Below are 109,631 nucleotides of genomic sequence, written 5' to 3'. Positions count from 1 at the left end.
TTTGATATTTGCTTTAACCCAAAGGTTATACATCTGGGCTAGTAATCCGATACAAACCTCCTTTTCAACACATACGTTTCTGATCAACTAAACAAAATAACATTCATTATTTAATCCTATATGATTCATCAAAAAGCATAATATCATTCATGAATATATATTCTATTAAGTAACATAATCACGTTATCATTAACAAATCAGAATATTCTTGTAATTAATAATTATCTTATCTGAAAATCCGACACTGCAGACAGAATCTGGGGTGTCCAGAACATCACAGCACTGATTAGGGGGAAGTTTCAAAGTAACTCCACTTTCCTCCACAATCATTCCATTTGGCTTACTCTCATTGGCAATGTGGCTGCCACTTACCTCGGAACACTCAGTTCCATTTTCACACAAAGTCTCAAACCAGACATACATGGTGCAGGGCTTGTCTTTCACCTCACCTTTAAGGCACTCCCAGGTGGACTCACAACCACACAACAGGTAAACATTCTCACTTTGAATTAACCCTTCAGGTAGCAAAGCACACTTTTCAGTCATGACATTTTTCTCTCCAGCACATTGTGTATCCACTCTCACACAATTCAGCTCACTGGAGACCAGTTCTGTGGCCGGCACATCCTCACACACAGAATCAGGAGGTAGTTTTACCTTTTCCTCATTTACCCCCTCAGACACACTGTTTGGCTTACCACCATTCACTGCCATGTTACCATTTTTCACTTCAATATCTCCATCAGCTCTGTTCACACACACAGCTGAACCTTTAATTAGTTCAGGAAGTTCACCTGACTTCTCACTGAACACACTTTCAAGTGCCTTACTTCCCCAGCACTCCTTATAGGCTTCTAGTGACCTTTGCATTGCCGCATATAGCGGACAGTTAGCAGTAACATGCCCAGTAACATAACAGTGGGTACACCTTTCCCTTTCAATTAGCTCAGCCAATCTAGCTATAGCAGTTGACAGAGATTGCTCATTAGTACACTCAGCCCCTTTAAGACCTTCAGGAGATGAGCTGCAGCCGGGCAACAAAGAGTTACTCTCAACACATGGTTTTAACCCCTTGTTCACTGAAGAACTTGAGCACACTTTGCTCAGCAGTTCTACATGCAGACTCTCACTTGCATCCGTTGCAGCATCTTTTTGCAACAAAGCTGCACAATCATTACCATTCACACAGGTAACATGTTGTTCTGTTTTAACAGACTCAGAGCAGTTTACACTCACTGCCTCAGTCACACCTGCTAGGGACACATTTACACTGGGGGTCACACCTGCTAGGGACACATTTACATTGGGGGGCACCCCTACTCCCTTTACCTCAGGCATAACATTGGTACATTTCTTACTTAAGAAATCTTCTTGCAGATACTCCTCTGCATTCAGGCGTTTCCCCCTGTGAATTGCCTCATTCACACTCTCTAGGGGAACATTAATACCAGGGGTCACCCCTAAACTTTGTACCATGGGTGTTACCTCACACCCCACAGTCACACTTTTCACAGCAAAATTACAATTAACATTTTGCATAGAACAAACAGTATTAACCCATTGGTTTGATTGCTCCTCAACCAAAACTTTGTCATTCCCCCATAACTCCCAGAATAGGGGAAAGTCTGTTCCCAGAACCAACTCCTCATTCCAGTTGCTGGAAACTACAAGGGAGTGATCAACTGTCCCTTGTGTGGTTTCAAAAGTCAGACATACAGTTCCCTTCTTGCAGTCCTCTTGCATCTCGGGGACCTCCTGCGGTGAAAGAACATAAAGCAGCAGTTCTTGCCACACCACAGACACAGTGAAGTTGGCATCCAGTGTAACCCACAATGGAATCCCATTCACTTTAACTTCCACCAATTTTTCAACCGTCCCTTTAAGAGACACAGTGCACTCTGCCCATGCACTTAACTCTTGCTGTACCTCAGCTCCCAGGACCTTGCCTTTAATTAAAGAGTCCCAGTCTTTTACCCCACCAGCATACTGTTCCCTTTCCACCACCCCTTTAAGAACAGTCTTACCATTCCTGTAGGGTATACTCTCTGGAACTGCTGTGGATGCACTCTGGCCAACCTCTCCAGACCAGACTGTGAAACCAGCATAGCCACACTCCTTGGCATGCTGCACTCGCGCCACCTGCCCAGGCTCCAACCTTGGGGCACCATCTCTTTGGCCTTTTCCAAAACCTCTTTGGAACACTTTTCCTGGCTTGCATCCAGATGAAGCAACCACCTTTGCCACTCGCGAAGTCTCCGTCACTTCCTTTGCTGTCTGTTGCAAGTCCACACACCGCTGTTGCAGAAACTTGGCATTAAACCGCTGCTGCCAGTCTCTCAGCTCCTGTAGCACCCTGCTACGCTCACTTTTTGGCTGTGGGTGTCTCAACACACTTCCCCACATACTTTTGCCTTCAGCAAACCAGTCACTCACTGGCACCATTTTGTCTCAGTCTCTTAGGGAAAGGCTCACTAGCCCTTTACATGTGTATGTCTCTTTAACAGCTCCTTAGTGCCCGCATTCTCCACCATATGTGACATGCTGAATGCCTGTACACGCAATTTTGGGGGAATTAGCATTGGTAGGCAGGCAGGCAGGCAGAGGATCTGGAGCATAGAGACAGGGACACCAAGTCTTCAGGCAAAACTCAGGTTTATTTAGGGCCAATTCTTCCCAACAGAAACATAAAGACATAAGTTCATAAACAGTTCAGTGTTATGAGATATCCCTCCTTCAGGGTTCTCACCTTCCAGGGTTATTTCCACGCTCTGGAACACTCAGGCTTCACACTAAGCCTTGCCGAGCCCTCTCAGCACTCATTCATTCGGTCAGCACTCCCTCTGCTTCCTGGCAGTGGCAGGTGGCACCCCAGCTCCTCTGGGAGTTCCTCACACAGGCAGCCCTCCTGCTCTGTGCCCTGCTCTGAGAGTGATCTTCACTCAGTCAGCATTCAATTCCAACTCCAACCCCTGTGTAAATCACACAGCCCTTTTATTGGCTGCTCACCTGCAGCCTAATCAGGCAGCTCCCTACAGCTGGCCAAATCAAAGCCATAAAGGGAGTTTTACTCCAACACAGCATTACCTGCTGTAAAACCAGGTATTTTACCTTGGGCCATTTGTATCCCACCTTAAATACTGGTGGAAATACACAAAATAACGCTCTTTCCCATTGCATCTCTCACAATATATATATATATATATATATATATATATAATAGCAACACAGGAATACTTGCCACTAGAAAAACACTCCACCGGAGTGAACGGGGCCCCCGGCCATGGGGGCCACCAGGTGCAGCCCCACTCTAGTGGGCAAGGGGTAGCAGGTAAGCCTCACTCCATACCAGCACTTCCTGGGACGCAATAGCCGGGGAGGTACTGACCCATACTCCACTAGGCAGGAGAATCTGAGCCCCTTACCACCTGGCAAGCATCCCCTACCACTAGCACCCCACACAAAAAAAACAAAAAAAAATCTAACCCAACCAATAAGGGTGGACGGGATGCTACTCCTTGCGCTGCTGAATATGAGAATGGAAGCAGAACTCCCTTCACGCCTTTATATCCACTCCCAAGCCTCTCTTTTATCGCCACCCCCTTTACTAACCAGCTTCACTCGATGTCCTCCGTGCCTTCCTAACCCGGTAACCATTTTGTTGTCTGGGAAACATGTTGTCTGGGATGGGCATGTACCCATCCAGGACAGGTAGGTGGCATCCAAAAACAAAAGTCTGGGGGCATTAACCAGCACTAAAGAAGAGGGGAGAGGGTTTCCTGAGAGTGCAGAGAAGGAGCGGTACAGCAGGGGTTCAGTAAGGTTAACAAGGGTCCCATACTGACACCATTCTTATGCACCAATGTTTTCTGTTTTTGTAACTTGAATTTTTATTGATTTTGTATAGCAACAAAGTAAAGGAAGAGAAAGGGAAAAAGCACGAGATCAACATGAGTCAATAAAAACGGTTAGACTTAGGTGTATTTCCGGCAGAAGAGGAGGGAGAAGCGGGGAGATAATTACAGGGGACTCAAAATGTAAAACCAAAGTTTAACTCTTTTATAACTTTAATTCTTCCCACGGTGACCAGGTTTCCAGAAACTGAGTTGTCTTATTTTGGATAAGGGTAATATTGTATTCAATACCTTTATTGCTTTCTATTCTATGTTCTGTCTCAGACAAAGAAGGTAGGGTGTTTGATTTCCATTTAGGATCTATGGAAATTCGAGCTGAGATCAACACATGGTTAATCAATTTTTGCATCTGTCTAGAAGTCCTTTTTAAAAGGTTTACCTAGTAAAAAGGTTTTAATATCTAGCTGAATGGTATCACGAGTGATTCTTTTTATGAGAGTTTTCACTTCTTGCCAAAAAGGTTGTATATATGGGCACTCCCAAAACATATGTGGCACTGTACCAGGAATGTTGCAACCCCTCCAGCAGAGCGGAAAGACTTCAGGGAAAAGTTTGTGCAGTCTAGACGGGGTAAGGTACCTGAACATTAGTATTTTATATATGTTTTCCTTTTGTTTAACACATGTAAGCATACCTTTAACATTTTGCCAGGTATCAGACCACTCATCAACTGAGATTTCATCCCCGAGTGCAGCCTCCCATAAGAATGTCTATATTCAGAACGAAAGGGAGGGTCAAGTAGCAGGCGTAGGGCTGAATTTTCGGCAAGAGTTTTTCCGCTTGCCGGAATATATCTTTGACATTAACCCCTTTTGGGGTAGGCCTCATATTGCTAGGAGTTCAAATGAGGTTGAAAGCTTTTCCATTAAGGCTGATGCCACACGCGGCGTAGGGCTGATTTTTTCGGCAAGCGGAAAAACGCTTGCCGAAAATTCAGCCCTACGCCTGCTACTTGTGCCTGCACCCAAATTAATGGAATACGCTCGGGTGCAGGCACATGTAGCAGATATACACATGAAAACGCGAGAGAATGCAAAGTCTCGCGTTTTCATGCGTATATCGGCTACATGTGCCTGCACCCGAGCGTATTCCATTAATTCGGGTGCAGGCACAAGTAGCAGGCGTAGGGCTGAATTTTCGGCAAGCGTTTTTCCGCTTGCCGAAAAAATCAGCCCTACGCCGCGTGTGGCATGAGCCTTAGGCTTTGATAAATGGTTTAGAAAGTGTCTCATTTGGAAATACATAAACCAGGGTAGTGCGATTGTTTTTCTTTGAATAAGAGTTAGGGGTAACTGTCATGTCCCTCTGCTGACTGTTTGCTGCAAATGCAGGTAATCATTTCCTGTGTGATCTATAACCTATGGAACCACCATACTTCCTGCCATGTGATGTTTGCAATGCTTTGTGGGAGTACAGACTCCATTTTGTAGATCATGCTGTGGAAGGAACACACACCACCCATCTTCTCCTCCATGGTAGCATCGCTGATAAGAGTTACGGTTATAAACCCTGGATTGAGCCACTATTAAAAAGCTGCCAGCTCCTCAGAGACACTGTGGCATATAATCTGATCCAGAATATATGTGTATGTTGCAGCTGTTTTTGTGTTAGTGTATATAATACTATAGTGAATCACGTGTTTTTTTTCGCGTCAATTTTAACGCAAAAAAGCATGCGATAGGTGTTAACACACCTTAGTGTATTAACCCTAATGTCCCTATTATTAATGGATACTTTTTGGGGGGTTCATATATGGGGGGAGTAGTGTAACAACTCACTGAGGCTGTGTGCAAAGAAAATAAATAAATAAAAGGACGCCAGACGGTTCTTGCAGCAAACTGAACTGGTTTTATTGGCCAAGACAAATGATTCCCACGGTTATGCAGTAGTAATCACAATGCAGAAGTACAATCCAGGCTGCTAACTGGTATTTCATTAAGGTGTATCTTGGGCCTTTAGAGAGGAATACATTCCCAATTAATTGGAGCAGTAGAGACTCACTAATGTAAATAATGGGTTTGGGTGCTGAGCAAAATTTTTCGGCAGACATGGATTCACGGTGAATTTCCATGTTTCGGCATTTGAGGAATTCGCTGCGGAAAAAAAAAATCAATGTGCGACCAAATTGTCGCCCGCTTCAAAAAAAATTGTTGCGCATCATTTTTTTTTAATAAATTAGATATTTACAACTTTGGGGGAATTGACTGATCATTGCAATTGATCATGCTAAATATCAATCAGAACAATAATGGGTTTCGGTGCTGAGTAAGGATGAGCGAATTTTTTTGGCAGACATGGATTCACGGCAAATTTCCACGTTTTGGCATTTGGGGAATTTTTCGTGAAACTGGGGCAAAAATTTGCTGCAGAAAAATTAAATGTGTGACAAAATTGTCACTGGTGCCGAGTTGATTACATCTATAAACTGACATATATCAATCTTTAGAAAATTTCAGAAAGAAATGAATAACTAGGAATGCTGCAGTAAACACACAAACATGTTGTTACTTACTGTATGCCCATGCAATATATAGTGAATAAGAATATTATAAGTAACCGAGGAGTTCCATGTCCATATAAAGGGACGAGATCGAAGGCCGAGTGCTTTTATACAGGTCATGGAACTCAGAGGTGACTTCTAATATCCTCATTTTACAGCAGGGGGTACATTATTTATTAAAGTATACAAGTTTCAGTTAGTCATGTGACAGGAATTACATCACTAAGCACCGATTATAACTGATGACATCACTAAGCACCTTTTATAAGGATATAATTAACAGGACATTCATGGCTCGTGTATTATAATACTGTTATCTTTTTGTACAGAATTATGGAGAAAATGTTGCATTTGGGGTAGAAAATAGGGTAAATTGCACCAATATTCAGCACTTTCATTTAATAAACACTGTATTCTGTGGAAGCTAGGAAAAGCAGTTATAGAGAGGCGCTGTGCATAGTCTTTTACAGCCACGTATACCAATTACAATTTCAGCCCTTATGAGCAGAATAAGCAAACAAGCACGTTTTTTGCCCTTAGTGAATTGTGTATCTCCCCATTATATCTCTTCTGATCAGTGATCGACTATTCAGCATCTCCAAACCGGTCCTTTTCCCAATCCTCTTTCCAATCCTCTTCCCAATCCTCTTTCCAATCCTTTTCCCAATTCTCTGGCTAAGAACACAGAGGGGAAACGGGTAAATAATTAATGAAACCAATTAGTAAACTTTATTTCTACAGTAGTTACACCAACAGCTGAGCTTACTTTTTTTTTTATATTGACTACTGAATCTTGGTGCAACAACCTCCGCTTCTTGCTCATCTCGCCATCCTCACAATCCTGATTTCTATCTATCCTGTTATTCCTGACCTCAGCCCTCCTCTGAGTGTCCTCACACTACTCTCCCTTTTTTGGTTACAAATATTTACATTTACACTTTATCAGGAGACAGATATGTCACTGTTTTGGTTTGTTGTCCAGAGGGAAGCAGATAAGTCACAGGTGAAGGATATGGGGAGTTACAGAGTGGGCAACCTAATCAGCAGTGGCCTAGGCTTATTGAAATGTTTAGCTTCTCATATGCTATTACCTGGTGCAGTGCTAAAAATAAATACACATTGTAAACTTGAAGTTTTTGTTGTACCTAGCATCAACACACATCTAGCCCCTTGTGACTTAGGGCAAAGCACAGTAGGCAAAGCCAGAAGGGAATCATATATTTTGCATCTGCACACAACCATTAAGCCCAGGATTCTCTTTGTGCACTGCCCCTATGCACTATAATTTTGCACCTGCAAAATAACAAAGCAGTTGGAGGGCCATAATGACATAACTTGCACACAATTTACAAATGGGAGCAAGTGTTGCACCTGTATTCTAGAATAGCTTATAGCGGCGAGGGAGTGTATGAGGAGATAAGGGCAGATATACAGAGGAATGCAGGATTTTGAAGGACACCTACAATTACTAAAACATATCCGACTTCCTTATCCACATTCTTTTATGGATTCGCAGTCCATTCATTTTATATTATGGATTCATTTTGAATTGTGCAAGTTCATAATAATAATAAATAATAATAGAACAGCCTACCTGCTAGACCAATGGGCAGAAAAATAACAGAGAGAATGTCCCCAAGCAGAGACCTCTCGGCAGCCGCAGAATTTTTTCGCTTTATGTCTTCGATTTGATTTTTCAGCATTTCAGACTCTTTATGGAATCCTTTTTTTAGCATCTCTTCTTGTTCCTAAGCTCACGGAAGGAAAAAATGAATTTACAAAGATTGCATAGTGACACATTAGGGATTCCTTACAACCCTGTGCAAAAGGGACACAAGAACATCTGGCACCAAAAATCTTGCTCTCTGTGCAGAGAGCAGCGCCTGGAGATGCAGCACAGCCCCCACAGCACCTCCTTCTGAATAATGCTCTACTTAGGGGTAGGTAGGGAGCGGTAGGGGAGAACACCTACTTGCCTATGCCCCACCAGCCCCTTTAGAATCGAGCATGGTCTAGCGCAGGCTGCACTCAATTCTAGGCCCAGACCATAGGTTTCTACACTTAGAACCAGAGTCCTGTGGCTATTTACACAATGCCCCACTCAGTGGCAACATGGCTGATTATTGATTTTTTTAACTTGTGATTTTCTTACAAATACCCCTGATTAAGCAGCAAATGTACCTGCGATCAGGTTAGTGCAAAGAATACTATATAAACAGCAGCCATACTGCTTTAATAGCATTTACACATAACTTCTGACATTTGGAGACTGAGACCTGCAGTGATACTTCATTATAGCTTTGCTCTAACACACTTTCACTGGATATACACACACTGTCGGGTGTATTAAAAAAGCCCTGAGGCTTTAGGTGCCATTAAGATATGTATAAGATATGTATACGCAGATATTGGCTTTTTGCAGCCTGGAAGGTTCCACATAGATCATAGTACACACTGCTATAACTAAAATGATTATATCAGTAATGTCCGACCTGCTGTTTATACTGCATCTCATAACATACATCTTGATTTAATTACATGAGGAGCTCCAGCTTTTACGCTACATATATAAAACTTTGGTTGCTGAAACATTAGTCTCTGTGAGAATTACGATAATATCAGTGTGACCTTTATGGGAAGAATCCACAGTTTATTTGTTAATTTGATAAACACCCTATTAGGCTGTGATGTCATTAATGACACATTACCTTAGCATGTATCACCCAATCTGCTGCTTGGATTATGTACCTTTAGCTTCTCCTTTATCATCCATTCATTTTGCTCCATCAACTTCTTTCTCTCCTCTTCCATCTTCTCCTCCATCATTTTCTTATGTTCTTCCAGGCTTTTCTTCTGAGCTTCTATGTCTTTCTCTAACCGTCTGTTATTCTCCTCCACTATTTGCTTTTCCCTCTCAGCAGTTTCTGTCCGGGCTCTCTGTTCTGTATGTAAGATAATTGCATTCACCAGTTATAGAAAAGGTTGTGATGTTTATCTTCGAGCCTATTTGTAAAAAATAAATGGCTACCAAATACACCATACATTACCAGGCATCGCTGCATACTTATCAAGACGCATCTGCATTTTCAGCAGTTGCATACTAAGCAGTCGCTTGAAAATGCTATGGGAGAATACAGTGTTCATCCATTGTGGTTTTTACGACATTATTCCCAGAGCAACTTCTGCCGGAACTTACTTGAAGCTTAAATTTTTTCCATTGAGATTACAGGTGGTCTGAAGCTGTGTTTAATAATGGTGTAAAATATGGCGTTCAGGTGGCAAAAAATAAAACACACACCTTGATAGATTTGCCATTTATTTCACACAGCTTTTTACACTGTTTTTCTGGCATTAGTTGTATTACACAGTATGGTATAACCCCTAAGGCCCCTTAGTGTTAGTAGTATGGGGGGGTTTTTGTTTCTAGAGTGTCGGCCTAGGCAGGCATTGGCTATTGTTACACTTTTATACAGGGGACATCTCTCAATATACAGGTGGCAATATGAAGATTAAAAGGAAGGTTTCTTGCTTATACTGCCTAGGGATGAACATTAAATGGGAACAATCACACAGGGAACATATGACTAAAATAAATAATCAACCCCTTTCTGTATAACCTTTAAAAGCATTTCCAGCAGCTAAATACTAAATAAATCCTAAGTAGCAGGAATTATTTCCCTTATATGATAAAAAGATATATGTGAGGGCTTATTTATTAAGCGCATCGGCATAACATACAGTTTGGCAATACTGAACAATACTAGACAAGAACCAGACTGGATTAGATGATTTTTTGAACAAGCATAATATCCATGGCTATTGTAATACTAAAATCTACAGTTAGTATGTGATTGTATTAAACTTTATTGTTCTCTTAATGAGTATTTGGCATAGTGGAGCTGTAATTGACATTTTCGGTTCCTTTACTGTGAGAAAAAAGTGAATAAAGGACTCCGTTTCTTGGATCATTATCCAACTAGATTTATTTTGTAGTATTTTTGTTATTCTATTAAATGCAGCCCTGTAAAGTTTGAAATACTCATGTGCATATTATGGATGAATATTTTATAATCATATACTGTATAGGGAAAGAAGGTATAGCTAGTATAGATGGATAAGTGGATGACACAAATACACATCTAAATCACTTCAGCTCACCTGCTATTTCCTTCTCCTTATGCGTAAGGGACTGATCTGCCTGTAGTATTGCAGCTTCTACATTTTCCTTTTCATTGAGAAATTCCTGTAGTATTTCTAGAGCCTGTTATATATAAGTAAGAGAAAGAGTAGAATAAGGGTTATGTTATTACAAATAAAACAAAAGTAATATGATCCTGAGTGCAGTTTCATTTGTTCCCACGTTCCATTGTGTTGGAGAGATACATGTGGAATTCTCACTTCTACCATCATGGTTCTGTAGGGACCCATAGGATTAATAGCCATAGCACTTTTTTAGGAATGTGAGGCAGACAGAATTGGTTAGCAAGAGCAGCCTGTACTCCAACAAGCATTTGATAGCTGAAGGTAGCTCTCCCCTCAGGCAGGACTGGCATATAGGGGCACATTTACTAACCCACGAACGGGTCGAAATGAGTCCGATTGCGCTTTTTTCGTATTGATCGGTATTTTGCGATTTGTTCGTAATTTTTGCGATTTTTTCGGCTTCTTTACGAATTTTTCGTTACCAATACGATTTTTGCGGAAAAACGCGAGTTTTTCGTAGCCATTACGAAAGTTGCGTAAAAAGTTGCGATTTTTCGTAGCGTTAAAACTTGCGCAAAAAGTTGCGCCTTTTTCGTAGTGTTAAAACTTAAATGGTGCAAAGTTTCGCGTAAGTTTTAACGCTATGAAAAAAGCGCAACTTTTTGCGCAAGTTTTAACGCTACGAAAAATCGCCAGATTTTACGCAACTTTCGTAATGGCTACGAAAAACTCGCGTTTTTACGCAAAAATCGTATTGGTAACGAAAAATTCGTAAAGAAGCCGAAAAAATCGCAACAAATACGAAAAAAGTCGCAAAATGTTCGTTTTCAAGTCGGAACTTTTCCAATTCGGGTCGGATTCGTGGGTTAGTAAATCAGCCCCATAGTGTAGGGATCACAGAACTGAATAGGGATTTAGGTTATGTGTATTCCCTGATCCAATGTGAGTGATCCATTTCATTTTACAGAGGGCCTGAGGGTGCATCTAGAAACCTGGCAAGCTGTCTCCACAGGGGTATCAGATGTGCTGTCTCTGATTGTTGTGCCTGACATGTAAGTGAAATATCTCAAGGATTTGTTGAGTTATTGTTGAACAACCCTGTGCCACTTTAAGAGAAACAACTTGGTCTTCTTTAAACAAAACAGTCAAGTGCCATTGTGTTATACAGTGTATATGGTACAACAGTATTCGCATAAATGTAGAGAAGTAAAGGCCTGTTCATTCAAAACCACACCACCATGGAATAGTCCTAATAAATGTGCTTAGTACAGGGAATATGCTGGCAGAACTTGCTGCTATCTGTCTGTATAGATTATTTGTTCCTATTTAATAAACCTCTGTTTAAAGTCCTTTCAATGTGCCCCATTTGGCCCCAGTGATTCCATGCCACGATCCATTGGCATCTACACCATGCCCTTATGACCTCTATTTAGTGAATGTTTCATATTTCTATTAGACAAGATAAAAATAACAATAAAGGTAGAGTGCAACATAAGGACGCCGTACTTTGACTCCTTTGCCTTTGGTTCTATTGTATTCATCCACCAGCAAGTTCTTCTCTGAAATAAACTGTGTATATCCGCCAGGTTTGGAGAATTTTCCATTTAATATTTCTCTCTCCAGATTCTCGCTCAGTTTCTGTAGAATGGCTTTGCACTTCTTGGCAGATTCCTCTTCATTGTATAGAGAATATTTGGACTTTTTTTCTGCCAGTTCATCCTGTAAATATAACAAACAACGAGCCTTGGGTGGTTAAACCAATGGTTTTAAATTTTACTGTTTTATCAGTCACATATTATCTTTTTCTGTTCTCTCATTTTCCTCCTGTACTCTTGCTATTAAATTACAATGTACAATATGACTACTATTCCATTTACAATAAAACATGGTATTCAGTTGAATAAACTGATAAACTGCTTGCAGCAATAAATAGAAACATAACAGTTTCCCTGCATCACTGAAGCATAACCTGTACAGAAAGTTCTTAGTGTGCTATTTAAGACAATAATCAAGTGCTGCTTTGCACACATTTACTACTGCTTCCATGGGTTAATAAAGAAACGTACGATGAGCTGTTTCTGATATTGCCCATTCTCATCCTTGAAGGACAGGCCCATAAAGACCTGCGTTGCTTCTTTTTCACACTCCTGGTGAATACTGAGAAACTCTTCCTGGGTCTCTGTAGGGAATTTGGCAATTTGCTTGCTCATCTCTTCCTCATACTTGGTCAGAGCTTCCTGCACGGCTCTAGAATTCTCAATCTGTGCCAGGGCAATGACTGCATTCTCCATACAGGGGATGGAACCGCTCCGTATTGCCTCTGTGTAGGACACGGCCAGATTGCCCAGCACTGGTATGAAACACAAAAGAGAATTGTGTGAGGTTACTTGGCCGCAGGTGATGGAGACATTCTTTTTATGCCAAACTTACATCTCCCAGTCACTGTGTAGCCGCCCACTAGAGTTTTAGCATTGCTTTTCCCATATATACAAGAACAAAACTCTGCTGCTTTCTCTACAAATTTAGGCTCTAATTCTGATTCTTGTAGTTCCTCCAGTCTCTGGAGAGCCAATGTTGAAGCTGGCCGGTCAAACACAAAGCATTTGTGCGAATGAAAGTAATGCCGAATGCACTGACGGGGCAGGTTGTAGTCTTGCACCTTTTTGCCAACACCTAAAAAACATTTGGAAATGTATTCAGATTAATTCATGAATCATATAACATTTGTTATGACATATAAATATAATGCTATGAACTTAAATAGAGTTCTGTTCCTCTTTTTTCTTTCATGTTTATCTTCTACCTGTTCTACCCATTGCGGTACTCACTGTGTTACTGTGGTGCCATTGTCTCCAGTCCTCTTTTACATTTCCTTATTAGCTCTCCTTTCTCTATTAGTGCCCTGTGTCCTTTCCTTAAGCTCTTCCCTTTTCACCCATATATTTTTAACCCCCATTCAGGTTAGATGTTTAACTTGGTCTTCCAATAACGGCAATATACCTCCCCGGGCCCAGGGCCCTGTCATTTCCCTTAAGGCTCGCCCATATAGTTTTCCCTAAACCCTCTCTGTCAGAGATGGAGGACAAACTGTTATAAAGCAAACTCCTTTCAAAGTTAATGGAAATCACCACCAAGTGCTGGGTCCTGTCTAATGACAGCTACGTTTACAATTTAATTTTGTGCAATTTGAGCTTGGCATCAGTGAAAAGAACTGAATGTCGGATCCGGTCGTATTTAGTCAGGTTATGACTGGCCAACACATTTAATCAAATATTTTGGTATTGGCTGGTACCAGAAACTGTTATTGCTAGGGATGCACGAAATCCATTTTTGGTCAAATAACAAATCCTCTAGAAAAGATATGGTTGAAAACCAAACTGAAAGCAAACCCCAGCTGGCATCAAGATACACTTACAGCCCTGGGTGGCCACTAATAAGTTGAAAAAAGGGGTTGTACACCACATACCTGGATACTCTCTAACCTTGTGTCTTTAGTGCTGATAAACAGGGGTTGGATGGTGCATTAAAAATCCCTCCTGAAAGAAGCTACACATGAATTTACTCACCTTTCTTTAGTTCCAGTGCATCTAGTAAATACTGATCCTCAGTGATTGGGGAGCCATTCTTCTCTAACTTTAGTGTAAAGTCCCTCACACACCAAATGAATGATGGGAAGAACCTTTTGAATTCTCCAGACTCATCGTCTTCTTCTTCCGTTGCTTGTGCTTCGTCTGATTTCACTTTTATGAGCTCTGTTAGTTCTGTCACATAACTGTGTGATGTTATAGGATGGAACATACATATAACAAACATGAGAGCACAATTACCATTTCAACTGGAGGGAGAGAAATGTATTTAAAACTAAAATTCATAAAGGAACTAAGAAAGATCAGTAATTTAGAGCAAGCATGGCCACAGCCATGGGTGCCTCTTGACCCCCTAGGTCCCCCCCAAGTACTTTGGCTTCAACCCACAGGGGTCTGTTACCACTATTGTTATGGCACTGCCAACAACAGTTTTAAAATACACACTTTGAATGTAATGTAAAAAGATGTAGTAATGAAAGTACAGGTGCCTTTGTCTCTGCCTGCTGCTACTGACATGTTTATCACAGGTGCAGTGTCGAGCCTGCAACCCTTACCCCTTCCCCCCGGTTAAACCCACACCTCTACCCCTTTCACCCAATACAACACACGTGGGCACTGTAGCTGGAAAGAGAGGGCCGCAGTTATTTATTTATTAACATAAAACTTAACATCAGTTAACATGTGAAACATTAGTAACTTGTAACAAAATCTGTTTGTATAACAAACATTTACAGTAACCGACAATCCTTACTCGCCTCCAAGGGGCTGACCCTGAGCCCAAATGTAACGCCTGGTTCCTGCCTCCTTTTTCCCCAGCCCTAAACCGAGGCTAACTGCCTTCCAATCAGGACCCCAGGCCTACCGGGCTACATTCTCCTTGTCAAGTACCCCCCTTAAACTTCCCCCTGGGGGCATGGAGTAAGGTACCCTCTGCCAACTGCAACAACAACAACCCTATTTCTTAGGGAGGGAGGTTGGGACTTTGCGAGCTGCTGATCCTCCCGCCATCTGGAACAAACTGAAGGTAGGCTGGCATCCCTTGTGTAACCATCCCCCATACTGTGCCCAGGAATAATTCAAAACACCAAATGGCCAGCCACCTGGACCAGTCAAGGGGAGGGGGGAAGGCTGCCCTCCTAGCCCCGTCATGCCCTGCTTCCCTATACTTCGCTCTGGGTCATTGGGCCCCATTATAGGGGGAATGAAGGAAAGGATACTGCAGATTGTCCATGGCTTGTTGGTCAATGGTCCCCATGCTGTTGTACACCAGAGTGCTGCTGAGTAAGATAGCCAGGGAGAAGATCCAGGCATCATTCTTGCTGTCTCCCTTAGAGAAGCAGAGAGGAAATCAACATGTCTATAAATGTGAAGCCTTGGCACCTCCTTGGAACCTCTAATCCAAATGTTTCAGCCTTGGACCCAGACACCCCACCCTGGAATAAACAATTACTAATGCGGTGTGAAAGGCAGTGAACCTTATACAGTACCTCTGAAACCCTAGCAAAGTATACATTTCCCCTTTTTTCTGACCCCCTAGCAAACCACGAAGCAAAGATGAGTGACGTTAAACTTCCAGTACAGTGGCAGCATATTTGCAGCAATATTTATTTTCCCTGTTTTATAATATGTAAGCCTTTCCTTAGCCAGTTGGTGAAAAGGTCTTTATTTGCCATCTTAAAGCATATAAACTTGCTAAAGTAAATACTATGGTGCAGTGTCTAGATTGTAAGCTCTACGGGGCAGGGACCTCCATCCTCTTGTGTTTTTGACTCTTAACTTATTGCAACTGTAACTGTATCTTGTATTTATTGTTATACTTTGTATTTATCTATTATTATATACATTTGCTCACCTTCTCCACATCCCCCAGTCCCTCTGTGTCCAACAGAACTAGGGTATTGCCTTGTTTAGTAGGGTGAGGCACGCACCACATCCAGATCCCTTTAGTCTTCGACTGGACAGTTGATCCAAGTGCAAACCCTGAAGCAATAATATAGAATAATAGATCATTCATTTTAAAATTATGTATATAAACTTGCAGTGACCCACAGTGGCACCGCAACCCAGTTTTGCCTCCTGTCTTACTGCATTAGTACTGCTGTGGTACTCAGAGCACATAAAAGGCTAAAGGTGGCCACACACGTGGCAATCTGACGATCTTTCAGATCCGCCACTAACCTTCAGCGCTGAAAGAGGCAGAAACAATAGGATTTCTACCTCCTTCTGCCGATTCAGCACTGAAGGCAGATTTTGGTCAGGCGCCTTCTATGGCGCACGATCAAAATCTTTTAACTGGCCCGGTCGGCGAATCGACCGATATCAGCAGGTTCCTGCGATATCGGTCGACTCGCCGACTTGCCATACACGCACCGAATATCGTACAAAACGAGGTTTCGTACGATATTATCGGTGCGTGTATGGCCAGCTTAAGCCAGTGTACACATAAGATTTATGTTTTCTGACAGAAAATACACGAGGAAAAGGTACATGTGGAAAGGACCCTTCTAGTTCTGGTATTGGGAGGCTCAGAGGGACGGGGCTGGGAGGTGCCATGACCAGGAAGTAGATTTCTGAGGTACCATGTCCAGGAAGCAGATTTCTAAGAGAGTTCAGGGGGAAGGGGGCGTGCCTTCCTGGTGCCCCTGCTTCTGAATAGCAATTTCCAGTGCTGCCCCTTGTTATGAAAGCTGTTATTCTCCCTGTTACAAACAGCAGTGCTAAGCTGCCTGGAAGCTTAAGTGACTTCTACAAGAATGTTATGTTGAAAGACTGTAAAATAAAATTCCCTGGAAAAAGGTTGCACCTGGCCAGTAAAATACCAGAACCAGTTGTTCTGCCCTCGGCCTGTCCCCAATTCCTGCTTTGAGCTTGTCCCTTGTCCACCCAACTCCCCACATATTCTATACCCTAAGCTGGATCTGTTGTGCACCGCTTGGTCATATCATTGCTCCGCCCCCTCTTGTGTCACAACTCCACCCACTTTTTGTCATAACTACACCCCCAACCGTATCCCCTGGCCGGTATTATTAGTTAAGACAGTTAGGTATTAAAGTTACTCTCCTGTTGAGCAGTTATACCCCATATAAAGGGATTGTATAAATCCTGGTGGTACGGTTACCTGCCTGTGTGCTTATTATCTGCCCATAAACCTGCCTCGTGCTCTGGGACACCACAACATTCATTGCCTGAGGGCTCACTCACCATTCCTGGCTCCGGCGAGCTTGTTCATAAGATAGGATTTCCCAGTTCGATATTTCCCAACAATCGCCACAACCACCACAGGCTGAGTGATTTTCAATAAGATCTGTAAGGCCTCCTGGTTAACGATTAGATCTTCACCTTCCTTGTTTCCTATCAGGCACATGGGTTCTTCCATTGGCAACACTGCCATCCTGCATTTAAATGCGTGGGCATTAGAGAAGGTACAATGGGAATAATATATATATATATATATATATATATATACACACATACATTTAACAAATGGACTGAGTTTTACCTGCAACTTACTTGCTTTTCAAGGTTAAAACCCCCAAATGGTTGCCCTTTTATTGGCTCCACAAGGATCCCTTGACTGTAGCTGGGAAGGGTGGGAGCTATAACATGGAGCGGCCACTGCTCCTGTATAAACTATAGTAATAAAGGAAAAGTTGTGCTCAACCACTACATTTGAAACCATTAGGCGGGGAAGCAATGAGGCTGTGACAACACAAATCATATATACAACAACAAAAGCCCCTCTGCACTCCCCCATTATCAATATATATAGGACATTAACCCATTCTGCGCATTAAGCTACCAAGCAATGCCCTCCCCTTTAATCAAAACAGGGATTGTTTGCCCATATAGTGCAATATATTCAAGCTGGCCAACTTCATCCCCAGTCTGGCCAGTCCTACACTCACTTATCTGATTCATTAAGAATTCTACTGCTTCAATATACATTTAACAAAGGGACTGAGTTTTACCTGCAACTTACTTGCTTTTAAGGTTAACATCCCTAAATGGCTGCCCCTTTTATTGGCCCATTGGGATCACCTGACTGCAGATGGGAAGGGTGGGAGCTACAACACGGAGCCGACCACTGCTCCTGTATAAAAAGGCAAGGTTGTGCTCAACCACTAAATTGTAAACCATTAGGCGGGGGTGCAATGAGGCTGTGACCACAAAATACACAACAGCTACAGTCAGGTGATCCCATTGGAGCCAATAAAAGGGCAAGCATTTGAGGGTTTTAATCCTGAAAGCAAACAAGTTGCAGGTAAAACTCAGTTCCTTTGTTAAATATATATCAAAGCAGTAGAATTCTTAATGAATCAGATAAGTGAGTGTAGGACTGGCCAGACCGGGGATAAAGTTGGCCAGCTTGAAGTATATTGCAATATATGGGCAAACAATCCCTGTTTTGCTTAAAGGGGAGGGCTTATCTTAGTAGCTTAATGCACAGAATGTCTTAATGTCCTATATATATTGATAATGGCGTGTGCAGAGGGGCTCTTGTTGTTTATATGTATGTTGTGGTAACAACTTCATTACACCCCCGCCTAATGGTTTAAAATTTAGTGGTTGAACACAACCACTAAACTATATGGTATGGGATCCCTTATCCGGAAACCCATTATCCGGAAAGCTCCCAATATGGAAAGCCTGTCTGCCATAGACTCCATTTTAATCAAATAATTCAGAATTTTTTCTTTTTCTCTGTAATAATAAAACAGTACCTTGTACTTGATCCCAACTAAGATATAATTACCCCTTATTGGGGGCAGAACAGCCCTATTGGGTTTATTTAATGGTTAAATGATTCCCTTTTCTCTGTAATAATAAAACAGTACCTGTACTTGATCCCAACTAAGATATAATTACCCCTTAATGGGGGCAGAACAGCCCTATTGGGTTTATTTAATGGTTAAATGATTCCCTTTTCTCTGTAATAATAAAACAGTACCTGTACTTGATCCCAACTAAGATATAATTACCCCTTATTGGGGCAGAACAGCCCTATTGGGTTTATTTAATGGTTAAATGATTCCCTTTTCTCTGTAATAATAAAACAGTACCTGTACTGGATCCCAACTAAGATATAATTACCCCTTATTGGGGGCAGAACAGCCCTATTGGGTTTATTTCATGGTTAAATGATTCCCTTTTCTCTGTAATGATAAAACAGTACCTGTAATTGATCCCAACTAAGATATATATAATCCTTATTGGATGCAAAACAATCCTATTGGGTTTAATTACGATCCAAATTACGGAAAGACCGTATATATAAATAACTGGTCCTATACCTGACATCATATCTTATACAGGTATGGGATCCGTTATCCGGAAACCCGATATCCAGAAAGCTCCGAATTACGGAAAGCCTGTCTCCCATAGACTCCACATTAATCAAATAATTCAGATTTTTAAAATTGATTCCCTTTTTCTCTGTAAAAATAAAACGGTGCTTTGTATTTGATCCCAATTAAGATATAATCAATCCTTATTGGATGTAAAATAATCCTATTGGGTTTAATTAATGTTTTATTGATTTCTTAGTAGATTTAAGGTATGAAGATCCAAATTAAGGAAAGACCCCTTATCCGGAATACCCTTGGTCCCGAGCATTCTGGATAACTGGTCCTATACGTGTATTGATATAATCGTTTATCCATATATTCATATACTTTGTTATACTTTGATGCTTAGCATATCATGCTCCATTTTAGAAATGTATCTCCATTTTCTAACTGCAAACAGCAAGGCTTGAACATCCCATAATAGTTGTTTTTCCCAAATAGTACCCTTGCACCTTCCAAACTATATGGTTTGAAAAACAACTTAATCTTATCTGTCCACTGACGCATCCCTTACTCCTTGTATACTCCTTAAATTCCTGTCCTGCACCGGCCATCCTTGAAGCTGAGGAGGTCTCACTCTATTTTTTATAATAATTCCTTTGTATCTGCACGTACAGAAAAGGTATAACAGCTATGAGCATGTAAGAATAAACTGAACAAGTTAGTTGCGTCCTTCTTATTCCCGTATATTCGCCTTTGTCCTGGCAGGAGAGCTCCCTCAGGTCCCTACAGTCTGCGGTCAGGAACCCTAACATATTATATTATATATATATATATAACTGTCTTTTAGCTAAGTAAGCATTCTAGAGGTATAGTTTTCCTTTAACTACCCCAGAGATAATTTTAATTGAGAAGCTGCAACCATCTGAAATCTGCTGATTTGTTCATAGCAGAATAAAAGACTTTAAAAGCGGTTGTTCACTTTTGAATTAACGTTTTGTATGATGTAGAGTAATATTCTGAGACGAATTGCAATTGGTCATCATTTTTTATTTGTATTTTTTTAGTTATTTCATTTTTTGTTCAGCAGCTCTCCAGACTGGAGTTTCAGTAGCTATCTGGTTGCTAGGGTCCAAAATACCTTAGCAAACAGGGAGTGGTCTGATTGAGAGACTGGTATATGAATAGGAGAGGACTTGAATAGAAAAATAAGTAATAAACAGGAACAATAAAACTGTAGCCTCACAGAGCAATAGTTTTTGGCTGCTGGGGCCAGTGACCCCCATTTGAAAGCTGCCAAAGGTAGAAGAAGAGGGTAAATAATTAAAAAAAACCCATAAAAAAAATAAATAATGAAGACAAATTGAAAAGTTGCTTAGAATTGGCCTTTCTATAACATATTAAAGTTAACCTAAACGTGAATCACCCCCTTAACACAGGGCATGAGTTGCCCAATGATATGTTGCTGCAATCCGTGACACAACCACATTGTAAATATACTGGTTATCTATCTGTGCTAACAAAGTAATCTTTGTAATATATATGTATATCATTATAGATAATAGTAATAAAATACAGCAAGTATTTATTGTAACTCGTTGTTATCCCGATATGTAATTGTCATAAAAATGTAATTCAGAAATAAGCAATTTACTGTACCTTGCTGCAGTCTATGCTTGCCTTCTGTGTCTGGGATGACAATGCATCTCATGTTCTTGTCTTTTTATAGCCTCTCAACCTAGTTTCACTTCTAGCAGTGAAAGTGAAAGAAATTTCTTCTTGCTGCCGTCAGATTTCCCTCTACTGACTATTTCTGTGTATAGCAGGAAAGAGCATCATCATATGTAACCCACAAGATCAGATGTAAGGGCTCTGGCACACGGGGGAGATTAGTCGCCCGCGATAAAACTCCCTGCTCGCGGGCGACTAATCTCCCCGAGTTGCCTACCCCTGCCATCCCACCGGCGAACATGTAAGTCGCCGGCGGGATGGCAGACGCGGCGGGGCAATTTCAGGGAATCGCCAAAAAAGACCCGCGAGTCTTTTTCGGCGATTTGCGCGAAATCGCGCCACCGCGTCTGCCATCCCACCGGCGACTTACATGTTCGCCCGTGTGCCAGAGCCCTAAGAGTTTATAAGGAGATTATATGACATGACAAAGGGCTTCTCCACTCGAAGACATATAATTCTAAGCAACTTTCAAAAATACATTTATATATATATAAAATAATGTACTGTAATTGCAGTTGAAACCAGTGTTTGTTTAACCATTTCTGTTGTCTGGTTCTAAAAACACAGAGGAACCCACAAACCAGAAACCTGGAGGCGATCAGGACCCTCCTCAGCACATTATATAACAATCTGGTATGATTTGACTACACAGTCTATACAGCAAAAAACAAAATTCAGTTTGTCTCGTAATTTAGCCCATACAAGGTATACAGATACATAATGAATGCATTCATATTTAGTGGCTGGGACATTCAGGGCCTGAAAGTACCCCCAGAAAGCGAGCAGGGAATTTCAGAAGGTGAAGATATGGCTGAAACTATGGCCCTTTCTTCTGTTGCCAAATAAGCTGGCTTAAAGGTAATGTTTACATGTAGCAATTGTTCTTTTTGTTCAGCAGCTCTCCAGTTTTTGAATTTCAGCAACTATTTGGTTGCTAGGGTACACATTTCCCTAGCAATCATGCAATGGTTTGAATGAGAGACTGGAATATGAATAGGAAAATAGAAAGCAAAGCACAAAAAATATAAATATAACCTTATAGAGCAATAGTTATTTTTCACTGTTAGGGTCAGCGACCCCTGTTTAAAGAAGAAGGAAAGGGTTTTACTCATCTTCTAGTATGTAATAGAGGGCCCCTGCATGTACCTGAACACTGAAATCATTTCTTATAAAAATGCTCCTTTGACCAGTACGGTCCTCCCGAAGTAAACAGTATTTCTCCTGTGTCTGTGCCACCATGTTTTTAACACTGACGTCTGCAAGATGGTACCTGCAAACTAAAAGCGCATGCGCTTAATTTATTCCTCCCCCTAGACGCGATCATGAGAGCACAAAATGTCACACACACACCCCCGCCGCTCCGCTCACCTCCCCGCTTGCCTCTCCCCCTCAGCAACTGTCAGCCAGCTGCGTCCTCTTGTCACCACCCCCCCACTCCGCTCCCCTCCCCGTTCGCCTATCCCCCTCCCAGCACCTGAGTCCTCTTGTCACCACCCCCCCACTCCACTCCCCTCCCCGCTCGCCTCTCCCCCTCCCAGCACCTGCGTCCTCTTGTCACAAAAGCCTGCCCCGCTCCTCTCCCCGCCAGCACCTGTCAGCTGCCGGTGTCCTCTTGTCACCACCCCCCCGCTCCACTCCCCTCCCCTCCCCGCTCGCCTCTCCCCCTCCCAGCACCTGCGTCCTCTTGTCACAAAAGCTCCTCACCTTTCCTCACGCTCCTCACCTCTCCCCCCCCCCAGCACCTGCTGGCTGCGTTCTCTTCTAATGGCCCCAGCTGCCGCTGCATCCGCTTCTAATAGGGGCGGTGGTCGCCATAGCAACCAGACGCTAGGGGGAGCGCTCCTGTTTGTGCGCATGCGCCGCCTACAGTCCAAGTCCCCAAGTCTGGGCAGGAGCGTTGCATTATGGGATTCTTCTCTACCCAGCTCTGCGTTTTTTCTCCATGTTTGGCTTCAGATCTTCTGAACAGGTGAAATATGGGAAGGAAAGGCTAATAAAGAGTTAATCTCAAGCTGCAGGCATACCTTCAGTTGTCTCAATAGTGCCCTTAAGTCTCCCCATATTTCTCCCGTTCAGATGATCAGAAGCCAAACAGGAAAAAAAACACTGAGCTGTGTAAAGAAGATTCCCATAATGCATCACTCCCTCCCAGACTTGAGGACTTGTTACTGTAGGCGGCGCATGTGCGCACAACAGGGGCGTCTGGTTGCCATGGCAACGCAGCAAGGTGAACTCTGTGTCATGCAGGGGGGGGCAGGTGCAGGGAGCGACGGAGGGTTTGTGGCAGGAGCGGGGAGCTCTTCCTTGTTAAGAACATGCTAACCAGGCTCCCCTTTACTGAAATACCCACTAGTAGATGCGAGTGCGAGCAGCCTGCGGCGGCGGCAGCAGCGGCGGAGTGGGGCTGGGATGGTGCTGCCGGTATCGGATCGTCTGACATGCTGTGAGGAGGATGAGAGCCGCCGAGCGGCGGGGGGTGGATTTTGTGCTGCCGACAGAGGATGATCTGACACTCTGGGGTGACGGGCATGGTATGACAGATGCGAGCGGCGGGGGGGAGGGGAGGGGTGCTGCCGGCAGGCAGAGGATGATCTGACATGCTGTGTGGGGCATGCTATGACAGATACAAGCCGCCGACAAGATGGCGGCGCCATTCACTGATACAAGTATGTAGGTTCTAGTATGTGTATCTCTGTAAATCTTTCATTAGGCAAGCCAGGAATATAGCGTTTTTACTCAGCAATAGTAGTACTATTTAATAGTGTGCTTAATAGATTGTGACTTTCCTTCTCCTTTAAGGGCACTATTGAGAGAACTGAAGATATACCTGCATTTTGAGATTAACTCTTTACTAGCCTTTCCTTCTCCTTTAAAAGCCAGAAAGTAGGCAAATCATTCCAAAACTATGAAAAATAAAGGCTATTTTAAAAGTTGCTAAACATCGGCCATACTATAACATACTGACAATAACCTAAAGCCTCCACCTGGGTTAAGTTGCTTTGCCTTGAACACAAAGGTCATTGCTCACTAGCAGGGCGTCAAAATCATTGTTCCTGCATTATTATATTACAGGTTCACTCCTTAGTTACAACTGGGTCCTAACATTGAATGAAAAGGTTGAAAAGCGCTCTGTCAGCATTAGTCAGTTCTGGCCCCGTTCTATGATCCGCGTGTCTGCGGGTTTCAAATAACTAAGCACCACAAACACAAGAAAATGAAAATTCCCTAAAAATATTTCTATGCAGTATTCAGTGACATAAGACACAATAAACAGGGTGGGGGGTTGTTTCATAACAAATAAAATAGCTGGTAACCAACATATCTCAACTGAAGCTTCTCATTCATCCAGGTCATGGTAAAAAGTATTGTGCACATTTATACATATAATATACAGTGTGTCCTATCAAATGTAGCCATTTCATTTTTGTTGCCCTCCCATAGCCCAATTTTTTGTATACAGTTATCATAAAACAATGGCAGAAAGCAATGCTCCCTGTGACAGCCCTTCAGATCTTCATTAAAGACCAATTTTTGGAAGGAGGCCCAGATCTTCAGCTTACTTCAACCCATGAGGTTCTGCTTAGCAGCTATAGTTATTTTTATCCTGGATTCAGATGTCTCACAGTGATTGTATCATTGGCTATTGGCTATTCTTCCTGTGCTTGGACTTTCAGATCTCCATTGTTGCCTACTTAGAAGGAGGCCTAGGCCTTCAGCCCTCTCCAATCCATCAAGCCAATTAATCAGCTGTAGGTATTTTTATCTCAGATTCAGATGTTTCACATTTATGTCTCATTCCTGGTATCCGTAAAATGGTTTATTTAGAAAACAATAGTATATGTATAGTCATACATAAAGAACATTTGAAGTTGTTACTTATAGGCAGGAGTAGGTAGCAGGTTAGTATTACATATCCCATGCACAATTGGGGTATATCAGATGTGAATTAAAGGTGAAGGTATGGTAGTATTATACCTAAATGCTTGTCCTGCTTATGTTCTCCCATGCTGCTATAATTATAAAAGGTCGCCCCATTCTCTGCTTTGGGGATAAAGGGACAGACTTGTTCAGTGCTGGGAAACTGTGCTTATTGCTCCCAACTCCAATTGCAGGAACAGAGAACAGGGAGCCAGATTTACTCACATCAGCTGGGATTCTCAGCCGGATCTAGAGAGCTGAGGAGTTGTAGCCCAGCAACTATTAAATAAATAAACAAATAACTAATAAAATAGTGTGGGTGAACAGTGCAGCTGTTTACCTATAAAAAGGAGGAGGGGGGGGGGAATTGATTCCTCTTTCCCCAGCTATACTTGTACAGGTATAGGACCTGTTATCCAGAATGCTCGGGACCAAGGGTATTCCGGAGAATAGGATTGTTTTGCATCCAAGAAGGATTATTTATATCTTAGTTGGGATCAAGTACAGGTACTGTTTTATTATTACAGAGAAAAGGGAATCATTTAACCATGAAATAAACCCAATAGGGCTGTTCTGCCCCCAATAAGGATTATTTATATCTTAGTTGGGATCAAGTACAGGTACTGTTTTATTATTACAGAGAAAAGGGAATCATTTAACCATTAAATAAACCCAATAGGGCTGTTCTGCCCCCAATAAGGGGTAATTATATCTTAGTTGGGATCAAGTACAGGTACTGTTTTATTACTACAGAGAAAAAGGAAATCAGTTTTAAAATTCTGAATTATTTGATTAAAAAGGAGTCTATGGAAGACAGGCTTTCCGTAATTTGGAGCTTTCTGGATATTGGGTTTTGCAAGTGTTGTGGTAGTTGAGATCAGACCCCTATTATCCTTCTGCTAAGAACCCTATTAAGTGAAGAAAAATCACTAATCAGAGTAACCAGAGTTAAAAAAAAACCCTCAATTTTAAAACAACCAGGGTTTGACAAGTTGATGCCGCCCCTCACTCCCACTGTACTTTGTTTTTCTGTGTCAAAGTGAGTCTACTGCACTAGAAGAGCCCAAATTCCAATTTAAAAATTTAAATTATGGCTCTTTAATTTACCAGGAGTGGCTTTTTTTGCAGCCCCTGATAAATTTCCTGGCCCCCCCGATTAACCTCCATTACTGACCCTACATATGTCCCATATACTAATAATGCAGGGAGGGGGTCGAATAAATAGGAATTATTCCATATCTCAATAAAAGGGTACTCTGTATGATAGATAAGATAATGACCCAAGTAATTGTAATATTTTTCCCATTTAAAGATAGCAATATACTGTATATCTATTCGGCCGTTGTATGAATGCAGCTATTCTCATATACTGTAGAATTTGAAGAGAAAATGTTTCCAATTTTACCCTTACTGTCAGCCTTCTCCCCCACCTTCTAGTAACAAATTGATTCTCCTAAAGAAATCATTTCCAGGAAACCAGCAATGAGCAGTAAGTAATGAAAGTGAAAGCTCACAGTTTGGGATATAAATACCTACAGCTGCAGAGCTAGATTAGTTGGAAGGAGCTGACATTCTAGGCCCCTTTCCAAAACAAAAAGGTCTTTAATGCAGAGCCGAATATCCAGCACAGGGAGCCCATTTTTGTCGGCACAGAAGCTCAGTTTTGTAGTTACACATTTATTTTTGCCTGTACAAAATAAGTACTTAGTTCTGAGTGCAATATTCATTTATTATCACAAAAATAATCATGTGAGCACAAATATACTGTATTCGCAGTTACATAATGTCATATTAAATTGTACATTTGTTTTGATAAAAGTGTTTATTTTGAGAAAATCCATTATATAAATATAAATTGCTTCAGTTAATATAGTGTTTGTGCTTATATATATATATATATATATTAATGAGGACCAGCACACTTGTTCAGTGAATAAAAGAGAGAATTTCTTTATTCAGTCACATACCATGTGCCCAGGTTCAGGCTGGGGTGTGCGGGGCCCACCGGTGCTGCCAAGCCCAGGACCCCCTGCTACATATCTCGTACTTAACTAGGTGCGATTGGGGGAGGAAGGTCAGCAGGGGAGCGTAGGAAGGGTTTGGGTCTGGGTTGGTGGGGCCCACAAGGGCTCACCAGTTTTTTTCTCCATGTCCCATTGTCCCATTAACACAAACAGTGACTTGTGCAAGACTTAAATATCCATAATTCCATGTGAATTTCATTTGCTAGAGTTCATTTAATCTTTGTACAATACTCCATACTATTTAAAATGTATGCAATTATTAAACCCAATTTTATGTTAGTATTCTCTTCAATAATACAGTATATTAAAGAGTTACATATAAAGAGCAACTCAGAACAAGTTTGCACCCTTGGGTATTTAAGTCTTGTATTAGTCACTGAAACATTGGACACTGATAAATTGAATAAAGACATTTATATACATACAGTATATGCATATAGATGTCTTTATTCAGTTCTTTATTCCATTTATATATATGTGAAGATGACTAGTCAGCTGTAGTTATGTCGCTAGGTTTAACCTGTGCTGTAGCAGTGACCAACTGTTATTTTGGTTGGCGCTCAGACTACATGCCAGACTATATTTTGGAGCTGACCAGCTGTTACAAGAGATTTAGGGCCAGCAAAAGGCATGTCACTTTGTTCCAATATTTTGCACTTTGGTCACAGTGCCAACTTAGTATATTTGTGAGCTACAAATGTAATTCCATGGAGACAGAATATGTTTATGATTGCAAAAAAGAGTTCTTGGTAACAAAATACATTGCTCCAGACAAAGATAATTAGTTGAAATTTATTAAAGAAAACAAAAAACAAGGCAATGTACAATAAATGACACATTATTGAATTGCAAAAAGGGTAAAAGACTACAGCCGTAGGGGCCAGGAGGGTTATATCCTACCGGTTTAGGACCTCCCTGTAAGTCGGCTTCCCCTCTATTTTAGAGAAAATTACCAGCATGTGTTACCTAGATACCTGGGTGGGATAGCATTCCCCATTAGCCCAGGGAGATTATGACCACTTCCTGTTCTAGTTCAATATTGTAACTGGGAAACCCTGGCTCTTCCCCTTTGGCCTCCACCTATGGAACAGAAGAGATGCTGCTGGGGAGCCTGGGACTTAAGGCCCCAGTAAAGAGTAAAAGAGAAAGTCAGGGAACAGGGACCCCTAGGACCGGCCATTCTGTCCTGTTTACATGCAACTTTTCTTTATGACTTTTTTTCTAATTTTGTCGCTAAGTTTTTGCTGCAGTTTTGCCAAAAAAATTGCAAAATTCAAAGCAAATCCATGCCTGGCACAAAATATTAGCTCATCACTATGGGTGACAGTTTGGGTGACATGGTTTGATGTGCCACCAAATAGGGTTAAACTATTTTGTACTGTATAATATTTAATACAACACAGCACAGTGGTGGGCACTTTAGGGAGATTTCCATTGGAAACTCACGCACAAAAAGGGTAAAAAATAGTCTGAAACATAGATTTATATAATCTAATATATTTATTGGGGGCGCCCTTACCTAGCAGATGTATTAGAGCTGATCCAGCATAAGCAAAATCTACCAAAATACCTGACTCCAGCACAAATCCTGCAGGATTTCTGGTGATTATGAAAAAGGGAACTCGAATACATCTCTTAGGCAAAATAATCACCCCCAAAGGCTTTATTAGACCTAACTGTCCATCAAACTCTGACTCCCAAATCCTGCATTGAGAAATAATCAGAGATTGGAGGGAAATAGTAAAGAGTACATTGATTATTTCAGAAACAGTGCAGAATTGTTAAATGATTATATTTCTTATTTCAGTATGATAAAGCTTATATTAAATGTTCATTTTAGGGATAGTTCCCCTTTAAAAAGAAAAAACAAAACAAAATACAGAAGATCAAAATCAAAACCAAAATCTATCGGCACCCCAAATTAAGGTATGCATGCCACATCCAAAATTATGTTAGAAATCCATACCTAAAAGTTAATGGACCCGGGTGTGTAAACCCCGGGCCTGCCGCTGAGTCTATTTCGTTATAGAGCAGGAAAATCAAACCACTGGATGTGCTTCGCTAAGGTGCAGAAAAATCAAACGGTAAACTATGAACTGTAACTCACCGCAGTCTCTGTGTGGTCCCGGTGCTAAATGCCCCGAACCCGTAGCCTGGAAGGATCAATCGAAACTTTTGCAAATACGGCCAAAAGAGCATCCCGGACAGTCGGGAAGTTCAGTAAAACTTAACCTTTATTCATGTTTGTTAAACCCCTCTGCCTGATGCGTTTCGTAGGCTTATGATTAAGTGCAATTGCACGAAACGCATCAGGCAGAGGGGTTTAACAAACATGAATAAAGGTTACATTTTACTGAACTTCCTGACTGTCCGGGATGCTCTTTTGGCCGTATTTGCAAAAGTTTCGATAGTTCCCCTTTCCCTAAAATAAAAGCCCTAAGGTTTGACTATTCAACAACAAAGAAACACAGTTAGCAAAAGCACAATGAATAAATTTGCCTCAGAGGAGCTTGTATCTCTGATCTGTGATTTGATTGTTCAGCATCTCCTATTGAATCCTCTTCCTCTACCTAAACAATACATAGGGAAGACAGGTCAATTTATAAATTACATAGTGACTAATAAACCAGTAACTGAACATGTATCCAATCCTCTTGAAATACCTCTGATTTATTACCATCTTTATTGCTTTACTTGATAGTCACACAGACAGCTGGGCTTGGTGCCTAAACCTGACTCTCTTCCCTGTGTCTCCTGTCTGTGGCCTACCCCAGGCTTATTACTATCTAGCCTATTATGTTTTATTGTTATTAACCTCAGGCCTTTTCTCTGAATTGCTCATATTCTCCCTTTTCCGGGTTAGAGACCTGAACTCACATCCTATTGCAGAACTCATATGTCCATTTGTGTAGGCTCTAATGACCAGATAGTGCCAGAGAACTCGAACAAATAGATGAAGAATATGGGGAATGAGTTGGAGAGTGGGAACCCTAATTAGCTGTTGCTGGAGAAGTGATAGGTGTAAAAACCTCATGTAAACTTGTAACGTGCCTATTGTCCTTAGTGACTTAGGGACGCAGCATGTTAACAGTCCTAATTTTAATGTTTGAGGTGCTACTGTATAGAAATAACTTTAGGCTTGTGATAGTGAGATACTGAATGCCTGAGTCCCAAAGAAAATTAAATGTCCCTAAGCCAAAATAGTTCCTCGGTCACCTCTTAACCATGGGCCTCAATCTGTGAATATTCCTTATATCATAAATCAGTTGGATCCATGAGATACTAGTGTGTGTACCAGGAGCGAGTCTGACATCAATATAGCGAATTACAGTGAGTATAGGACTAGCCTAGGAATCATTTTATCTGTACATTACATGTACATGTATATACTGGCCAATGATGGGCAATTTCTATAAAGGGAAGGGTATGCTCTTAAGCTTTTTGTACAAAATTCTTTAGTCTCTTTTAATATGTTATCTATCTATCCATCTATCTATATCTATCTATCGGGTTGATTCACTAAAGTGCGAAAAAACGAGCGCTATTTATAGCATGTGGTAAAAATTTTATCGCTTCTTATTTTTTGTGACTTAACGCACGATTCACTTTAGGATACTTGCGTTATTTAAGCCGCGATGAGCATTTTTCTTGTGTTATTTTCGCGCATGTGTTAATTCCCGCTGTGCGCAATTTATTTCGTTGCTTGCTATATTAGCGCACGATTTAACGCACGTAACCGTTATGTAAGTAAAACTACTTTCCTGCTAATGGCTATTTCCCTGAAAACTGGCGGCTGCATCACTCTGGGGCCAACACAGACTTGAAAAAATCCCACTGCAAAGTCCATATTGTGTTGCCAAAAGCTCATGAACTGCAATTTTCTATAATTACGCCTGCCCCAAGTAGGTGTTAATTTTCGCACAGACTAATGCGATATTTAGCGCGTCTAACGCTTCTTATGTGTTTGTGAATCATGTGTTAGTATTATTTATATGCAAGAATTAATGGAATGCGTTAAAATTAACGCCTTGCAATCATGCATTATTTAGTGCATGCGATATGCATCTTAATGCACGTGATACTTTAGCGAATTGCAGCAATTTTAACGCAAAAAAGCATGGAATAACGCTTATCGCACTTTAGTGAATCAACCCTTATCTATCTATCATCTCTAGCTCTCCCTCTAGCACTCTCTCTAGCACTCTCTCTAGCACACTCTCTAGCTCTCTCTCTCTAGCTCTCTCTCTAGCACTCTCTCTAGCTCTCTCTCTAGCGCTCTCTCTAGCGCTCTCTCTAGCGCTCTCTCTAGCGCTCTCTCTAGCGCTCTCTCTAGCGCTCTCTCTAGCGCTCTCTCTAGCGCTCTCTCTAGCTCTCTCTCTAGCTCTCTCTCTAGCTCTCTCTCTCGCTCTCTCTCTCGCTCTCTCTCTCGCTCTCTAGCTCTCTCTAGCACTCTCTCTAGCACTCTCTCTAGCACTCTCTCTAGCACTCTCTCTAGCACTCTCTCTAGCACTCTCTCTAGCACTCTCTCTTCTCTAGCACTCTCTCTAGCACTCTCTCTAGCACTCTCTCTAGCACTCTCTCTAGCACTCTAGCTCTCTCTATCTCTCTCTAGCACTCTCTCTAGCTCTCTCTATCTCTCTCTAGCACTCTCTCTAGCTCTCTCTATCTCTCTCTAGCACTCTCTCTAGCTCTATCTATCTTTTAGGGATGCACCAAATCCACAATTTTAGGATCTGGCTAAACCGAGAATCTCTTGAGAATAATTTGGTTGAATACTGAACTGAATCCAAATCCTATTTTGCATATGCAAATTAGGATAAGGAAAGGTTAAAGAGAACCGCTTGTGAAAAAAATTTTCAACTTCCGTGTTTGTGACAAAAAGTCACATGATTTTAGGGAATTGGATTTGGTTCAGCCAGAGGCATAGATTGGTCTTGGCCAAATCCTGAACCAAATCCTGGAATCGGTGCATCTCTAGTCTCTTTAAACCATACTGAACACACCAATTAGTCAACACTATTCTTCCTATAGAAATAGTTTAGTTGATTAGCATTCTGTTAGATTATAACTGATGGAGTTACAAAAAGAACAACCTACCAGCTAAAGCGATGGGCAGTAGAACAGCGGCGAGAATGTCCCCAACCAGAGACCTTCCGGAAGCCGCGCTACTTTGTTTCTTCAGATCTCTGATTTGTTCTTTTAGCATTTCTGATTCTTCGTGAAATCCCTTTTTCAGCATGTCCTCTTGTTCCTAAACTCACAGTAGGAGAAAGGGAAAAACAATTTGGGGAATTAGAAATAATTCAGTAGCAAAATGTGCAGGAAATGTATCCGTAGCAATTACACGTCTGAATAACTAAAATAATTAAGGTTTTTATTAATATTAAAAAGTTGCTTCAAAATGTTGGGCTATACATAAAAATACTAAAAATATTTTGGCAATTCACACTTTTTTTGCTAATCATGAATTTAAATGATGGTTTAACCCTTTAACTGCCAACGACGTGCGCCGCACGTTTGGCAGATAAAGATTCTCTCTGCAGAGGCGGCAGGTGCCCCCTGGGCAATGAGCCAGGGGGGCTGTCATGTCGGTCCTGCAACATGATCATCGCAGGACCAACCTCCAAGCAGCAGAAGGAGCCAAGCGATCCCTGCTTCAGAACAGGTAAGGGTGTTTTTTTTTGCATTGACACACACTTACACACACTTTTTTTTGTTTTTTTATTCTTATATACACTTATATACACACTTACACACTGTCACACAAATTGTACATGCGTACACACATGTATACACAAACACTTTTTTTTTTTACTTTTCATTTTACCACTTTGTTTTTAGTTTCTTTTCCCTAAAAACTGTTTATTTTGACAGCGTGACTATTGGATCAGATATTCTGACCACTAACTAACTAGTCGTGTGACTTATTTTGTTGCACAATTTTTGTGGTTTTATTGCATTTTTTATCCCTGTATTAGTGTTCCTGATCTGTTTTTAGCATAGCTTTGCCATGCGGAACTTTGGTGTAGAAAAATAACTTTATTTTGAATTCATCAGAATGTGTACTTTACAAAAATATATGGTTTTCTGGGGGTCTCTGTATAGTTTTGGGGGGGGTTACGGCACATAATACACTGACAGGAGGCTCTGTATGCAAAAGCTGAGTTGGCAGGCGAGAAATCCTTACAGCACAAAATTCCCTTTTCCCTTTTTACAGATTCCCTTTTCTCTGTAATAATAAAACAGTACCTGTACTTGATCCCAACTAAGATATAATTACCCCTTATTGGGGGCAGAACAGCCCTATTGGGTTTATTTCATGGTTAAATGATTCCCTTTTCTCTGTAATAATAAAACAGTACCTGTACTTGATCCCAACTTAGATATAATTACCCCTTATTGGGGGCAGAACAGCCCTATTGGGTTTATTTCATGGTTAAATTATTCCCTTTTCTCTGTAATAATAAAACAGTACCTGTACTTGATCCCAACTAAGATATAATTACCCCTTATTGGGGGCAGAACAGTCCTATTGGGTTTATTTCATGGTTAAATGATTCCCTTTTCTCTGTAATAATAAAACAGTACCTGTACTTGATCCCAACTAAGATATACTTACCCCTTATTGGGGGCAGAACAGCCCTATTGGGTTTATTTCATGGTTAAATGATTCCCTTTTCTCTGTAATAATAAAACAGTACCTGTACTTGATCCCAACTAAGATATAATTACCCCTTATTGGGGGCAGAACAGCCCTATTGGGTTTATTTCATGGTTAAATGATTCCCTTTTCTCTGTAATAATAAAAAAGTACCTGTACTTGATCCCAACTAAGATATAATTACCCCTTATTGGGGGCAGAACAGCCCTATTGGGTTTATTTAATGGTTAAATGATTCCCTTTTCTCTGTAATAATAAAACAGTACCTGTACTTGATCCCAACTAAGATATAATTACCCCTTATTGGGGGCAGAACAGCCCTATTGGGTTTATTTCATGGTTAAATGATTCCCTTTTCTCTGTAATAATAAAACAGTACCTGTACTTGATCCCAACTAAGATATAATTACCCCTTATTGGGGGCAGAACAGCCCTATTGGGTTTATTTCATGGTTAAATGATTCCCTTTTCTCTGTAATAATAAAACAGTACCTGTACTTGATCCCAACTAAGATATAATTACCCCTTATTGGGGGCAGAACAGCCCTATTGGGTTTATTCTGGTTCCACCCAATCTGCTGCTTGGATCATGTACCTTAAGCTTCTCCTTTATCATCCATTCATTTTGCTCCAAGATCATTTTCTTCTCTTCTTCCATCTTCTCCTCCATCATTTTCTTATGTTCTTCCAGGCTTTTCTTCTGATTCTCCATGTCATTTTCTAACCGTCTGTTATTCTCCTCCAGTATTTGCTTTTCCCTTTCAGCAGCTTCTGTTTGGGCTTTCTGTTCTGAATTTAATTTAATAGCAATGTCCAGTTATAGAAAAGTTTGAACAGATTGTACTGTTTATCCTAGATTAAACGTACACGAGTAAGGGGCCTTTAACCCATAGAATTCCCTTAATATACAGGTTGGGAAGTCAAGTTGTAGCAATATAAGAGGTTGAAATAAATTATCTGAACCAATGAGTAATTAGTGGATAATGTTAGAACTTGGCAGCAGAATTATAGAATCTGTGTGGTTCCTTTTTATGATGTTTCAAATTGCCCAATCACTAAAGCCGATTGCCAGATTCAACTATTTACATACGTTTACCTGTTTTAGCTACACATGGAGCCTTGTTGCTGATGCCTTATCAATAAATAACTGATGATAATCAACACCCACTACCCATCAGGTGTCAAAATTGCATGCAAACCCACCACCAATAAACAGCACCTTTATAAAAACCTTTTTTTTTTATCAAGTACTACCCTTGCTTGTACTGCCTAATAATAAATATTAAATAGGAATGCTTTTCTAAAGTAATATACAGATGCAGCCAGCAAGTTTTCACATTTTGTCTCACCATGTGCAGACACCATTCTCTGAGTGTTAAATCCTGCCTCTAGATGGTGCTAGAGTCTAAATTTTAAATAAATCCTAAATCACATTCAAAATTCAGACATTATTTCCTTATGTAAAACAAGTAGCTGCCCCACATATATAGGCTTCTAAAATACATTTTATGGGGCAGTCCAAGCTCACCTCTGGGGCAGGGATAGAATCACTCATATTTTTAAGCAAAAACAGATGAGATAATTTGCTCAGAAATGTACTTTGTCTTCAAAGCAGAGAGAAAGCTCCTTTTTAACATAGAAACCCCTTCACCTCACCTGCTATTTCCTTCTCTTTATCCGTAAGAGACTGATCTGCCTGTAATATTGCAGCTTCCACCTTTTTCTTTTCAGTAAGAAATTCCTGTAGTATTTCTAGAGCCTGTTATATTAATAAGGAAAAAGATGAGAATAAGGGTTATTTGGTTACAAAGAAATCAAACGCAGTATGAGCTCAACTGCAGCCACATTTCTTCCCACAAATCATATTGCTGGAGAGATATGCTGAGTGCTTCTTTTTATTGCAATTGGTATCTATCTATACAAGATCTAAGAAAATCTAGTAAATTCCCATTCCTGGCCCTATTTGGCTGACTCATGTTCACAGATCAATAAAGGTGCCCCATTTGGCTGGCTGCTCCCAAATTAATCACAATCCCTTGGCTACTTGGCTGACCTTCTGCCTAGTGAAAAATAAAGATAAAGGCAGGGAGCATAGGGTATACATATAACAGAACACCGTACTTTAACCCCTTTTTCTTTGGTTCTATTGTATTCATCCACCAGCAAGTCCTTCTCTGCAATGAACTGTTTGTATCCGCCAGGTTTGGAGAATTTTCCCTCTGAGATTTCTCTCTCCAGACTCTCACTCAGTTTCTGTAGAATGGCTTTGCACTTCTTAGCAGATTCCTCTTCGTTGTATAGAGAATATTTGTACTTTTTCTCTACCAGTTCTTGCTGTAATATATTAAAAACAAGCCATTGGTGGTCAGAACCAGGGGGAAAACCAGAAAGATGAAAATATTTTCCATTTTCTTTCACATATTTTCCATTTTTTATATTCTCATGTTCCTCCTGTACTCTTGCATTTATTTTGCTGTTTGATGATGTATTCAGGAGCAAAGCGCGAGTGCGACCTACTCTACCCTACTCTACTGTGCAAACACAGGCACAAGCTGGCTAGTAAGATGCGCTCACAGAATATGTAAAATGCGCATGCGCTTCCTAATAAGCTGGTCTTGGTCTGGGTGCAGGAGTGAGGCATTATGGGAATCTTCTTTACACAGCATTTTTTCTTCCTGTTTGGCTTCTGATCATCTGAACAGGCGAAATATGGGGAGACTTAAGGGCACTATTGAGAGAACTGAAGGTATGCCTGCATCTTGAGATTAACTCTTTACTAGCCTTTCCTTCTCCTTTAGAACATGTTGTAAAGTGCTCTGCTTGGGGCCCCACCATCACTAAAGCAAAATGTTGCACAGATGGACCTCAAAGGATCCAAAAGGGCTAACTATTTTATGAAACAATAATTGAGTGCTGCTTTGCACACTTTCACTCCCTGTTCATGTGGGTTTATACATTAGAGAACTTACGATGAGCTGTTTCTGATATTCCAGGTTCTCATCCTTGAAGGACAGGCCCATAAAGACCTTTGTTGCTTCTTTTTCACACTCCTGGTGAATATTGAGAAACTCTTCCTGGGTCTCTGTAGGGAATTTGGCAATTTGCTTGCTCATCTCTTCCTCATACTTGGTCAGAGCTTCCTGCACGGCTCTAGAATTCTCAATCTGTGCCAGGGCAATGACTGCATTCTCCATACAGGGGATGGAACCGCTCCGTATTGCCTCGGTGTATGACACGGCCAGATTGCCCAGCACTGGTATGAAACACAAAAGAGAATTGTGTGAGGTTACTTGGCCGCAGGTGATGGAGACATTCTTTTTATGCCAAACTTACATCTCCCAGTCACTGTGTAGCCGCCCACTAGAGTTTTAGCATTGCTATTCCCATATATGTAAGAACAAAACTTGGCGGTTTTCTCTACAAATTCAGGCTCTAATTCTGATTGTTGTAGTTTCTCCAGTCTCTGGAGATCTGCTTTTGATGCAGGCCGGTCAAACACAAAGCATTTGTGCGAATGAAAGTAATGACGAATGCACTGACGGGGCAGGTTGTAGTCTTGCACCTTTTTGCCAACACCTAAAAGACAACATTTTGGAAATGTATTCAGATTATTGAATGAATTCAACATTTAGTTGACATACGAATGTAATGCTATGAAGTTTTTAAAATGCTGGGCCACAGAGACTGCAAATGTTCCATTCTGCCTCCCTCCTCTTCTCTTTTCTATGTTCATCTTCTTCCTACTTTATCCACTCCTGTTCTCACTGCTGTACAGTATTACCATTGTATCTAGCCTGCTCTTCCATTTTACATCTTTAACCTCCATTTTGGTTTGATTTTACCCTTTGTGTTCATATTTTCTGTCCATTTTCCTCTACTGGGCAGCCACTAAGAAATGTTAAAAAAGGGTTTGCACACCACATACCCCAATACTCTCTAACCTTGTGTCTTTAGTACTGATAAACAGGGGTTGGATGGTGCATTAAAAATCACTCCTGAAAGAAGCTACACATGAATTTACTCACCTTTCTTTAGTTCCAGTGCATCTAGTAAATACTGATCCTCAGTGATTGGGGCGCCATTCTTCTCTAACTTTAGTGTAAAGTCCCTCACACACCAAATGAATGATGGGAAGAACCTCTTGAATTCTCCGGATTCATCCTCTTCCTTTGCTTGTGCTTCATCTGATTTAACCTTTATGCGCTCTGTTAGTTCTGTCACATAACTGTGTGATGTTATAGGATGGAACATAAATATCAAGGACACATCAGAGCACAGTTATCTTTCCAACTGCAGTGAGAAAAATGTATTTAAAATTGAAATCCATGAAGAAAGTAAGGAAATTCTGCAAGGTGACGTAAGCGTGGCCACAGCCATGGGTGCTACTTGGTACCCGAGGTCCCCTCAGGTACGGTACTTTGGCTTCCACCCATAGGAGCTCTGTTACCCCTATTGTTATGCCTATGCCTGATGAATCATTAAAAGACACCATCACATTGGAGGGAAACCTCACTGCCTGGATAACTGAATGAGCCATTATCCTAACTGAAGATCCAGTGCATTAACTCAAGGTTCTGACCAGCACTTTTCAGTGGGAAAAAAAAGGTGGTTTGTGCCAATGGTCTCTTAAAGTAATCTGATATTTGCAAGCACCATGAACAAGCCCAGAATTTATGTTTAAGCTTGTGATTCCAATCAGTGTTTGCCTGGCTTTATTCAAAGTTTCCAGAGAAATACCTTCCCCATGTACCTAAGCCAAGAGTTTGTTCAGTCAATCTTTGTCTGTGCATGTTGAAGAAACAACAGCGTGGTCACTATAAGGGGGAAATGAGCCCCTATAGCTGAAAAGCACTGATATGCGAGAAGTGTGGCAACTATTCAGTATCTTAGTTTTAGCGTTTGTGTTTGGGTATTTAGCTCATGCTCTGTATATAGCAGTGAATGTTCTGGAAATCTGAAGGAGGGCCTTCCATTGTTTAAGAAAATGCAGAGCATCGGTCCAATAATTAATGGAAAGGATACTGTAGATTATCCATGGCCTGTTGGTCAATGGTCCCCATGCTGTTGTACACCAGAGTGCTGCTGAGTAAGATAGCCAGGGAGAAGATCCAGGCATCATTCTTGCTGTCTCCCTTAGAGAAGGAAAAAGAAAATCAACATGTCTATTAATCTGAAACACCGACCGAACACACCCTATTTTGACCTTAGGCCGAATAGCACAATGTCTGTCTAAACGGTCCTTAGGTCAATTTGTTGTATACACTCCAAGTCACCCATTGTATGGTCACATTTACACTCAGCAACACTATGAATGGACTGTATTCCTAATAACAGGATCCAAAAACTCTTGGGCATTCCCAAGTGAAGGCTGCCTGTCACTGCCAGAATCTACCAAAAGCAAAGCAGTTTCTTTAATATAAAGCATTGATTTGGCAATGGACATCTGAATATTGTGTGCTATAGCTGTCAAACAATTGCAAAATGGAAATATAATTTCATAGTTTTAACAACCTTTTATTAATTTGCTAAAAATTTAGGGCACTCTGTGCTTATGCTACATTCAAGATCCTTGGCATCTCCTTGCATCTTCTAATCTAAATGCTTCAGCCTTTCTGAGCCAGGGGAAGAATATGCCTTTACATGCCATTAACATCTCTTAGCTTTGCTAAAGTAAATATTATGTTGCAGTAGTAGACACAGCTTGCGTTAAACCATATACATTTGCTCACCTTCTCCACATCCCCCAGTCCCTCTGTGTCCAACAGAACTAGGGTGTGGCCTTGTTTAATAGGGTGAGGCACGCACCACATCCAGATCCCTTTAGTCTTCGACTGGACGGTTGATCCAAGTGCAAATCCTAAAGGAGTAAGATAGAATAAGGAATAATTAATTCAGCATATGGTACTCAGAGCACATAAAAGGCTAAGCCGGTGGAGACATAAGAGTTTTCTATCAGTAAATAACATGAGGAAAAGATACAGATTTGGAGAGGTCCCTGCTAGTTCTGGAGCCTACTGCTCAGAGGGATGGGGCAAGGAGGTGCCATGACCAGGAGAGAGATGTCTGGGGTCCCAGTGTGGACTGGTGGGGATAATCTGCGGTGCCCCTCCTTCTGGATAGCAATTCTTCAGACTGTACCCCTGATTATGGAATCTGACTAATACTCTGTTACAGACAGAAGTGCAGTTGGAATACTCAGAGCGAGTTACTGGATATGGAAGTGACTTCTACTTGAACTTTATGGTTAGAAACTGTAAAATAAAACATCCTGGGAAAGTTATCCTTATAACCTGGGTGGGGCCCTAAACTGGACCGGCGGCACAGATTCACATAGCGACTGCCATTCTGATGTGAGACTCACCATTCTTGCCTCCGGCCAGTTTGTTCATAAGATAGGATTTCCCAGTTCGATATTTCCCAACAATCGCCACAACCACCACAGGCTGAGTGATTTCCAATAAGATCTGTAAGGCCTCCTGGTTAACTGTTAGATCTTCCCCTTCCTTGTTTCCTATCAGGCACATGGGTTCTTCCATTGGCAACACTGCCATCCTGCATTTAAATGGGTGGGCATTAGAACATAATTATGACTTGTTAGATAGCCCTATAAAACACTACCAATTTTTTTTTAAATGTCAAGACTGGAATGTGTAACATAATAAACCAGTTTTCCGCTCTTTGGTGCCATAATTACTTACTACATAATTTGCTCACATTTATAGGGACCTATAGGGTTTATATGCCCCTATAGCTTTAAACCCTACACTTTCTTATTTCACGGTTACTGGGGAGATGCCCATGTATCTATTTTTGCTATTAGCATGTTCTTTATCATTGGCCATAAGTCTTATGACCACTTCCTGCACACTGGCTTTGTTGGCCTGCATCTGTTGTACCAGGTGGATGTTCATTGAGCCTGGGATCAACAAGGCCCAGAAGCTGTTCTGCCCTAGAGGGACCAGTACCTCTAGTGAAGTCAGAGAGCAAGGACTCCGTGAATGAGGAATAGTAAGAGCAGGTTAATTCTTACTATAGCACTTTCTAGGCAAGTGTGACAGTCAGCTTTAGTTAGCAAGAGCAGCTTTCTGGCTCCAACCAGGAGAGATAGCAGGGAGTATTCTCCTTTACAGGCTCTGCTGCCTTAGTGCTGCCTTAGTGAAGGGACTGCAGTAGCGACATGGGTATCAGGTATAGTCTCTTCCTGATCCACGTCTGCTGTTTGGCATCTGGTCAACTAAGGCGGAAACCTGAAGGATAAAGATTTCTTACCAACTACTCTCCGCAGTGGTGCATCTTTACATTGCTTGTTCTGCATTTAACCTGCCAATCCGTTGCTCTACATCTGCACTGTGAGTGTTACTACATAACCCTGTGGATCATTTGTCGTGGGCAAATAAATTCAGTTCTTGAGTTTGTTTGAGTTTGCTGCAAGAACCTTCTTGCATCCTTATTTCTTTATTTTTGCACGCAGCCTAAGTGAATTGCAGTTGCATTACCTCCCCTTTTTTATTACTGTATTTAATTACTAAACAGCCTAGCCGTAGGCAATTAGCCTGCACATAAAATAGTAGAAAACCACACAAATATTTACCGTTTCCAGCCTAAAAGCAAAGGATTTAATCTCTGAACTTCTATTGATGTACATGGGACGCAGAAACATTTTACATTTTTTTTAAATACTCTGAACAGTGTTTATACAGTTCTAAACAACTACCACTGACATTTCTCTGTAGGGTCTTAAAAGGAGAAAGCTTGTGCTCTATTAATCAAAGCAGTCTGGGGGCTCCCTGCTTCCTTCCCCTCGTGACTAACGATATATTTCAGCTTTTAGTTTTCGGCCTCCTACTAATCTGATCTGGGATCTCCCTACCGACACAATTAAAATGACAGTTTTACCTTTCAGTAAATACAGACAGCCGTTCTCTGTCAGCGAATGTTCCCTGTCTCTTGAGTCTGATTCATCACATGTTATGTCTTACTGTATATATTTAGTAGGAAGTTCTTTTCTCAGTAAAAGATTAACCTCCTTCTGATTGTGAAATCTTGCTTTTGGCTTTTAGTTTGTAGGCAGTGAAATTACTTTTTATATTATAACAAAGAGCAAGGCACAAATTGCAGCTGGAAGAGTTGTACAGTAATTTGAATAAACCCTTAATTGCACTGCAGCACATCCTTGCCTGGAACAAGACCCCATAGTACTAATCATGAACAAAAGGTCCTGACCCCACTTCCTGCAGTTTAAGTAACTCTAAAAAGGTATTTTAGATTAAACGTAAAGCCTTTAGTATATTGTTATTCTAAGACACTTTTCAGTATATGCTTGCCTGCCAAAGATTGTAAAATATCTGGGCTGGAAGGGACCAGGCAGAGAGAGATTGTACATTTTACAATCTGCATGAATTGTAAAAAAAAGTCCAAGAAGAAGTGTGATCCACATAGAGGTAGCTCCCCTATGGTAAAAGGCAAAGACCTGCGGGTGGGGGTAGGTTTCTCAAGGGCAACTGTGATCACCAGATTATACTGGTCTTTGAAAGAAGAGGGCAGTGGAATAATTGGTTTGATAAAGAGTGTAAAGGTGGCCATACACCTTCAGACATCGCCAAGCGAGCAGATCCCAATATCCCCCACCTATGGGAGAATCCAGGCTAATTGGCCCAGGGCCAAACGATCGAATTATAACGACGGGTATAGGAAAAGTCTGTCCGGGAACCGTATCAACGAGCCAATGCGGTCCCAGATCCGACTAGATTTTTTAACCTGCCCGATAGAGATCTGGCTGATTTGAGGCCAGATATCGGTCGGGCAGGCCTGTCGGTAGTCCCCATACATGGGCCAATTAGCTGCCGAATCGGTCTAAGGGCCAATAAATAGGATATAAGAGAAGAAAAGCCAAAGTAGAGGGCAGATGGAAGAAAATAGATCTGGAGAAGAAACAGCTAGAAAAACAGATGCAGAATCAGGGAAAAACAAGGCAAATGTTCAGGATCATCAAAGATAATTAACAAAGGAGGAGATTGTTTAGGGGACCAGCAAAGATAGGCTGAATACTTTACTAAATTGCTAATTGGGGTAAAAATCAAAGGAAGAACCCTTAAAAACAGCAAAAAAATTGCATCGGTCGTGGGATTTTGAAGAAACAAAGGGAGAAAGAGGATTGATTGCTTGCAATTACTCCAGACCGGTGCAGATTTCTGCTAACAGGGGCACCGGCCCTGGCTATTAGGTTCCCCCTGTGATTGTAATCACTTACCTAACATTTGGCACCCCCCTCCCCAGTAATTGAACCTTTCCTTCCCCTTCAAATACTGCCTATAAGTTACTGACCTTCAAGTTGATTGACAAAATGCCTGTGTACAACAGAGTACTAAGGGGGCCGCTTTACTCTTTCCAATGTTACTCATAGACACGAGGAGCATGCTGTCTGAGAATTATGAGATAAAAGCAAGGAGATATAATTTCAATAATTATCTTTAAAAGAGAAGGAAAGATACAATCAGTGAGGGGTTCCAAACTGTTAGATACCCCCAGTGATTTTAATCGTTTACCTGATACCCTGGCCCAGTGCTCCTGTTAGCAGAAAACTGCTGTGAGCGATTATCTTCCTTCTTTATGCCACCTGCACATGTGCAATAGGGTAAAAAGCTGAACTTTAACACCCCAATGCACATGCGTCGCCCCAGGATTGTGAAGAAAGAAGATGAAATGAAAAGCCTGGTTTCCAACAAAAATAATCAAAACCCGGTCTTTGCTAATGAGATTGCAATGTCTGTTATGGGCCCTGAGAGAAAATTTGCTGGTCCTGAATGAAGAAGCCAGATTGGATTGGATATAAGCTGTGAGAAGGTAGAACAGTGGTTCTCAACCTTCCTAATGCCGCGACCAGGGCCGGATTTCTGTTTTGGGCGCCCCGAGGCCGCCCGTCGGTCGCCCCCTCCCCACCCGTGCGCATGCGCGAAAGCGCCCCCAGTGAGCATGCGCGAAAGCGCGCCCCCCTGTGCGCATGCGCGAAAGCGACCCCACCAGTGCGCATGCGCTCCTTTAAACTCCCATACGGAGCAGTGGGGAGAGGTCCCGACTGCTCCGTATGGGAGCCAAATTTTTAAAAAAATTTGCGGCGGGGTGGCATGTCGCCCCTAAACTTTTGCCACCCTAGGCCCGGGCCTTTGTGGCCTCTCCACAAATCCGGGCCTGGCTGCGACCCTTTAATACAGGACCTCATGTTGTGGTGACCCCCAACCATAAAATTATTCCTAAGACCCGTTGGAAATATGTGTTTTCCGATGGTCTTAGGCGACCCCTGTGAAAGGATCGTTTGACCTCCAAAGGGGGCCCGACCCACAGGTTGAGAATTGCTGAGATAGAACATAACCAAAAGTTAAAACAAAACTCTATTGGAATTCTATTTGGATTTGACTTAAATCACTAACATGCCACCATTTCCAGCACTCGGGGTTAATAACAGCCTCGGATTCACTTGGCACGAACCAGTTGCAGCTACTGACCCTGGAACTTGTGTCTGTAAATAAGCTTTCCGTCATTCTCTTTTCGGTTTTGAAATGCCCGATTTACTCTTTGATACATTCCTCTGTAAATCTCTCTCTCTGTTTCCCTCACCCCTCTGGCACAATCCAGTTTCACTTTCATTTGTGAATGCAATGAAATAATCGTGAAATCCACGTACAGACCAGACCGGCTCATAAAGCTTCATACAGAGAGAGGAAAGGAACGCAGAAAGATATAACGGAGGGAATAACAAAGGTAACTCTTCTCTTCCTCTGTCAATTTAATTGGTGTGTGAGAATGTTCTGTTCTGTTTCTGAATCTAAACCATTTTTATATTATACTGAGCCATATAAAGATACAGAGAAGTGCTTTTCAGAGCAGGACTTATATGAAGATATTGTAAAAACAATGCCAGTATCCAGTTATTTCTATTCGTCTTTATCCAGCCTATGGGTGGGGATCGCTGTAGCCAATTTAAACCCGAGGGTTTTATTTTATAAGACATTTCTACTCAATATATTTTAGCTCAATTTAGAATTTTTTTAACTGACCCATTCTTTTTAATCTGTAATATCCCTCAGATATAAACATGAGCGCCCAAATCCATATGAAGGATCCGATCTGCCTGATAGAGAACAGGAACAGCAATGAGTTTGTGATTAATACAGAAGCAGAACAGATTCTGTCTCAGATCACTGATCCGGTGGTGGTTGTGGCGATTGTTGGGAAATACCGGACAGGGAAATCTTATCTGATGAACAAACTGGCAGGAAGGAAAACTGGTAAGTATATTTGTACTTGTCTCTGTTCCCTATTCTTGCACCTTGGCCAGCAGGGCTGCATGTACAGGGGCACAGTGTGGCTGGTAACAGACTACAAATCCCAGCATCCCCTATTAGTGTTCATTGTGAACAATATCTACAGTTTGTGCCCTCAGTGTATTTCTAAAACACAACAGTTTGATTCTATAGATAGTTCTTATGGTATTTGCCTTCTTCTGGCTCTTTCCAACGGTTGGTCATTGATCCCAACAGCAAAACACCTATTGCTCTCTGAGGCTCCAATTTTATTGTTGCTTTTTATTACTTATTTTAATATTCAGGCCCTCATTCATATTCCAGTTTCTTATATAAACCACTGCCTGGTTACTAGGGTAATTTTGACCATAGCAACAAAATAGGTACTGAAATTCCAATTCCAAGTTGCTGCACAAAATGCTACATCATTTAAAAACCAGGGGCTTGGAACCCTATACAGGTATAGGACCCATTATCCAGAATGCTCGGGACCAAGGGTATTCCGGATAAGGGGTCTTTCCGTAATTTGGATCTCAATATCGTAAGTCTACTAAAAAAAAAAAAAAAAAAAACATTAATTAAACCCAATAGGATTGTTTTGCATCCAATAAGGATTAATTATATCTTAGTTGGAATCAATTACAAGGTTCTGTTTTATTTCTACATAGAAAAAGGAAATCAGTTTTAAAATTCTGAATTATTTGCTTAAAATGGAGTCTATGGGAGACGGGCATTCCGTAATTCGGAGCTTTCTGGATAACGAGTTTCCGGATAAGGGGTCAGATACCTGTATACCACTGGGCATTAACTGCTGACTCCTAAAGCTTCATTCCTCTTACTATGGCTCCCTATATCTCCATCTATATGTCTATCCCACCCTGTAATGCCGCACCTTATGTTCCTGTGCTCCCCTCTGATGGAAAAATGAATGAAGTATCAACACCAGCATCAATGCAATCACATTATATTTTTCTCTTTTCTGCTGATTTGGCAGTCTTGCCTAAAACAATATATGTATAAAATTTTTCCTCCTATTAGGTTTCCCTTTGGGATCCACCATTCAATCAAAGACTAAAGGGATCTGGATGTGGTGCGTTCCTCACCCTCGCCAACCCTCACACACCCTGGTGCTGTTGGACACAGAGGGACTGGGGGATGTGGAAAAGGTGAGCTAACGTTCAGCCTGTTTGCCTGTTAGGGGATTTCCTCTATCTGGTTGAAGCTTTATATAAAGTATATCGATAACATTCATACAGCATTTTGCTTTGGATCAACAACATATATTAAATATATATTCCTGGCTGGGTAGAATGAGAGAAGTCCTTAGTGTTAAAGAAGTTTAAAATTCAGTCAAAATGCTATAGCTATAAAGCAGTTTTATGGACCTTTAATGATACTATTACCATTAATTAACCTATATGATAAATCACAGCTGGTCTCTGGGACAAGAGCATAAGATGAAAGATGTATAAATAAGAGATAGAAGAAGGAAGGTCAGAATAACTTAGATCAGGGGTGTCAAACTCAATCACAAGGGGGCTGAAATCTAAAACACAGGCTAAGTCGCGGGCCAAATTTTTTATTAATATACCTAGTAAGATACTAAGGGGTATATTTATCACAATGTGTAAAGGTGGAGTAAGACATTACCGGTGATGTTGCTCATAGCAGCCAATCAGATGTTTTGCTACTGTTGAAATCTGATTACTGATTGGATGCCTTGGGCAACATTACTGGTAATGCTTCACTCCACTTTTTACACAGCATGATAAATATACCCCTTAGTCTTAGTTACTATGTGAGGAAAATGGAAATTGATCAGGCTGGATGGTCAGACACACTCACCAAGGGCCACATAAAACAGCCAGGTGGGCCGGATTTGGCCCCCGGGCCTTGTGTTTGACATATATGACTTAGATAATTCAAACAATACAAATATGGGTTAATGGGTCGTGTCTCACAGTGTCACTCCATTACAATAGATCATTATGACACCTTTTAGATGAATTCTGGGACATGTTCAGTGCTTTGTTGGGTCAGTTCATGAAGACGCCATTGGAGAAAAGCTGTGAATTGTAATAGCGAAGCTGCCACCTGGGGGACATGTGCTAATTCATTTATAGCAGGATAAGTGACAAGGGTTAATGTTTCATGCTATTTGTCACAGATTGCAGCAAACCATTGGGCAACTCATGCCTTGTATTAAGTTCAGTTACTTTCCTTGTTTATCTTGCTAAACAAATTGACATTTATTTGCAGCAAGCACCATTTGTCTGCTACAGAAAGACAACAGCAACAAGTCAGTTTTATTGAATTAAGCAGAAAAAGTAACAGCTCTGGCCTAATCTAAAAAACTGATTAACACATTGAGCCCTTGGAATGCATCCCTGCAGTGTCACACCAAACTTTATAGCCAATAATAGTCAGTAGTCTTTAGTCAATATTGCTACTGTGGGAATAATATAATACTGTAGGTTTACTGATCATATAATTTACTTCCATTTAAAAAAAAACATTGTGGAAGATCAGACAGCTATTGTTATATTTATTATGTAGTGCAGGCATTCTTCACACAGTATCAGAGACAGCTTCTTACCTCTATGAAGTGCATGTATAAAGCTCAGTACCTTAATGAATTGCCAGACAAGTCTACTTGTCTTTTATGAAGAGGTGAACAGGGAGCTTGACTCTGGAATGGTAGTGGATGTGATCTACTTGGTAAATGGAACATTTTCTAATTACACCAGTGTGGTTAGTGGAGTACTGCAGGGGTCAGCCCTTGGGCCTTTGCTTTTTAACTTGTTTATTAATGACCTGGAGGTGGGTATTAAAAGTACTGTCTCTATTTTTGCTGATGATACTAAACTGCAAAACTAGAGGGGTCATTTACAATGACCCATGCAGTGTGCAAAGTGTAAAAAAGGCCACAATCTGCCTTTTTTTTGCATTTTGCCCACAGTGTGGGGCATTGTGCGAATAACCACAGGCCACTGCAGAGACCTACAGAATACTGTTTGTATCATGTACGGCCTCTCTAGATTTAAAAGTGGCTGTGGAAGGAGGTACATAGGCATCCTCCCCTCCTGCCCATCATTTGTATGTCATTTGCAAGGGGCCACAGCTTGAATTTGGTCCCAGCACTGCCTTTGGGCAGATGATAAAGGCAGGAGTGAGCTGCATCTCCTGATTTTCAATGCAGTGCTCCATGCAAAGGGTGATATCCCTGGGGGCACAAGTCCTGTTAAATGAGCCCTGAGGAGTGCGCCCAGCATTGTAAATGACCCCTTATAAGTTCCATGCAGGATGTTGTCACTTTGCATAGGGATTTGAGTAAACTGGAAAAATGGGCAGCAAACTGGCAAATTAGGTTCAATGTTGATAAGTACAAGGTAGAAATAACATAAATGTTATTTACTTAAATATGAATTTTACACTAAATGGTAGTGTGTTGGGGGATGCTTTAATTGAGAAGAATATGGGGGGTTTTGTGGACAACAAGCTGTGTAATGCTAGACAATGTCATTCTATGGCTACTAAAGCAAATAAAGTGCTGTCTTGTATAAACAAGGGCATTGACTCAAGGGATGAGAACATAATTTTGTCCCTTTATAGGTCCCTGGTAAGGCCTCACCGTGAGTATGGGGGGCAGTTTTGGGCTCCAGTCTTTAAGAAGGATATTAATGAGCTGGAGAGAGTGCAGAGACTGCAACTAAACTGGTAAAGGGGATGGAAGGGTTAAACTATGAGGTGAGACTGTCAGGGTTGGAGTTGTTTTCTATGGAGAAAAGGCATTTGCAAAGGGGCATGATTGATCTTTTATTAGAGAAACTGAATTTTAATTTGCAGCAGCATGAGGGGGTTTTCATGGGGAAATCAGTGAGGTTGGGGAATTCCCGCTGGGTGAGGTTGTGATGGCAGATTCTATAAATGCCTTTTAAGAGTGGCCTGGATGAGTTCTTAAATAAGCATAAAATCCAAGGCTTTTGTGATCTTACAGGAACAGTCACAGAAAAAAAAATCAATGCTTTTCAGTTCTTCATCTTCTTAAAAGAATGCGATAAGTGCCTTTAGGTAGAACTGATCAAAGGGAGCTTTGTTCTATGACTTTCAATGCTCTAATATACCCTCTTCTCTCATATTTACATTTAGCTTTAGTGTCACCCAGATGGTGCCAGCCTGAACAGTAGCATTTTTGGAAATGTGTTTTATTATGTAAATTATTGAATCATTAAATTACAAATTGGTTATAATCACTTGGATTTGTAGAACAGGGTAACTGCAGATCTAGCTCTCTTTACAGACAAACTTGCCCTTATGTCAGTGACAGAAAGGGAGCCCAACATAGACCAACACAGCTTTCCATAAAGCCTTATAGAGCAACACATTGGCTGTGGCCTCACTCATCTCTTCTGTTAGCTGCATCTACAATAGGCATTTTCATTAAATCAAGATACACCCCTAGCATGTTTATATCATAATAAAGTCTGCTGCAACACGTGCTTAGGAAATATCGGATTATTTTGGTGCAAGTATAGTGTAAAAACATTACTGGAATTTTTTGTACAGCTTATAAGATATAGCAATGAATCCATATCAACAATAGTCACATCTATTGAAAACCAGTTGCACAGTCCAGTTGACCCTGGGTGAGGACAAACCATTACAGGAGGTACAAAGACAAAACAACATGCTACTGTATATACAGGGAAACCTTTGCACAAACACTGTATTCCTTCCCAGACTTAGTAGCCTGAAGGGGTTGTACTTAGAAGATTAGGACATATGAGTCGGTCGGTCTGTCTTTATAGGCACATAATAAAGAAGCATGTTGGTTGTAAGTAATAAACTTTCTTGTTTAGACCATGCCTTAGCTAAGTTCTAACTTCTGAGTTTTCATAGTTGCCGAAAGAGTTTTATAGTATTGCAGTGCAAAAATATGAATTGTTGAACCAAATACAGTTCTTGGCATTGGCCCATTGCTTTTACTTGGGCATGTGCTGGATATTTTTGCTATGTACCTGTCTTGACATGACACTCCTCTCCGTGGGTTTGTATATTCTGCAACTAGATTCAGAATAAAGTTTGGAGAAGAGCAAAGTGCAAAATGTGATATCCCAACCTAAAGACATTGCTTGGAACCAAGATCCTACTGTACAAAACCCCAGATAAGGTTTTATTGTTGTCAAAAAGGCAGAAACACATAGAGGTCCATTCATGAAACCACCATTTTTTTTTTCAGAAAAAAACTTATTTTTTCTAATTTATAGAACTTTTTGTTATGTCCATCATATTTCCATTAAAATTCCACGACTTTTTTGTGGTTTTTGTTAACTTCCACGAAAAAGTCGTATTTTTCACAAAGACTACGACCAGTTCGGAATTCATTCAAGCTTTTTGTATGGTGATTATCTTTTGGCCAGGTTGGGTCTGTAGAGTGCCATTGAGCCCTATGGGAGACTTTCCTTGGGCCGGGTTGGAGCTGCAGAGTGCCATTGAGCCCTATGGGAGACTTTCCTTGGGCCGGGTTGGAGCTGCAGAGTGCCATTGAGCCCTATGGGAGACTTTCCTTGGGCCGGGTTGGAGCTGCAGAGTGCCATTGAGCCCTATGGGAGACTTTCCTTGGGCCGGGTTGGAGCTGCAGAGTGCCACTGAGCCCTATGGGAGGCTTTCCTTGGGCCAGGTTGGAGCTGCAGAGTGCCATTGAGCCCTATGGGAGACTTTCCTTGGGCCGGGTTGGAGCTGCAGAGTGCCATTGAGCCCTATGGGAGACTTTCCTTGGGCCGGGTTGGAGCTGCAGAGTGCCATTGAGCCCTATGGGAGACTTTCCTTGGGCCGGGTTGGAGCTGCAGAGTGCCATTGAGCCCTATGGGAGACTTTCCTTGGGCCAGGTTGGAGCTGCAGAGTGCCATTGAGCCCTATGGGAGACTTCCAAAATCATGCATTGAAGGTTTTCGTACGACTGAGAAAAGAATTTTTGTGACATTTTCGCACATCAGAAATTATCGTGGTTACTCCAAATGTTTTCCAGTCGTGCTTTTAACCACCCAAAATTTGTGGTTTCATGAATGGGCCCCATATTGTATTGTTCACATTTCATATATTTCCTGCTCCTGTTTTGGGGAAAACATAGGGAAAGGAAATCACAAACACAGGTTAGCACTTATTGCTTATTGCAAGATATAGAGACAAAGTTACACATTTTGCTTGTGGCCCCTACACAAGGGATTGCACCAGTGAGTCATGAACAGAGAACCAAAGCTTCATTCCAAAGCTTTAGTTTCATAGGAAGCAGACATACAGGATTGTGATCGGTTAGCTTGTATGCATGTTTCCTAGTGAATAGGCAGTGACTAGAGTGAGAAGGAACTATGACTCAACACAAAAACTAAAACACATAAATAATGATAATGCAGTAAAAAATGTTAAACCTTGCCTATAATTGTAAATAAGGTAACATATTTTTACCTTGACTGTCCCTTTAAGTATTGGTATATATAGTTATATATATATATAGCTATGCGCATGGCTACGTGGATAAACGCTGGTGTTTCCTCTACTGTAACTTGGTGAGTCTCCCCTGTAAGCTGGGTGGATCTGGGGGTCTGCTACGTCCTGGTAGTGAACACCATTTTGTCATTTGTGTTATAATCTCTTATGTGTTTTACCTTGTGGTTCTCTCTTGTCTTTATGTGTATTTTCTGTATGTTTTCTGAGCTTGGAATGAGTCCATGGTTGCTTGGCAACACCATTTTGGCTTCATAATTTTATACGCATTGTTAAACTCTTTTTTGTTGTATTTTTGACAACATATCAACGCCCTGTGAGTGCTAGCCTTTGTTGCATTTGTATGTGTCTCTGTATGTGGTGTGCTACCTTCGATGGAACTGTGTAGTTATCTATATAGATAGGTCTGTATAATTATGTGTGTATATGTGTTCTGAATTAGTTTGGGGGGGTTGAACTCTTTAACAAAAATGTAACTATGTAATATGAATTTCATCAATATTCGCTCCCCGTTGGGTCCGTTATGACGTGGCTGCACTTGTCGATGTATTTGTAATGGACTCCTTATTATCCTAATTGTTTTCTCTAGTAGAAACCATAAGGCTACAAATTGGGGAATGTGGGTCTCACTCTGATTTAATGATGTATTTCATCTCTTTCAGGGAGACAGCAAAAATGACGGCTGGATCTTCTCTCTGGCAGTTCTGTTAAGCAGCAACTTAGTGTATAACAGTATGGGAACCATCGACAATCATGCAATGGAGCAGCTACAGTATCCTTTCTACTCAGGGCCGTTTTAATAAAAGGGCAAACGGGGCAATGGCTGGGGGCCCACCATCAGACTCTCATTTAGTATAACAAATGCAACTAAAGGATATATTTTTAATAAAAAGCTGGTATTTGTGATTACAGTCCTGGTATTCCTGGACTGGACTTTGTCTATTTCAATATTTCATTTATTTATTGGAGCAGTTGTGGGAGACTAACAAAGAGATTGTTGCCCTGGGCCCACTGGTACCTTAAAGTGGCCCTGTGTCTACTAACACCTCTCAGTTAATCGCCCTGGCTTTTTATTTGCTATTAACACTATGTGGCATTTGATTGCCTTTCAACATCATTTCCTCGTGTTTTTGATCTTAATACAGAAGGAAAAGGTAAAACCTAAGTAAGCTTTATCAGAAAGGTCTATGTAAATACAGCCATAAGCACTTACAGTAATGCTGCACTAAGTCCTCTGTCAAAACAAACACAGGATTTATTTTCTTCTTTTGTGTAAACATGTTCTTTAGTGTCAAACTTCTCTCAGAAAAATCCTTCAAGGCAGCGGCACAAGTGTGCTCAGTTTGTTCTCTCTCCCCCTGCTTTCTCCTGTTCCCCCTCCCATTAGAATTTGCTCCCCCTTCTATCAGAATTTGCTCCCCCTCCAAACCTGCAGCATGGAAGCTACTAAGACCAAGCTAAAATGGCAGCTGTAATCTTAAACAAACAGAGAGAGCTTCTGTGGCTGTTTACTCAGGTATGGTAAAGCGGTCTGCAGAATAAATATAGCTTTCTAGATTGGTTAATCTATTGGTAGTAAAATGCCAAAATGCCTTTCCTTCTCCTGTACGTTTTTCCTTAATTTGTCTCAGATACGTGACAGAACTGTCAAAACTGATAAAGCTAAAATCAAACCCCGAACAAGAAGAAAAGAATGAACCTGATGAATTCAAGCGGATATTCCCATCATTCACATGGTGTGTTCGAGATTTCAGCCTGATATTAGAGCTGGATGGGAGGGCAGTCACAGAAGATGAATATCTAATGAATTCCCTCAAACTCAAGAAAGGTATTAATGAATAACCACGACATAAGCTCCACCTAATAAATTGCATTTCTCCTGCAAAGCACATTCATGTGTTGAAAATGTATGGTGTGCTGTTTTTCCCAAGTATATTTTGTCTACAAAAATACATTCTGTTAACAAAAAAACAATCCCCAGTACACGGAATGAATGTGTGCTATACACATTAATAAAAAATATACAAAAGACATATTTCTAGTGAAGAATGAAAACAAAAAAGGTTACCATTATATTACAAATTCCATTCTGCACTTTTTAACAAGCATTCTGTCATAGACATGTAAAATATATAAAATCTGTACAACAAAACCAGTTATGTGCAAAGTTACTTGCAAAATGAATTATGTAAAACAAAACATGGACAAAATATATAATGGTGTAACTGACTAGCATATTCCAAGCTAGGTTTTCATGACAAAATAGATACTTGTGACAGAAAAAAAGATTCTATAACACAGAATTCATTCTGTCAACAAAATTAATACTTGGTGCCACAAAACTGATAGAATATGCAGCAATGTGGGTAAAAATAATAAATTGTGTGCGTTTTTGTGTCTTACGCTTGCATTCAGTATACCTAAGGTTGCCCCCCTGTTTTGGTTTTGAACCTGCCAGGCAGAAATCTAGGCCATGGTGTCATAACCTTGCCCCAACACGTCATAAACCTGTCTCTGTACGTAAATACCCGGTCCTGCCACTGACATCACTGCACCTGCCCACAAACATTATTGGCTCATCCTTTTGCCCAATTTTAACTAAGGTGGCAACCCCAAGTATTCCCTAAATCCCAGAGGATTTCCCTCCTGACATTTCCCCTTGTGTAACCCCTTGATGTGAATGGGAAAATGCAGGAAGAGGAGAAAGAGAGAATCAGACATACAATACATACAGCACAATACTAAAAAAACAAGCCCTAGTGAATTAAGGGGGCCTATTTTCTGTGTATATGACAGTATGGCTGCCACTCTGGCATACCGATATGTTCCAAGTAATTGTTTGCTTAAACAGTTTATACCAGTATATCTAGAAAACAAACATGTGACTCTGCATTTACTAGGTACTGATAAGCAGACTCAAGATTACAACCTGCCGAGGGAGTGCATCCTCCACTACTTTCACTCACACAAATGTTTTGTGTTTGACCAACCTACGTCTAGTAGAAACCTTCATCGCCTGGAAGAGCTACAAGAGCAGGACCTGGAAGAAGATTTTGTGAAACAAACACGGAAGTTTTGTGATCATATACACACACAAGGGGTAGCCAAAACTCTTCCTGGCGGCCTCTTAGTCACTGGTAGAAGTAAGTGGCATTATGCTTTGCACCCTGTCCTGCACTTCCTAAGTTACCCCTGAGACAATATTTTGAGTTTGTGCAAACTTAATTTAATAGCCTTCTGTAAAGACCAGAAACCGAGACCTTAGGGTTGAAGTAAATGTGATGTACTTAGATTTATGCTAAAGCATTTGGTACCAAACAGAAGGTTACTAATTAAATGAAGGGACATACTATTGGTACTTGGATAGCAAACTGATTAAAACATAGATTCAAAGTTGCACCAGTGTTAGTGGAGTACCGCAGGGGTCCTTGGCCCTTCACTTTGTAACTACTTCTAATGACCTGGAGGTTGACATTGAAAGTAGTTTTTATTTTTTTAAATTGTGCTGTAAGTTCCATGAAGGAGGTTGCACCAGGTTCCTGGTGATCCTTAATGCCTTTTAAAGGGCCTTGGATGACTTCTTGGGCAAACAAAATATGCAGGGCTACAGTGATGGCAAAGCTCAAGGGCTTGCAGTTAGTTTGTATGAGCGGGCTTGTTCTTCGGTGTAAAGCTAGCTCCTAGGTCCCGACTACAAGGAGGCCATTCCTTATATATTATTTAAATCCTATAATGGAGATCGAGATAAGATTTAGATATATACATTCTATTCTGATCTATTCTGACCAAACAATCCTGGTAGAATGTTGTCTACTGTTTAATCAAGCTCCATGCTAGCTTACCAGATGAAGAACTACATGTCTAAATGCTATAAGCCCAATGCATTTTTCCAATGCACTTATTAAATGCAAACATTTTTGTTTCTGTCTCCTAGTGCTGGCACATCTTACTAGACTATACATAGAGACAATTATGAGTGGATCAGTCCCATGTATGGAGAACGCTGTCCTTGCACTGTCAGTAATAGAGAACACTGGGGCTGTGCAGGATGCCTTGACCAAGTATGAGACTTGCATGAAAGAACACCTGCCCAGGTTCCCAACAGAGACACTGCAAGAGTTCCTGCACCTCCACCAGAGGAGTGAGAAGGAGGCTCTGGAGGTGTTTCTGAAACGTTCCTTCAACGATGAGAATCAGGATTTCCAAAAAGAATTCAAGGTCAGTTTACGGTAACACTCCAATGCAGAAACAATCATTCTGTGCTGGATATCTATACATCAGTTTGCTCCTCTCCCTCCCTTCTCCTGCTTCCCCTCCCATCTGATCTTGCTCCCCCACCCAACTGTGCTGTGTAATCTGAGCTACCACCAGCTAGAGCTGGTGGTGGTGGTAGCTCTAAGGTTTACTGTAAAGAAAGCATAAAAATGTAGGTGTACTGCACTCAGTTAGTAACAGGAGGCCAAAAATGGGTCAAAATTGAGTATAGGGCACCCTAGACTGGAAGTCTAAGCACAATTTACTGGGTAAAATAGGCAAATGGTGAATGTGACGGTACCACATACGTACCATCAAGAAACCTTTTCTCTTTATGTGAACCAACCTACCAGTCTCCAGTGCCTACTCCTCATTTTGCCTAGGGATGCACTCCAAGAAATATGTTAGTAGGAACTGGAGACCAATTGGGAAGAATTCTGACACATACAGTAATTCCTTGCCTGTGTATGATGACCGTTTTCCTAGGAGTTCATCTCCTCTGTGTGGTTCAGGGTTAATTTTTATCTCTTTCCTTTCATCATGTTAGGTATTTGGTTGTGGAACACAGTGTCCACTTTGACTTTTCCAAATTTTCATACAAGCCTCAAAAGCAAGGATGAATTTGAGAATTTTAGAAACATTGACCTAGACCAGTGATCCCCAACCCCTTGAATGTTGCTCTCAGTGCCCCCAAACCAGGGAGTTATTTTTGAATTCCTGACTTGGGGGCAAGTTTTGGTTGAATAAAAACAAGATTTCCTACCAAATAAAGCCCCTGTAAGCTGATAGGGTGCATAGAGGCTGCCTAATAGCCAATCACAGCCCTTATTTGGCTCCTCCATGAACTTTTATGGTGCTTGTGTTGCTCTCCAAGTCTTTTTACATTTGGCTGTGGCTCTCGAGTAAGAAAGATTGGGGACCCCTGATTTAGACATTTACCAAAAATGATAAGATGAAAAGAGAACTTTAAAAGATATGAATGTCTTTAGGGGTGATTTTTTTTTTCATAATAACAGTAAAACACCTGTGACTGTGAGTTAAAATATATTACTGAGCTGTACCCTTCCACTAATATAATCCCCTCCTGATTTCAAATAATGTGTTTTTTCAACAGAATCTATTAGATAACAAAATGAAGAATTTTTCAGAACGCAATGAGAGGGAATCTACAGAGCGATGTGAGATCATCATCCAGGAATTAAGTGAATATCTGGAAGAAAGAATATCTCAGGGAGAGTTTTTAAAACCTGGAGGGCACAATCTGTTTTTGGTAGCGAAGATGACAATTATGGAAGAGTATAACACAACCCCACGCAAAGGCCTAAAGGTACCAACTATATGAAGACTAATAGTGGTGGGTTTATGATATGAGATGCCCTGGGCTACATTTTCCACATGCCACCCCCTTCTAGACAGCAGGCTGCGTGTGTGCCTAGGGCAGTGATCCCCAACCAGTGGCTCAGGGACAACATGTTGCTCACCAACCCCTTGGATGTTGCTCTCAGTGCCCCCAAACCAGGGAGTTATTTTTGAATTCCTGACTTGGGGGCAAGTTTTGGTTGAATAAAAACAAGATTTCCTACCAAATAAAGCCCCTGTAAGCTGATAGGGTGCATAGAGGCCCCTAATAGCCAATCTTAGCCCTTATTTTGAACTTTTATGGTGCTTGTGTTGCTCTCCAAGTCTTTTTACATTTGACTGTGGCTCACGAGTAAGAAAGGCTGGGGAAATAAATTTAGTATTTCTCTTTGCTTCCAAGTCTAAAAATGCTTATTTTTACTAGCGCTGGGTGGGATGGAGAAGGCAGGCAGGGAAGGCATGTGTGTGCGCCAGGATACGTGCAGAAGATCCAGGCACACGTGCTCACTAGCTCTCTACATCAGATTGGGTTCGGTGTGTACCCAACTATTGCCACCCAGCGCAAGTAAAAATAAACATTTTAAGACTTGGAAACAAAGAGAAATACTAATTTTAATAAAAGCTAGATGGGCCCCCGATCAAATGGACCCCTAGGCTAGAGCCTAGGTTAGCCTGTGCGTTAACCCACCCCTGCAGATTAAAATAAAGCATAAGGATGGAATAGGCTTATTCGTAAAACACCTACAGTCACATTTTTTGTCCTGTTGAAAGTAACAGCATATTACAGTATGTGCACCAGATGCATAGTCAACTCTACTCCACTTGTACCCCAAGAACTTAAATAAAAGGAACCATGTTTATGCTTTTCTTACCCCTTGCTTGCTCACACTTGTAAAAATGTTTAAAAGTTATTCCATAAATAAATTCAATTAATAACTACTTAAATGTTTTTTTCCTAAAAAAATAGAGCCTTGAAGTACTACAAGAATTTATCAGTAACAAGAAGGGCATTGAAGCTGCCATTCTCCAAGCCGATGTGAGCCTGACAGCAAAGGAAAAGGAAATTGCAGGTGCATAGAATGGAGTGGGAATATCCAGAGTCAGTTAAAGGGCAATACAATAGGTCAGGGAACTCACTCTTTATATCAGTGATCCCCAACCAGTGGCTCCTGAGCAACATGTTGCTCCCCAACCCCTTTGATGTTGCTCCCAGTGGCCTCAAAGTTGGTGCCCATTTTTGAATTTCTTATTTGGAGGCAAGTTTCGGAGGCATAAAGGCCATCTGTACTGCTAAACAGTACCTCTAGTAGTCTGCCAGTCCACATTGGGCTACTAATTGACCAATCTAAGTCCTTATTGGTCACCTACTTGGAAAGATTTTGTGCTTGTGTTGCTCCCCACCCTTTTTTCATTGAAATGTTGCTCACAGGTAAAAAAAGGTTGGGGATCCCTGCTTTATATGTATCTTTTCTTGCCATGCTGAGGCCTCGTTCTGAATTCAGTAATATCCAGCTCAAGGTTTTCTGTAAGGATACACTGCTGTGTTCATAGATTGAGAGAGGGCAACAGACAATGAAAGCAACTTAATGAGAGAACTGAGGGTGATGCAGTTTTTTCTTTAAGTTGACATTTATAATGGTTTATTTTCCCTCTAGAGAGTCAGGCTGAGACTGCTGAAGCAGAAAGGCAAAGACAGATTCTTGAAGAGAACAAGAAGTACCTACAAGAAAGCATGGAAAATCAGAAGAAGAGCTTTGAGCAGCACGAGAAGATGCTAATAGAGAAGATGGACGCAGATAGGCAGAAGTTAATAGCAGAGAATGAGCGAGTGATAGCCCAGAAACTGCAGGTACAGTGAATCCAATTATAGTTTGGTGTGCTTAGAACAATGTTTCATTCACCGATTCTTCTTCCAGTTAAAATCATTGTACTTTGCCATACTCACACAATTAGCAGCTTGTCAGAATTGGTTGGTACCACCTGTATCTGGTACTATAACATAATTACCATTTATCCCCTGGGATGAGGCAGGTTTGGTCAGAATGGTTTATAGAAATATGAAAACACAACAACAAAGTAAGAGGCTTGGAGACAACGTGAAATAGTTACAAACTTTCCCCTACAGAAATGCGTATTTGTAGCTCTAGATAAGGTTTAATATAAGAAAAAGTGTTGGAAAGGTTAATGTCTGCTCAGTTTTCATTTCCGCAACATAAATAGGGATTGGTAGCTCAAAATATACAGTGCCACTTCCACTGCACTGCTTCCACGGAGCCAAAGTACTGTAAAGTAAAGTAACACTAAGGCTAGCTATGGGTCCCCAAGCTGCGTCTGGTATCTACATTTCCTGCCAGTCTCTCTTGCATTCTTGCCATTCTTGGTGTTTTGACTCTTTGCCTGGATTCTATTTCCACTGTTGTTGGTGTATTAGGGACACCTAAAGATGCCGAAGATTCAAACCCACACCCCAAGAGAGTAATGTGATTCAGGGCTGGTTTTAGTCCTGGCCCTCAGCTTCTTGGGTGCCACCAGGTCTTACTGCACAAGAATTGAGTGACTCCCACTAAGGGGAGGGAGGGAACCAAATGTAAAAGTGAAGGAGCTGGTAAGGACAGAACTAGACATAGTCAGATGTACTAAGTCAGAACCATAAAACCTGTAACCAAGAACAGACTAGATCAAAACCAGGAGATCAGTAGAAGGGACAGGACCGGGTAGGAAAAAGGAACCAGGATACAGCAGTAGGATGATTCAGAACACCAAGTAACAAGCTGACTTGGCTTACAATGGACAGTGAATGAGCTCAGAGCCTGGAAATAAACAGGTAGGTTGATGGTAAAATCAGGAATCAGGGCACCCAGAATGAAGCTGACTTCATCTACAATGGCAGTGATGTATAGGGGTGTGCGTATGTGGGGTATTTCACTAAAATTAGCCACAATACAGCTATATTAATATAATAATAATAATATGTGTACAGGGGCTGCTGCCATATGAGGCCATTGACAGTTTATGATGTTCCTCACTCTGCTTGAAATGCCAGAGCCTATATTGAATCTCATATAGACACCAAGAGCCCCTCTTATCAATATATATAGGACACTGAGACATTCTGTGCATTAAGCTACCAAGCAATGCCTCCCCTTTAAGCAAAACAGGGATTGTTTGTCCATATATTGCAATATACTTTTCTTTTAATCTCAGTCCGGACCTGATTGTCACTGCAAGACTTTTCATTAAAATTATATCTATCTAATGATGATAAACCCAGTCATGAGTAATGTCCTATTATAAGTGAAATTTATCTGGAAATCTCCAAACCTTTACATTTGTATAATATGTGTATCTTACTTTGTTCTTTTCATCGTGTCTGCCATAATGTCTGTTTCCAGGAACAAAATGCCATGCTGACTGCCGGATTTCAAGGCAGAGTGAATGCTCTACAGAGTGAGATTGACGAGCTATACAGGAGGAACAGGGCGTCAAAACCCAAACCAGGATGCATTATACAGTGACTGATTTTATGTAAGGTTGGGAGCGTGCTCAGTAAGGGGCAGAAGCTTTGGGGGAATGTATTACAGGTGTATTTGCAATGGAAAATCCTCAATGTTGGCGAGTAAGTAAGATATGTTATCATTTTAGAAGGTCCCAAACAACATTGGAGTCTTCATTTGATCAAGAGTGCTATCAACTTTACCTATATAAACACTTTCAGGATTGCAATTCCAACTACTGTATATACTCGAGTATAAGCCTAGTTTGTCAGCACCCAAAATGTGCTGAAAAAGTCACCCTCGGCTTATACTCGAGTCGGGTGCCATGGGTCCCTCTAGACTAGCACCCTCTGTCCTTTGTGTGCAAATTAGGCCACCCGCAACCAGACCCTCCAGTGCCCTGGCCTAGGCTCCCACTAGCAATACTTATTTCCCCTTACATCTCCTCCGGGACTGGGTCTGCTGCCAGTTTGCGAATCTGCAATGAGCGTGGGGTAGTACTCATATTGTTTTTGTTGACCCTCTTCTCCACTTACAGAGCTAGTTTACTGTTTTTCTTTGAAATAAATATTGAAAAACATATACTGATGCCTCATTTAATGTAATTTTATTGGTATTTATTTTGATTATTGAAACTTAGCAGTAGCGGCTGCATTTCCCACCCTAGGCTTATACTCGAGTCAATACGTTTTTCCAGTTTTCTTGAATTAATTGATGGGGTTTAACTATCACCCAGGAAATCAGAATGACCAACAATAAAATTCTGTTCTTTGCCTGCTTGCTCTAGTTACTGCCTGCTCACTATTAAGTATTCATACAAGCCAACCAATCACAGGCCTGTCTGGCTGCTTACTGAAAGACTGAAGCCTGCTCTGGCACTCTGATCTTGGAGATGGACTTTAACTGAGTCCTTAGATGTGTGACTTTCCTTTCCACATTGTAACAATCCCAAATGCTGAGCTGTGTTAGTGTTCCCCCCCTCACATAATCTAGGGTTCGGTTGCAGAATGAATATATACAGGGAGAATTGAGTTTAAGTCACGATTTTAAGTTCATTCTTCTGATAAAATGTAGTGGAAGCCAACAAAGGTTGAAAACTATATAAAATATATTGTAGATTGCAAAATTAAACATAAAAGGCAGGTTGACTTTATTATTTATACATTATAGAGCACAATCACTACCTACTATTTCTATCTCCAAAAAAACAAACACCTACAAAGCATCTCACTGTGGCCAATGAATGGGGATTCATTAACATCATATTTACAATAGGGAGAAAACTAACAGTGATGGACTGGATACCTATATTTATATTCCCAGTATGCATTCAGTTGATTATAGATGCAAGAAAACTGGCCAATGAAAGTGCTGGTTACCAAAACTACGTCATACATACGTTATCTTATTTACAGATGTTTTTATGTAATTTTGTGCTTGTGCTTTGTGCTTCTATATTACTATATTCTATATTACACTGAAATCAGACTAAAGGACACGTGTTCACCGCTGGGAGACTGTGCTTATTGCTTCCAACTCCAACTGAAGATACAAAGAACATGGTGCCAGAATTACACAGATTAGCTGGAATTCTCATCGGATGAATATTTTTTATACGAATACAGTCATTGGCTCTAAGGGAGGTGTTGGCTGAAACTCACAGGTGCAAGAAAGTATGATCCAGTCACAATGGTACAATGGTTCTCAGCCAACACCTAACTGAATAACTTCAATGGAACCGTTGTGATTGGATGTCTGTGGCTGTATGCCGGGGAATTTCCTACCAGTCATTTGAACTTAAGAAGCCACTCGGATGAGTGGTGAAACCTTCTTTTAAGAACTGAGAAAAGTCCAGGTCCATACTGTAAATCATGACCTGGATGAATGAGAATCTTCATAGACATTTCCTGGGAAAGTTATCTTCATATTCTGGGTGCGGCCCAAAACTGGACTGATGGCACAGATTCACATAGTGACTGTCATTCTTATGTGAGACTTATGCCTAAGGCTAAGGGGCTAATGGACTGGGCCACAAATTACCACCAAAGTTACGCTCCTGTTGAGCAGTTATACCCCATATAAAGGGATTGTGTGCTAATAAATCCTGGTTGTACGGTTACCTGCCTGTGTGCTTATTATCTGCCCATAAACCTGCCTTGTGCTCTGGGACACCAAAACATTCATTGCCTGAGTGCTCACTCACCATTCCTGGCTCTGGCGAGCTTGTTCATAAGGTAGGATTTCCCAGTTCGATATTTCCCAACAATCGCCACAACCACCACAGGCTGAGTGATTTCCAAACAAGATCTGTAAGGCCTCCTGGTTAACACTTGCTGCCAGCCAATTTTCCACAAATGCCCTTACAGGCTGCCAATTTCCTAACCAACTACTTACCAGGGTGAGGTGAGGAGGTTCCCACGCCCAGTTATGATCAATAGAGCCATGCTGGCAGGAGTGTAGCTTCTGGTGGGGCCAAATCAGAAAGTTTGATGGGCAGGGCCAGAGGAAGAGCAGCATTCTCAACAAATATATATGAAAGTAATCTGCATAACCCTTTGTGTTCTGTCTCGTATTTGGCTGCAGTACACAGGGGGTCATTCGGAAACTTCATCCCATTAACTCCGGCGGCATTATTATAAAATCGCACTTTATTCCGGTGCCTAAAAAGCTTTAAGTTGTGCCTGCACCCGGAAGCACTGAATCCATCTGAGTGCCAGCGGGCACGGCAGAAATCGGCTAGAAATGCGAAAGCTTGTGTTTTTTGACTGATATCCGCCATGTATACCTGCACCCATACAAATTTAGTGCTTCCAGGAGCATTAGCCCCGCGTATCATAGCCCCAAAGGAGCGTTAGCCCCACGTATCATGGCCCTAAAGGAGCATTAGCCCCGCGTATCATAGCCCTAAAGGAGCATTAGCCCTGCGTATCATAGCCCTAAAGGAGCATTAGCCCCACGTATCATAGCCCCACGTATCATGGCCCTAAAGGAGCATTAGTCTAGCGTATCATAGCCCTAAAGGAGCATTAGCCCCGCGTATCATGGCCCTAAAGGAGCATTAGTCTAGCGTATCATAGCCCTAAAGGAGCATTAGCCCCACGTATCATGGCCCTAAAGGAGCATTAGTCTAGCGTATCATAGCCCCAAAGGAGCGTTAGCCCCACGTATCATGGCCCTAAAGGAGCATTAGTCTAGCGTATCATAGCCCTAAAGGAGCATTAGCCCCACGTATGATAGCCCTAAAGGAGCATTAGCCCCACGTATGATAGCCCTAAAGGAGCATTAGCCCCGCGCATCATAGCCCTAAAGGAGCATTAGCCCCACGTATCATGGCCCTAAAGGAGCATTAGTCTAGCGTATCATAGCCCTAAAGGAGCATTAGCCCCACGTATCATAGCCCTAAAGGAGCATTAGCCCCGCGCATCATAGCCCTAAAGGAGCATTAGCCCCACGTATCATAGCCCTAAAGGAGCATTAGCCCCACGTATCATAGCCCTAAAGGAGCATTAGCCCCTTGTATCATGGCCCTAAAGGAGCATTAGTCTAGCGTATCATAGCCCCAAAGGAGCATTAGTCTAGCGTATCATAGCCCTAAAGGAGCATTAGCCCCACGTATCATAGCCCTAAAGGAGCATTAGCCCCGCGTATCATAGCCCTAAAGGAGCATTAGCCCCTTGTATCATGGCCCTAAAGGAGCATTAGTCTAGCGTATCATAGCCCTAAAGGAGCATTAGCCCCACGTATCATAGCCCTAAAGGAGCATTAGCCCCACGTATGATAGCTCTAAAGGAGCATTAGCCCCACGTATCATAGCCCTAAAGGAGCATTAGCCCCGCGTATCATAGCCCTAAAGGAGCATTAGCCCAGCGTATCATAGCCCTAAAGGAGCATTAGCCCAGCGTATCATAGCCCTAAAGGAGCATTAGCCCAGCGTACCATAGCCCTAAAGGAGCATTAGCCCCGCGTATCATAGCCCTAAAGGAGCATTAGCCCCGCGTATCATAGCCCTAAAGGATCATGTATGGGCACAAATACCTTCCTAAATAGTGTTGAAGTGTAAATTTTTGTTCAAACCCGCCCCTTTAACTTGTGTTTGTGTCTGTAAATTAGCCTTCTGGCATTCTCTTTAGACAGGTATTTTGAACTTGCTGTTTGTTCTTTGTTACATTTTTCTATATATATCTCTACTTCCCACTCCCTCTGCTTCTGACAAGGAAATACAGACTTGCACACACAGCATACAGAGAGAGGAGAGGAACAGAGGAAGGCTGGGGATATATATTTATATTGTAAGTTACTCTTCTCTCTCCTTCTTTTCATTTCATTCAGGTGTGGAACAGTGAAGCATCTCTGAGCCTAAATGATTTTAACTTAGAGGAGGAGATTCTTATATTGTTTTGAGCAATATAAAGATACAGAGAAGTGCAAAAACACATATCCAGCCTATTTAATAGCAGCTGTTAATGCTAAACAAGGGATATGGATAGAGTCAGTTAGGCCTGAGCCTGTAACGGATTTCTACCCAATGTATTTTAGCTCAATTTAGAACTTCATTGTCATGTTCATTGTAATTATAATAACCAAAGACAAATGATATAATGTCATTTTTTACAAATATCCCTCAGATATAAACATGAGCGCCCAAATCCATATGAAGGATCCGATCTGCCTGATAGAGAACAGGAACAGCAATGAGTTTGTGATTAATACAGAAGCAGAACAGATTCTGTCTCAGATCACTGATCCGGTGGTGGTTGTGGCGATTGTTGGGAAATACCGGACAGGGAAATCTTATCTGATGAACAAACTGGCAGGAAGGAAAACTGGTAAGTACGGTAAATGTTTGTCATTCTTTATATTTGTACTTGTCTCTTTTCCCTATTCTTGCACCTTGGCCAGCAGGGCTGCATGTACAGCGCCGGATTCGTGTTCCGGGCGCCCCTAGGCCACCCCTGCTGGTCGCCCCACCTAGTGCGCACGCGTGAACACCCCCCCCACCACCGCGGCAGAGGCCGCGAGCACGCATGCGCACACCATACATTTAAACTCCCATACGGAGCAGTGGGGAGAGGTCAAAATTAAAAAATTTAGTTGCAACAGGGGCAGCATGCCGCCCCTAAATTTCTGCTGCCCTAGGCCCGGGCCTTTGTGGCCTCTCCACAAATCCAGGCCTGTGCATGTACAGGGGCACAGTGTGGCTGGTAAAAGACCACGGATCCCAGCATTGCCTATTAGTGTTCATTGTGAACAATATCTATATGTTGTGTAGTTGCACAACACTCTCACCTTCCTCTTCCACTTAGCGAAGGCCCATTTTGGGTAAGAGAGAGTACAGTGTAACCCATGTTCTACTGGTACTAGTCTGGGAAAGCAGATATTAAGCTGAAATAGAGGTTACACTTGCTAAAAATGTCATTATACTGGAACTGCAGAGAGATCTTTTCTCCTCAGCCACTAAGCTGAAAAGAGGGCAGTGTGTGTCCTTTCATTCTCTTTCAGTAAGTGGTCATAACTATGAGTGACAACTCTGTCCCGCCCCCAGTACTAGTATTGCTTCACTGACAGCTAGAGGGACTCATTTTTTTAATATAAAAATGACAAGAAACCGTGTGAGTTGGATGGCGCTTCAGCTGACAGTTTGGTGTTCCACACTGACATCACTAGAAGCTCCTCACTCACCTCACAGCCCAAGGGCTCAGTAACTGGCTGCACTCTCTCCAATGAAGCTGGAAGTGCCAGCGGCACCTTAGAAAACTGAGAGGAGACTTGAATTCAGCGCTACCTGTAACCGGAAGTAGTGTGGGAGTAAAAGGCAGGACTGGGGCTGAGAGAAGCGGAGCCAATACTCTGTGTGACCAGGGCCATAGACTAAAGCATGCTGGGAGCAGAGGGAGATAAGGCAGAAGTTACACTGACTCAGGAGAGAATACCCCCCATACATTCCTGTGCCCCCCTGTGATGGAAATTTGAAGGATGTAGAAACACCAGCACTAATGCCATCACATTATATGTTTCTTTATTCTGAGGATTTGACTTCTACAGTTTTACCTAATAATATATTGTCTTGTCTTCCCCTTTAGGTTTCCCTTTGGGATCCACCATTCAATCAAAGACTAAAGGGATCTGGATGTGGTGCGTTCCTCACCCTTGCCGACCCTCACACACCCTGGTGCTGTTGGACACAGAGGGACTGGGGGATGTGGAAAAGGTGAGCTAACGTTCAGCCTATTAGCCTGTTAGGGGATTTCCTCTATCTGGTTGAAGCTTTATATAAAGTATACCGATAACATTCATACAGCATTTTACTATGGAAAAAAGGGGGATGTCAGAGGGATGAATTAACACAACCCTTGACATCATGGTCTCACCCCTGACATCATCTCGCCCACCCAAAAATGTTGTAGCTTTGTCCACTTTGAACCACCGGCAAAGGCCTTAGTGTGCGTTGTTGTGCTGTGTGTGCACTTTGTTATGCTCTCTGTTCTTTGCTGGTCTGTGTGTGTTTCTACATTTTTCTTTTCAATAAGGTCCTTTTTCTCCAATGAGGAAAGAGAAACAAGGGTGCCTGGGAGGTTCCTGTGACAGGTGATTTTGGCAGTTTTGATGCAGTTATGAAATTTTAAATGGACAAAAGGGGAACAGAACAAGAGCAGGCACTGAAGTAAAGGGAAAACCCAGAACATAAAGGAGAGAGAGAGACTGAATGGGACAAATGGGACTAAAGCTGCTCATATATACATATTATATACTGTACATTATTATAATTTCATATTTTTTCTAATTTATAGAACATTTTGGAATGTATGCAAAAAGTTTGTTGAAATTATAATATTTGTTGCCATAATTAATATTTATGTGCTTTCCTTGTATTATTGACCTGCAATATTTTATTTAATAGCCATAATTAACATCTTATTAAATGTAATCACTTAATAGCACAGCAGTGGGCAATTAACCTGCCAATTATAGAGTAAAGCACCACAAATACATTTACCGATTCCAGCCTAATAGCAAAGGATTTAATTTCTAAACTCCTATTGCTGTACGAGGAATGTAGATACATATTTACATGATTAACTCCATAACTGCCATATTTCACACCAGGATAATTAAAATGAGTGGAATAAAGTGCATTGTCCCCATAATTCCAGTGGGGACTGTGTTATTTCCATTATGCCAATACATGTGGTTTTAATAATGGCAATAGCCCCCATTTCACTTGGCACTAGTGGGTTTCATCCATGCAACCTGCAAATGGAACCCTAAAATTACTACCATGTCCAGGCTCAGCATAAGTCCAGGGCTGAAATTCAGACAATAATGCATTCACCTCTGTAGAGAAACTAGATAGAGGGGGGTTCAGGTGCTCCAGACCCTCAGCCCAGGGGAGCAGACAAACCGTATGTAAAATAAAAAAAAGAGGTGTTGGGCACACTGGGAACCCACAGGCAGGCCAATAAAAATGTGGTTAAAAGCTGAAAAAAATCTTTAAGTGTTCATCTCATAGAGCCTTATGCATTTCTTGTTTGTCTGACACTTAGTCATAGACTTAACTGTACAAAACACAGGGCCAATATTTAAAAGACAAGACCCCAATGGGAAGAAGGGGGGGAAATCAAATGAGTAATTTAAAGGAACAGTGTACCCTATGATATGATTCAAAATGTGAAATCAAAGATAACAAAAAGCCCTTAGGAATTAAGGGTACGGCTATAAGTATCTAAAATTATACATTATTATTGTTATTATCAGCACCACAGAAGTTGGACAGCACTGCCTGACATTTTGCTGGGAATCGGCATTCTCGTTGGTTTTGTTGTAAAAAGAACATAATTATAGAAGAAAATTCACCACTGAGCATTCTACTGACCAAAAATCTCATTATAAGTGCAAGAGAAGTGACCAATGAGAATGCTGATTCCCAGCACTGTGTCAGGCATCTCCCTGTTACCTTACATATAGAGATAATGATGGCATTTTTCCCGTCATTATATGGCACAGGAATCAGACATGGGGATAAAGGGACAGACTTGTTCAGTGCTGGGAAACTGTGCTTATTGCTCCCAACTCCAATTGCAGGAACAGAGAACAGGGAGCCGAATTTTCCTCTCTACTGATGGCCCTGCAATCATCCTTGGGGATTTCAACTCCCACACGTGGGGGTACCTCAAGGCTCTGTACTTGGGCCGTTGTTGTTCTCCCTTTACACGCTGTCCTTGGGAGATCTTATCCGTTCATTTGGCTTCAAATACCATCTGTATGCTGATGATACCCAAATTTACTTTTCGACCCCTTCATTAACAGTTGAAACTGAGACTCAAATCTCTAACTGCCTCCTGGCTATCTCCAATTGCATGAACCAACGCCACCTCAAACTCAACCTAACAAAAACTGAACTAATGATCTTTCCGCCTAAACCTGGTCCTACTCCCCCCTTTTCTATCTCTATTGAAGGCACCCTCATCAACCCTGTCAATTCCATGCGTTGTCTGGGGTGATCTTTGACTCCAGTCTCTCCTTCTCTGACCATACTAACACCACTGTCAAAACCTGTCACTTTTTCTTACGCAATATTGCCAAAATCCAGCCCTTTCTTTCTACTGTAACAGCTAGGCTGCTCATGCATGCCCTCATCCTATCCCGACTTGACTACTGTAACCTGCTGCTAACCGGCCTCCCTAATTCCCATCTTTCCCCCCTACAGTATATATAAAACACCGCTGCCAGAATTCTCCTTCTCTCATCCAGGAGAGTTCAGGCCCTTCCCCTGCTAAAGGCCTTATCATGGCTTCCTGTTAAACAAAGAATAGTTTACAAACTCCTTCTCTTAACCTTCAAAGCCCTCCATTCCTCTGCTCCTCACTACATCTCTTCCCTGGTGTCTCCGTACATTCCTGGCCGACTCCTTCGTTCCTCGCAGAGCAACCGTTTGGTTGCGCCCCCCACTACTACTGCTGTTTCCCGCCTTAAACCCTTCTGCCTGGCTGCCCCTTACATTTGGAATTCCCTCCCTGATGTCCTCCGGAGAGAATCCTCCCTCAGTCTTTTTAAAACTAAACTTAAAGACTACCTTTTGGAGCACTCGCCCAGCACCTGATCTGGAAACTGGCACTTATACTGTAATGTCACCCACTGTGACCTATAGCACTTATATTTGCCTATTTGTGTCTGTTAGTTACCCCTCCCATATAGATTGTAAGCTCTACGGGGCAGGGACCTCCTTCATCTTGTGTTTCTGACTCTTATTGCAACTGCACTTTGTATTTATTGTATTTATTGTTGTACTTTGTAATTTTCCATTATCTTTTGTATTTATCCATTATCTTTAACCCCCTGTCTGTATTAATGTATTCTACTGTACAGTGCTGCGTACATAAGTAGCGCTTTATAAATAAAGATATACATACATACATACATTTACCGTTTTCGCGTCTTAAGGTCCCCATACACGCGAAAATCCGCTCGCTTGGTGAGGTCGCCAAGCGAGCAGATTTTCTCCCGATATCCCTACCTACGGGTGGGCGATATCGGGGAAAATGTAGGCTAATTCGATCGTTTGGCCCTGGGGAATTATAATGGCGGCAATGGGGCAATTGGTTCGGGGACCGCATCAACGAGCCGATACAGTCCCTGATCCAACTAAATCTTAACCTGCCCGATCGATATCTGGCTAATTTCAGGCCAGATATCGTCGGGCATGCCCCTTGTTCCTGCCCTTCCAAGAGCGATATTGGCAGCTACAATCAGCCCGTGTATGGCCACCTTTAGACACTTATTTTCCAGAACAAAATGGAGTCAGATTCCACAGATCAGCTGGGATTCTCATTGGAGGATTTCTGGCATTTTAATGCAGCCGCTGGCCCTGGGGATTTGCAAAAAAGTTTTATTGTGCAATATTGCTTTAAGAATACAACCCTGATGTTACTGGACTACAGGTCCCAGCATGCCTCAACCTTCATTATATGTTAAATTGTTCTGGGATTTGTAGTTCAGCAACAGCTGGTTTGGTTGAACAGTGCAGTGCAGCTGGGTTTAGTGCCCCTTTAATATCAAAAATAGTCTCAAAAAGGTAAAACTTCCTAGAAGTATAAAAGGTTAGGCCTCTTCCCAGAAGACTAAAGCTCATTGCCAATTAAGAGTTCTGGATGAAAGGTTTCATACGTTCTTCCTTCTCAGGGTATATACGTGATCTTGTTAATTCCAGGGTTGGCATCAATGTGTGTATTTGGGCATTATTCATCAGAACATGCTGGGAATTCCCTGCTTTCAGTTTCACTGAGACAGTGTTCAGTATATGCTTGCCTGCCAAAGGTTACAAAATTAAAGATATGGGTAGGAAGGGACCAGACTGACAGAGATCATACATTTTACAACATGCATGAATATAAGAATGAAAGTTGAAAAGGACTGGGCCCAAATAGGTAAAGTAGCCAAAACAAGAGAAAAAGGGGTGTCAGTGACCCTTGGCAACCATGCCCCCATGAGTTTATAGTTTGCAGCTAGAAGGAAGACTTTGCTTTTAATGATTTAGAATAAAAGGTCTTGGGACAACTGCAAATCGCTCTTAACACTTTGTGCTGCCAGACAATTTTCCACAAATGCCCTTACCAGCTGCCAGTTTCCTAACCAACAACTTCCTTACCAAGGTGTGGTGAGGAGGTTTGTTTGCCCAGTTATGATCAGTGTCTGACTGGCCCACCAGTATACCAGGAAAACTCCCGGTGGGCCCTCCTGCACCTGACCGTTTGGCCTGCTTCATGGTCATAGACACTTCCTAGGACTGAGACTGCTCTTGTCCAATTGTCGGGTTCTTCATCAGAACATTTGGCCAGTGGACTGGGGGGTGAATTTTGGTTGTAAGTTGTTATTATTGGCCGGCATGTCGGTCTGAATTATGTTAATTCTTTCTTGTGAAGTTTTTAATGGAAAAACATAAAAACCCTATTTCTAAATGAAATCAAAGAAGAGAAATAGATGGAAGAATAGATGTTAGCATGTAAATAAAAGAGACTGGGAGAATAAAGAGGTTGGGTGAAGAAAGGAAGAAAAATAGTATGGAGAGTGGGCCAATGGTCTCGTCTGGTGGGCCCCTGGGGTCCCAGTCCGACTCTGGTTATGATCAATAGAGCCCTGCTGGCAGGAGTGTAGCTTCTGGTGGGGCCAAATCAGAAAGTTGGAAGGGCAGGGCCAGAGGAAGAGCACCATTCTCAACAAATATATATGAAAGTAATCTGCATGGTGTTCTGTCTCGTATTTGGCTGCAGCTGAGAATCAGTCCTGTGTATCATAGTCCTAAAGGAGCACAAACAGAGACCACAAAGGCCCGGGCCTAGGGTGGAACAAATTTAGGGGCAGCATTCCGCCCCACCGCAACAATATTTTTCAATTTTACTCCCATACGGAGCAATGGCGACCAACAGTGGCGGCCTTGGGGCGCCCAGAAGACAAATCTGGCGCTGAGCACAAATACATTCCTGAATAGTGCTGAAGTGTTGTTAAATTTTGTTCAAACCGGCCCCTTTAACTTGTGCTTGTGTCTGTAAATTAGCCTTCTGGCATTCTCTTTAGATCAGCTGTTTGTCCTTTGTTACATGTAACTTTGTACAGTATCTCTGCTTCCCCCTCCCTCTGTTTCTGTCTTGCAAAATTCTGTTTCACTTTCATTTGAAGCACGTGAATAATATAAAATGATAAGGATTTACAGACTTGCACACACAGCATACAGAGAGAGCAGAGGAACAGAGCAAGCCTGGGGATATATATCGTAAGTATTCCCGTGTGGAACAGTTAAGCATCCCTGAGTCTAAATAATTTTAACTTAGAGAAGAAGATTCTTATATTATGTTGAGTAATAGATTGTATTGTGAAGGCATGACGATATTGTAATGTTATTTAAAAAACAATGCCAGTATCCACTGTCAAATATTCTCATATCCAGCCTGTTTAATAGCAGCTGTTAATGCTAAACAAGGGATATGGATAGAGTCAGGCCTGAGGTCTTCATTTTTGTAAGGCATTTCTACCCAATGTATTTTAGCTCAATTTAAACCAAAGACAAATCGTAAATGTCATTTTTTACAAATATCCCTCAGATATAAAGATGAGCGCCCAAATCCATATGAAGTATCCGATCTGCCTGATAGAGAACAGGAACAGCAATGAGTTTGTGATTAATACAGAAGCAGAACAGATTCTGTCTCAGATCACTGATCCGGTGGTGGTTGTGGCGATTGTTGGGAAATACCGGACAGGGAAATCTTATCTGATGAACAAACTGGCAGGAAGCAAAACTGGTAAGTATATTTGTACTTGTCTCTGTTCCCTATTCCTGCACCTTGGCCAGCAGGGCTGCATGTACAGGGGCACAGTGTGGCTGGTAACAGACCACGGATCCCAGCATTCTCTATTAGTGTTCATTGTGAACAATGTAGAAGTCTGTACTGTACCAAGCAAAGTCCTTCTAGTCCTGGAGGCAAGAGGAAACCATGGGATAAACCTCCAATCGAAATTGGTCCTCCAAAGTAAATCCAAGTGTAGTCAGAAGAGCTGACTATTTATCCCAGTTTGCAAATGGGTTAAGGTAACTTGACACTCCCCCCCCCTCAGGAATGCAAGGGGCGGGGCCATTAGCAGGACACAGTGTGAGTTTTATGACCTCCTGACTGTGTGGACTGGACCAATGATAAAATGTCCATAACTCCTTGTGGGAACATAATAGAAAGATGAAATTAAATTCATTAATTCTAAATGATCCCACCGGTCCCGTACAGACTAAACATCACTACTGTGTGACCTGCCCCTGCCCAGATATTCCTACTGACAGACACAGTGCCCAAAGCCAGTCATGTTTGGACTCGTATGACAGGCCATAGTAAATGAAACATATACTCACGTTTTGGTACCTCTAGTATAAATGGTATGGGTTCTGGGACAATAATTGTGTGTGAGTTTGGGTTATGGTGTGACCTCCACATCCCTATGATGGGTCCTGATGGGTCCTGATAAGTCACCCCCACATGGGCATCCCCTCCCCCACATGGCATGGCTCTTATCAGCCGGGGATTAGAGCTGGGCATCCCCTCCCCCACATGGCATGGCTCTTATCAGCCGGGGATTAGAGCTGGGCATCCCCTCCCCCACATGGCATGGCTCTTATCAGCCGGGGATTAGAGCCGGGCATCCCCTCCCCCACATGGCATGGCTCTTATCAGCTGGGGATTAGAGCCGGGCATCCCCTCCCACACATGGCATGGCTTCTATCAGCCGGGGATTAGAGCCGGGCATCCCCTCCTCCACATGGCATGGCTCTTATCAGCCGGGGATTAGAGCCGGGCATCCCCTCCCCCACATGGCATGGCTCTTATCAGCTGGGGATTAGAGCCGGGCATCCCCTCCCACACATGGCATGGCTCCTATCAGCCGGGGATTAGAGCCGGGCATCACCTCCCCCACATGGCATGGCTCTTATCAGCCGGGGATTAGAGCTGGGCATCCCCTCCCCCACATGGCATGGCTCTTATCAGCCGGGGATTAGAGCCAGGCATCCCCTCCCCCACATGGCATGGCTCTTATCAGCCGGGGATTAGAGCCGGGCATCCCCTCCCCCACATGGCATGCCTCTTATCAGCCGGGGATTAGAGCCAGGCATCCCCTCCCCCACATGGCATGGCTCTTATCAGCCGGGGATTAGAGCCGGGCATCCCCTCCCCCACATGGCATGGCTCTTATCAGCTGGGGATTAGAGCCGGGCATCCCCTCCCCCACATGGCATGGCTCTTATCAGCTGGGGATTAGAGCCGGGCATCCCCTCCCCCACATGGCATGGCTCTTATCAGCCGGGGATTAGACTCTGTATGATGAAGCTGTATAGAAAACTGTGAGGAGACTTGAACCAAAACTTCATGGAAGGGGCGGCACAATTATCAGTTTTTGGCTGCTTTATGGTAATTTGTTCCAAACTAAAAAAAATAAATAAATTCCTTTTATTTTACATTAATTTCCTACAGTTATATTCCTCTTTTGGCATAAATCATTTTCCCTCCTAAAAATGCCATTATAAAGATAATCTTTCTGCTCTGTGTCCAGGCTGAAATGAGAGCTGGGCGTGTCCTTTCATTCTCCCACAGGAAATAGTCATAACTGACAAGCAGAAGCCCAAGTCCCACCCCTCTATGTTTTCCAGCCAATTAAACTGTCGCTAGAGGAGCTGCAAAGTGTAAAGTTTTACTTGTCCCAATATCAGCTGTTTTCTCATTCTCAGCACATTTATTTACACACCTTCTACTGTGTATAACAGTCTCCATTAAAGCAGCAGCCTATGGATAGTATGGTGTGGCCTTCCTGCTGCATCAACTCCCTTCAATCTTCCTAGAAAGATCTAGCGGGCACCTCCTGATGTATTATTATAACTAGATGGCCTTGCATCTGTCAGTGAACTGGCCAACTTTAAAGGAAAACCATTACTTCAGAATGAATACTTAACCAACAATTAGTTTATATCAGGGGTGGCCAATACATTGATCGCGGTCCACCAGTCGATCCCCTGTGGATTTCTGGTGGACCACGATGAAGCTGCGTGAATGTGTACGTGCACATTTATACCGCACTTCCGCATTCCCCAGTCATTGGTCGATTGCCAATGAGAAAGGTCTGCCCACCCCTGAATTATATCATATTAATTGGCCTATTAAAGAATCTTACCAAACTGGTCAGTAAATATTGCCCTTTTACATCGTTTCCCTTGATCCACCATTTTGTGATGGTCTGTGTGCTCCAGGGTTGCCACGTTGAAGTTTTTTCCGTCAAATTGGGCTACTAATTTAAAGCCCAGGAAGGTTTTCAAAGTACAAACCAGCCAAGGTACGTATTTGGGCTAGTTTTTGGAGCCTTGGCGGGTTTGTAGTTTGGAAACTAGCTAAAGTTTTTTCCCTTAGTGTACGTGACATGCCTGTCCCAGTGCATGCTGGGTAATGTAGCTTGTATCTAATAACTACCCTATGGCTAAGATTAATATAAAACTACAATACCCAGCATGCAATTGGACAGTATAGACAGAAGCTCCCTTTTCTATTCCTCTTTGCTGTTTCAGGCTCAACCTAGTTACGTAGTTACATAGGGTTGAAAAAAGTCCATCAAGTTCAACTTCCAAGTAAACCCAGCACCCATAAACCCATATTGACCTATCTATACACTCACATACATAAACTGTATATACAACCATTAATACTAACTGTAGATATTAGTATCACAATAGCCTTGGATATTCTGCTTGTTCAAGAACTCAACCTAAAGCAGCAAAACTACAATAACCTACATGGACTGGGCAAAGAGGGCAGGGAAACACCAGCCATCCCAGTAACTGGAGAGGGGGCGCCGGGCATGGGTAGTGATTATACACTTTAAAAAACCATATATGCTTTAATTTTTTATAATTCTTTTGTCATTGCACATATTAGGCTATTTTGGGCTACTTTCGAAGTGGCTTTCGGCTAGTTTTGGGCTGATTTTGGAACTGACTTTGGCTGGTTTTGGAAACATAAATCTGGCAACCCTGGTGTGCTTCCTCATAGATCACCTGACAGGAAATAATTCAGCGCTACCTGTAACAGGAAGTAGTGTGGGAGTAAAAGGCAGGACTGGGGTTGAGAGAAGCCGAGCCAATACTCTGTGTGACCAGGGCCATAGACTAAAGCATGCTGGGAGCAGAGGGGGAGAGGGCAGAAGTCACACTGGGAGAAGAGACACATAGGGAGGGATTGGGCTTCTGTTACAGAGTTCTGCTTGTCACTCAGTGACATCACCAGGTTATACTAATGAATGCCACCTGCCCCCCTGACTCAGGAGAGAATACCCCCCATACATTCCTGTGCCCCCTGTGATGGAAATTTGAAGGATGTAGAAACACCAGCACTAATGCCATCACATTATGTGTTTCTTTATTCTGAGGATTTGACTTCTCCTACAGTTTTACCTAATAAAATATTGTCTTGTCTTCCCCTTTAGGTTTCGCTCTGGGATCCACCATTCAATCAAAGACTAAAGGGATCTGGATGTGGTGCGTTCCTCACCCTTGCCAACCCTCACACACCCTGGTGCTGTTGGACACAGAGGGACTGGGGGACGTGGAAAAGGTGAGCTAACGTTCAGCCTATTTGCCTGTTAGGGGATTTCCTCTATCTAGTTGAAGCTTTATATAAAGTATACCGATAACACTCATATGGCATTTTACTATGGAAAAAATAAACATTCTGAAAACCTGGCAGAAATTTATCTAGTTGTGTCAGAGGGATGAATTAACCCAACCCTTGACATCATGGTCTCACCCCTGACATCATCACATCCACCCTAAAATGTCATAGCTTTGTCCACTTTGAACCACCGGCATGCACAACCCTGCCCCCCCCCCCTGCAACTTAATCTCTGATGCGGGGGCCCACCGGGATTTCCCCCAGTGTCCCGCCAGCCCAGTCTGACCCTGAAGTCAGGGAACATCTGCCATAGAAGTAGGCGCAGCAAGACTAATTAATAATCAGAATATATGGATTGGGTTGCCATGTAATATAATGTGGGTTTTACAATATTTTGTATTTTTTAATAAAACCTTTACCTAACGCTCCTGAGCCAATTACTGTGGTAATATGCAAAACAATCCTCCAATTGGAGTTGGGAGCAATAAGCACAGTTTCCCAGCACTGAACAAGTCTGTCCCTTTATCCCCATGTCTGATTCCTGTGCCATATAATGAAGGGAAAAAAAGGCACAATAATATCTGTATGTAAGATAACAGCAAGATGGCTGACACCGTGCTTTTAATCAGCATTCTCATTACATTTTTTAGAAAAATCTATAGGGGGCACAGTGGGCAGCATTTACAACACCTTTAATATCACTAGTGGAAGAGTAGGAAGCTTGGGTCTAACACTGATTTAATGATGTATTTCACCTCTTTCAGGGAGACAGCAAAAATGACGGCTGGATCTTCTCTCTGGCAGTTCTGTTAAGCAGCAACTTAGTGTATAACAGTATGGGAACCATCGATCATCAATCAATGGAGCAGCTACAGTATCCTTTATATTTATGCCCCTTTCGTTTAATTACCATGATGTTTCATTTGCCATTAACCCAGTCATAAATGTTGGCTCTTCTTTAAGTTTTCCCTTAACATGTCTCAGCTACGTGACAGAACTGACAAATCTAATAAAGATAAAATCAAACCCCAAAGAAGGAAAAGATGAATCTGGTGAATTCAAACGGATATTCCCATCATTCACATGGTGTGTTCGAGATTTCAGCCTGATATTAGAGCTGGATGGGAAGAAAGTCACAGAAGATGATTATCTAATGAATTCCCTCAGACTCAAGAAAGGTATTAATGAATCACCAAACATACTGTAGAATTTGAACTCAGAAGAGAAACAGTTAACTCATCTCGTCTATCTACTAAATGCATAAAGGGCATATATCTTTTAAATTTTTCCTATGGGTTTGAATCTAAAGATTTTGCCCTATGAAGTCATGTTGTCTCAGGTTTTAAAATGCTGAGACCCTGTTATCCCACTTTACCACTGGAGGGTTCTAGTCTATTTGCTTGTGGTAGAACTAGGGTAGTTAGTAGGCACATACCACAGACATATTTTCGGCAAGCGGAAAAGCGCTTTCTGAAAATTCCGCCCTACGCCTCCTACATGTGCCTGCACCCGAATGAATGGAATACGCTTGGGGGCAGGCACATGTAGCCAATATATGAATGAAAACGCGATATAATGCAAAGTGTATATCATGCGTATATCGGCTACATGTGCCTGCACCAGAGCGTATCTCATTCATTCGGGTGCAGGCACATGTAGGAGGCATAGGGCGGAATTTTCAGAAAGCGCTTTTCCGCTTGCCGAAAAAATATCCACCCTACGTCTCGTGTGGCATTAGCCTTAATATTAGGAAGCTGTAGAATTAATACTTTCCTTACCAGGGCTCCCTGAGTGCACCAGCTGAGTTGAACCTAATAAATCACTTACTAATTGCAAACACACTAGTGTGCTGGAAATCAGCGCTGAAAATGCTGCACTGCATGTTGATTTAACAATACAGCTCACATTGTAAATCTGGCAAATATGCAGCATTGTGGGTAAAAAGAGTGCTCTGTGTGTCTTTGTAACTTACACTTCATTTGTAAATCAGTCCTTCTAAAGTAGGTGTAGCCTAAATCCTACGGGATTCCCATCCTGACATTTTCCTTGTGTAACCCCTGGATGCCAATGGGATAATAAGGCAGAGGAGAGAGAGAATCAGACATGCAACATACAGAACAATACTAAAAAAGAAGCCCATGTAAATCAAAGGCACCTATTTTCTGTGCACGTGGCTGTGTGGCTGCAACTAATTCATACTGGTATGTTCCAAGTAAGCATTCTCTGTTTATACCAATACTTCTAGAAACAAACATGTGACTTTACATTTACTAGGTACTGATAGGAAGACTCAAGATTTCAACCTGCCAAGGGAGTGCATCCTCCACTACTTTCACTCACACAAATGTTTTGTGTTTGACCAACCTACGTCTAGTAGAAACCTTCATCGCCTGGAAGAGCTACAAGAGCAAAACCTGGAAGAAACATTTGTGGAACAAGCTCAGAAGTTCTGTGGTTATATACACAGAGACGGGATAGCCAAAACTCTTCCCGGTGGCCTCTTAGTCACTGGCAGAAGTAAGTAACGTCACAATTAGCTGAGATTGTTAAAAGGGACAGTAAAGCCTAAAAAAAGAATATGGTTAGAAATTTGGGCTCTGTGTTTTGAGCTCTTGTACCAGCCCATAGGAATCAACTCACAATATCTACTTTCCTCTGCTAGCTAACCCTAGTCACTGCCTATTCACCACTATTACACATGCATACAAGCCAACCAATCACAGCCCTGTCTGGCTGCTCCCTAAAAAAAACTTAAGTTCTTATCTGGCACTTTGACTTGGAACTAGACCTTAGCCGAATCATGAATTCAGTCCATCCCTAGTTGTGTGACTTTTCTTTAAACCAGCATATATTATTCATCACTGATTAGGGGGCTTCACTGCTGCTATATGTTTCCGTAACTGATACAAAGCACAGCCTAAAATTATTCTGGGCTTATTTATCAATTCACCGTTAAATGGGCACCTTATTTAATGGGGGGGGGGGGGTGTTCTGTAAGATTGGAAGGTGGAAATTCAATATTTCAATTTCAATATTACAGATCTAGATAAGGTTTTGGTATATACATTTGATTCTGATAAAGCAAACAATTCTTGCAGAATGTTGTCTCCTCACCCTTTAAAGAGACAGTCACTATTACGTGAATTATTAAATTATTGACATTATAAATTGGCTAGTACTTTTTGCTGCCCCAGCTCACTTGGATTTATAGCGTCTTCTGCCCACAGTTGCCGTCTCAGTCACAAGCCTGTATAATAGAGACAATAAACTGCCCCTTATCTCAGTGACAATATAGAGAACCCATCACAGTGCAACACAATGACCTGGGCCTCACTCATCTCTTCTATTAGTTACACCTACAATTTTGATTTTTATTAATCAGAATTACATATATATATATATAAAAATATATTCCAATCTAATCTAAAAATGCAGAAACATTCTTTGAGCTATTCATTTGTGCCAGAGGAAGTTACACAATACTAGACGTAATATTTATTAAACCTTTGAGTAAATAATGATATTATTCATGTGAAAGAAATGACTTCACATCATTAATTAAATAAAATCCTTTATTTTTCCATTTATTTGCCATGACATGCAACTCTTTCAGAACCTTTATTCCAGATAAAGGATGTTCACTAAACTTACATTTTTTGTTTCTTTGTCTGGATTGTTTAAGAGACAATAGATGTTTTTTTCTTTTTTCTTTCCTTTTACTCCTAGTGCTGGCACATCTTACTAGCCTATACATAGAGACAATTATGAGTGGATCAGTCCCATGTATGGAGAACGCTATCCTTGCACTGTCAGTAATAGAGAACACTGGGGCTGTGCAGGATGCCTTGGCCAAGTATGAGACTTGCATGAATGAACACCTGCCCAGGTTCCCAACAGAGACACTGCAAGAGTTCCTGTACCTCCACCAGGGGAGTGAGAAGGAGGCTCTGGAGGTCTTTCTGAAACGTTCCTTCAACGATGAGAATCAGGATTTCCAAAAAGAATTCAAGGTCAGTTATTACAATAAATCTAAAGTTACAGTAAGACAGACTGCTATAGAACTGCACCACCACAAAGAGTTACTGGAGAGAGAGGAGCAGAGACCTCCAGTGTAATGGAACAACCTACTATCAGGGCGTTAATGCTTTAAGACATAAACTTTGTTATATTAAGGATCAAAAAATGATGCCTAAAAATTTAAACAAGATAATATGCAGTCCATAATGAGTATAACATACCGTATTTTTCGCCCTATAAGGCGCTCCAGAATATAAGACGCACCCAATTTTAAAGGAGGAAAATCTAGAAAAAAAAGATTCTGAACCAAATACTGTATTAAAAACTGTATAAAGTTAATTGTCTCTGGGCTCGCACATAATGAGGCTTCCCCCAGGGCCCCCCAAGTATCCTTCAGCTTCCCCCAGGCCTCCCCAAGTATCCTTCAGCTTCCCCCAGGGCCCCCCCAAGTATCCTTCAGCTTCCCCCAGGGCCCCCCCAAGTATCCTTCAGCTTCCCCCAGGGCCCCCCCAAGTATCCTTCAGCTTCCCCCAGGCCCCCCCAAGTATCCTTCAGCTTTCCCCAGGGCCCCCCCAAGTATCCTTCAGCTTCCCCCAGGCCCCCCCCAAGTATCCTTCAGCTTCCCCCAGGCCCCCCCAAGTATCCTTCAGCTTCCCCCAGCGCCCCCCCAAGTATCCTTCAGCTTCCCCCTGGCCCCCCCAAGTATCCTTCAGCTTCCCCCAGGGCCCCCCCAAGTATCCTTCAGCTTCCCCCAGGCCCCCCAAGTATCCTTCAGCTTCCCCCAGGGCCCCCCCAAGTATCCTTCAGCTTCCCCCAGGCCCCCCCAAGTATCCTTCAGCTTCCCCCAGGGCCCCCCCAAGTATCCTTCAGCTTCCCCCAGGCCCCCCCCAATTATCATTCAGCTTCCCCCAGGGCCCCCCCAAGTATCCTTCAGCTTCCCCCAGGCCCCCCCCAAGTATCCTTCAGCTTCCCCCAGGGCCCCCCCAAGTATCCTTCAGCTTCCCCCAGGGCCCCCCCCAAGTATCCTTCAGCGTCCCCCAGGGCCTCCAAGCATCCTCCAGCTCCCCCACGGCACCCCCAGCATTCTTCAGCTTCCCCCAGGGCCCCCAAGCACCTTCCATTTCCCCCCTAACCTCCCCCCAGCGGCCTCCAGCTCCCGTGATGTCTTCCTCTCTGTGCCGCGGCTCCCAGCTGCTTCTGTGCTTTTATAAGGTTGCGCCCTGTGCGTTGTGCACGGGCGCAACCTTATAAAAGCGAGGATGTAGCAGAGAGCCGCGGCACATAGAGGAAGACGCAGAGAGCCGTATAAGACGCACCAACTTTCCCCCCCCAGTTTTGGGGAAGAAAAAGTGCGTCTGATACGGCGAAAAATACGGTATGTCAATCAGGTGCCACTGAGCATCTCTTTATGTGGGCCAACCGACACAGACTCCTGATATGAAGTTATCTTGTAACGTGGTTAAGTTGGGCTGAAAATAGACCAAAGTCCATCAAGTTCAACCTCTGCAAATGAACCCAAGTGCACATATAAATGAATATATATATATATATATATATAAATGTCTTTAGGGGTGACACTAAAGAGTTGTGGCCTTTCTATAGCAGCGCAACATGTGTTATTTTTTTTAGTTCACACACTAACACAATCCCTGCTGACATCAAATATTAGTTATTTTTTTCAACAGAATCTATTAGATAACAAAATGAAGGAATTTTCAGAACGCAATGAGAGGGAATCTACAGAGCGTTGTCAAACCATCATCCAGAAATTAAGTGAATCTCTGGAACAAAGAATATCCCAGGGAGAGTTTTCCAAACCTGGAGGGCACAAGCTGTTTTTGAAAGAGAAGATGACAATAATGGAAGAGTATAACACAACCCCACACAAAGGCCTAAAGGTACCAACTATATGATTATGACAATAAAGCACATAGATGGAACAGCCTTATTCATCTAACACCTGCAGTCACATTTTTTTCCTGTTGAAAGTAACAGTATTTTACACGTGCCAAATGCAACTCTACTCCACCTGTATCTGAAGAACTTAAATAGAAGGGAATTTTTTATGTTTTCCTTATTCCTTGCTTACTCGCACTTGTAGAAACAACAAGTTATTCCATAAATAAATTCAAATAATAACTATTTAAATTTAATTTTTTTCCGTGGAAATAGAGCCTTGAAGTACTACAGGAATTTATCAGTAACAAGAAGGCCACTGAAGCTGCCATTCTCCAAGCAGATGAAAGCCTGACAGCAAAGGAAAAGGAGATTGCAGGTGCATAGAATGGAGTGGGAATATCCAGAGTCAGTTAAATAATATGTATCTTTTCTTGCCATGCAAGGTTTACTGTAAGGATACACTGCTGTATTTGTAGATTGAGAGAGGGCAACAGACAATAAAAGCAACTTAATGAGAGAAGTGAGGGTGATGCGGTTTCTCTTTAAATTGACATTTATAATGGTTTATTTTCCCTCTAGAGAGTCAGGCTGAGACTGCAGAAGCAGAAAGGCAAAGACAGATTCTTGAAGAGAAAGAGAAATACCTACAAGAAAGCATGGAAAATCAGAAGAAGAGCTTTGAGCAGCACGAGAAGATGCTAATAGAGAAGATGGAAGCTGATAGGCAGAAGTTAATAGCAGAGAATGGGCGAGTGATAGCCCAGAAACTGCAGGTACAGTGAACCTATTTATAGTTTGGTCTGTTTGGTGTGCTTAGAACAATGTTCCATTTACTGTTTCTTATCCTTCTCTAAGTCACTGTACTTAGTTTGCCCTACCTAAGCAACTATCAGTTTATCAGAACTATCTGGTACCACCTGAAACTGGTACTATAACTGAATATCCTTTATTCCCTGGGGATGAGGCAGGCTTGGTCAAAATGGTATACAGGAGCAGGGAGACATGAGGGCAAAGTAAGAGGCATAGATACAATGTAAAAATACAAAAATAGGCATTAGTAGCTCTAGGTGCTTAATATATATTCAAAGAGAAAGTGTTGGAAGGGTTGGAAAGATTACTGCCTGCTCAGCTTTTATTTCCCCAGCATAAATAGGGATTAGTAGCTATGACAGGTGCCCAACATAAAGTGCTATTCCTAATTATCTGCTTCCATGGTGCCAAAATGCCTTTAAAGTATAACTAAGGCTAGCTATGGGCCCCCAGGCTGGGTCTTTTGGCTACATTTCCTGATAGCCTTTAGTTCCTACCTTTCTTAAAACCTGCCGAGCTTTTTATTTTTTGGTCATAAAAAAGAAAAACCTGATTCACATGAATTGGGCTATATGGATGAAAACACTATGCCAGAGTTTGGTAACTGTTGCATTATTTTGACAAATGTCCATAAATGTGCCCCTCAGACTTTTTATTAAAAATGTCTGTTAAAAATATCTAATTGCAATGGATCCGATCATAACTAATTTCTTCCTATAAATAAGTTAAATGATATCTCAATCTTATATGTGACTTTTCCAAATCTTTACTTTTAGTAATAATAATGTGTATCTTGTTCTTATCATCATGTCTGTTTTCAGGAACAAAATGCCATGCTGACTGCTGGATTTCAAAGCAAAGTAAATGATTTACAGAGAGAGATTGCAGATCTAAATCGGATGAACAGGGATACAGGACCCTGCATTTTGCTTTAGGAAAAATTTGCTCTGTGATAGATAAGGTTGGGAGCATGCTCAGTAGGGGCTAAAGCTTTTGCAGCTGGGAAATATGTTACAGGTGTAGTGTCATTGCAATAAAAACCTACAAAACTGCAATAGATGTTTAGTGAATCATTTAAAAAATATTTTTTTAACTCCTGAGATATGAAATAAAGTAAATCCCATTGTGAGGTCCCAAATGATTGAAGGAACAGCTGGTTGTGCTTGATGAACACTTGATGATAGGCTGAGGGAGCAAAACATTCTACAGGTATGAGATCCGTTATCTGGAAACCCATTATCCAGAAAGCTCCAAATTATGGAAGGGCCTCCCATTGCCTCCATTTGAATCAAATAATTAAAATTTTAAATAATGATTTCCTTTCTCTCTGTAATAATAAAACAGTACTGGTACTTGATCCCAACTAAGATATAATTACCCCTTATTGGGGCAGAACAGCCCTATTGGGTTTATTTCATGGTTAAATGATTCCCTTTTCTCTGTAATAATAAAACAGTACCTGTACTTGATCCCAACTAAGATATAATTACCCCTTATTGGGGGCAGAACAGCCCTATTGGGTTTATTTCATGGTTAAATGATTCCCTTTTCTCTGTAATAATAAAACAGTACCTGTACTTGATCCCAACTAAGATATAATTACCCCTTATTGGGGGCAGAACAGCCCTATTGGGTTTATTTCATGGTTAAATGATTCCCTTTTCTCTGTAATAATAAAACAGTACCTGTACTTGATCCCAACTAAGATATAATTACCCCTTATTGGGGGCAGAACAGCCCTATTGGGTTTATTTAATGGTTAAATGATTCCCTTTTCTCTGTAATAATAAAACAGTACCTGTACTTGATCCCAACTAAGATATAATTACCCCTTATTGGAGGCAAAATAGTCCTATTGAGTTTTTAATGTTTAAATGATTTTTAGTAGATTTATAGTATGGAGATCCTAATTACGGAAAGACCCCTTATCTGGAAAACGACAGGATCCGAGCATTCTGGATAACAGGTCCCATACTTGTAATACAGTGCATAAGTGGCAACTATCATGTTCCTCTGATACCATTTAGAAAGAGTCTAAGCCTTAAAATACACTTGGAAAATGTCTTTGAGTTCTCTATAGGAGCCCAAGAAACACTGTTCACATCAAGTTCAACCCATCCAAGTAAACCCAGCACACCTAACCCACACCTACCAATCTATACACTCACATACATAAACTATACATACAACCACTAGTACTAACTGTAGATATTAGTATCACAATAGCCTTGGATACTATTCTTGTTCAAGAACTCATCCAGGCCCCTCTTATAGGCATTAACAGAGTCTGCCATTACCCCATATCATTAAATGATAACTTAGTCAATCACATGGAAAACCTCAATATGTAAGTTTTAGGATTTCAGTAATAATTTACTAGTTCAATGACTCTTCCATTCCATTAATAATGGCTACAATATTTAACTTCTTTATAAATTAGGAAAATATTACTTTGATTACACAATGTATTAACCCTTTTAGTGCCATGGGACGTAGATTCTACGTCCTGGGTAGCAAAGGACCAAAGTGCCACAGGACGTAGAATCTACGTCCTACAGCACTATGAGGTTTACAAGCGCTGCGCTCGCTTTTAAAGCAGCGCAGCGCTTGTAAACCCTTCACAACCCCCTAGGCAACGAGCAGAGCGGATCATACTCACCGATCCGGTCCCACGATCGCGTCGCCAGCCAATGACAGCAGTGGACACGCGATGATGACGTGTCCACTGCTGTCCCTTTAAATAGCGCCACCTACTGTCGGCTCCTCATTCCTGCTGCGCACTTCGGACCTGATGGAGCTCCCCTGCTGCCTTCCTGCTGCCTTCCTGCCAGATTGGTCGCCCTGATCGCCTGCCTGCCTTGGGTAAGCTGAACTACAACTCTCTACCACTGTTTATTTTGCTTATTTCTATCTCAACTGTCTAAAATTTTTTTTTTTTTTTTTTCAATTTTTTCTTCTATCTTTGTCATTATTACACTTTTGCACACATACACACTTATTTACAACTTTCCCAAGCACACACAGACACTCACACACACACTTACACTTTTTTTTTTTTTTTTTCTATCTTTCTTTTCTTTTCTTTCTTTCTTTGCTTTCTTTGGCAGTCTTTTTTTTTACTAAAACTTTATTTCTGATCTTGCTCTATAATTATCTGATTTATTTGGTTGCATTTTAGTGTTTTTTTGGCATTTTCATAATTGATTTCTGTTTTTTTATTATTGTATTGTATTGTAACTTTTTTTATTGCTATTGGGTGCTGAATTTGCAGTGACGTTGGTGGATCCAGGGCTCTGACCACCAATTTCATTGCAATTATTGTTCTTCTGTTGGTTTAGGTGGTTTTATTGGATTTTACTGATTTTATGGTGTTTTATCTTTGCATTGTTCTTTATTGTGTGTTTAGTGCCCCCAAAAAGGTTGCTTTTGCAGTGACATTGGTGGATCCAGGGCTCTGACCACCGATTTCATTGCAATTATTGTTCTTTGATTGCTTTTAGTGGTTTTATTCCATTTTAACTTCATTTGATTTCAGTTGTTCTAGAAAGGCTAAGATTGTTCTGGTAGTTTCTATTGCCAAGGGTTAGGCTGATGCCACACATGGCGTAGGGCTGATTTTTTTCAGCAAGTGGAAAAACGCTTGCCGAAAATTCAGCCCTACGCCTGCTACTTGTGCCTGCACCCGAATGAATGGAATACGCTCGGGTGCAGGCACATGTAGCCGATATACGCATGAAAACGCGAGACTTTGCATTCTCACGCGTTTTCATGCGTATATCGGCTACATGTGCCTGCACCCGAGCGTATTCCATTCATTCGGGTGCAGGCAAAAAAAAAGGGGTGCATAGAGTGCAGCCCCAATATTATGCATTTTCAGGTTTGGCGGCCATGTACTTATGTGCAACCAGACATAGGTATCGATTTATTCAGGGGAACTTGCAGATTGATATTTAGTAAGTTTTTGGTAGTTGCCATGGAAATTTTGGAGAGAAATCTAGGTTTGTATCTGGTTTTTCCTTGATTTCTGACCAAAGCGCTGACTTCTGCAAGGGACTGCGGCCACAATTTTCCATGTAGAAAGAGAAGAGTGGTGTCTCTGAATAGCTGAAGGTGTGCACTTTTCGTAAATATATTGATTGTGGGGGTTATTTCACAGGTATGGGGGTGTTTAGACTAAATAACTGCAGGTAGAGCACATAGAGCACAGACCCCCCTTATGCATTGCCCCTGTTTGGGGGCATTTGGTGGCCACGTCTTTATGTGCACCCATACATATGGGGTATCGTTTTATTCAGGGGAACTTGCAAATTGAGGTTTAGTAAGTTTTTGGTAGTTGCCATGGAGATTTTGGGGAGAAATCTAGGTTTTTTATCTGGTTTTTCCTTGATTTCTGACCAAAATCTAGGTTTGTATCTGGTTTTTCCTTGATTTCTGACCAAAGCGCTGACTTCTGCAAGGGACTGCAGCCACAATTTTCCATGTAGAAAGAGAAGAGTGGCGTCTCTGAATAGCTGAAGGTGTGCACTTTTCGTAAATATATAGATTTTGGGGGTTATTTCACAGGTAGGGGGGGTTAACACTGAAAAACTGCAGGTAGTGCACATAGAGCGCAACCCCCAAAATTTCAACTGAAATTGCCCTTATGCATTGCCCCTGTTTTGGGGCATTTGGTGGCCACGTCTTTATGTGCACCCATACATATGGGGTATCGTTTTATTCAGGGGAACTTGCAGATTGATGGTTAGTAAGATTTCGGTAGTTGCCATGGGGATTTTGGGGAGAAATCTAGGTTTGTATCTGGTTTTTCCTTGATTTCTGACCAAAGCGCTGACTTCTGCAATGGACTGCGGCCACAATTTTCCATGTAGAAAGAGAAGAGTGGTGTCTCTGAATAGCTGAAGGTGTGCACTTTTCGTAAATATATAGATTGTGGGGGTTATCTCACAGGTAGGGGGGGTTAACACTGAAAAGCTGCAGGTAGTGCACATAGAGCGCAGCCCCCAAAATTTCAACTGAAATTGCCCTTATACATTGCCCCTGTTTTGGGGCATTTGGTGGCCACGTCTTTATGTGCACCCATACATATGGGGTATCGTTTTATTCAGGGGAACTTGCAGATTGATGGTTAGTAAGATTTTGGTAGTTGCCATGGAGATTTTGGGGAGAAATCTAGGTTTGTATCTGGTTTTTCCTTGATTTCTGACCAAAGCGCTGACTTCTGCAAGGGACTGCGGCCACAATTTTCCATGTAGAAAGAGAAGAGTGGTGTCTCTGAATAGCTGAAGGTGTGCACTTTTCGTAAATATATAGATTGTGGGGGTTATCTCACAGGTAGGGGGGGTTAACACTGAAAAACTGCAGGTAGTGCACATAGAGCGCAGCCCCCAAAATTTCAACTGAAATTGCCCTTATGCATTGCCCCTGTTTGGGGGCATTTGGTGGCCACGTCTTTATGTGCACCCATACATATGGGGTATCGTTTTATTCAGGGGAACTTGCAGATTGATGTTTAGTAAGTTTTTGGTAGTTGCCATGGAGATTTTGGGGAGAAATCTAGGTTTGTATCTGTTTTTTTCCTTGATTTCTGACCAAAGCGCTGATTCTGCAAGGGACTGCATCCACAATTTTCCATGTAGAAAGAGAAGAGTGGTGTCTCTGAATAGCTGAAGGTGTGCACTTTTCAGAAATATATAGTTTGTGGGGGTTATTTCACAGGTAGGGGGGGTTAACACTGAAAAACTGCAGGTAGTGCACATAGAGCGCAGCCCCCAAATTTTTAGCTGTAATTGCTTTTATGCATTGCCCCTGCTTTGGAGTGTTTGGTGCCCATGTCTTTATGTGCACCCATACATATGGGGCATCATTTTATTCAGGGGAAGTTTGTCTTTCAAATTTGCCTTTGTTAGAAAATTTTTATGAGATTTTTTTTTGTCAAATCCACATTTGATCATGCGTCCAAGTTTACGTTTTAGAAAAAAAAAAAAATGTCAAAAAAAGCTCCAAATTGCACAATGCACTGACAAAAAGTATTTGGCTTTTGAGAGAAAACTACATTGCACCTAGAAACCTGAAGGTCTGTAGTTTCTAAAGATACCGAACATGAGGGGATATTTTAGATTTACATATAAGTTATGCTGCATCAACTGTTACAAGCGCTTTTCCGCTTTGTTCTGGTGTGATATTGTACTAAGTATTGCTTTAGTTTGGGGGTTACTTCTGGACAGGAACTGTGGGGTACCACCACATATTTGGTATCGTTGGACTTGGGAGTATCAGGGCTTTTACAAACGACAAAAAAAAGTGTGTAAAATTAACTTTTCTATGGAAAAAAACCTCAAAATATACAGAAATTTTTCATAATTTTTTTTTTTTTTTACATATTTCACCCAAAATACACATCATATCTCCAGAAAAGTTATAAAATTTGATATGTATGTCGAAGCCCAATTAGTGACGAAAAAAACGATATATAATTTCCCTAGTTTCATGGAGGTTTTCCTACCAAAAAACATTGTTAAAGTGAATGAGTACAAAATGCTTAAAAAACGTCTGGCACTGGGGGGAACCGAAATGACGAATTCGGCTGGCACTTAAAGGGTTAAAGAATTAAATGCAGTAAGGAATATTTCTCGATCACTGGTTTATTTACTATATGTACTGGGTTCCCAATAAGCCAAGTTACAATGGAGTGTCTTTCATTTATGACGTTGTTATTGCCTCTACCCATATACCCACTCTTGGGGGCAGAATCACCCCTGATTATTATGGAACTATCTATTTCGATCAGTGCAATAATCGCAAGGCCAAATATTGAATCAGAAGGAATCGATCTGTTTAATCAAACAGGAAAGCAGAAGATTGTATCAATGGTTATTGATGGAATCCACCGGATGTTTTTACGTTTTCCATAGCCTTCTACTGGAATAATGGTTTCCTAAGGGCCCAAAGAATGATCTGAATTGAATTGATCAATTTATTTTAAACTGTAAAGAATTTCAACAAACATTTTAAGAAATGGTTATTGTGCAGGAAGCCTGCAGGTTTCCTATTTGATCTCTAATAAATCTGCCTCTATGTTATTAGATATTCCAATGAGGTGTAACCCTATTATATATTTTTAAAAGACCCAAACTACATTCAAGGATTTCATACAAATTAACGTTATTATTAAGCAGCATATCAACAGCCCATTGTATCCCATGCCAGTTAGCCAACAATTGCCTTTCTAAATCACCCTAGCAGGGGAAAACTTCTACCTGCTGCAGATTGCCTAGAATTTTCAGTCATTATCAGGCCTGGATTTGTGGCAAGGCCTAGGGTGGCAGGACATTAGGGGCCTCCCAGCTGCCTGTAAATTGGGCCCAGAGCACTGGGGAAGAACAAGCAACCTGTAAACGTATCCCCAGTGCTCTCTACCTGAGAGGGAAATTTGTGCATACACGCGTAAGAGGGGGAGGGGCGACATGCCAAGACATGGGCATAGGGGGCGCCCAATATGCAGATCTAGGCCGGGTTATTATAGGCTTGTCATTTGCACCTTGGTTCCTTATATAAAGACCTAGGTCTAGTTTCATCTTCATACTCACATTGCAGGGTTACATTTCCCTTCTTATTCCTTCCTATCTCATTCTATACTCGCACTTTTGGTTCCTGCCTAGTGATGGGCGAAATGTTTCGCCAGGCATGGATTCGCGGAGAAAACTTCCAAAAATTGTTGCGGGCGACGAAATAATAGCCGCGGCCGACAAAAGAATAGCCGCGTGACAAAAGAATAGCCGCGGGCGACAATTTTTTTTGAAGTGTGACATTTTTTGGCGTTTCGCAAATTTTTCGCTGTTTCGCGAATCTTTTTAAAGGTTCACGAATTTTTCATCGAAGCGAAACGGGACAGATTCGCTCATCACTATTCCTGCCTCCTTACACAGCCTGCCCTTCTGCCTTGAAGGAACAGTTTAGTGTAAAAATGAAAATGGGTAAAATAGACAAACTGCGCAAAATAAAAAATATTTGTAATATAGTTAGTTAGACAAAAATGTAATCTATAAAGTCTGGAGTGGGCAGGTGTCTAACATAATGGGCAGAACTCTTTGTTGGGCTGTTTTGTCTCCCCAATGTATAGATCTGAGCACTCACACGGGAGCATAGACCACATTACTTTTCATGTGCTTTGGTGTCTGTCTGAATGTGATGTTTGTTTAAAATTCTACTAGATACTGCAGTGATCCCCAACCAGTAGTTTTTGAGTAACATGTTGCTCCCCAAACCCTTGGATGTTGCTCCCAGTAGGTGTTCATTTTTGAATTTCTCGTTGGGAGGCAATCTTTAGTTGTATAAAACCCAATGTAAAGCCAAACAGAGCCTTCTATAGGCTGCCAGTCCACATAGAGGCTACCAAATAGCCAGTTATAGCTCTTACTGGCAGCCCCAGGAACTTTTTCAATTCTTGGGTTGCTCCCCAACACTTTTTCCATTTGAATGTGGCTCACGGGTATAAAAGGTTGGGGATCCCTTAGATAAGATCCAGTTTGGATTACAATGATATAGAGCACAACCTTCATCATCCTGCCCTTCTGTCTGTATTTTGCCCTACTGTCTGTCTCCATCTTGCCCTTCTGTCTATTTTGCCCCACTGTCTGTCTCCATCTTGCCCTTCTGTCTCCATCTTGCCCTACTGACTCCATCTTGCCCTACTGTCTTCATCTTGCCCTACTGTCTCCATCTTGCCCTTCTATCTCCATCTTGCCCTACTGTCTACATCTTGCCCTTCTGTCTCCATCTTGTCCTACTGTCTCCATCTTGCGCTTCTGTCTCCATCTTGTCCTACTGTCTCCATCATGCCCTTCTGTCTCCATCTTGCCCTACTGTCTCCATCATGCCCTTCTGTCTCCATCTTGCCCTACTGTCTCCATCTTGCCCTACTGTCTCCATCTTGCCCTTCTGTCTCCATCTTGTCCTACTGTCTCCATCTTGTCCCTACTCTCACCATCTTGCCCTTCTGTCCCCATCTTGCCCTACTGACTCCATCTTGCCCTACTGTCTTCATCTTGCCCTACTGTCTCCATCTTGCCCTTCTATCTCCATCTTGCCCTACTGTCTACACCTTGCCCTTCTGTCTCCATCTTGTCCTACTGTCTCCATCTTGTCCCTACTGTCTCCATCTTGCGCTTCTGTCTCTATCTTGTCCTACTGTCTCCATCATGCCCTTCTGTCTCCATCTTGCCCTACTGTCTCCATCTTGCCCTTCTGTCTCCATCTTGTCCTACTGTCTACACCTTGCCCTTCTGTCTCCATCTTGTCCTACTGTCTCCATCTTGTCCCTACTGTCTCCATCTTGCGCTTCTGTCTCTATCTTGTCCTACTGTCTCCATCATGCCCTTCTGTCTCCATCTTGCCCTACTGTCTCCATCTTGCCCTTCTGTCTCCATCTTGCCCTACTGTCTCCATCTTGCCCTTCTGTCTCCATCTTGTCCTACTGTCTCCATCTTGTCCCTACTGTCTCTATCTTGTCCTACTGTCTCCATCTTATCCCTACTGTCACCATCTTGCCCTACTGTCTCCATCTTGCCTTACTGTCTCCATCTTGCCCTACTGTCTCCATCTTGCCCTACTGTCTCCGTCTTGCCCTTCTGGCTGCTAAATAATATTCCTTCAGACACAAATGCACATTTATCCAAAACAGAACATCTTACTTACTTACTTTTCATGTGCTTTGGTGTCTGTCTCAGGATGTTGCTGGATTTAAAAAACACATGAATGTGATGTTTGTTTAAAATTCTACTAGATACTGTAAGATCCAGTTTGGATTACAATGATATAGAGCACAACCTTCATCATCCTGCCCTTCTGTCTCCATTTTGCCCTACTGTATGTCTCCATCTTGCCCTTCTGTCTCCATCTTGCCCTACTGTCTTCATCTTGCCCTACTGTCTGTCTCCATCTTGCCCTTCTGTCTCCATCTTGCCCTTCTGTCTCCATCTTGCCCTACTGTCTTCATCTTGCCCTACTGTCTCCATCTTGTCCTACTGTCTCCATCTTGCCCTACTGTCTCCATCTTGTCCTACTGTCTCCATCTTGCCCTACTGTCTTCATCTTGCCCTACTGTCTCCATCTTGTCCTACTGTCTCCATCTTGCCCTACTGTCTCCATCTTGTCCTACTGTCTCCATCTTGCCCTACTGTCTCCATCTTGTCCTACTGTCTCCATCTTGCCCTACTGTCTCCATCTTGCCCTACTGTCTCCATCTTGTCCTACTGTCTCCATCTTGTCCTACTGTCTCCATTTGCCCTTCTGTCTCCATCTTGTCCTAATGTCTCCATCTTGCCGTACTGTCTCCATCTTGTCCTAATGTCTCCATCTTGCCGTACTGTCTCCATCTTGCCCTTCTGGCTGCTAAATAATATTCCTTCAGACACAAATGCACATTTATCCAAAACAGAACATCTGTCCTTACCCAATATGACACAATTTGTTATTCTTTTTAAAAGAATTTAAAATTTATTGTATTACAATCTCCAGAAAGCAATAATTGTACAATAATAGAAGGAACAGACAACTCTGGATTTTTATTGCTCTCTATAATGCACATACTGCTTGTTTGGACAAAATGAAATCATGCTTGAAAATCATGCAATTGTTTTCCTTTACAGATAGATTTATTCATATCCACCTAAATAAATCCGTTCTGCCTGTGAGATCAAGCACTGCAGCAATACACAGGATTTATTACACAGTGTAGTTTTAGCAATAGCAGTTATTATCACATTGTGGCAAAGCGAGTGAACCCATGTTACCAGCACAGGCTGCAATCTGCAGAGCCAGTCTAACCACATCTGGTAGGAACTGTAGAGTAGATTTGAAGAATCTTTTTACAGCATTGCGTTTCCGATGCTTCTTTCTATAGTCATGAGGTGGATGTCCAGCATAAACAAAAGTCCTGGAATTCCTATTATTCTGTTCAAATGCAGAAGAAGTACAGACAAAAACAGAATTTTAGTATAAGAATAAAAACTTCAAAACTTGGGATTGGTAACACTAAATAGATGCCTAATATATGAAAAGTAAGGGAAAGGATTGGAAGGGGTTAGTGCCTGCTCTGATATAGGGATTGGTAACACTAGAAAGGTACCTAATATATAGGGCCGTTTAAACGAATGGGCAAAAGGGGCATTTGCCCAGGGCAGGGGACCTAGCATCAGACTTTTCATATAGTATAACTTTAGACCCCTAGAGATGGCAGACCCTTTGTTCTAATGAACTATAAAGTTGTTTTTAAGTTTACCTTTCTATTAGAAAATATGTTCCTAGGGGATCTTTCTACTGAAGCTCTAATGGAGATTTTTTGTGGTGTCCCCAATATGTCATTATGGTTTATCTTATCTCATGGATGTTGGTCCAAGGTGGAAGACCAGGGTATCAGTAGGCACAGGCCATTTCTTCATTGCCTGTCTTTTTTTATATTGAAGTTGACCTGCTTCAGGGTAGTTCAATTACAAATTCTTAGGGGCAGGAAGGGCCCAACAATAATATCTTTGCCATGGGCTCAGTGGTACCTTAAAGCAGCTGTTACAAAGGCATGGACAAAGTGTTGGAAGAGTTACTGTCTATTCTGCTCTCATTTCCCCTTAAAAATTGGATTGTTAGCATAAAACAGGTGCTTAATATATAGGGACAGAGACAGGGGAAAGTGTTGGAAGGGTTACTGCCATTCTCTGCTCTTTTTTTCCTACAGAAATAGAGGTTGGTAGCACTAGGTAGGTACCTAATATATAGGGGCAGAGACGGGAAAGTGTTGGAAGGGTTACTGCCTGCTCTGCTCTCATTTCCCTACAGAAATAGGGGTTGGTAGCACTAGGTAGGTACCTAATATATAGGAATTTTTATTATAAAAATACACTTACATTAATTCATCAAAACATAACATATAATCAGCAAATCCGAAAGTCACAAACCCACCCATACACCCTCCTGCCCGCAGAGTCCATCCCTCTGTCCATAGGCAATAGTCCAAAGAAAAGTCCTCCAACCCACCAATTCATAAGGCCAAACTTGCAAAGTCTTGTTATTGTCCATATGGCCTTTATACCACCCCAACACACAAAAACAATAGCCAATCCTTGTACTCCAGGCTGGAAAATGTTACCACCATCACCCTGAGAAGAAAAGGAGAGTGGTATCAGAGTACAGGAGACCATATTAATAAAGATACAACAGTTCCCCCATACAGCACATAACAAGAGGACATGCTCATGAAAGAGAAAGGTACAACCCTCGCCATCTTATTTCATTAGCGTTTGACCTCCTTATATCATTTTCCTTCAGGAAACTCAACTGAACCAGAGTTGCTCTCACAATGTTGTCAGGAGTAGCACCAGAATAACCAAAAGTTCTCCTGCACCTTTGTTGCCAGATCTGGTACCGTGTGCAGGCAATGATAATGTAGAGGGTCTCACGGTCCAGTAGATGTTGCCTGGCAGAAACCCCATAGGCTGACTCTGTATAGGTCAAGTTGTTTAAGAAGGGGACTTTAAGAGATGCTGCCAACTGATCATACACGTCTCTAGTCACGGGGCAACTGACCAGAAAGTGTTCCTGGGTCTCCTCCACCCCACACTCCCAGGGGCAATTTTTGCTGCCAATACTAAGGTAATTCAAGTTGCCCCGGACATAGAGTTTCCCTTGGAGAGAAAGCCAACAGTTGTCAAAGAACTTAGGGGGGAGTCTCTTGCCATTAAGATAACGAAGGCTTTCCTGTAGGATGTCCCCCACACAGTCTCTTAAAGCGAGAGGAACAGCAAAATAGTCCCTGATCACCCTGTGATACAACTGCCTTCGGGGAGATGTGGCCAACTCACTCATCCTGACATCCCACCTCTTCAGAATCTTCAGAGCGAGAACTAGGTGTGATGGGAGGGATCCCTGTACTATCCGAAATCTCTTCATTCTATCGCCTTGAAACCATGTCCCTACAAAAGGTGATATCCAATTCCTGATACAAACTTCCCACAGGGAATCATTTCCTTGGGCCAAGCCCCCAAAGTTAAACTTCAGGAAAAGTGACCCAAAGAAAGCCACAGGACACAGCATGTCCAGCCCTCCCTCCTTCCGCTGCAGGTATGTAATCCCCCTTTTGACTGGATTCAGCCTGTGTCCCCAGAGCAACTGGAAAAACAGGCTGTGGACCCTGGCATAGAGAGATTCTGGCAATGGGTACACGTACGCTACAAACAAAAACAGAGGGACCAGGTAGGCCTTGATAAGCTTCACCCTTTCCCTGTAGGCCAGCCTCCATCCCTTCCATCGCTGGACCTTTGCTGTTTTTCCGGCATTCAGTTTCTCATCCCAATTTAGCCTGCAATTGTCTTCCCTCCCAAACTTTATCCCCAGGATCTTTATGTGGGATGGGGCAGTTGAAAATTCGGAGAGATGAAAATCGGGCTCACCGTTCAACGTCCAAAAAGCCTCCGACTTGTCACGGTTAATCATTGACCCAGAGGCCTCAGAGTAGCTTCCGATGGCTTCGTTAAGCAGCCTCCTGTCCTTCGGACTGGATACCACAACTGTCACATCGTCCGCGTAGGCGAGGGATGTCAATGTCTGGCATCTGGGGACCGATATACCCCTCAAGCCACAACTCTCCAGACTGCGCAGGAATGGGTCTATGGCAAATACGTACAAGAGTGGGCTCAAGGGGCAACCCTGTCGCACACCAGACTCCACATTGAAATCATCTCCCCTCCAACCATTGACAAGTGGGAAGCTTACGGCCCCTTCATACAAAACTGCCAGCCATTGGATAAATTTGCCCGGGATGCCATACTTAGCCAAAGTAGACCACAGGTACTGATGATTCACCCGGTCAAAAGCCTTGGCCTGATCCAAAGAGACAAGGTAGCAGCCCTTGCTCTGAGCTTTGCATACTTCTAAGGTCTCCCTGATAGTAAGAAGAGCCCCAAAGATGCTCCGCCCTTTCACCGTGCCGAATTGAAAGCCTGACAATAATGTGCCTGAGAACTGAATAAGTCTATCAAAAAATACCCTTGCGAGAATCTTTCTATCATTGTTGAGAAGGGCAATAGGCCTCCAGTTCTCAATATGCTCTGGGTCCTTACCCTTTGAAAGCAGGATCAAAGAAGAAACCCTCATGGAGGGGGGCAAGATGCCCTCCGCCAGGCAGTCTCTAAAGACATCCACGAGGACCAGGGCCAACTCATCTTTGAAGGTCTTATAAAACTCGGCTGTTAAGCCGTCTGGGCCTGGTGCCTTCTTTTTATGAAGGCTGTCAATAGCTGCTCTTACCTCGGCCTCCGTGATTTCTGCTTCCAAAAGGGAAAAGTCCAAATTAGATGTGTCAGGCCCTGGAGTCACCTCCAAGAAGTCAGTTAGCCTTTCCCCATCCAAAGCCTTGTTCCGGAAAAGGTCAGCATAGTAAGACCTCACAACACCCAGGATGCCCTCCCTGGTGTTCTGCAACTTACCCTGGGTGTCCATGAGGCCGGTCACTAACTTCCTGGCCACAGATTCTCGGTAATTCTGAAAAGGGTCCGGCGAGTGAAAACTCCCGTAGTCCCTCTCCAGAACCAAAGATCTGTACCGGCTGTACTGATGCCGCCTGATCTCAGCCTTCAGCTGGTTCAGCTTTGACCCATCCACCCCGTCCGAAATACAGGCCTCCAACTTCTTTCGTAGGGACAGGTATCTTTTGTATTTCTCTCCCTCCCTACGTACAGATAGTTTTCTGAAGAGAGTTCGGAAAGACTCCTTGGCATCCTCCCACCACGATGACACAGAGTCATAAAAGTCAACCCGACCAATCTCGCTCTGAAGACGCATCATAAAGATACGCTTTGATGACTCCTCTGCCAGGACACTGGTACTAAGCCTCCACAGCCCTCTCCCCCTACTAGGGATGGAAGAAGCCCCCCATAGGAAAGAAACTGTAAAGTGGTCAGAGTATTCCACAGGCTGCTCACGCACATCAGTGAATGACTCCCCCTTCTTAACAAAGGCCATATCAAGACGACTGGACCTCCCTGCACAATGGTAAGTATGCCTGCCAGCACGACCATTGTAGATAGCAACATCCACTAGGTCTGCCTGCTGGATGATACGGTTTAGGAAACCTTCTGAGTTATTTACTCTAGTTCCCGTCCTATCTTGTGGCCTTAATACCTGGTTGAAATCTCCAGCCAGAAACACTGGAAGGGAAGTATGCAGGTACTGTCTCATGTCAGACAGCAGTGCATTTCTTCCTTGGCAAGACTGTGGCCCATAGATATTAATAAGGCGCATCTTCCTGCCTCTGGCTGTGATGTCAAGAAGGAGACACCTGCCTACCTGGATTTCCACAAGTCGATGTACAACAACATTCAATTCAGATCTAAACAGCACCCCCACACCACCACATGGCTCAGCTGCTATTGACCAGAATGAAGGCCCATGGTGCCACTCTGAAGCTGCCCTCTGAAGGTCAGCCCTTGTAGTCAGTCGAGTCTCCTGAAGGAAAAATATGTCTCCATCAGATGACGAGAGACTAGAAAATGTTAGAAATCTGGCCTTTGGTGAACGTATGCTACACACATTAGATGTGTAAATTCTGATTGGTTGTGTAGCCATTATGATGTTTTCTGTTTGGCCTTCTTCCCTTCACTTTCACCATCACATATCCCTTCTCCAAATCTTTTAACCTGGACCCCTGCAGGTATAGGATCCTCATCTCCAAGGTGGACTGTCTCTTCATCTATGGTCAGGTCTACATTAGAAATAAGCCCAGCACTATCTGGTTTGTCAGCCAAAGAGGCTGAAATGGGCTCAACCACAGATATGCCTCCACTACCTTTGGGGGTCATCTCCTGGTCCCTAGTGTCTGACTGCTGTACCTCCATCTGTTCCAGAGAGATTTCACGATCTATTCTCTGGAGTTCTTCCCTCTCCATCTTAGACCCCCAAGAGTCATCCTCATCAGAATCCTCATTTTGTAGTTGGGAATAATGATTGGATGTCTCTGGACTAAAGCACATGACTCCAGGAGTCTTTCTTGCTTTGCCAGAGCCACCAACTACTTGCCATTGTTCTTCACTAGGCGTCTGTGATTTTTGCAGACTTTGTTTAAACTTTCCTTTCTTTTTCTTTTTTCCCCTTTTGTAAGGGGATTCCTCTGAGATGGATACAGGTGTCTCACTGTTATGTTGGGTAGATTCAGGAATTACTGTATCTGGAGGGTGTGTCTTCGGGTTGGGCTCTGGGGAGATTATGGGGTCTATCACAGTTTGTGAGAGGCCTTTTGTGGCACTTGATGGGCATGGTTGTGGTGATGATCTCTGATCTACCTCCCTGTGAGTATGAGTCTGCCCTCTCTGATGTTGTACCTTCTTTCCTATACCATCCTGATCCTCTCCTGTCTCTCTCTGTTGGGGTTGGTTGGGTGTTGTGCCCTCGTGCCTTTGCTGTTGTTCCTCTCTCTGTTGGTTTTCTATCTCATGAACAGCCTCTATCAATAGTTGGTCTTCTTCCTGCAGTAATTGATTTTCGACTACAAGAATATTCTTATTTTTATTATGAGAGGCCATAGGGCACAAGCGATGGGGATGCCCCATATTACCACACAGGTTACACTTAATGTCCTTACAGAACTTCTTTGTATGGCCTATTTTCCCACAGAGGATACACTTCTCTACAGCACAGGAACTGGCCAGGTGATTTAGTGACCCACATTTAAAGCATCTTTTGGCCTGGCCAGCATAGAAGCAAATGCACTTTTCTTTGCCTATGAAAAAAGTGTTAGGCAGATGTTGGGGGACATTATTAACCACCGTAAGCTTGACCTCAGTTTTCCAGCCCCCCGTCCACACATCATCTTCAAGTACACGGACTAACGGGGAGAGGACTGTGCACTGACGCTTCAACCACGTGAGCACATCATCCACAGGGACCCCTTCATTTTTAACAATGATGGTGATGTTCTTTATCTCTGGCTTAGATATTGGCATGGCCTCAAAATTCTGCCATTCAGGCTGTGTTTTTAGGGTCTCAAAAAGCCGCCAAAAAGCATCTAACCCCTGTGGAATTTTAAAGCTCACATCCCACTCTGTAGGTGACTGAACAATACAGGCCTCCAGGTCAGTACTAGCTTTGAATTTTGCGGAGCCTTCTAGCAGTCTCCTAATAATGTAGGTTCTGTTTGGGGCATCCTCTTTGTTCCCTTCCCACATCAACTTGACACAATTTTTCCTACGGAATGCCTGACCACCAAACGAGGGCCCTTCACCTGCAGGGAAGAATCTCCTTCTCTCCCAGAACCTTCCTGATGCTTTAGGGTCTACCCCAGAAGTTGATTTAGGGTCCCCCCCAGAAGATAGAGCTTTAGGGCCCACCCCAGAAGTTGAAGCTTTAGGGCCCACCCCAGAAGTTGAAGCTTGCTCAGTAGAGGTTTGGCCCTCAGTAACATGAGCCTGATGTGCTTTTGTAGGCCCAGTATTCCCAGACTCTTTATTACCCACCACCAACACCTTTTGTGCGCCCATCACCACTGGGTCACTGTGAGCACTTGCTTCTCCAAGCGCCGCTACAGACACGCCAGCATTCACACCAGACTCATCTCCATGTACCACCCCAGACACGCCACTCGCAGCTGACTGATTGGACGATACTTCCATTGCTGGAGTAACATCCTCTTGTGGCCTTTGGCTCTGTGATGGTTCTCGCGGTTTGGTTGCAGGTGACAATGGAGGAAATTCTTCCTGAGTGAAGTGGAAACTGTCTGGGGCCACTGATGTAACTTGGGGCCGCTGTTTCATTCCCTCTCTCTTCTTTCCCTGTTTTGGGACATCCTTCAAATCAAACGCCATATGCTGCCAGTTGATGGTCTCACTTCCTTGGCCTTTGGGTGGCGCTCTCCTCGAACTCCTGCTTGGGGCTTCAGGCTTTTTAAATTCCCCTTCTGTATCAGATGAGGTGGAACAGCTGGTAGTGCTGGGCTTCCGGGTGCGATAGGGAACCTGCCCTTTCAGAGACTTTTGCATCTTTTCAAATCTCTCCATGTTATCAAAACGCTCCCTCCAGGGCCCCGCTTTAGTCAGTAACCTCTCAATGGAAACTTCCACCTCAAAGAGTTCCCCTTTAAGTGTGATCATGTCCAGCTCAAGTTTCCCTCTTTTGTTCTTATTCGCAGCTTTAATCAGCTTTTGTTGTGCCACAATTTCTGCCTCTTTCTTCTTTTTGTCACTGTAGGCCTGTGTCAGCTGCTTAATGATAGTTGGAATATCCTCGGGACAGGGCACCGGGGGGCTCCCTGCAGTAGGGGGCCTGGGCTGCTGTTCTGCACGTACCCCAAGAGCTGCCCCTGAGGCAGAAGCTGATTCACAGGAAAACTGGGATAAATCATCATTATCAGACATGTCAGTGCTACAGGCAGTATCAGGTGCAGGTTTGGCAAGTACAGGGTTAATTGCAGGACTGGGTGCAGGTGTCTGGGTAACTGCTGAATCCTGAGGTTTGGCCGCCCCAGTAAGAGAAAGCTCAGCAGCAGCAGCAGCCGCAATGATCCTGCCAGTGTGACTTACAGCAGCACCTTCTCCCTTCCCAAATACACTTTCCCTCGCTGCACAGACATCATGGGGAGTTTCTGGCACAACATCACCAGTGGCTGGAATAGTCTGGCTGTCAGATGGAAGGCTTACAGGGGATGCTGGGAAACCTGGATCATGTTGCAGTTTATTCACAGGTGAGTCACACACAGCTTTAACCCCAACATTGCCATCACACTCAGTGGGGGGAACTTGCCTACCAGAAGCAGGGCTTACAGGGGATGCTGGGAAACCTGGATCATGCTGCAGTTTATTTACAGGTGAGTCACACACAGTATTAACATCAGTGTTTCCATCAGACTCAGTGGGAGGCCTTTGGCTTACAGGGGATGCTGGGAAATGTAGTTTAGTCACAGGTGATTGTGACCCAGCTTTACCCCCACCTTGCTTTCTCCCACACAATGTGCCTTTCCCAGTCCCTTCTCCCCTCACTGCAGTGCCATCAGGTAAAGCCCCCACAGGGGCAGAACGCTGGGGCTTCTTATTAGAAGAGGATTTGTTACTCACAGTTTTTGCAGCAGATCTTAAAGTGCGAGTGTCTCCCTTCTCCTCAGCTGCCCCAGGGGTCAGATTAACTGCCCCACTTTGTCTCTGCCTTGTCCTCTCACTCCTCCTCACTTCTGCACCGTCACTTCCAGCGTCAGATCCCCTGCGCCCCATGTTTCTCCCCAGGTCTGAGTTCTGCCAGGCAGGTTGCAGGGCCTGGGGCTCCATGTTGTTCTCACCTGCCTGGGCTTCCACTGGGGACTCCTCCATACTCACTGCCTGGGCTTCCACTGGGGACTCCTCCATACTCACTGCCTGGGCTTCCACTGGGGACTCCTCCATACTCACTGCCTGGGAAGCTCCCCCCGCAGCTGACACTTGCTCCACAGATACAAACTCCAATGGCTCAGAGTTTGAATCCAAACTTTCCTCCAGGCTAGGCCCTAAAGCCTGGGCCTGGAGTACTGAAAGTGGTGGCTCAGAGCCACAAGATCCTGGGCTTCTGCTGGTCTTGCAGAGAGATCAAATTACACACCTGCTCTGCTCTCATTTCCCTACAGAAATAGGGGTTGGTAGCACTAGGTAGGTACCTAATATATAGGGGCAGAGACAGGGGAAAGTGTTGGAAGGGTTACTGCCTGCCCTGCTCTCATTTCCCTACAGAAATAGGAGTTGGTAGCACTAGGTAGGTACCTAATATATAGGGGCAGAGAAAGGGGAAAGTGTTGGAAGGGTTACTGCCTGCTCTGCTCTCCTTTCCCTACAGAAATAGGGGTTGGTAGCACTAGGTAGGTACCTAATATATAGGGGCAGAGACAGGGGAAAGTGTTGGAAGGGTTACTGCCTGCCCTGCTCTCATTTCCCTACAGAAATAGGGGTTGGTAGCACTAGGTAGGTACCTAATATATAGGGGCAGAGACAGGGGAAAGTGTTGGAAGGGTTACTGCCTGCCCTGCTCTCATTTCCCTACAGAAATAGGGGTTGGTAGCACTAGGTAGGTACCTAATATATAGGGGCAGAGACAGGGGAAAGTGTTGGAAGGGTTACTGCCTGCCCTGCTCTCATTTCCCTACAGAAATAGGGGTTGGTAGCACTAGGTAGGTACCTAATATATAGGGGCAGAGACAGGGGAAAGTGTTGGAAGGGTTACTGCCTGCTCTGCTCTCATTTCCCTACAGAAATAGGAGTTGGTAGCACTAGGTAGGTACCTAATATATAGGGACAGAGACAGGGGAAAGTGTTGGAAGGGTTACTGCCTGCCCTGCTTTCATTTCCCTATAGAAATAGGGGTTGGTAGCACTAGGTAGGTACCTAATATATAGGGGCAGAGACAGGGGAAAGTGCTGGAAGGGTTACTGTCTTCTCTGCTCTCAGTTCTCCTATAGAAATATGGATTGGCAGCACTAGACATATGCTTAATTTATTTACCACACCGCGGTGTGTAAAGTGCAAAGTCTTAGATGCAATGCCAATGTCTTATGCTTACCTAGATGTATGTTTTGGCTGCAGCCACCAATCATAGACCTATTATCTTATTATATAATTCCCTAACAAGAAGCCAGAGAGTAAGGACCCAGTGTGCTAAGAGACATGATTAACTGGATTGGGCCCCTTATTACTTCTGAAAGTCTGTACAATGTTTTAATGCACTGGTTGTGCCAATTTATAGGGCTCATAGTACTCTGCATCAGACACAGGGACTGATTCAATTCCATGGGAAAATGTTATTTTATGGTTTATCAAGTTAAAATTTATGGGTAAGATTCAGTTTGAGGGGGAAAAAACTTTTCTCCTAATTTCCTATGACTTCAATAGATCTCTACTGTGATACACAGTAAATCAATGAGTAAATTTACTATCTGGCTCTATGGAAAAATCTGCAATTAAATTAGGAGATAAGCTTTTCCCATCAAATTGAATCTGGCCCATAGTTGTTATGATTGTAATTGTATTTTGTGTTGCAGAGTATGAAAAAAAAAAATGACATACCACCACCTGATAGTCGTTCATTTTCTTTACCGGTCACTGATATAGATCCCTGCCTGTAAAGGAAAATAATATATACAGTGTATAATAAGCTTTCAATACTGGGCATTTCTCCATATTTAAGCATATAAGCATATTTAGTAATAAATGGGTTCTTGTTTGTGCTCTCACTATATTAAATAGGCTGTGCGTGTATCTATTCTCAGTTTGCATAACAATTCCAGATCACATGAGGAAAAAACTAGATTTGTACTAGCCGGAAACTTTACAACTAAAGTAAAATTCCAAGCTCCTAGTCATTGGTGCATTACTGTCACACAGCATAATTTGTTTTTTTCATAGCATTCCATTCAGGATAACATAGGGAGAGAGAAGCACAAACATGGTTTAGCACTTTGCTCATTACAAGGCATAGAGGAGAGACACACAGTTTGTTTGTGGCCCCACAGAAAGGATTGTACCACTTAGTCATGACCAAAGGGCTTCAAAGCAAAGCTGTAGTTTCAAAGGGACCAGACATACGGGATTGTGATTGGTTAGCTTGTATGCATGCCTTATAGTGAATAGGCAGAGACTAGAGCATACTATGCAGTAACCTGCAAACAAAGTTGACCAACATGTTGATCTCCATTTATCTTCTAGGTGTTCTACATTCTGGTTGCACCTTCTGGCTGTGTAGGTGGCCCTGCCTATGCACAGAGCAACTTCTGATGCGCAGTGATAGGCACAAGTCCGTTACTGATGTATGACAATGGATGGATAGGGTTGTACATGAGAAAATGCCACAAAAATTTTCTATGAATAGGATGTAGGTTTTTGCAGATTTATACTCCAGTTATCCTCCATAACAAATTGTTTCTGATCCGTTTCCAGTGATTGAGTCAATAACAATAAAAATATTAAGGAATGTGAATGTGTAGTTTGAAACTCCCGTACCATAAAAAAAATATAATATTTTACCAGCCTAGTTTATGGACTTATAAAATATGAGGAAGCGCTTAGAGAAAATCTGGCCAACTGCTACATAACCCACAGCTTTCTACTGTTTTTATTCTGCAAAGTAATATAAGGGGCAATTTACTTGTATTAATCATTACAAGGATATTACAAGTTATACAGGTCAGGGAACTCTCATGTATTATAAGGGGGTAATGTACCCCCTACTGTAAATGATAAGGATATTAGCAGTCACTGAGGGGTTCTGTGCCCATATAAAGGCACAAGGCTGCAGGCTGAGTTATACAGGGAACTCTGAGTATCACTCATGTATTATAAGGGATAATGTACCCCCTACTGTAAATGATAAGGATATTAGCAGTCACTGAGGGGTTCTGTGCCCATATAAAGGCACAAGGCTGCAGGCTGAGTTATACAGGGAACTCTGAGTATCACTCATGTATTATAAGGGATAGTGTACCCCCTACTGTAAATGATAAGGATATTAGCAGTCACTGAGGGGTTCTGTGCCCATATAAAGGCACAAGGCTGCAGGCTGATTTATACAGGGAACTCTGAGTATCACTCATGTATTATAAGGGATAATGTACCCCCTACTGTAAATGATAAGGATATTAGCAGTCACTGAGGGGTTCTGTGCCCATATAAAGGCACAAGGCTGCAGGCTGAGTTATACAGGGAACTCTGAGTATCACTCATGTATTATAAGGGATAGTGTACCCCCTACTGTAAATGATAAGGATATTAGCAGTCACTGAGGGGTTCTGTGCCCATATAAAGGCACAAGGCTGCAGGCTGAGTTATACAGGGAACTCTGAGTATCACTCATGTATTATAAGGGATAATGTACCCCCTACTGTAAATGATAAGGATATTTGAAGCTGAGGGGTTCTGTATCACATATGTATTATAAGTGATACAATACTATTGTGAGTGATAAACTGTTGAACTATTGTTCTGTAAGGCTACCATATAACCTATCACATTTATACTCCAATTGCTGTTAATTGCATTATAAAGAAGGAAACACTCACCTGTATCGCTTCCCAGCTCTTGGAATTCTACTGCTGAAAATGCAGTTTTTAAAGACGAAGACATCACGCGATGCTGACCCCCTCCCAGTGATTACCATGGTAACATTAAATAGATTTTGAAAAGTGAAACTTACTATCTGTGTTGTTGCACTGCAAACACTTACCCAGCCCAGTTATATACGGCTAGAAATAACTAATCTATTGATAAATAACCATACCACAAAAAAGAAAATGTTTTACCAGCCTGGTGTATGGGCTTATAAAATATGAGGAAATGTTTAGAGAAAATCTGCCCAACTGCTACATAACCCACTGTTTTATTCTTTCTACTGTTTCTATTCTGCAAAGTAATATAAGGGGAAATTTACCCGTATTAATCATTACAAGGATATTACAAGTTATACAGGTCAGGGAACTCTGAGTATCACTCATGTATTATAAGGGATAATGTACCCCCTACTGTAAATGATAAGGATATTAGAAGTCACTGAGGGGTTCTGTGCCCATATAAAGGCACAAGGCTGCAGGCTGAGTTATACAGGGAACTCTGAGTATCACTCATGTATTATAAGGGATAATGTGCCCCCTACTGTAAATGATAAGGATATTAGCAGTCACTGAGGGGTTCTGTGCCCATATAAAGGCACAAGGCTGCAGGCTGAGTTATACAGGGAACTCTGAGTATCACTCATGTATTATAAGGGATAATGTACCCCCTACTGTAAATGATAAGGATATTAGAAGTCACTGAGGGGTTCTGTGCCCATATAAAGGCACAAGGCTGCAGGCTGAGTTATACAGGGAACTCTGAGTATCACTCATGTATTATAAGGGATAATGTGCCCCCTACTGTAAATGATAAGGATATTAGCAGTCACTGAGGGGCTCTGTGCCCATATAAAGGCACAAGGCTGCAGGCTGAGTTATACAGGGAACTCTGAGTATCACTCATGTATTATAAGGGATAGTGTACCCCCTACTGTAAATGATAAGGATATTAGCAGTCACTGAGGGGTTCTGTGCCCATATAAAGGCACAAGGCTGCAGGCTGAGTTATACAGGGAACTCTGAGTATCACTCATGTATTATAAGGAATAATGTACCCCCTACTGTAAATGATAAGGATATTAGCAGTCACTGAGGGGTTCTGTGACCATATAAAGGCACAAGGCTGCAGGCTGAGTTATACAGGGAACTCTGAGTATCACTCATGTATTATAAGGGATAATGTACCCCCTACTGTAAATGATAAGGATATTTAAAGCTGAGGGGTTCTGTATCACATATGTATTATAAGTGATACAAAACTATTGTGAATGATAAACTATTGTTCTGTGAGGCTACCATATGATTTTTGTTTTGTTTTATTGCCTATCTATTTAGGCTAAGGTTACCAGATTTTCAGAGTTAAATCAGGGGGCACCTATTAAAGTCAAAAAGTATTTAGGCCATTCCTACTTTTTGACAACTCCCCCTTGGCCTCATCCACTTAAGGTCAAGGCCTCAAAGTTCTATGTAATAAAAGAGAGAAAATAAATATAACATGTTATACTTTGTGGCTGTTACTGCTGCTGTCAATGCACAAGCAACTACCATGTAGGGTGGTAATGTAATAACAAGCAGTATGTTGGTTCCAGAGGCGGAACAAAACCATTAGGGGCCCCAGAGCCAGACCAATTTCTTTGCATTTCATCACAAGGAACAGATTGCACTTCAGTTTCAGGCCCAGCATATCACCCTAAGGCTTCTGGGCCCCAGTGGCCCTACACTGTCTGAAATGTGGATAATTCTTCCCTTCTGGAGTCTCTATTCAAATCCTGCCGTCCCTGCAGGAGCCTCTGTCTGTGTAGAGAATCCCCTGCTAATATTTTTTAAATACATTTCTGGCTTTACTTTATCCTGTTTATTCTGTATAATTGTATGTAAGATAACAACAAGATGCCTGACACTGTTGGGAATCAGCATTCACATTGTTCAATTCTCTTGCATCTATAATTAAGTTTCCCTTCAACTGTTACAGTGAATTAAGGGGATTCCCATAAATGATACTCACCAGATCATCCCTTTAACTGAGCCTAGAGACACAGGCATATCATGGATACAGGCACCTGTGCTGCTCTATTATATGCATTTTATTACACTATTTCATAAAATATCCTGAACTGCTAATCAATAAAATAAGCAGATGCACGCCAGAAAATTAAGTTCCCATTAAATTTGCTTTGGCCAAATGAGATTTTTTTTTTGTTTTCTGTTTCCTAGTCTGTAAATAAGGTATTTTGTTTTCTTCATAGAAGGGGTAACTGTTTTTGTGTTTAATATAGAAATCTGCAGTATAATAGTTCTCTATAGGTCTCAAGAAGCTTTTAAACTTTGTGGGCTTACACTAAAATATATCAGTGCAAATGGGAGAATGCAGTGTAAAACCTGATATCCTGACCCAAAGGCAATGCGTGGTAGGAAACTGCAGTCTTACTGCCTTATAAATCCCTATCAAATTATCAATTGTATCCCACATACAAGTGCTGCGTATGGTTTCTCCCCCCCCAAGACCTATACTTGTGTGTATATGCATTCTGCATCTGAATCCTGAGTTAAGTGGGGAGGAAACACTAACACGGCTCAGCATTTGGGATCGTTACAAGATGGAAAGGAGAGTCACACAACTAGGGAGGCAGTGCATATAGCATTCAGCTAAAGTCCAGCTCCAAGATCAGAGTGCCAGAACAGGGCTTTAGGTTTTAAGCAGCCAGGCAGGAGTGTGATTGGCTGGCTTGTATGCATATTTCATAGTGTGACTAGAGCAACAGAAAGAGGAAAGAGGAATATTGTGAGTCGATCCCTAAGCTCAGATCACTGACATCAGCCAAGAGCAGACTGAGCATGTGCAGTAGTTGGGCAAGGCAAAAGATGGAGAGCTACTGTGGGCATCTTCAGGGGAAT

General features: G+C 42.2%; 5 protein-coding genes across 9 annotated transcripts; 3 read left to right on the top strand and 2 right to left on the bottom strand.

Moving 5' to 3' along the window:
- Nucleotides 1-5,739: 5,739 nt before the first annotated feature.
- gbp5 (guanylate binding protein 5) lies at nucleotides 5,740-41,756 on the bottom strand. Of its 5 annotated transcripts, NM_001126772.2 has the most exon segments (13): nucleotides 6,299-7,086; nucleotides 8,006-8,159; nucleotides 9,160-9,353; nucleotides 10,570-10,672; nucleotides 12,121-12,333; nucleotides 12,681-12,964; nucleotides 13,045-13,287; nucleotides 14,181-14,386; nucleotides 15,419-15,528; nucleotides 16,054-16,181; nucleotides 17,403-17,593; nucleotides 17,712-17,831; nucleotides 18,170-18,179. In NM_001126772.2, coding segments are annotated over 11 exon segments (1,911 nt in total). In that variant the 5' UTR covers nucleotide 17,593; nucleotides 17,712-17,831; nucleotides 18,170-18,179; the 3' UTR covers nucleotides 6,299-7,000.
- On the top strand, nucleotides 18,354-61,315 carry gbp1 (guanylate binding protein 1, interferon-inducible). The gene is given in 12 exon segments (NM_001016773.2): nucleotides 18,354-18,462; nucleotides 44,453-44,578; nucleotides 44,905-45,105; nucleotides 46,159-46,286; nucleotides 52,287-52,396; nucleotides 53,256-53,452; nucleotides 54,525-54,767; nucleotides 55,559-55,842; nucleotides 56,993-57,205; nucleotides 58,205-58,307; nucleotides 58,893-59,086; nucleotides 60,630-61,315. Coding segments are annotated over 10 exon segments (1,788 nt in total). The 5' UTR covers nucleotides 18,354-18,462; nucleotides 44,453-44,578; nucleotides 44,905-44,912; the 3' UTR covers nucleotides 60,753-61,315.
- On the bottom strand, nucleotides 29,527-41,799 carry gbp3 (guanylate binding protein 3). The gene is made up of 12 exons (XM_002939133.4): nucleotides 41,717-41,799; nucleotides 40,182-40,372; nucleotides 39,550-39,677; nucleotides 38,843-38,952; nucleotides 37,846-38,045; nucleotides 37,154-37,396; nucleotides 36,790-37,073; nucleotides 35,942-36,154; nucleotides 35,477-35,579; nucleotides 34,416-34,609; nucleotides 32,257-32,410; nucleotides 29,527-29,729 (listed from the first exon to the last, which is right to left on the bottom strand). Exons 2-12 carry the CDS (start codon nucleotides 40,369-40,371, stop codon nucleotides 29,698-29,700), a joined length of 1,851 nt encoding a protein of 616 aa, XP_002939179.3. The 5' UTR covers nucleotide 40,372; nucleotides 41,717-41,799; the 3' UTR covers nucleotides 29,527-29,697.
- Nucleotides 61,316-64,947: 3,632 nt separating the features above from the next.
- On the top strand, nucleotides 64,948-66,948 carry LOC116412379 (guanylate-binding protein 1-like). Its single transcript, XM_031906550.1, has 3 exons — nucleotides 64,948-65,020; nucleotides 65,357-65,557; nucleotides 66,812-66,948. Exons 2-3 carry the CDS (start codon nucleotides 65,365-65,367, stop codon nucleotides 66,946-66,948), a joined length of 330 nt encoding a protein of 109 aa, XP_031762410.1. The 5' UTR covers nucleotides 64,948-65,020; nucleotides 65,357-65,364.
- Nucleotides 66,949-72,463: 5,515 nt separating this feature from the next.
- gbp2 (guanylate binding protein 2, interferon-inducible) lies at nucleotides 72,464-84,696 on the top strand. Its single transcript, NM_001078799.1, is given in 11 exon segments — nucleotides 72,464-72,495; nucleotides 72,824-73,024; nucleotides 76,734-76,861; nucleotides 77,683-77,792; nucleotides 77,903-78,096; nucleotides 79,193-79,435; nucleotides 80,645-80,928; nucleotides 82,621-82,833; nucleotides 83,108-83,210; nucleotides 83,414-83,607; nucleotides 84,466-84,696. Coding segments are annotated over 10 exon segments (1,776 nt in total). The 5' UTR covers nucleotides 72,464-72,495; nucleotides 72,824-72,831; the 3' UTR covers nucleotides 84,580-84,696.
- The last annotated feature ends 24,935 nt before the right edge of the window (nucleotides 84,697-109,631 follow it).

Source organism: Xenopus tropicalis, chromosome 7 (genome assembly GCF_000004195.4).
Source record: "Xenopus tropicalis strain Nigerian chromosome 7, UCB_Xtro_10.0, whole genome shotgun sequence".
Classification (NCBI taxonomy): Eukaryota; Metazoa; Chordata; class Amphibia; order Anura; family Pipidae; genus Xenopus; species Xenopus tropicalis.
The sequence above is the reverse complement of the archived record's forward strand: the minus strand, read 5'-3'. Positions and strand labels throughout refer to the sequence as shown.

What these genes read in the sequence shown, in the direction of transcription:
- gbp3 (XM_002939133.4), bottom strand. Translation starts at nt 40,371, where the DNA reads ATGGCAGTGTTGCCAATGGAAGAACCCATGTGCCTGATAGGAAACAAG. An exon ending in GACTGGGGGATGTGGAGAAG is followed by an intron (nt 38,953 to 39,549) that starts GTGAGCAAATGT and finishes TCCTTCTCTAAG; the next exon opens with GGAGACAGCAAGAATGATGC. An exon ending in TAAAGAGAAGGAAATAGCAG is followed by an intron (nt 34,610 to 35,476) that starts GTGAGGTGAAGG and finishes AATTAAATTCAG; the next exon opens with AACAGAAAGCCCAAACAGAA.
- LOC116412379 (XM_031906550.1), top strand. Translation starts at nt 65,365, where the DNA reads ATGAGCGCCCAAATCCATATGAAGGATCCGATCTGCCTGATAGAGAAC. An exon ending in ACTGGCAGGAAGGAAAACTG is followed by an intron (nt 65,558 to 66,811) that starts GTAAGTACGGTA and finishes CTTCCCCTTTAG; the next exon opens with GTTTCCCTTTGGGATCCACC.
- gbp5 (XM_012966064.3), bottom strand. Translation starts at nt 17,592, where the DNA reads ATGGCAGTGTTGCCAATGGAAGAACCCATGTGCCTGATAGGAAACAAG. An exon ending in CTACACAGTGACTGGGAGAT is followed by an intron (nt 12,965 to 13,044) that starts GTAAGTTTGGCA and finishes GTTTCATACCAG; the next exon opens with TGCTGGGCAATCTGGCCGTG. An exon ending in TAAGGAGAAGGAAATAGCAG is followed by an intron (nt 9,354 to 10,569) that starts GTGAGCTGAAGT and finishes TCTTACATACAG; the next exon opens with AACAGAGAGCCCGGACAGAA.